The 142,107-nt window shown below is 42.5% G+C and overlaps 1 protein-coding gene, 1 long non-coding RNA gene and 1 other non-coding gene across 3 annotated transcripts; 2 read left to right on the forward strand and 1 right to left on the reverse strand.

The window, feature by feature from the left end:
- The first annotated feature begins 4,439 nt into the window (after window positions 1–4,439).
- On the forward strand, window positions 4,440–97,777 carry LOC127600081 (uncharacterized). The gene is made up of 2 exons (XR_007962260.1): window positions 4,440–4,598; window positions 97,005–97,777. It is a non-coding gene; the product is annotated as an uncharacterized LOC127600081 (long non-coding RNA).
- An 8,495-nt stretch (window positions 97,778–106,272) lies between these two features.
- On the forward strand, window positions 106,273–114,184 carry irx6a (iroquois homeobox 6a). The gene is made up of 7 exons (XM_052064362.1): window positions 106,273–106,877; window positions 107,706–108,011; window positions 108,809–108,918; window positions 109,142–109,437; window positions 111,953–112,600; window positions 112,690–112,792; window positions 113,381–114,184. Exons 1-7 carry the CDS (start codon window positions 106,812–106,814, stop codon window positions 113,382–113,384), a joined length of 1,533 nt encoding a protein of 510 aa, XP_051920322.1. The 5' UTR covers window positions 106,273–106,811; the 3' UTR covers window positions 113,385–114,184.
- An 18,159-nt stretch (window positions 114,185–132,343) lies between these two features.
- On the reverse strand, window positions 132,344–132,451 carry LOC127600110 (U6 spliceosomal RNA). Its single transcript, XR_007962276.1, has one exon. It is a non-coding gene; the product is annotated as a U6 spliceosomal RNA (small nuclear RNA).
- Window positions 132,452–142,107: the final 9,656 nt, after the last annotated feature.

The following is a 142,107-nucleotide window of genomic DNA, read 5'->3' on the forward strand; positions in this document are numbered from 1 at the left end:
GTTCAAATTTTAACAGCAGTTTGAAGTGTGTCTGTATGTAGTGTGCCACGGCATCCACTTGGATGTAAACTCATATTGTGGGACATGACTCCAGCTCATTTGGTCTTTACAGTAAATAAAGGGAGGGGGAGGAAAAAAAACGTTCAACTCCTCTACTATCATCAGAGGTTTCGCGATAAAAGTTAGACGGTTGTGAATGTCAATTTTCTCGTTTTGCTTGATCCAACACAAACCGCACAAAGGAAAGCCTCCCAACTCTTCAGACCCCCCCGGCCCCCAACCCCCGCTCACACAGTGAACAAAGCAGCGGTGTGCCAAGGATTACACTGTAAAATATGCATCTCTCGATGAAATATGCATACTGCCGTGTGTCATCAATGACACGCCTTCTACAAAGGCTAGACCACATAGGCAGGGAACGCTTGTTTCTGTTTCGACTCCCGTGACATTAATGGCTGTAGACATATGAAACGGCTCATCGGTGGGAGTGATTAAGCTTGGCACGGCTGCATTTGTTTTCTACACTCAAGCATTTGTTTGCTTTATTACAGTTAACTCCAAGAATGGGTATAATAGAGCATGCAGCAAATTGGAGGCCTCAGTGCCCCAAGCGGCATTGTTTTTGTGTGAAATGCCCCAAATATCTGCGGCAAATAACAGTGTTTGCCTATGGATGTGAGCCTAATCGACTCAATCATGGTGGTTTGACGAGGGAATGTTTTCAAGTTTTAACCAGGTCGGTTCCAGCGTTCCACCAGTGATCGAAAGGCAGAGAGGCCACTGCTCAGTCACTGAAGTGAAAGAGGGGCATGTGGGTATATCGACAAAATGTGGAAGTTCTAAAGTCACGATGGACTTCTGCTAAACCCTCCAAAAAAACCAATATGACTCTGTATTTGAATGAGGTCATAGAGTTTATAAATGTCACAAACATATCTGTACTTGCATGGGGTTTCTATGGGTAACGGTCATCACAAACTTCAGCAAACTATCTATCTATCCATCGAGTGAGCTAGCTAGCGAGCTAGCTAGCTGCTTTGTAACTCTGTATGAAAATGGAAAGTTACGGCAATGTTGAAACATAAAGGAAACATCACCCTTTCGGGTACCCAAAGAAGAGCGCTGTATCAAATGTGGACATCGTGAACCAGGTTTACCCTTCAAGTCTTGTTTTGTGTCTGTTCATTACAAGAGCCTAAGGCAACAAACAGCGTCAGCAGATAATATCGCTGTGACTCCCACAATCGGCATTAGGACTTTGACAAAAGTGAAGTACAAGAGGGTTCAAGCAGATGGAAACTGTGCTCTTGTTCCTTCTTGCCGCCTGGCTTCAGGTCTCAGGTTTCTGCTTCTCTTAGAAGGTGAGTGTTACCTTCATGGACCAGCTAAAAGGGGCCCTTGTCCGGAGGCCCATCTGTCCTGTCAGAGACTCCACAGTCGAGAGAGGTGCCTGGACGATTTAGTGGAGTCTTGTTGGTTGGATACACAATAGAAATTGATGGTGGTCGAAATTATCTTGATCAACTGTACAGACACACACACACACACACACACACACACACACACACACACACACGCACACAAAAGTTGTAAAAATTGTAAAATGTTGGAATATGCAAATATATAAGACTTACATTTTGATCTTAAGTGGCATGTACAGGTTATGGAAAATATACGGTCAGTGGCTAGCTAACAATTAGCATGACAAGCTCATGTGAAGTCAGTGGGAATGGAAAGTAAAATATTAACATAATCATTCATTCATTCATTCATTCATTCATTCATTCATCTTCCGAGCCGCTTGATCCTCACTAGGGTCGCGGGGGGTGCTGGAGCCTATCTGTGCAAAATATTCTTTAATAGAAGCAGCACTTTTAATTCCAGGTGGCACATACTTGAAGTATATTTCCAGTATTAGCAGCCTAGCCAAGTATCTTTCTTGGTACTTCATGGTAGCTGTCGGTAAGTATTTTCTTACAATCACCTTTTCAGAATTACTACTGCAGAACTATATTTGACAAAAGGGGTTCAGATATTCCCAATTAAGATTGTTATTTTTCCCTGAACATACAGTAACCCCGGTTTATCAGCATGAAAATCTCACCTATGGAGATTTTGGAAACAAAAAGCAGTCTGTTGTTTTGTCTCAATGTTTGAAACGTCAATTTCCGGAATTATGATTGCAGTACTGTGTTCGTATAGGTAAGTGATCGAATATGCAACGTTGCGATTTATCATACAAATTTGAGTCAAATTGTCGACTTAACCCGGGGCCCCGCACATTGAACACATTGCGACAAGTCACTCCAATCATGAACCTATCCTTTAATTCAATGGGATTGTGTTTGGGAAAAGACAACAAACATCTGTTGCAGCAGTGTTAACTTTGAGTTGGGTCTTCACAGGCTATTTCCTACACAAGTGGTGTTATGCCCCATGGTGTAGTCCCAGAATCACCAGGGAGGCCTTTATACAACCACCCAACTCCATCTGTGTCCTCTGGAACTTGAATCATGACAGGAGGTTATAAATACAGATGTAATTTTCCCCCTTCAAAGCAGACCATTAAAAAAAATGAATAAAAGCAAAGTAAGAAAACAGAGTGACCGCAGCATTTACACAGAGCTGCCACAACAGAGGCCAACGGTGGCCACGCTTACACTTACAACTCTTTTGGCATTAAGGCTTTGAAAAGGCAGTTTAGACTCTCCAAATGCGCGGGCATAGTAGTCTTTTAAACATTTAAGCATATCCACATGTATTCATGAGAAGTGCAATAATAAATGGCAACCGGCGCAAGGGGCAGAAAACAAACCCACAGATAGACACAATCCATTACGTCCCATTCTTGTTTATTGACTATACCCGTAAAAAAAAAAAAAAAGACAGTTTGTATATCTTATACGCCATTTTGTGAATTAGTTTTTTAGCCGCAGACAATGATGACATGTCCCCTTTAAACAGCCCCCTTCTGCTGCATGTATGACTCAATGATAATTACAGTATTGAGCGTTTTAAAGAGGGCCATAATTACGATAATCTAAGCTTTCATTCTCGGGGAGTTTATGTCCTCCTCCACCTTTCTTTCCTTCTCTCCATCTTTCTTCCCCACTGACAGCTGCGTTTCCCGGGACGTAATTTTTCTCTCTCTCCCTCCCTTCAGACTATAATCTATTGCCGTCCTCTCGGTGCTTACATGTAGCTACACGGTGAGTCAGTGCTGTAATTCCATCATTAGCTGCATGATGTGAGTGCTGTCTTTAAAGTGCCAGCTTTGGCGTGACCCCCGCAGGGGCCAGATTGTGGCTTTGACTGATGCCAGTCTATACCCGCCACGCGTCATCTCGGCAATAATCTAATAATAAGCTTTGGGTCCGGCTCTGTTAGGACCTGCCCGGCCTTAAAGGGGGGTCCTGCGGCTATTGATGTGTATGGCAACACATTTTATTGCTTTGGGAAAAAGACAGAGGCGCAGTTTGAAGTTTTCCAAGCTTCAAATTAGCAAATGATGTTGGCACATTTTTAAAGCAAAGCGTTTAAGGCAGATTACATTTACGAACTCATCATGTGCTATGTTGAACCATATGATGCCAAGTCACAGTGGACTGGAACCTATCAACTTCAAAACCAGCCTTTCGTTTGTTCGCATTTGAAGTAAAAATGTTTTATGAAATCATATTAACGAGGTCTACAATCAAACCATCATGAAAACATTGACTTACTGCCTGAGTAATGTTTTTCACGCATTTTTTAACATTCTCAGCAGTCTTACAAGCACCACATCAAATAAAACAAAAACACAATAAATTACTCTTAGTGATATGACACATGTACAGTCCGCTTCATTTAAAAAAATAAAAATAAAAAAATAAAAACTAAATTACATTTTGAATGTCCCAAAGGGTTGAAAATAAATTCACCACTACATATAGTACGGCATAAAACTAAAATAAAGTAAACTATTCTCCCTTGGCAACAAAACCGAAGCATACCGGATGCGAAAAGACGGGGAGTGATAAAGTCAAGTCATCCTACTGCTGTTAAACTTTCTGAACTGCGATACATGTCTAAAAATAAGTAAGCTTCATAAGCCACATGTTATGTAAACACAAAGTACAAATGACCCGTAAGACCTTATTTGACATCTCAACAGGATGAACAGTTTATTTGTCATTTGTTTTTGTTTTATTTTACTGTGGCTAACCTCTGTTTACACTTGTATGCGTGACAGTTAGGAATGTTGAAATGTAATGTTCAGGAAAAAAAATCGCCTGGAGTGTTAATTATGTGATTATGTCGATGTCAGTGTAAGCCCGAAACAAATTAATTAATTAGATTTTTCACAATGGGAACGGGGGGCCGACAATTAAAAAAAAAACAAAACAACGTACTGAGTTCTGCTTTATCTATTGCCAGTTGAATCCGAGGTTGACTGAATGTTTTCGACATTCAGTAATGGATGGTTGGAATACGCACAGTGCAGCTGACCACACAGGTGCCTGCAATGGGGAATCCGCCCCAGGGACTCAGGTGGACTAGCTGGGAGAGGAGGGGGCCTGCGTTGTGTTTGTTGCATCGGCATCGCCTCAAGTGCTCAGGTGAGCTTCGGTGATCAATCACTTGATTCCTCAGCGTCAGGCGAGCTTCTCCCATCAGTCCGTCAGTCAGTGAGTCGGTTGAAGGGAGAGCCTCGGGTGAGGAGGCTCAGAGATCAAGGCGAGTTCCCGCAAGTACAACAACAACGCTGATCCTTTGCACAGGTGGAGATTTGTCATGTGTTGCTTGAAGCTCAGGTGGGATTGAAAGACATGGACACACCATTGCCTTGATTGTTCTCAGTGTGTAATGACCATGTCGAACAGGGATGCCCAAACTTTTTCCACTGAGTGCCACATACAGCAAAATGGAGGACGAGAAGAGCCCCTCCATCTTGGCTTTTTGAAGCAGGCTAAAACTGATACACTGGGGGTCTGATACGCTGGAGGCCAGTGGAGGCTCAGCAGTTAAATCTATTGGAATAGGAAAGAAACAGTTTACATCTGAGCTTGGTGTTTTAATTTTCACTTGGTTTGAAGTCACATGTGCAAAAAGTCTTCCCCCCGCACCAAAAGTCATCATTGAAACCTTCACTATGAGAGGTGCACAGTCCGTCGGTATTGACAAAAGGTCCGTCAGTCGTTACTGATGGACGCCTCTTTTGCTGACGATTGACAAATGACAGACCAAACGCTGACGGGGGTGGGCTTTCATCAATGTAATCGTCACTTACCGAGTTTGCTGACTAAGATGCGAGTGGATGTGTGTAAAAGCTCTTTTGGCAGGCACCATATTATGTAGAAATTAAAGCCATGCAAAGACAGTCTATTCTTCTTTGAACACAATTTAATGACTGACTATAACGCCTGTTTGGGCCAAAGTGTATCATATAGTGGACCACGTAGCTGATTCAAATGCTGAAAGTCCATTGTTTTGAAAATGTTATCGCAACATACAGATCAGGATAATGTGTTTGCGGTCAGACTGGTGAAGCAGCGTGTGGTCCATCTCACTGTTTTGTCTAATGGTAAAAAGCTGTGATCATTTTCCCCATGATCACAGCTGCAAGCTATCGGGGCCTTATTTTCATGCAGAGTGCAAGTCTAGCGCAAAGTGCAGTCCAATTGTGGGCATGGGTGGCCTTTTCTTTTGTTTGGACGGGCGCCGGTAGAAGGGGGCATTTGCGCCGTTGTGACAGGTGACTTGTTTGCCATCCAATGGAAGCGGTCCCCTCATTACCTTCAGCGAGAGGTGAGCTGTCCACGCAGCATGAGGATGTAGGAGATCGGTACTTGCAACTTACATTTAAAGGTACTACAAGAAGAGCTCAATTTGCCCATGATAAAGTTGGCCGCCGTGGGATGAGCACTCGGAGGCCGCTTTCAACCAGCAGCAACTCTCTGCCTTGATCAAATCCACCAAAATCCACCATCTGCGCCACAACTTAGACATGCTTTTAGCTGGGATATATTGTTAACTGCTTTCTGTCACCAAATTATCAGGTGTTCTGATGGACTGTAATAATAAAAAAAACCCTCTGTCTGCCAGAACGCCCAAGGAGGTGCAACACGGTGCCAAACACGTTAAACTAGACTTGCCCCGGCACAAAAGTAAACATGCGGCAGTTTGTAGGCCGAGCGCATCTGCACCTGGCTACACAGAATAGTTTAGTATTTGATTTTCAGTTTGATGTCTTAAACAAACACTTATCTTGTTTTGTTTGTGTATACTTTCGGAAAACATTATACAATTACATTGATTCGCCACATTTTAATCATGTGCAACCAATGTTCCAATTAAGTCAAACCGAAAGGATCTTTCTTTTCTTCAATGTACCAGAATAGGACCCTTGGTGTTTATCAAAATCATTTTTGAAGAAACTTTATGCAATTTATTTTTTTTGTTTCTGTTGTCAAGAAGTGCTACTATTATGGTAAGGATTGGATAGGATAAACTTTATTGTCAAATGTACTGTATGTGTAAGGAATCATGTTGGCAAAATACAATAACAACGATAAACTCCATTTCCCCATTCCACCAAGTTCTGTTGCCATTGCACATCACTCCGCATTTTCTTTGCTTTAGAAGTACAATTTCTCCAGGAAAAAAAAAAAAAAAAGATGTCAAAAGTGACTCAACAGGTCTTGGAAAAAATAAACTGTAGGGGTTTTATTGTAACTTGCTTGAAAAGTGAGGTTGCACATCATTAAATATGAATCACAACAAGGATAGATCAAGCCAAGAAAAGAACAATTAGAGCAAAATCAATCCTTTTCTCCCCTCTCTTTCTTGTCCCGTTGTTGCTTTTTTTTAGCAGCATAATGACGACTGGTGCAAGAACACACGTAAAGCTGCAGATTCTTGGAAGAAGAAGACAGACAAACCCCCATCTGGCTCGTAGCTATGTCTGGATTGCCTTCTGCGCCCCAGATAGGAGTCAACATGTTTAGCGACATCAAAAGAAAAAAACTGATACCTTAAGTATAAGAAGATTAACACTTACGGTGATCTGGAGCTTAGGCTTCCACCAGTACTTTTCAACACGACTGCGCCAGAAGGGACAATTACTGACGAATTGGCACCAGCGTCGTTTCATAGTTATTTAACAAAATATGGCACACTGTATAAGCTCTCGTCTTTAAGACTTTCCTTTTAAGTCTGTACCCCCCCCCCCCCCCCATCGCTAACTGGCTAACAGTTTGGGGTGGTGGTGGGGGTCTGGAAGAGGGGGATGGGGGGTGACGTGAGTCGACAGCAAGGAAATCTATGGGAACACTGGGAGAAAGCAGGTGAAAGAAAAAGAGAAACAAAAGGCGGGCGAGAGATAAAGAAGGAGAATGCTATCGCTCTTTGGTGATGTTTCACAACTTGGGGCCTGTGTGTCATATCTCAGGGTGGATACTTGTGGTGTGTCTAAGCTCGCTGGTATGCCCTGTGGCTGTTTCCCCCCACCTCGATGTGGACGCCGCGTGACAATGCGAAGAATGTGACATTGTGAAAAAAAAGTCTTGCTGACAAGCTGACAACTACCAAAATATGCACAATTTATCACAGAGCCAAAAGCAAACAACAATTGAGGTATGACACTAAGCATGTCATTTAAAAGACATGTAAGCAACCAAACACTTTTCTCCATCTCTCTGATTCTGTGGATATCATCACTCATTTTCTCTTTTCTAGTTGTCTTCAGTGGTATGTTGACAAATAAATTATGTCTGCCTCACAGAGGTGGAAGGTTTGATTCCGGGCCCTGGCCTTCCTGCACAGTTTTTATTTTTATTTTTTATGCCTACTGAGTTTTCCTTCGGGTACTCTGGTTTCCTCCCACATTCCAAAAACATGAATGGTAGGTTAAGTAATGAATCAAAAGTGTCCTGAGGTGTTATTGTGAATGTAAAAAAAACAAAACAATAACGCCGTAATAAACAGTGAAGCAGTGTTTAGTCATTTCAACAAGTAACAAATAACACCATCAAAGTACATGCAAAACTCACTTTGTTAGTTTATCCATCAGATCGAGGTCGTTAGTTTTGTACGTAGGTAGGTATCTAAGTAACTAGGTAGTAAGAGAGGTGGATGATTAAGGTCAGGAACTAGTTCAGTAAATTGAGTGCAGGTTTTCTTTGATGGCAAAAGTTGACACAACAATACCGTAATGCTATTTAGAGTTAGCGACATGTCAGGTAGATTTTTCCGCAGCTCAACGCACACCTGAAACAGATGTCGCCACGAGTTCTCGGTTAATTCTCAGCTCCGGCGCTGCACGCTCGCCACGGGGCTTCTCGGGGGTTTTAGAAGGCACTGGAGTCTTTACACATATATTATCGCTTGCTATTAATCCAAAGTACATGCCGCATGCTTGTACCTACAACAGTTTTGTACAGGCCAACCTAATCCGACTGTCACGAAGACAGGGAGAGGAAGCCGCCCCAGGGGAAGTCGGGGACAAAATGTCTCCTTCCCTGTGGGAAACCCTGAAACAGTCCGTGCTTTCTAGCTCCACAAATATGACATACTTTATCAACAAAAACTTGGTAGTTTACTTTCGTAATCATTAAGAGATGGACTGTCGCTGAATCGGTAGATGGTAAATGGATGACAGCCGGCAGTTGGCTGATGGAAGGATGGCAAATAAATGACTGCCGAAGTCACGAGATTCTTGAAAAGCCCATTAATAATGTTTCCTGTAATTTTTCATGCGTCTGATCATTCCTACAAACTCCTTGAGTCTTGCACCACCTTCCTTGGTACATCAGACACGCACATAGCGGCCAAACCAAGATCACACTTGTCCAAAACCTGAGATCATGAGTTGCATGATGAAAGTATGTTACAGAGATGGGACTTTTGTCCCTGTGCACCCTTGCTCATACTGCTGAAACTGGAAGGGAGGTGGTAAATGTGTGTTCTCCTGTTTGGAGATTAAACTGTGATGGAAATGAAGAAATTAATGTAAAAAAATGAAACATTTCTGTGTCACCAGTGAGAGGGTGCAAGTAGTGTGCAGCTTCACTTCGCCCAAATATAAATTTCAGTTTTGGCCCACGCCCAAGCCGAGATTCATACCCAAAATGTTCAACCACTGGGCCAATATGCTGTGCAGGGGCTTTGCTTCCTAAATATAAATTCATCAGTTCTAATCGACATGAACAAAAGTCAAAGCGCTCAAGTCAGTACGTTTTAAAAGAAAGCTGGGAGTGATCAGATGCAGAAGCGCGAGACACGGCAGAGATAACAGGTGACAAGACATGAGGCGCCACTCGCCTGTTGGATCAAGAGGCCGCCATGGGACAGCGTGACAAACGTCGGCTCCTGACACGTCTTCCGGGTGGGGGAAATGAAGAGGAGGAGGAGCCGGAAAAATAGAATGATTTGGCACTGTTTGGAAGGGGGAAAAAAAATCCCTCCAGTGTTTCGTAGAGAAGCTTTTGATGGATAGATGACGTCGATGTGACCCGAAAGGCGTTTGATCATCTCTGCATCGCTTCCATTCTGTCACAGAGAGTCATGCAAAAATCACTTAATATTACAGAAGATTTCAGTGTTATTAGAGGGAAAATAAGCTCACTGCTGTTGTTGCATTATACATCAATAGTGAGTGACAAAAACAATTTGGTAACTAAACTGACAAGCTCGAGAACAAAGGGAAAGTGTGACAAGTTTCACAAGGGGGTCGGACAAAGATGTGGCATATGCCCGTAGGTGTAAGGCAGAGAGACAATTCCTGGGTGGATCCGAGACAGGGTAAAAGAGGGATTCTATTATTAATCGCGTCCACTCTCCAAGCTAAATAAGGTCCTACAAAATGCTACATTTTCACAGCAGTGAAAAAATGCAGACTAGATTTTAGTCTTTCTTCATGTAAAGTCTTTGCTCACTTTGCTCTTCGTTATAATTCGGAGCCAAATTAACAACCAGTTCGCACTATGAAAGTTGGTAGTTACGTCTATCGTGAGCAGACCTAAGAAAAAGTCTGAAGAAGTAATATCCGGAGAAAAAAAAATCACAGCAATTCTGCCATTTTGGTTTGGAAGCAGCCATTGTAGGGTTATTTTAGCCATTTCCAGGTGTGCTTCGTAGGCAATTGTGGCCATGAGATTTTCCCTCGCCACCAAAGCCAATTTCAATAAATTGCATATGCATGTCTATAATGAGTAGTCCCACAAAAGAGCCTCACGAAGCCATGCCTGAAAAGACAGAGGAAGTAAAGCAGTTATTTCGTTCTTTTCAAGACTCATCCAAAGCAAATGTTACCAAATTTGACCAATCTATACTCAGTGGACGTGTGTGGGCAAAGCACGACGGTAAATTTTGGTGAACACAAAAACCGACTAACTCCAATGTTCCCGAAGAGCATGATGAAATATGGCAGGCATGTCGAATATGAATAGACTCATCTCAAATGTCAAGAGGACATGCCCGAAAAAATATGGCAAGCCTGTTATTTGAACCAGGCATTTTTCAGATCATTTTGGTCATTTCCACGAGTACTTTAAAGTTGACCTTGTCGGACAAATTTTGTTGGATTTAACCAAATTTAAAGCACAAAGACACGCTAGTGAAAAGGGCCATGCTAACTTGTAATGGATTTGAGTGCAAAGCATGACAGTGAAGTCTGCTGACTCCCATCAAAAAACACAAAACTTGAATAACTCTCTTGAGTAAACCCACAAAAAGTCTCAAGAAGCCATATCTGAAAAGAGCCAGGAAGCCAGCCATTTTGGTTTGAAGTTATCATTATCGGGTCTTTTTGGCCTCTGTCCTTCAGAACGAAACACTCCTCCTATAAACTTTACAACAAAATATGCACCACACATACTAATGAGATGAATGGGTGACGCTAAATTGCAAAACATGCGTTTTCATGATTGCATGCGGGCAGAGCATGGATGGCAAGAAGTTTGATGACTCCTCATCAAGAAAAATACGGTAATAACTCCCCCAAGACAAAAGCCACTTTCACTTGAACAATATGAAATGTGGTTGGCGCGCCGATCATAAGTATTGACGTCCAAAAACCTCTCCAAACTCATGCCAGAAAAGACACAGGAACCTGCCATTTTGGTTTAAAGGTAACATTTCTAGGTCATTTTGCCCTTTTCAAAAAGTCCTTCAAAGATAAACTCCTTTTGTAATAAGTGCTGCGAAAAAAAAGCCACAGGCCACCCCAAAAAATCAAAATAACCTCACTCATACACGACTAACTGTACATGTAAGGGAACAACCTGCTGTAAGCACTGACAACTCTCCTCCACCGCCTGTACACTCTTCTCCTGCCGACTTAGTTGGGATTTACGCAGCCCAGTCACAGCGTCTCCATTTATTGTCGAAAGTGACACCGTGCACGGTTATTACACAATTACAACTTGACAGCTCTCATTTTTCACCGTTAAGACTGTACCGAAAGTGTCAGCACACAGGAAGTGACTATGGACTGGTGATACTATGTAGGCGGCCACAGCGGTGTGTTTGCATTGCATGTTCCGTTCAGTCATTGTAAGCCAATAAAACTCAAATACTATAATAATTCCAATTCAAAAATTGTTATTGTTGAAAAATGATGCTTGGTTAAAAATATTTCAATTGGTTTTAAGTAAAGATGGAGACAATTTGAAAAGTCCGCCATGCATGGATGCACACATTTCGTAACGACCCCATGTCAGCGTACGGGAACTTTAATAATCGTTCATCGTCTCCACCAGTGATCATCTTTGATGCTGTGCAAGGAGCTTGTTAAATTATCTGAGAGACTGTTTACATACTTGAGCAGGTGCTGCTGTTATGGGTTGCGAATGGAGTCCAAATATGCAATTGTTTTGATCTGCAGATAACAGCATCTTTGAGCTTTTGTTTTTCTCCTCAATGGCTAAGATCCACCATTTATTTGAAGAGAGACATTTATTGAAGTCATTCTCTGTGTCCGTTGGATTAAGGACCATTATTTGAGGAAATGGAATAATATGTACCTTGGGGAGCTACAACCTGAGTCATCATAATCACACGCATTCTTGATAGTGATTTCCTTAGCAACTGTACACCTTCTGACATTTGAGTACATCATTATGGCCTTGCCGTTAAGTACAAGAGACAAAATATCCGGCAAGCGCTTCTGTTAATTGGCTGCTTGAAGCCAAAACGTCAAGGCCGTATGGATTTCCTGCCTGGTGAGTCGTCTGCGGCTGTTCCTCCAGTGATGCGAGAGGGTTGAGCAAGCTAGTGTTGTGGTGGGCGGAGGGAATCGCAGGAGAAGGATGTGAATAATGCATTACAAGGTATGAGGCTGGTAAGGAGCCTGGGCTCTGGGAATTTAAAAGCATTTGTGTATGTCACACAAATCAGGGAAGTCTCGCCACTTTCGCGGGCAAATCTGAACCGACGGCTCGGAGTTGATGGCAGTCTTTGCCGGTAGACCTGCGCGGCTCTGGCCTGAGAAGGTGGCGGTTCCTAGAAAAATGACAGAAAGAGTGTCCCGCATGTATGTGTGTAGGGGTGTGTGTGTGTGTGTGTGTGTGTGTGTGGGGGGGGGGGGTTATGGTTATTTTTGAGCTTTACATATGCTGGCTCTCCACCAAAGTGAACAAAATGGGGCAATTAAGGTACTGATGCCCTCACGTGTGGGCAAGGAGAGCCACAGTCGCAGATGCATTTTCAGTGGTTTGCTGAACAGGACAAACACAAATCAGAAATGGGAACCCTCGCAAGGAGCTGCTGCTCGCCACAACTCATGCTCAGACGCTTACACGCAGACATACTGGCTAACCTGACATCCTGATTTCGCTACTTAGGCCACACCCAAAACATTATTATTATTATGTTTTTAATTAGTAATTACATGATATTTAACCAGCTTGGCTGTTTAGTTTATCTTTTATTGTGTCTGTATACATGCATCTGCTTTTTAATACTGAGAGGGAGGCCACATCTCTTAGAATTTGTGGAAGTGGAGTGACCTGAGCAGGTCACTCCTGTCACCAGTGGACCTTCAGTCACATTCCGACATGCTTTGACAAGAGCATGAGGTTGACCTTTAGCTTTTGAGCCACAAAGCCCCGTTTCGTGGGCACTGTTTATGATGACCTCAAATGTAGTCGGCTTCAAATGATATTCACGTCACAGAAACAAATTCACACGATTGGACTTTTAAAAGCAGTTACTTTTATGTGAGACTCTCGAGTGAACTGAAACACACCAGCGAGGTTCAGACACGGTAACGATAAGGCCGTTGACCCTTGCTGATGGGGAGGACTTATCGTGCCTGGCTGCCTTTGCTGCTCTGTAGCCTGTCAGAGCGCCGATGTGTCAGTGCACATAGACCTGCATATGATCATGCGTGCGTGTCTTTCTGGGTGGCAGCAGGCAAGCAGGGGGGGAAGTTGGTGGGGCGTGGGGGTGGTTCTTTAATGAACCAATAAAGCATGTCCGAGACAGTCTGTCTTTTCACCTGGCCTGCCTTTTGGAAAAGGATGGAATGACAGAATGAAGGGAATGGACAAGTGGGTGGGTGGATGTTGGGCAACCGGGCTGGTTATCTGCCAATGATCCGCGGGGTGTGGAGTGGTGGGTGTATGGTTGTATGGGAGGGGGTACAAAGGTGTAGAAAGACAGGAAGCAGATAGCACTCTCTGGGAGAGCGAGCCAAAACAGTCTGAGTCTTTTTTGGGCTTCTCTATGAGCTTACTATTGTATGAAGGACTCTTAGGACCACATTGAAGAAGAAAAAAAATTGAATTTTACTTATAATATTACATAGTGCTCATATTGCAAGGGAAATTTAACATGACAAGAGGTTTAATATTATGAGAGTAAGGTTGAAATTTTACCCCCCAAAATATTATTGTGAGTGACCAAAGTGGTAATATTACAAGAAAAAGATCAGTCTTTTTATTTTATTTTATTTTTTTAAGAAAATGAAGTCACAAGTGCGTGTTACTTGAGGTAATGGCACAAAGCCGTTGCTGCCAAGTGTAGGCTGGCAGACACATAGCAGACCTTCACTTAAAAGGCCGTGTCAGGGGTTAAGTGGTCATGGAAACGGCAGGCCGCAAAGTCACGGCTGAAGTTACGAGGCGGCAAAGTCTCCGTCGTCAGCAGGTGGGAGGTGAGATGTGGTGTGAGGAGCAGGTGCAGCTTGGGGGTTGATGAGGATGGCGGGGGTGGAGAGGGGGTCGGGCTGGGTGGGGGGGTCACTAAAATTACACCACCGCATTGATGTGACCCTGCAGGGCTTGGGCTGGCGTGCGTGAGAGAGAAAGCGAGAGCTGTGAGTGTGAGAAACTAAATCTGACACGTGAGGGCATGAGAATGTTGTTATTTTTCCCCCCAAAGGCAAACGGTTTTAAAAGCTGTTTAGTGTATATACAGTAACTTAACAAATTTATCAAAGTAGCAGCCTTCGCAAGGTTGATGCCTCATTTTGCCTAAACTACTGGCATCAGTAATTACCAAATTAGCATTATTATTTTTATGTTTCAGTTATTGTCAATACATCATTCTGGAGAGACTCTTGAACTCAAATAATAGTGAAATTAATAGCTAAAATTAATTAATTCATTCATTCAAAAAATGGAACAACGAGGAAAGCATGTTATTATTTCTTCCTTTTGTTTGCATTACATTTCAGTAGAGTGAATAGAGTGTTTGCCAATGTTGGCTATAGTTTTTCTCAGTTGTAATTTATTTTATTTTTATTGCTGACTCTGTATCCATATAAAAGATATGTTGTGCTCTATTTGTTCTATTCCTCAATAAGTTTGTCATCACTCATGTAAAAACAGTTTAGAAAGCTTCTTCGGTTTGCGATGCGAACAAAATCTGACATTTTCAGAGTTTTGGATGATGCACCCCAAACTAGTTTGTGCAGTGGCGTAAGAAGACATCCCAACATCCCATGACAAACGTTTTATTGCTTCATATTTATCGACTAAAAGCATTTTTTGATGACAATTACATATATATATATATATATATATATATATATATATATATATATATATATATTTATATATATACATATGTGTGTGTGTGTCTCTTACCAACTGCCTTAGGTTAAGTTAGGGATAGGCTAAGGTGCGTTCCGACTTTCGTTCAAATTTGGATTCAGTCATTATCGTAAACCAAGGACACCTATAAATGACGGTTCAATAAAGAAATCATGTCAAAATTCCAGAACGCTTTAACCTTCACTGTGGAATAATCTAAACTGAAGCCTTTTCACTCACGAGAACCTGGCTTCCATCGTCGTATTTCCAGAAAACACGTTTTTAAAAAAAAAAATTTCAGGAAATATCAAACAAAGGTTGCAAGTGTCAGAGGGACGTACTGTAGGAAAGGTAGCAGGGGCAGACACTTTTATTTGAGGATTACCTTTTTGTTATTGTTAGCCTCTAGAGATCCAGGCAGCAGAAAAGAGGCACTTCTTGACAAACAAATATCTGAAACACAAAAACAAGCAAACAAAAAAAAAAGTGGAAAAGCGAGGAGAGTGGAGGTTCGAGGGCCTTTGAGGATGAGACGAAGTGATGTATCGATCATCCATTGACAAACACAATAGAAATTTTAGATGTGAGATGTGAGAGGCCCACATCCATAATTTATCGGCGGGCCAAATGTGAGTGACGTGGAGTGTGGATAGAGGGGAGTATTGATTAGTGGAGAGGGGTAGGAAGGAAGGAGGGTTCCGGGGAGACATGAAGGGGGAGTCGGGGGGGGGGGTGCGTGCTAGGAGGTGGAGAGGCGAAGATTGAGCACGAGAAAGCCATTAAGGATGGCAGTGTTACCAGACACTGGCAGAGTGCAAAGAGAGAGGAGCGCAAAGATTGGAGAAGCAGCAGAAGGAATGATAAAGAGGTCAACAAGCACCCCCCCCCCCTTCCGTCCCTGCAAACCTCCCCATCTACCCCACAACATCCCCAATCAATATGTCCATGTCAAAACATAAAATGCATGCTTTTGCTCTTAAGTAAAAGATTTTTAAAAGCATTGATTCAGGTTCTGGTCGATGGAAATCAAGGCAGATTTGGCAGCGCAAAGAGGGGTAATAACACTCTGCTGATAATAGCACAACAGAGGGGACTCTGTGGTGTCAGCGCCGGAGTGGGCCAGCGCAGATTACTGCATCCCACACGGCAGAGCGAAAGCATAAGGTCAAGGGTCTGAGCAGTGTCTACACAAGCCGGCTCTGACATTTATCTATGAGGAAAGCAGTGGCCAGTAGGATAAATAGATTCAAGATCAAAACTTGTGGACAGAATGGCGTGTCTTGTTCTCGGTGTTGACCTCGTCGCAACTCCTCAGTCTCGGGCTTGATTTTGTTTTAAACTCTGCAACATTTTTGCTTTCAATCTGCCTATCATTGTCATGGATTTGGTCATGACCTGCCTTTTTCTGAGTCTTGACTTGCTTCAGTATTGGTCTTAACTAGGTCTCAATTCCGAAAAGATTTTTACTTGGTCACACATTGTTGAAACCTTAAAATGGGTCTTCATCTGCTTCAAACCTGACTTGACTTGGTCTGGATCTATTGTGGTTTGGACCTTGACCTGACCTCCCATTGCCTCTGGATTGGATTTGGTGTGGTACCACATTGGCAAAATGTAAGACTTGACTTGGTCTCGACGCCAAGTCTTGGCCTTGATTTAATCTCACATTGTGTCACTCTGTCTCAACTTGTTCTCAACTGCGCAAAGCCTGAGTCTTGACTTGACGTTATATTGCTTCAGGAATGGACTTGATTTGGGATTCATAAAATTGTTTGTTTGTTTTTTTATTTTTGGTCTTCCATTGTTTCCATCTTGGTCTTTCTTGTCCTGACATTACCTCATTCTTGCTCTTTATCCGGACTCAACACTCCAAAGTTTTGGTCTTGGTATTAGTTTATGGGGCCTTGAGTATACCACAGTTCTCTGTAGCCAAGCGACCTCTGCAGAGTGGAAAAGATTTACAGAGGATTTCCTGTAGATGATATGTTGTTTCAACCAAAGATATCCTCCGACCTTGATGTAACATTGTGGCACCCTTCTCAGAATTTCAAGCTGACTTTATTGATTTCTATTTGGCTGTGAGGGTTCTGTGTGTCCTGAATAAATGACACTCATCAAAAGGAGAACAGATCCAAGGTAGCAAAGCTCACGGTGAGCTCAGTATTATAAAGAAAAACAATCCACTAACATAAGTAGAGACTTTGTGTCAAAACATTGTATATGTGTGTGTGTGTGTCTGTGTGTCTGTGTGTGCACTCGTTCCCATGTCCCCACAAAACATGGAAACGAGTATACGCGTTTGTGTGTGTGTGTGCGTGTTTGCGTGTGTGTGTGGTCTGGCGAGGGGAGGGGTGGGCTGCTTAGACGAAGAATAATGGAAATAATGGGATAGTGAGCCAACTAAATATAGCAGCATAAACAAGTAATCACAAAATATTTGTTTTCATATTTCTGTTATATATTTTTTTCTCCAAATATTTACTGAAATAACGACTACTCAGTTAGCATGCTGGTTGTACGTGTAAGTTAGTGAGCAGCACGTTCCGATTTTCTTACAAAGTGGGGCAATGTCAGCAACATAACTCCGTTATTGGATGGACGACGTTATTGGATGGACACTTCTCGCAGGCGAAGGATTTGGAAGTTCATGATAAATGAAGATATATTGATTTTTTTGGGGGTGGATGCGAACTCCACAGGAATGCTGAGAATCAAGTGGTGAGTTGATGTAATCTGGAACACTATGAATTAGATTAGTGAACACAGCTAGCTGACAGCAGTCGGTCATTACGGCACAAACCCATCTACATGAGCATCTTGTATGATTACAGCGGCACAATGTAATTGCCCAGAAGTGATAAAGGGCCAGGACACCTCATAAATACAGCTGTTATGCTGATGTGCAACAGATGTCTCCCAGCTTACCTAGTTCCATTAAAAAGCCTGCTATGGCGCTACCAAAGAGCATTTGAGGAATCCGACATATAAAAGCGCGTCAGCGGCGTCAAGGAAATTCAATTTTGCGCATTAGATGGCAGTCTGTCAGCAGCGGCTGCAACGTAACAACATCAAGCAATCACATCCTGATTGAAATGCACTTAAAACGGATCATGCTGACAAATGTGATTGTATCAGGGCGCTAATGAGTACGCCCCTCCATTCCCCTCTTCACTTGAAATCCAATGAAATTCAAATATCCCGTGACAGCTCCTGATACCATCAGCTGGCCAGTCAGCAACCTGGTACTTACATTGAGGGCATGGAGTGATGAAAAAGGAAGGTGGAAGTGGGTAATCAATTTAAGTCAAAGCATCTCCTTGCTCTTACCATGTCCATACATTGTTTAAAGACAGGGTTGAATGTAGACCATTTTTAATGAAGCCATAGAATTTTGTATCTATGCTGTGATTAATTTGCACATTCATGTACCTCATTGCATATTTTCCCATCCCAAAAACGGAGTCAGCATACAGGTTGATTTTGACCTATGAGTTTCCACGATAATTGGAAACTCATCATGCAGAGAAGAAATATCTTACTAATCTGGTGCACAAACTGCTTTGTAAAATATTTTTCATTTTTGAATGTGCAGGACCAGAGATAACCAGAAAAAAAAAAAAAACACGGCAGGAATGAAGTACAAAAACTGACCTGTGAGAGGCAAAAAAGTACCACGGGGCATTCAGACTGCAGCAAAATTCAAATTCCACACAAGAGTAACAGTAGAAATACAATTAGAACAAGCTACGCTAACTGTTGTTAGCCTGCGTACATCGTGGTTGCACTATGCTCCTTGCCATTTATTGAATCGCTGCATTTAACGTCACACTAATGGCTTAACCAATCTCATTATTGACCATACACAAACGTGAGGATTTGTAAACACGGATAGTGAACAATTTCAACATTTAAGATTGTCCACTCCGACCATTTTCTGAGCAGATCAGGAGGAATAATCACCTCACATCACAAGAAATCCCGTTACATATGATCTACGCCTGCTGAAGATGTTTCATACGTACCAAATGAAATATTCAATGAGTGCATACTGCTCACTGACTGGCTATATATTAATTGCTTTTATCTTAATGGAACAAAAAGATGCAATCTTCCAAGCATGTAGACTGTAAACCTCATTCTCAGTTAAAAAAAAGGCTGTTCAGTGGAATTGTAGTGGGAACAGGAAGCACAAAAATCAGTGTTCACACTTAAAATTTGTGTACACATACAGTATGTCTCCCTCAACGCTTGTATTTTATTTAGTAGTGCATGATGAGAACATTGTAGTTACTAAATTGTGACACAATACTGGAGCTTACTGCAAACAAAGCTTTCTTCCACAAATATATATATAAGCAAACCAAAATAGCCTGCTGTTATGAAAACAACAAAAAAGTATTGCGTTTGCTTTTTTTTTTTTTCCATTAGTGTGTGTTTGCTGCTGAGCTGAGCAAATCTCTCTGAGGTAACTCTCTGGAGACGCCACTAGGGGAGCTTCTAGCCCCCTTTTTTGTATTTCCATTCCTGATAAAACTTGCACACGCAGTCTGGGCATAGGCTTGCGGGTGACACAAAAACAGAAACAAAGGAACAGGAAAACGAGAGCTCACAACTTCATCTTTTCGGTATCAAGTGGTAAGCTCGTTGACGAACAAGCCACATGAGTACCACGCGGTATCGTAATAGGAGGACCTCCTTTTATGCATGACACATTAAGATATTTAAGCTCTTTGTTCGGGTTAAGACTTGGAGAAGCGCCGTGTCATTCAGTGAGGGATGATAGGGAGCTTTAGTCGCGTCTGTATTAAGCGGGATGACTTCCAAAAGCCTGTGTTACAAGCCCTGTAGCTCCAGTCGCTCGCCGTGTTGACACCCAATTCTGTCTGGGCCTAAGCGCCAGATGAGAGCCCCAAATAGGCCTTGCATTAAAGACGGCCTTACCGCATGGAAGCACTATTTAATTCCTCTCTCTGTTGCGACCCACAGAATTACCTTTCTGTCTGGATAGAAACGGCTCGCTTAAGAAAATATCTGACAAACAAAAGGGACACACTGGCATAGTCTCTGTGCAGCAAGTGCAAAGTTCAAAAGATGTCCGGAATTACAGCAGAGCTCCCATCATAATCAAGGTAACGCTGTCGATGAGAAATGACTTGAAAAAGATAAACACAACAATCATCGGCACGGTCTTACTGCTGTACGGCAATTGCAATAATTGCAGTAGAGCTCATCTTCTAATCAACGTCATACTTGTTGGTCCTCAGTAGCATCTGGAAACACAGGATTTAGTGTATATCTTATCTTATCTTATTTTGATGAACATGTGTAAGTTCACCTGTCTTTAGTTTATCTTCCGCAGCTTTCCGGCAGTTTTTCCTGGTCATTACGGTAATTAGGGTAAAAAAAGGAAAATAAAAACGGTCAATTATTAAAAGTAACAAACTACACAAAGGCATGTTATTAAAACTGTGCAGCAAGTGAAAGCTTGAATGGATATATCACAGACAGTACGGCTTAAGTCTTAGAACACAAATGCACTAAACCATTCACACAAACAGCATCACTAATAATGGGGAATATTTGATTTGAGGAGAAAACACTTTTATTTAGTGTTATTTACTTTAATTTTATACTTTACTTTAATTTTAGTATCCAAATATTTGTCAGCAAAATAACAAAACAAACATGACTTAAATATACGACATCTTATAAAAAAACGGAAGAAAAAGAAAGTTCTAAACACCACCGCCTTGCCCGCCGTCCCTCCGCTAAAAATACTGCATGTATTTTATTATTTATTTTTTACACTTGAAGAATCATTTAATGGTTACTTACATAAATGGTTTATTTTACCCAGATTTTTTTTTAATTATTTACAGCAAGTCAAATGTGTTATGTAATGAAAGACAGTTTAAAAAGAGAAATACAAATCTAACAAGTGCCTTTTAATTGAAATATTCAGAGGAAAAACGTCAAATTTAATTAGAAAAAAGAAAAAAAAGAAAAATTCACAAAAATGTAGTTAATACTTGATTAGGGGATAAAACAGACTGGATGTTTTCCATAATTTGCCCACTATGATCCAGTTCAGCATGAGACCAACAAAGTGGCTGATCGCAAAGAGACGCCTTACTTTGGTCACAATGTGGTAAATGTGCGAAAGCTTGATGTTTTCAAACATAACATGGGGAGGTGGGACAAGTGCGAATGTCAAATGACACAAATTTCGGCGCAAGTGTCGTCTTCTCCAGCGGCAGAATATTACCCCCCCTCCTCGCGCTCTCTTTCTCTCTCTCGGTGCATGAGAACACGATTCTCATTCCGTGATAAATACCGCCCATCTGTCTGGTGTTGCACGGCGAGAGTGCCAACAGCCGAGTCCTTCAGGAGACACTCCACGTCTGTGTGGATATTTTCAGAGTGTGATTGAAGTAAAACACGGCCTTTCAATGTATCCTTTCCAGTCAACGCTGTGCCCAAATGAAAACACCTACAAACCTCCACTTAAGTGAAGGCTACAGCTTTTCACATGCAAGGATTTTTTTTCTTCTCCAGGGGAGAAAAGGGAGCACTTTTTTGAAATCAATATTCTCAAGTTGTTTTCCAACAAATTAAAGCTGCCATTCTAAAGGCTGCTCTCACCGGGGACCAGCAGTGAGAGACAGACTGCAGCGCTAAGTTTTAAATTTCAAGCAAGCGGGGATAGGGGGGCGGGAGGGTTGAAACCTAATCCGGCATTATCTCAAAACGACGGGAGAGATGGTGAAAATATATACACCAGAAGGGAGCGGTGCATGCTATTCCTGTTTTCTGTCAGAATGGCTAAGAATATTCACAAATATGGAGCGTAAAAATATCGTGACATGATCATCATTTAAAAGTTTTTCAGCATTCATCATACGTTTATCTTCATAATATAACATGAGAAAAGTGTGTCACCGTAACTTCCAGTTGACATACTTTCACTCTTTGGTAGATAGGCACATGGAATGCCTCGTTTATATCTCCAAATTCAATTCATCTGAAGCAGAGGTAGCCAACCTGGGAAAACATTTCAACAACACACAGAAGTGCCATAGATGAGATTCAAATACTGGACCACTATTCCAAAGGGGTGCCTTCATCACAACACCACATGCATTTGCAAAAAAAGTATGTAACCCCTATTAAATCGAAAACTGGCGGCCCGGTAATCCAGTGGTTAGCACGTCGGCTTCACAGTGCAGAGGTACCGGGTTCGATTCCAGCTCCGGCCTCCCTGTGTGGAGTTTGCATGTTCTCCCTGGGCCTGCGTGGGTTTTCTCCGGGTGCTCCGGTTTCCTCCCAAATTCCAAAAAACATGCATGGCAGGCTGATTGGACGCTCTAAATTGCCCCTAGGTGTGAGTGTGAGCGTGGATGGTTGTTCGTCTCTGTGTGCCCTGCGATTGGCTGGCAACTGATTCAGGGTGTCCCCCGCCTACTGCCCGAAGACGGCTGGGGTAGGCTCCAGCACCCCCCGCAACCCTAGTGAGGATCAAGCGGTTTGGAAAATGGATGGATGGATAAATCGAAAACTATCCTTAGATGGCATACAGGGCTCTATTTTCATAATTGGCATAAATTCTACGCAGCATGAGGCGAAACTGTAAGAGGGGGTGGGTATGACCAATGTTAGTAGTTTTGCAGACACGTGCATCCCGGTTGATCTGATTGGCGGGTGGGCTGCGCAAACTGTGGGAATGGTCACAGTCGACCTCGGTGACGTTCGGTCAAAATGGCTCCTCTCATGCTATTTAAATGAGCCTGCTAGATGTGCACTAGATTCTCAACATGGAGCAGGCCAGCTGTCCACCTTGCGCTGACACTCAGACACTCAGATTATAAGTGACGATATATAATACATTCCGGGTGGAATGGCAATTTCTCCCACCAAATTGCCATTCCACCCGGCGCACCTCTAACTGTGCTGCACGGGCGCACCCAGCTTGGCGGATATCGGACCGTTGCAGAGGTGCTGTCTAGATGCTGCAGGTGTGCCAGATCGTAAAAGCTGGCCCATCTTGATTTTAGTGCCAGTGCAAGCTTTAATTTGCCTTGGAATTCTGAGGATGTTGTCTTTGACATGCGCTCGGTGCACCTGGGGAAGAATATCATACTGGGCATCGACTTCATGAATGGCAGTTTTTTTTAATGGATACAAAGTCAAGCTAACATATACAAACATGAGAAGCCACAGCCACAACTCAAGCACAGACGCTCACAGTTACTGGTCAATGTGACGTTAATCACGAGGCCACACCCCTTAAAGGCACAACCCAACACATGGGTACCTTAACATGTACAGTAATTCCACATTGTAAAACCAGTTTATTTCTTTACCTTCTCTTTATTATCATTCTACATTTCAGTACTACTTTTCACCAAAAAAAATGTGTTTTTTTGTGGGGCCTGGAACAGATTAATGGCATTCTAATTGATTTTAGTCAGCAAAAATGACTTGAACCCCCCCAAGTAAATTCAGTTACGAGGCACTACTGCACTTGATTTTGTATTTCCAATATTTCCAATAGAGGACAAATATTTCACAATAACATCTCTCCTCACTGTCTTGAGCTATCAGACACAAGATACCCATCTACAAGAAGCAATGTGCTACCTAAAAACCTCAATTAGGTCCATCAATATTTGATAGAACGGCTGCAATGTTCCCTCCTTCGCTTTCCTCCACCTACTCTTCCTCTCCCCTCCAGAGCCTCTGTGCTGATGCCTGATGTCTTTAATTGTTGGCCCAAGGCGCTGGAGACACACATGACTTTGTTTTGCTCAGTAATGGAAGGTTGTGTCCCGGACACAATATTGAGTTTGACTATTTTGTATGAGCACGGTAGGTGCACTCTGAGCCTGCAGGGACATTGGAGAAAAGAGGTGTGTGTGTGTGTGGGGGGGGGGGGGGGGGGTGTTGACAGTCGAGGGGCTGGAATTGGAGTGTTAAAAAATTTAAGAATATAATGAGAATGACACATTTGTCATTAATGTCCAAGACTAAGAGACTGATATCTTTAGCTGTCAATATTATAGTCAACTTCATGTTACAGAATGGTAAAAAGTAAGTGCATTGATAACAATTAACAATTTAAGGCTATGTGGTTAAGTTTTGCTGACGTAGTAAATCATAGGTGTCAAACTCAGGTCCTGGAGGGCCGCTGCCCTGCATGTTTTTCAAGTCTCCTGTGTGGCAGCACACCTGGTTCAAATGATCAGACCATCAGCAAGCTCTGTGCAAGCCTGACATTGCACCTGTTCATTTGAATCAGGTGTGTTGCAACAGGGAGACTTGGAAAACACGCAGGACAGCGGCCCTCCAGGACCTGAGTTTGTCTATTTGACATTCACGCTTTCATTAAAAAATAAAATAAAATAAATCAGGATTTACTCATCACTTAGCTACTATTTGATTACCGTATGTTTTTTGCATTTTCCGTTCTTCACTTTTATACAAGTAATTCTTTGGAGGACTTCTTTTGACTTTTACTTAAATCATATTCTAATCCAGTAACAGTATCCTTACCTTTACCACGCACATCTCCGATGCTCGCTTGCACTGGGCGAGTGTCAAACCTCACTCCTACTGATTGTGCAAAAGAGGGCGTTGGCTGCTGAGATAGCAGCCCAGACTTCCAACTCTGTGGTCAGTGTTTTCGACTTCCAACCGATGGCACAATGGTGGCGTGGGTTCGAAGCCAAGTAGTAGCTAGACAGAACAGGATCACCAGTGTTTCATGGACAAAGGCCTAAACGGATGTAATGGATGGAAAGATGGATGGATAATTTTCACGGTTGGGCTGGAAGCATCGACACAGAGGATTCAAGCTTCTTTTAGTTCCTATTGCTTCCACCTCCTTGGCATCAGGCAGTGATAGGGTCTCCTGCCAGGACCTCTGAGCTATCCTGGGAGGGGTCTTCGCTCTGGGATTTCTCTTCATTGACTTCGCGGCTAAATTGATTTAATAGCCAACACTCTGGACACCCATTTTTTTTTCTTTTTCTCACGGTCTCCTTTTTCAAACAGTGGCAAGCTCCGTCACGCCCTGCCATATTTTACCCCTGTCACTCGGGATGCCTGGGCTATTTTCCAGAGCCATTGGAGTAAGAACTGACGAATCCCTTCCAAGGTCCCAAGGAGATAATCTCCTGTCATTTCTGATTTGCATAATATTATTTAAAATTTAATATAATGGCATTAAGTTATAGAGGACCCTCCCTTTCCCTGTGAGCCCACATCTGTTTGTGATGTGGATGTGTGCGTGATGTGAGAATTTGCCTCAGATAGGGGAAAAGGAATCCCCCGTCTTTTCTGAGCGACCCCCACTTTCCAATCTGTGGCGGCTAATACAGACCCAGGCCGCGGTGTGCAGAGATAATCAACAGATAGCTCAAAGCAGATGAAAGAGGCATCAGATCTCTCCACACGCACACACAAAAGAGGCACACGGCAAAGAGCTCTAACAAAGCAGTGTGTATGTACTGTCGCGGGGGGTACGGGGCCAAGGCAGAGCCCAGAGGACAAGAGGGCCGGATAGCATTCCTTTTGGCAGATGTGTTCGTGTCCTACTTAGACGTCTGCGATGGGACTCAATTAGACGGCAGGCAAGATGAGCTGTTAAATGAATGTACAGTATTAATGAAGACAATAGAAAGGGGAGCCTGGAGGGACGGGCTTGCTCGTTTGTTTTAGGGTTGGCCGGGCCAAACGGCTCCATGCGCTGCAAAGCAATGCTTGGATGTTTGGCAAAGTGCTTATGCAACAGAGAATTTGATTAATCGACTGCAGAGAGGACCAGGCATCTTCCCGTGGTCCCATGGTCATGAAGTTGACACCCAGTTTGAGATTTGAATTGGTGATATAAGTGGCACCAACATGTGTCGCAGTCCATGAACTCCTGCTCACCTCAGCTACCCCGACTGTGGGGTCAAGCCTGAGTATGGCTTTTATTACTATAATGCCCGGAGCGAGGAGATTGTGACGAGGCAAATGGGGGTGGGGGAAGCGGAGTACCAATTAAGTGAAAATAATACAGTATCATGGATTGCATTTTCACTCGTGGAGGCAGTACTTCATTCCTTTCACTCGATGAGGAGCACGTGCTATTCCACACAGTTAATGCTGAAACAGATATTTAAAACCCGGAACATCAGAACTGTGAGGCATACACATTCACCACTTTGCAATGTGCTGACACTTATCCATAAAAGTCCTTTGACGTTACAGATTGCCTTCACACATCAAATATAATACACCAGCAATATATATATATATATATATAGACAGGGAATCTTTGTCCAGTGCGTTGCGTCTGTATATATATATATATATATATATATATATATATATATATATACAGTATATTTTTTTTGTTTGTTTAATTTTTTTTCCTCCGCCACTTTAAATTATACTACAAATACTTTTTGCTGTCTAGAAAAACACGTAAAAAAAAAAAATATATATATATATATATATATATATATATATATATATATATATATATATATATATATATCCAGAAAATATATATTTTTTTAAATGATATTTGGAGATGCATGTTTTTCCTGGGCAGTGACTGCTTCCATTTTAGATGTATTTGAAGGTTTGCACATTCAAAATTCCTTCAAAATTTGAAGGTGGATGCACATTCGAACGTTGTATGCACAAAAGCAAGAATACAAACGCACCGAAAAAACTCTGGCACAGGCACACTTGTGCATACACACACACACACTTGCACACAAAGAGCATCTCTATTCTCCACGGTGGAATATTTTACACACATTAGAAAATAAATTCATTCAGAGTTAATTTGGTGAATGTTTGCCAACGCGGGGCAGGAATACAATGCATGTGAGCTCTGGGAATTGCAGATTGCTTTCCCTCTCCCAAAGGCATTCCCTTTGTCTATCTATTTGGTGTGATTAAAAATACAATGATGAATGCATATTTCTTCCAGATGAATAACTTGAAGCAGTTGGCAGCAGATGAGTCAGGGAGCAGACTGTTGGAAGTCGGTGGGTGTGAGTGCGTGTGTGTGTTTTTTGTGTGTGTGTGTGTGTGTGAGTGGGCGCGTGGGGAGGGCGGGTGGTGGTGTGGGGTCAGAGTGTAGCCAGGTCATACAGATTCAACACCAGCAGACTTCCTAAATAAATTGGTCACCTGGACAACAGTCCTCCCCTACAGGGTCGGATTAGCTTCTATCCACAGTAAATCATCAGGGAGGAATGTATGCTTTCTAAATGTTCAATGGCAGGAAGGAAACATCCCAAGTGGTCGATTCTGCAACTCTCACCAATGTACAGACGCAACGCACTGGACAAAGATTCCCCCGAAGTCTGAAGAGAGTTTTGGTGCTGATGAAGGGGAGCGGTTTAGGCTTTGTATCCTCCCGTTGAGATCCATCCTGGCTGGGCTGTAGCGAGTCGAGAGGGGGGGCCGCCCCCTCCCCTTACATGTCAACTTCAGAGAGCATGCCTTTCGCAGCCTCTGAGCTTTGATACCAAAATAGTTCAGGAAGTCTGTCTTAAAAAAAAAATGCCCCAACAGACCATGAGTGCAGGGATGGAAAGAGGGGGGCGGGGGGATGATTGACATAACACAAACAGAATGGGAGAAATATCACATGTAGTACGTATGGGTTTGGCGTAACTTTACACTTGTTTACCGTGAAAGCTCTGAAGTTTCAGTGCCCACGCAAGACTAAAGGATGTCATGCAAGACCTCCGTTTCTATATGCATTGAATGATTAATTTTATGCGTCTGTTTGACTTTAGTTTTTGGCTTTCACTGTCAATGTTATATCAGCGATCCTCATGGGAGCTCAGTACACCGAGCATGAAAGAATGAACAATGTATGAGTGTTTGTGGCTTTTTGGGGGCTTTGTGGACATACATGGCGCTTTTTTTTTTAATTCTTTGGCTTTGTTGTAACCCCTGCGGTATTCTGGAAAGGGCTGTTAAGAAATGATAATAGACAGGATATCAAATTAACGTTTGTGAATTAGCCGTTGCGTCACACCACGTCATTTTAATATTTGTTATTGGTAATTTTTCTACCGCATGCGTTTCAGTTGACAAGTGGCAGCTTGGAGATGAAGTGCTGCCTCCTCGAGTGAAAATACAATTGATGCTTGTTTTTTCTTCTTCAAAAAATGTTTTCAAACACTTTGCTCTACCTGAAAATAAATGGCAAAAGAAAAACAGTTTATGACTAGATCTCATGTGGAGATCTAGCATTGAACTGTGGAGATTCAGGATGAACTGCATTTGGTTCTGTTGCAGCAATTAACTTCAAACATGAATTTACTTAACACGGTAATGATGTGTTCAACAGTTTGATGATAAAAGGGACCAAAGAAAAAAAAAGTTTTTTATTTTATTTTTTAATGCATATTTAAAACGTTTCATTAAAAAAAATGCACACATGCCGTCCTTGCATACACACTCAAAATGCAAGCAGGAACAAGAAGCAACACTTAGAATTGCAAAGTATCAAGAGGTTTCTGCATCATTGTGTTTTTTTTTTAAACAGACGATTTGAATCAAAGAGCCAGTGATCGCAGTAAGTCTAATGGTGTTGGCCATTGGTGGCAATTGATCACTCTGATTAGTGTTAGCTCGTGAATCAGTGCATGAGATTGAAGTGGATTATAAGTATGTAAGAAAAATAGCAAAGGAACTCCCAAAAACGGACAGTATCTAGCAAATACAGATCAGCAAAATGGTGCTTTTTAATTTTTTATGATCGTAATCACATTGTTCTGAAGATGTGTAAGATTTTATTTCATGAAACCCTGACTGTCGCTGGAATGATAACGAATTACTCACGCGCGCGGGCGCACATACACAAACACACACACACGCAGAAAACGATCACATTAAAGCACCTCGTGATGGTGAAAGGTCTTCCCTTATTTTTCCGAAGGTGGTCTTTTTAATTTTTAGGCCCTGTAACTAAACTGAAGCGCTGCACTAAGTGTCCGTGCCTTGATAACATCCATCCATCTATCCATGCATCCATCCATCCATTTTCTGATCCGCTCTCCCAGCAGTAGGCGGGGTACACCGTGAACTGGTTGACAGCCAATGGCAGGCTTTGATAACGTGAGGAGAACTTTTGAATGCTCTGTTTTCATTTAACAAGAGAATGTTAGTCAATGAAAACACATCATACAAAAGTTGGGCTTGATTTTTATTGATCTATTTTTTTTTTCTGTTTGCATCCGCTGTGCAGCTTTTTTTCTCTGTGATTGAATGTGGTTTGGGGCAGAGAGGGATTTGTATGGGGCTTTGAGGAAAAAGGAAAATGGTGTCAAAAAAGGGGTTTGTAAACAAACGCCGTGCTTTGTGGGCTTTTCGAGCAAGTGCTTTCTCCCTTTCTGTTCTCTTTGGCACATTTCCCACTCATCTTCCCTTCGTGTTGTCCAGGCATTGTGCTGAGGCGCGGCTCATCTGCTATGCACGTATCCGCATCCTAACGACCAGGCTCCGCTGCCGGCCTTTGATCACAACAGAGGGAAATTAAAATCATGACGCTGAATTATGAATCCAATGACAACATGGACTCTGACGGCTCTTTCCACGCACTACTCTCCCTTTCTTGTTCTTTCTTGTCTTTCTTTTATTCGACGCCACCTCCCTTCTTTTTTGGCTGCTATCCTATTCTTTAAGAGGAGGGAGACGAGGAAGCAGGGGGAAGTTTCAAACGCTAATAACACGCAGTTTGATAAAACTGACAAGGGACTCAATTAAGGCCTCCCCCTGTCAAAGCCGCAAGTGATATTTTATTAAGTGGCACCGTGCCACGCGACGGCTACATCAAGCGACAACATCTGTCGACGAGAAGGCTGCAGTCGTCGGGTAAGAGGGACACGTGTTGCCACTTTTGGGAAACAGCAGTCGCGGGGCAGTTGAGATAGGCCTCCGCGTTTGGATGCTCATCGAGATTTTCCACAAAGTGTGTTTGAGGCAAGGAAAGACGCTTGCCCTCGTTTCCTCTCTGTGTTTTGAACACGCTCAAACTAAAGACGACTGGTGCTGGCTTTTGTTCGAGCATCGATGGAACAAGTGTGATGAACACTCGGGCTAATCTCGAAATAAAATGTGATGCAATCACAGGCTGCCTAAGGGAGGGTCAACAAACACGTTTTGGTGGGTTGAGTTAAAGGGGAAGTTAAGTCCCGCATTTTCTTTGTGTGGCTCCACTAGTCTAAAGACGGCATTCAAATTAATGTTGCGTTTGTGAAATATGAATTGAAAAGCAAAATCCACCTGTTTTTCTCGATCTCATGGGGCAGCCATTTTGACACTTGCTGTCGACTGAAAAGGACATCAAAGTTACTCAAGGCACACCTCACTTATAGTTTTCTAAGTTTGGTCACGTGACGTTCACAAATGTAGCCATCTAGAAACGTCACTCAAGAAAGGAACCCTGAACATGATGTGAGAACCACTTGTTCAAAAAGCTTCCCCCTGAATATAGAATAACTCAAATTGCAATAAAATAAAAATACTCTGAGATACTCAGATTGAGTAAAAATGATGGAAAGGGATCAGGAAGGTTTGCAAAATGACACCGTCAAGTGGTGGCATTTTTATATTAATTGTTTCTCGTGCCTAGGGGGCCAGTCTCCTTATTCATATTCATAACACTCCACTCACGGCAACAAGTTGTTTTTTTTTTTTTTTCAAAACAAAGTTAGGTTTTTTTCCACATCACAGAATTTGTAGCAGCGTGTCTTTGTTTTGGTGCTGAACGTTATTTCCTATTCTGTTGCATATCGCACACAGATTAAAAGTCAGTCTACCGTTGTACTCGTTTAATGTTGCTTTGGTTGAGAGACTCTGTAAAATAACGCAAATGTAGCTCTCGGAAAAACATGACAAACAGGTCTGGCGTTTTACAAGGAGGCCTGCATTTGTATATGGTGAAAGCTCCTTCCTACTTTCGATTCTACTCTAAATAAAAGTGAATCCTTGTGAGAGAGGGTTGTGAGAAAGAGAGCGAGCAAACACTGGGTGTTGCAGTCGGATGAAACTTTAATGTCTTTCTTGTAATTGGGATTGATCTTGCAGGATGCTGTGCTCACATGGAAAAAAAAACTAACAGAAAAACGTGAGCGTGTGTTTTTGTGCTGAAGCGTGTCACCTGACCTGCAGGGATGTTTGTGCACGGCCGCCTTCATCTTCAAAATGCGTCCGCGCGAGCCCGTAGCGGAACTGACACTTGCTGCTACAGGATCTCGCTGCTGCTGACCATACATAGTCTGTTTCATGTAGAACAAAAGCACCAGCGGATGACACAAAAGGCTCGGGGGTTCAAAAGCACCGTAGGCGTAGGGTTGCCCTCGCCCTGCAAACATGAAACAATCAGTGTACGAGTGTCCGCAGCTAAGAGGCACCTGCAACAACGCTGCTCAAACCCTGCCTGCGTGTCAGTATAGGAGTGGTTCAAACACAAGGTTGGCGATGAGAGCAAATGATGTCATCATCATCATCATCATCATCATCATCCCCTTTGCTGTATTGCTGGCATGGATATCGGGTGAGCTGTGGTTTGGATGGCATCAGAGCACCACCCATATTTTCCCCTTACTTTAAGACACTAAGCTGCAACTAATCACAGTGTGCAAACTTCAGGTGAAAGAGAACAACCATTCGCACTCACACTCACACCTAGGGACAACTTACAGTGTTCAATCAGCCTGCCATGCATATTTTTGGAATGTGGGAGGAAACCGGAGGACCCGGAGAAAACCCACACAGGCCCGGGGAGAACATGCAAACTCCACACAGGGAGGCCGGAGCTGGAATCGAACCCGGTACCTCTGCACTGTGAAGCCGACGTGCTAACCACTGGACTACCGGGCCGCCCTGTTTGAACGTGCTCTATAAATACTGTTGACTTGACTTGAGTTGAAGTTAAAGATGGAGTTGAATTCATTCAGCAAGGGGAATGCAGTTTTAAGGTTGTCACAGGGGGGACATTGCAGATCAGGGGAGAAGGCGCTTTCCAAGTGTCCAATTCGCAGCGGTACTCTGTGGTGATCCAAGGAGATCTGCTTTCAGTTCCTTCTCAACCTACTTTGTGCTCTTTGATCTTTTCGTTCCGACTCCAGCGAGTCAAATTCAAGACAAGTGTCCCTCAACTGCGCTGTATGTAAAGGGAATGAGATCAGCCCCTTCACTTGGATGAGAATCAATTCGGCTGTGCTCACACCCACAATGGCACACGTGCCCCTTTCTAACTGCACTCATTTGCGAAAATACCGATCGAAAGAAAACTCCATTCATGCACAGAGTAAGACTATGCCTTGCTGGGCCCCAAAGTGAGGTCCTCTATTTGCAGGCGTAAAGAAAAAAAAATCTCTCATTCCCATCATATTAAGAGTCGGTGATATCAAAGCTCAATGTTAGAATTTGTGGGAATGGTGACACTTTTTCTGATAATATTGTCGATATCTCAACCTTCCCTATCAAATCACGTTCGCTAGTTGTGCGAATAATATATACGACAAACAATATTGAGTCAAAGCTACATTTCATATTGTTAAGTGCATTTTTTTTTTAAACCTAAGCCATGCAGTAAGAAGCTCGGTCATTCGGGAGGGGCTCAGAGTCGAGCTGCTTCTCCTCGGGCATCTGATTAGGATGCTTCCTCAACAGAGCATTTTACTTTATGGCTTAGGTTAAAAAAAATGCACTTTACAACATGAAATGTAGCTTTGACTCAATATTGTTTGAAAATTTCAGAAGGGTGAAAATTTCGAAAGGGTGATTTCTCCTTGAATGGTGATGATTTCCTTTTTGATAAATTACCAAACATTTAATCAGCAACGTCATCACTGCCGAGACACACTGTGTGAGAATGGTGATAAGTTGTTGTTCTGGCCACATCCTAGCTACAGATCTCCAAAATGCATTGCGGTGATCAATTCGGGCACTGACAAGCAGTGGTTCTATTTTAATAAAAAGCATAATACCATCATAAAGCATTAATCTACCCCCCTAAGCCCCTCCCTCCTTTCTAATTTCTTCCTCTTGTCTGTCCTCCAGCGCTCTCAAGTTATTTATGACTGATGGATGTGTCCCCTCTCGTGCCACACAAATGAAAGTTGTGGCGTGCGCCATCACAGTGTGGCTTTCATCAGCGTTTGAAGTGTACCAACAGCGGACATGATGAGATAATAAGTGGGAATTTGACATTTCCATTCATACATCCCGTGCAAGGTCCGTGTGTTTATTATTATTATTTTTTTTTTTTGGGCTGCGGGAACTTGATAGGGTATTACAAGTCATCTGAGTGCCCAAATATAAAATTAATTTTGGCATCGCTGCGGTTGAATTCTTCCAGTATGATTCATGGTGGCAACACTGAGGTATCGAGTAGCTACATGTGAGAGCTTCACCTCTAATTCATTTTGGAAAGCAGAATCAATGTGGCAAAGTGCCTCACCTTAGGGCTATTATTATAAGGGTGTTTGCCTGGAACCAGATAGAAGCAGAATCAGAAGCTATTATCCACAAGTAATAGGGCCCCTAATACAACCCCTTACCAAAGTATTTGAACAGTTGTTTTTGTTATTGTTGGTGGTGTTTTTATTTATTATTTTTTTTGGGTGTATGACATTGCAACATGAGTATGAAACGAGATAAACATTCCAGCTTTTATTTCCGGATCGCTAAATTTGGATTGGAAACAGAATTGTTTGTTTAACACAGACTATTGAGATGAACAAAAATAATAATAATTTCAATCAAGAGCAATCAAGAAAAATGTGTCCTCCACACAACCTTTCTGAACCAGACTAGGCGGAAGATCCATAGCCGATGTTCTACACTATCTGAAAAACAATAATGTAGAGGCATTGTGATGCAGAAACACGCACATTCCTTACAGGTGCAATGTCCCTGCTATTATATCAAAGTCAAAAGGTAAACAGAGCTGAGTTGAGTTTTAACGTTAATCAAGAGCATTAGCTCTCAATAAGCGCTCTGTTCTATGCTTGATTTTGGGGCAGGGAGCACCAGAAGCCTACATGTACAGTACATGCAGTGCCTCTTTAATCTTTCACGTACAACTTTGACTCAACTTAACATAAACATATATTGTTCTTTAATATTTCTTAATTTTTTTTTATTTATCTCGATAGCACTTTGAATGAAATGAAATTTCTTTCGAATGTCTTTGTTTAGTACGAATAGCACGTATTCTTTTAACAGTAGTAGTAGCATTTGTTATCAGTTATAAATATTTTGGTATCTTTGTGCCTTGTAAAAACAAATGTAAAAAAAAAAAAAAGAGTTTTCAGTGAGTGTCTGGGGTTAGGTTGAGTTTAAGGTGGTTATCGTGATTTCGTGATTGGCTAATCAACTAAGGTCTATAAACGCAAATAGACAGCGCGTCACTGTATGATGATTTCAAATGTGTTATTGCCAAATATATTTTCGTATGCGTAATGAATTGGAAGTGGAGCAAAATAATGTCACTGTGAATGTGGTGTGTGATAGTGTGTTTTCATTCCCTGGCACTACCTGCAGGCTGCTGTGTCCTAACAAGGTAGCAGGTGTGTTGTCAGCCCAGGGGCACCATGTCTGTTGTCGGCCAAGCTTTTGGTTCCCTCACTCAGTTTTTTTTTTTTTTTTTTTCGCAACCAGAAGACTTTCACAACTCCGCAGCTGCTGTGTTATGCATGTTGACTCGCGATGGCTTTTTGCTTTGTTCTTTTTCTCACACAATGTCACCCTGATGCTGGCCATATGTGAGCATTAATGGCAAACACTAAACAAATCGAAACATGCCCATGTGAGGGGTTAGCAAGTTTAAACAATAGCCCGGATTCAAAGCCAGGAAAAATAACTAATTACTTTTGCTCTGACATCAAGACGCATAAAGTCAAACAATGTACAATAAGAAAAAGAATACAAACAAAACAAATCATTATTAGCTGTGGCCTGACGACTCTAATTGGACACACACATACTTGCGGGGGGAACACTTAAGTGGTCTTTAAATGTTGCATTAATCAAACGCCGTCTAATGTGAACTGACAAGAAGCCGGGCAATCTGGCAGCCATCTGGAAGACAGGCCTGTCAGTCACGGCGAGGTAAGAAAGAGGGATGGCTGAACTTTGTTTTACCCCCCACCCCCACCCCAAAACCAGGGACAACCGAGGAGGCAAACGACAAAGACAAAGTATCGGAGAAAATGCAAAATTAGAAGACACATCTGTTTTGGGTCCGTAAGTGTGGACACAAAAGTACTCCAAGTTCGTTTCTTGTCACACGCAAACACAAGCATTCCAAAAACACAGCTGAACACACTTAACGGAAGACTTGTGGTATGACCGACTGCAACCAGTAACTTAGGAATCTTGTTTGCACGCAGCTTTCTGTTGTTCTTAATAACATTCTTGCCTGCAGATGGCTACGGAAATCTGCTCCAAACTCTTGTCACAAAGTTCCCCCCAAAGGCAAATAGGTATGGATTTACGCTACATAAATTCATGCATCGATCCATCCATTTTATGATCCGCTTATCCTCACCGGGTCGCGGTGGGTGCTGGAGCCTATCCCAGCTGTTTTCGGGCAGTGGGCGGGGAACACCCTGATCCGGTTGCCAGCCAATCGCAAGCCGCACACAGACGAACAAACATCCACGCTCACATTCAGACCTAGGGACAATTTAGAGTGTTCAATCAGGCCTGCCATGCATGTTTTTGGAATGTGGGAGGAAACCGGAATACCCGGAGAAAACCCACGCAAGCCCGAGTAGAACATGCAAACTCTACACAGGAAGGCCTGAGCTGCTGCGCTGTTTGCCAGACATGACTAGATGAGTAACAAGTTGTTTAGGGTTTGTATGACACACGGGTGTGTAATTAAAATGCGGACCACATAAATGTCATTGTCCCAAATTAGTTTTGTTGAAAAATGCTCACTGAACTGGCAAAAATTCATGCATAATATGAGCAATGCATCGGGTACGTCATCGACTGTGGGTGGACCAAATGTGTCAGTAGTTTGTGCAAATGTGGTAAAACATACCCCCCCAAGATATTGACCACAGTAGAAATGACAAAGAAAAAACCCTTCGTTTAAGTTTCCAACAGTCAGATCCCCTTTTGCGCATGTGTGTGTATTTGTGTGTGTGTGTGTGTGTGTGTGTGTGTGTTCAGACATGTCTAATATCAAATGTTTTGCTTTGGCGTCATCTTGTGCCCATGTCACCATGTTGAAGTGAGTGAGAAGGCTTTATTTAATCAAGTCAAAGCCTTCAGTAATATTTAAAAAATTATATCTATATTGCCAACATCCTGCGGCATCGAAAGGAACTGACAAAACTTGCGTATTTTCGCTATTCGCAGCAGGGCTCATGACTCGTAAATTTAGACTGAAGTCAGGCTAAGTCACTAGCGGTGGATCCCTGCGACGCTAACGAGGCGAACAAGAAGCAAAGTGACAAGACTGTGATACGAGCAACTTAGAATTCTTCTAGTCGTCTCCTTGCTGCACTTTGATTCGCTCCCTCCAGCGGTTAGAGCCATTTTGATTTTTACCCGCCCGTAGCGTACTTAAGACTTTTATACGAAATCCTTGAGTCTGATTTCACATTCTTCTCCACCTAAGTTATGTATGACAAACGCCCGGGGGCCAAATCACCATCAAAGGAGCTCATGGCAGGGACGCAGCACTTCCAAAGCTTCAAAAATGATGACAGATGTCACTTGCGAAGCACGAGCGAAGGGATGAAAGTGGCGGGGATGTGATGGGACAGCGTGAGGACGGCGAGTCCGTCGTGACCCGCCGTTGAGGTTTAATGGGAGAGACTACGGGGGCTGAAGCTCAAGCGGCCGTCTGTCTCGGCGAATGCCGAAGGGGGGGGCTGTGGCTTTTAAATGTCACAGCCACCAAGATTACAAGCTAGCTACCTGGCTGCCCACCAGCCAGACACCGGACCAGTCGGGTAGCCTTCATCGTGCTGTCATCGGATGGAGATGGAAGTGTCTCCCTCGGTTACTCTGCCGTTGAATTCGTCAGGGTATACAGAGAGAATAGTTAATATGAGGAAATGAAAAGGGGGCCACGGGCTTGTCTCGTCGTTGCGCTCACCTGGGTACTCTCCCCGGTGTGACGGCACGAGAGGACTTGACAAACAAGGAAGAGCAGTGAGCAACTTTGAAACAAACAGGCAAGTGAGTGCAGGCGAACCAAAACAAACTTAACTCAAGAAATTCACAGAATGCGCCCACCACCCCTTGCGCCCACCCCACCCTCTTCCACTGCTTTCTCCACCGTGTCTTTATTGTGGCTTGATATGTCACCACTGTATATATCTTCTACTTACTCAGGACTTCAAGTGGCTGTCTGTATTTTGCTGCGCCATAAATTATTCAGCGCCGTGTGTCTTCTTAGTATCCGCGCCTTCCGCTGGGTTGCCATCTTATATCCCCTCCTCTGAAACAGGGGGGCTTTGAAAGAGAGTTTGCAAAAGGTAACACAGGAACTTCAGCTTCGACAACCATTTCTTAGTCGTGGCTCTTGTCAAGCACATATATTTGTTCCAGCGCAAGGAAAATGTGTAAAACGAAAACAGGGGGGTGGGGGGGGGGCGGGAGTTGTACTTGAGGATGACAAGGAGACCAACAAGCTCCACTACTACACCTACAACAACTTGTACGATAGGAAAACTAAAAATAATAACAGTACAGTGGAGCCTCCAAAGTCAAATTTCTCGCAAAACAAATCATCCAAAGAGATTATCGCGACCACAAAAAAAGGAACTGTCGGATGCTCAAAGCACTCTGCGTAGGCTCCTTGCCATGGTGACGCATCCATGTATTGATTAATTGACAGAAATCCCTTGTGGACGTGCTGGTTGATCTTCCGGCCCCCGTTGAATGGGAAAAACTCATAGCTTGGACTCAAAATATACCTTTTGTGACACCGGTGCCGGAACTTTTCTGTCACCCTGCATATGTAAATAGCCATATGAGACAGCATTACATTACTGTCCAGATATGGAGAGGTGACTTGATCCCAATTAATCACACAATCCCGGGGAGAAGTGTCACATCCCATCTCCATCAGCTGCACCATTCTGTCCTGTCATCCCCCCATTTGCTCCTCGATGTACTTTCCTCTGCTTTTACTCTTTCTTCTCCACACATACACATGCACACACACGAACATACACACCGTGCACAACCAAACCTAGCCACATCCCTGGCTTACAGAGACCCCCCTTCCCTTCTTTTATTTAAAGCACACAAGGGTCTGAAGCTGACAGGTCAGCTGGCATGGGCCACTCGGTCCCCACCTGTCCCCTGGCCACTTCCCCCAGAAGGCAGAGTGCCAGAAGAGCTGCCAAAAACAGGATGAAGCCTTAGGCACTGTATCCCCCGAAGAGCTGTGGTGTTTTCTCTTCTCTACAATCAGCGAAAAAGACGGTATTTACTTCAACACGTACTGCAACAACAGCACATCAACTTGGAGATGGAAACTGAAAGATTTGATGTATGCTGTAGTTGTAACAAGCATGCGAGGTGATTCCTGCGTGTGTTAAAATAACTTTAAAATAAGCCACCTTCTATCTATCTATCTATCTATCTATCTATCTATCTATCTATCTATCTATCTATCTATCTATCTATCTATCTATCTATCTATCTATCTATCTATCTATCTATCTATCTATCTATCTATCTATCCATCCATCCATCCATCCATCCATCCATCCATCCATCCATCCATCCATCCATCCATCCATCCATCCATCCATCCATCCATCCATCCATCCATCCATCCATCCATCATTCTTCCTTCCATCCATCCATGCACCCATCCTCAAGTATGACATTCCATAAATGCAATGACATGCATTTAGCTAAAACTAAGCTAATGATTAGCATGAATTTAACCAGAGAAGCTTTCCAATAAGCTGCACATTTTTACTTTTTTTTTCTTTTTTAAATTCGTCTTAAAATATAAAGGTTTTACTGGAGGTCAAGGACTACAAGCAAACTGCTGCTATCCGTGATTGCAGTCATGGCCATGTCGCTAAAAGCATCACAGCTAACGACTAGCATGGAGTTTACGAGAGAAGCTTTCCAACCAAAGCTACATTTAATTCAAATGGTGAGCAGTTTTACTTTATTTTAGTCTTTAGAAACAGACAAACAAGTGTGTATGTGCGGAATTAATCTATAGAGTGAATATTTCGGGGGTTGGGGGTGGGGGGAGTTGTACGATTTTAGAGGCATATTTCTCCCCGTTTTATAGATATTAAATACACAGATACACATACACACATAAACGGTCCAGCAAACTCATTAATTTATTAGGTATATGTCACTCGACAATGTATGAGACTTAATTTACATACACATTAATATTCACCAACGAAATCAACGTCCTGTAACTCAAAGGTTTGTTTTAAAGAGTCTTGTCAGGTGGATCTATAGATAACTGTGATTAAACATAGACTGTGTGTATTTTATTCTATTTGTAAGTGCAGATCAAAAATGAGAGGCAGGAATGTGGCGCACTGGATACAGGAGTCGTGTCATAGCTTTGTCTTGATTTATCCTGATATATCCCTTTCTGGTATTCCCTTTGAAAATGGAAAACTTGCATCTCGTGAAATCACACACAAAGTCGGCAGAGTGTGTATTACATGCCGTTGTTCCGCCTAGCTGGGGTTTTTTTTCTGTATCAGCGTGCTCAAGGTTTTGTGCTATATGTTGTCAGAAGTGTAAGGAAAGGGAGAAATTGAGTTTTGTGTCCTCATTCAATCCATACATGAAAGTTGATGGTTTAAGAAAGTTGCCGTTGTATTTGTTATGCTTCCTCCAACTCCCAAACTTTAGGCTTAAGATTTATCGAAACAAAATTATTTTCATAAGACAAAATGTGAGTCAAGGGGTTAAAACCTTTATTAGTTGAGCGGGCAATGGTTTATGTAACATCTGGCGTTGGTAACTGTCACCCAAGTGGAAAGTGAACTGTATAACAAAACAAAAATAAAGTATCTCCTCCATCCATTTTCTACGTGATCAATATGTGCATCCTAAATTAGCTATTGGAGGTGCCAGTAGCTGAAACTTGAACAACGTGGGCTCTATTTCTGTGCAAATGGTGACTTTGTGGGCGTGAACACAGCCAACTTCATTCGAAACCAATCAAAGTGGAGAATTTAATTGCCAAAGAAAAGTAAAGCATACTTCAAAGCTGACTATGGTGAAGTCTCCTAAGATTTGGTGACTTTTCGCATGAGAAAGATTTGAACAGCGCAGTTTCTTGATGCTGGTTGAATTCCAAATCGTCCTACTTTTGGGTGCTTCCGCATTGGAGGTTCCACAGTGTTTGAACACGTGCAGCTGTTCGTCCTCTTTTACCATCAAAGTCCTCATTAGTGTTTGGTTTTTGGAAGAAGACTGTGATGGAAGGAGCTTAAGAATTGAACCGGAGCCCAGGGAAAGTGATCCAGGAAGAAGCAGTCCATGGGGGGCACTGAAAAACCTACATATGGACCTGTGTAGGAGGAAAAGCCCGCATCCTGGGAACCAACCTTGAGGGAGAGGAGGAGTAGTAAGAAAGGTTTGCGTTCCCCAAACAGTCAAAACTCCCACCTCCTTTACCTTCTTTCTAACACTTCTTTCTTCATGCTACAACACAGAGAAGGGAGAAATAGTACAAATGGAACAGTGGGATATGTATTTACTATGCTAATGAAGCCCCATGTGTTTTCCACAGGTGTAAATCTTGTTAATCATCTGCAGGTGAGTGAAAGCTGCTTGAAACGAAATCTACAAAGGAGCTCGGCAAGAGGAGCTGCGCCAAATAATCAAATATGCATCTTGGTTAAAACACCATCGAAGTAGAAGTAGCACTGGAGAGACATTAACCTTTACCAGCCAGGGAAAAACTGAAACTTAAGGTAATGATTCATAACTTTTCCCCAAAGAAAACTTCAATGTGTCAGCGTGTATTATTTTATTTTATTAAGGGTTCAGGTTTGGTTTGATCATGGTTTGGCCTAGTGTTAGGTAACAGTGAGTGAAGACAAAAGAACAGACCCAAATATTGATTGATGATTATAGGATAGGTGGCCCGGTGGAGAATGGTTAGCATGTCCACCTCACAGTGCAGGGGTCATGGGTTCGATTCCAACTCTGGCCTTCTTGTGTGGAGTTTCCGTGTTCTCCCCATGCCTGCGTCGGTTTTCTCTGGGTACTCCAGTTTCCTCCCACGTTCCAAAAACATGCATTGCAGGCTGATTGAACACTCAAAATTGTCCCTGGGTATTAGTATGAGCGTGGATTGTTGTTCGTCTGTGTGTGCCCTGCAATTGTCTGGCAACCGGTTCAGGGTGTCCCCCGCCTACTGCCCGAAGACAGCTGGGATAGGCCCCAGCATACCCTTGTGAGGATAAAGTGGTTCATAAAGTGGATTGATGGATGGATGGATTATAGGAAGGGACACACACACGCGTCCATCTTTGTTTCTACATATATGACAAGAGTAGAGACCAGAAAGAGATGTGTAGGTGCACATCTATTGGCGGCAATATATGCATTTAAAAACAACATTCCAGATGATCTGATTGCCTGATTTGTTTTTATACTTTATACCATTTACCACATTCATGTTCATCTCGATTAACTAACATACATTGTGCAGACCTTCCATGTGCCAGCTGTTTTGACATATCTACTGTAGACCTAGACTGGGTAATTATGAGTTACAAAGCTCACTGACCTTGTCAAGATCCCCCTGCCCTTTCCCGGCAACAGAAGTGCTTGGCAGGGGAGGGAGGTGGGGGAGGGGGTACATTCTGTGGCTTGTATGGTTGCCCATGACACACACACACGCGCACACACAAATAAATACACACTTGCAACAGAGCGCTTTACCAGGCAGGTTAAAGGGCTGAAGTCAGTGACAGAAGGGAGTTTTAACAAGGAAGCAGGGCGGGCAGAATATGCAGCTAGAGGGACAGTACAAAGAAAAAAAATCGGGTGGGGCAGATGAATGGGGTCACAAATTGATGCAGGGGTTAAATGCCACAAATGCCATGCCTCAAAGCCTCATAAAGACAAGCTCTGAAGTGCTCCCAAGGTCAGGCCGTGCACCTGTGTCGTGCTAGCAGCAAGGCTAGCATGCGCAAGTGCTCCCACTGAGCCTATGAGTGAACACTGTGTGGAACAAGTGGCCGCACAAAAATAAAGGGGTGGATTAAAGATAAATTGATTATCCTGTGCAAAAATGCAAGGGGTGGGGGGGCTGTTGAAGGAACGTCAAACAGCACTACGGTCAATAGGGATAGACAAACTCTCCTTGATCGACTTTCAGTAAATTTAATGGTGACGACGAGGATTTAGAATTTAGAATACTAAAACTTCACCTAAAAGATTTCTTGAACAATTAATAAAGAGTTAATGAAGGTCACAGTTTAAGCCTGAACAAAAGTAGTCCCTTGATACTACTCCCTTACAATTTTGTCAGTCAACCAGCATCGGAGAGCAGATTTTATTCCACAAGAGCAAAGTGGCAAAAAACAAGGACCCACAAATAATTGGCCGACTGGGGTCAGTAGACACAGCAGGACTCCTAGCATGACAAGCAAAGTTATAAAGCCCTCTTCGAGCGTGACAGTGATTAAAACATCCACAATTATCCTGATGGCTAAGTCTTCAATTAGAGGTTGGAATAGGAAAGAGCTCAGTGCGTGCTATCTTCAGGTTTGTCCAAATTAGAGAATCAACACGAGGACTTGATGTTGAAAAGACACTGAACACACCCTGGCATGACAGACCCTAAAAACAACACCAAAGCCAGACAACCAATGTGAGATGCGTCTGATCCGTCGCTTAGGTCCAATATGCGCTAACGTTGTCACCTAAACCATTATTGTCTCATGAACTTAACAGGCGGGAGGAGCCTATTACAGGGTGGCATTTGTGTTAAGCAGGAGTGTGTGTTATTTGAGACAGCCAATTAAAATCACTTATGGCTCGGGTAATATCCAGTGATTTAGGCTGGGGGTGGTGGGTGGGGAGGGATTATCCTCAGCGTAACCTGATCTCATTCTCTTTCACTCCAACACACACACACACATACACACATGCACGCGTGGGAGCTACAGACTTGCCATGCACACACATTTCAACGCACGCAGCAGACAAATGACGAGGCAACCTTGGCCGTCGTTGCTGTGCATGCTTTTGTCATTCCCAGACAGGCAATGATGCGGCTCACTCGAAATCGAGACTGCAGTCATTAACGACACGCGCACTCACATAGTTGATTAGATGTGCAGTTTTTTTTTTTTTTTGCAGTTGAATGCAAACCTAATTGGAAGAAGGATAGGATTTTAAACACTGTGGTTTTGTACTAGGAGACATCACGTGATATGTTTACCAACTGACAAGTTCATCACTACTGCATCATTAAAGAATGAACTAATGTTTCTCAAACAGTGTTCCGCATCATTCCACAACCTACAAAAGAATCTGTTCAATGTGACTCTTGTAATATGTCATAGAGTCATAACATGTTTGCACGTACTTCTGCAGCCCATATGTGTACAATTCAGAGTGCAGACCTCCGCCAAGGCAGAACAAGAATGTGAGACTTACTTCCAAGAATAGAAATAAGTTGATGAACAATAATGTTTCACTTCTAAAGGTGTGAGTAAAGGACGTTACAGAGTACTTCCTAAACAACCAGAATGGATATTTTTTCCCCCCAAATAAATATAAAACAAAACATGAATAGGATGAATGGTCGTAACATAAATAATCTCCTACTTTGTACTTTGCTGTTGGCATCGGCATAAGCTTACGAGTGCAGTGCTTGAAATGAGTTATTATACCGCTTATTCGGATGCTTCTAGCAAATAAGGTATCATCTCACTCGTAGTTATACAGTATATTATAAGGACCCGTCTAAACCCAGCATGCAGCCTGGTGCACTGAGGACGACACCATCAATCTGTGGGCTGTGTTTTCCTTTCACCTACTTGTGGCTTCACTATGCTGCCAGTGCTGCTATTAATTCTCCTTCTGGGTCCTTGAAGGCATCTCGAGAAAACCAATGAAATGCATCTTCAAACGTCAAACGGACATGTCTGTGCGGGCTAATCTGGCAAAGCAGAATGTATCCTTGTGCTGCGCAACGGATTAAGGGATACTAAATTCCGTTCGCTAAATGTGTCCACTGAGTCTAAGTACAGCGTTGCGGGGTTGTTGTGGTGAACTGTGCCATACGACAGGTCCCTGCTGTGCTCCAACTTCTTGCCACCACAAGTGTATCTAGGATATGTTCCATCGTGAAATATACTTCATTTGAAAAAAGAAACGTGAAATATCACGTCTACACACCTTCCGATTGTCCCCCAGAACTGGTCGAGGAAATGGATAAGGGGAGCCTTTAGTAATATAAACCTTTTTTTTCCACATGTAAATACAGCAAAGGCCATTAAAATAATACATCAGTCTAAAAAAAAAATCAGTGACATCGACACTCCGTGACAACATTAATCCAGCAATTTAAAACCTTTTTGTTTGCAAATGAGTATACAAAGCGCAACAGGGTTCAAAGCTAAACTGATCTTTCAAATGATTAAACTGAAACATTATCATCATGTTCCCATGTATGTATATTTTTTGGTATTTCCCGTGCCGGATGAGAACAACTGCTCTGCCAGTTTAATGTTGGCATGGACAAAAGGCCGTCTATGATTTCAACATGAAACTCGGCGGGCCAATCTGGCCGGTGCCCATCTGGAGCGGGCCAAATTTCAGCCTCGCTCGGGCTCAATGCACACTGGTGATTACCGTGAGGGTCAACAGCAGTCATGCTAGCGTGGTTATAAATATAAGCCCCGGTATGATCGCTGTTGTTCCAAAACAGAGGTTTCCCTGCTGCTCTGGGAACCGAGCACAAAGGCCTCGTTGGCCTCCGAGGGCGAGAGACAGCGCCTCAGGTTTGCGCGGCCAGCTGTTGGCTCTCTTGCCAGAGGAGGATCATTAGGCCGTGAAAACGGAGGACACCAGCATACGGAAGGGAACTGCTGGCATGAAGAAAGATTGATTGAGGAAGTGATATCAGGGTTGGACGACAGTGAGATAGAAACAAGACATAGGGTAACGAACGACTCAAGCTGACTTAGAATATGTGTTGTCTGCTTTTCACAGATGTTCACATGACTTTCCAAGACACGGCTGGTATACAAATTGTATGCAAGGCACTGCTGTAATCAAGAAACAACATTCTGACATAGATATTTTTATTCTCAAGGTTTTTCCGGTACAGTATGAAGAGTGTTACGACAGATGTATTAGACCAGTAAGCAAATGCTAAAGGGCCATTACTGATAGATATGTTTGGACTGATGTAGGACTCCAGCAGTTTCTCAAAACTCTTCAGAATTACGGATGTCAACGCTCTAGGTCTCAAGTCGTTCAAACATGTTAGAGGTGTTTTTGGGGGTACTGGCACAATAGCAGTTTGTTTGTGCCACACGAAGGGATAGTGAGGCAGAAAGTCGGCTGTAGCACAGTTTATGTACCCGAGGAGCAATAAAATGTGGCCCAGCAGCTTTTCCTAACTGTACCGATTTTAAAACTCTGTGCACGTTACCCTCTGTCACTTGAAATGTCACAAATTCCCCAGTGACGGCTAACCCCTGAGGTGGCTCCCCCATCATAACAGCCAGAGAATATGTTCAGCTCATCCGGGAATTTGGGCAGTGATATTTGTTAGTTAGTTTTTATACCGGATAAAGGATAAATATGGGCCACAAAAAAATAAAAACATCTATGGAGGCTATCCTGAATGTGCCATATGATTCATGCGCGACTTGTCCAGGGCGTAATCCCTGCTTCCCCACATCCCTGAACAGGATGAGCAACTAAAGAACACATAGCCTAATCTAATTAGAGGGCTAGCAGTAAAAAAAAAAAATGGTGGCAACATTCTCCCATCAACTCCACCATGTTGCTCACAAAGCCATCTGCGTTCAGCCCGGCACGGGTGGCCCTCATCCACTTTTACAACCCGTGTCAGTGGTCAGTCATATGGCTCATATTGTCCGTCCTGACCCTACATTAGCATTAGCATGGAGGCTTAAGCCAACTAATGCCGCCAGCTGTGCCGGCTTGCTCCCCACCACCAACCGCGGCCGTGGATAAAAGCAAAGGGAGCAACATCAGAGGAAGGGCAATTTGGGCGAGATGAGGTGGCATCCCTGGGGGGTAAGCGGGACTGTGGTGCCCTCTTGTGCCAAGTGCCAATATTTTTGTAGGACAGTGGCTCTGGGAAATAGCAGAAACTGCGTATTGTTCCTGTTGGATGATAACTGGTGTCACTGATTTAAAAATATCTGCATTTCTCCGGTTTCATGCTTACATTCTTTTCAGGTTCGATTATACACACCAATAATTAACAGATTTACTTGAAGTACAGTGACCGATTAGCTTCAACTTTTTGTTCATAAAATGTAATTGAGTTGGAATTTAATACGCTAATATCAAGTGTGGCCAGCTAGCCTTTGAGCAAAACACACAGTATTTTATATGTCTTAAAATTACATTTTAATTTTATTTACTCTAGCTTTAGACTGCCGCAATAAAAGTCATGCCAAGGCAAAGAGCGAGCGAGAGAGAGGGAGAAGGGCAGGGCTGAGCTGGCGACACTGCCTCCTCGGCTAAGTTGATAATTGCCCTCAGTGATGTATAAAAGATATCCCACAGAGCCTTGTGAAACACTATTAGCAGGCATCGGCTGAATTGTTCATGAGCTGCCTCCAGATGAGGAGAAAAAACTGTAGAAGATTAATAAGACTTCCCTTTGAGCGCCATAATCATAATGTGATGCATGTGTGTGGGCCCAAGTGTAAATTTGTATTTTCAACTCTTGCCTCTGAAGACCTTATTACTAAAATAAATGTTTCCTCAAAGATAATAAATTCTAAAGCTCTAAAATTATGCAATGCGGTGTAACAGTCATGGCAAGGGTCATTATCGGTGTGCCTCATTCTGGCTAAAACGACTGGATGCTTAAGATGGGCCCCAGGAGCTTCACACCAAACGGATGCTCACAAGGCAAATTGCGAGGTCAAACCTTGCAGGGTGATGCGATTTTATCGCCGAGTGACATCAAAGTGGCCTTATTAAGGTGGATCTTCAGCTTCGTAGGTTCCTGATGCCTACTGGAAGGCTGAAGTTGACGAGTAAAGAAGCCACAGAGGACAAATATTTCATCAGTGAAATTAAAGACACAACTTAAAAACAAAACAAAAAAAAAACTAAGTATTGTGTAATGCAACATTAAAGTGCCTATGTGTCACAATGGAGAAAGTTCTAATTTATAGCAGCAAAACTATGAAAGGGGGAAAGTAGAAGACAAAAAATACATAAATTTACAGCACCAGGTATTCCGAAATCAGTTGAAAAGGCAGTCCTATATCAATGAACCACTGCTTAGCCCCACCCCTGCTCACGGAATAAGCAACATTTAGTTTAATTAGCTACTTGCTGAGCACAGAGAAGGCAGCTCTTCGCCCAGCCAAGCTGACAAGTCATGGCCAAACTAAACCGAATTAGCCACACATCATAATTCAATGAAATTCATATAACGAGTTATTTTAAGCCAATTTTCTGTCATGCATCCTGTTTCAAGGTATGAGAGAATATTTCAGTATGTTCTATCTGTGTTTTGATATTGGTGTCGTATTTGCAAGGACAATTGGTGCCAGAGAGATCTTCCCATATTTGGTATCACGCTTTTTTAGATCAGAAAAATAGCTGAGAATAAAATGAACTGCACCGCTGCTGGATGTAGCACAAGTAGTACAATTCATTTTGCTTCTTTTGTTCCAAGACTGGATAAATCAACTGCTTCACGATGCGATTCGCTGACAATCCATTCCACGCAATTGACAGCCTTCTTAATCTGCTCAGTGTATACTGCTCCACATAATAGGTCAGACAATACCCATAGCTCGTGACGTGTTTCGCTTCCTCGGGCCACAAACGAGCTTGGACTGAATTCAATAGCATCTTTGCTGCACTCAATTTAGCCCCAATTGCTTCAAAATGTGATTAATCAGGTTCAACATTACAGTGGCCCAGTGAGCCAGTGGCCTGGAGCCAGTGTGCGGTGATTTTGGGCCACCACCTACCTACAGAGGCTAGCTCGACTGGGTCAGTACAAATTTCTAAGTCCCCCAAATTTTCGGCGGCCTAATGTGCATTTTTCGGTTTTGGATTGAAAAATGTGTACAGTCTAACCGAAGCAGGATGTTGTGATGACATAAGAAAAAACATAAGGAACTCTAGAATAGTGCTAAACAGTGACACAGAGCGAAGCTTAATCACCCTGAATATTTTTTTTTACTATTTTAACACATTGAAGTGCAGCATAAAGCCTCTGTGTGTAATTATTTAATATACACTGGTAGCTATGAGTTATATTGTCACTTGCAAAATTTACAATTCTACCTTAAAATAGAATAAAACAGTTTGCATCATTTGCTTTCTCCTTTCCTAGTCTTTGAAGGATTTGTATTGATATGCAAAGTTGCAAGCTCTTGATTGTAGTGAGAATAGTAAACAGTACTAGCCCTGAATACAATTTTATTAGTAATTTAGTTCTATATACACAAAAGTCATATTTCCCTAAAGACTTACATAAAACAGTTTAAGGCCACAAAATAAGAAACAATGACTTAAATTTAAAGGATTAGATCAGGAATACAACTTGGCTCATTCCGTTAGTTAAATGATAAATTCTCTTTGTGTTAGCAGGATTCTTCCAGTTAATCTGGCCCATATTTTCATCCACTTCAAGGCTGCTGAAATGCCAGCAACGAACAGTGAAATACGATCATATGGAAGTTTAGTGATCAATTCTAATGCGGATATAGGTAATTACAGCCCTCAATGGAATCAACTTCCTATGAAATGTGTTGTTCATGTCTGGAAAAAGAGTAAATCTAAACTGGTTTGAAGTGTATGCATTGATGTGCCGAGAAAATGCATGTTCTGCCACCACCCTGGCATGAAGCAGAATGAAGGCTGAGAGGTGCGGGTCAGGGGTGCCGACATGACCTTTCCGTTTCCGTAACAAAGTGTCATCTTTTGGGCAGGGCAAACAAACACCGCCTGGCCCCCAGGGCAAAGTAGGTCTCAATCGGGTGGCATTGCCAGGTCAGGTTGTGGCCCGGGACATGTGAACAAGTTGGCAGGCCTCGGGGAGACACTGCTCATTATTTTCGCCTCGAAAAATTGGGGCAGTAACAAACAGATACGCAATGGCAACTGGGCTACGAGTTCACAGGCGTGAAGGCTTTTTGTCATTGACAAAATACACTTGTGTTCATCTGAATGGGAGTTCACAGGTCCTGGAAGATGCATACACAACTTATTGAGCCAAGTATGTAACCTATCAAAATAAACTTGAGGGGATGGGGAAGTGCAGTCATACTTCAACTCTGACCCATATGTATGGACGTTTTGGAAACAAAGGGATTTAGCCACGTAGTTGTTGAGCCAAATTGCATCTGAATAACTGACATAATATAATGCCTTCATCAACGGTTATGTCCTCGCCACCTACCACTTCCAACTCCAGAGGAAGAAAGGAAACATTTGTGGTTTCGTTGCTTTTTCACCTGAAGTATTTTGTTTGCAGGAAAATATTAACCAGTGCATTAAAAGGTTCGTCTGTGTGACTCTTTTCCATGTTGATGTCCCCCTCCATTTATGCCATTAAGTTGGTAATATTTGCAAGCCTAATGATGAACAATATTGGTGTGTCCCTCCATGTGAGGTCAACATTCTTGATATGTCGCAATTTGTATTTTTCACATACAGTATATTGTATGACAGTAAAATGGGAACTCCCCGTCAGTGCATTTTTACAAGTCCTGCCTAGTTCGTAAAATTGTTTTGTAAAAGAAAAAAGCGAGAGAGAACGAGGGCCGTGTGTCACGTTGTCTCTCTGAACTACCTATATTTACCAGTGAAAGTGAATTCTTTATGAGCACAGAGAAATCAAAGACGGGTCCGAACAAAGGGGATTTAATAAGCGACCCACTGTTTGACGAAACCTGAACTTTAATGTTATGCGTAGCTTTAACCAGGTTCCTCATTTTTGAGCAGGGGCCCAAAAAACTTACACTAACTCACCTTAGTGTGTAAACCGCACCATGCATCTGATCCTTCCGTTATGTTCTTTTAGCAACTGAATCTTTTTTTTTTTTAATCTGAGACATGGTTCCACGTGTGACACTTTCTTTTGTCTTAATGTACACAGTTTACAATGTTAGCTAATATGCGAACACATCGATTTTAACATTGTCATCACTCAAGAGTGGCTTGGTTGTTTTTTTCAAATCATCTTAAACCAAGCGCGCTCTGACTCTGGAGGATACACCCTGACTCTAATCTCCCAGAGTCCCAAGAGTAGGAGGTTCCCTGCAGAGAGACCTCAGAAGCTCTGCGGCATTATGTATTGACTTCCTTACTCCCTGCGGAATTACAGTAGCTCAGTGCACACGTCTACATGTCATCTTGTGTCTCGGGGTTGTGACATACACGCGACTGACTGAACTGCACTGTGCTACCATGGTATTGTGAGAATACATTGTGCAAATAATGATAGGGAGGAGTTCAACATAGCCAGTGGAATGAACTCTGGCGACTTGTAGATGCTGGACCCCTTCAGATTCTGGATTTTGCTTGGGAATGTTTCTTTCTTATTCAAGACCGGGAAGTATAGACTCAAAGGACAGGTTGTTGAAATCGAGAAATGGTTAGTAAAGGTGCCTCGATGCAACTTCCTGACCAACCCTTGCGATACAGAAAAAGAATTATAGTACCCCAAATTCTTCACGGCAGCAATTATTAACGGGCTATGTTCACCGACTCCATTTGAAGATGCTTGAAGTCTCTGTAAAGCGTGTGACGGAAAAGTGGTTAGGACTGCACGACTGTCCGTGTTTTATGTTATGTGTTGTGTTTATTATTTTACTTTATGTTAACTGTTTTGTAAAGCGCTTTGTTACAGCTGCCGCTGTTGTGAAAGCGCTATATAAATCAGCATGTATTGTATTGTAAAGTGAAAATGACAAATTTGACACACCAGTGTTGTGAACAACCCTGCCAAATTTCAATGAATTAAAAAAATAATAATCACAGAATAAATATATTGGGGTTTCAAGCCATGGAAGCCACTATCAAATGCTGTCGGCCGAACAACAAATGTCAATTAAACACTACTACATCTATCATCTATACCGACACATTCGTGCATGGTCAAGCCATGAAAATCTATTTTATTACAACCTCCTGTGGCTGGAATATATCCTCCTTTCTTTCAATGCCTCCACGAGAGGCACAGCTAGATCGCAAGCTAGCTCACGAGCTAACCAAAGGTCAAGGGGTGGCGTCATCCGCGGCGTCTCCTATTTGCTTAATGTTGTGTCAGGGTGTGGGTTCACATAACAGAGACACTAACGAAAAGTCAACGATTTATTCAACTCAACTCAACTGTATTTATAGAACACTTTGTATACAGCGGTGGTTTTTTTAAAGTGCTGTACATGGAGCGAACATCATATATACAACAACAAACAATAAATGAATAACAAATACAATAGAAAGCACAAAAACAGTAAAACTAAAAATCAAGTCTGAGTCATGCAGAGTCAGAAGGTAAAAAATAGAAATGAGTTTTGAGACCAGTTTCAAAGATCAGCTTGTGGCCCCACACTACAAATGAAGCAGGGGAAACTGGAATGGGATATTCTAAATAACGATGACATTCATTTTTTATCCTAAATACAGAGCAGTGGGGTTAATTGACAATAACGGTGATAATATCCAAACAAATGTAATCAGTTAATACATTAAAACTTATTAAATTATGGAACTAAAAGACTCCAATGTGATGAAAAATGAGTGAAATCAACACGCCGTTGTGGATCTCGGGCAACGTGGAAATCGCTGAAATGGGGCCCGGTGGGTCGGGGTCGTCATCTATTAAGCTGTGTTTACTGAGACGCCGAAACAACATCATCCATCATTCTTAAAGACTTGTGCTCTGATGGGGAGAATTAGAATGCATTACACATGTCATGCATCATCAGGCTAAACATGGCGCTTCAATCTTGCTGTGCGCTTTTGTCTGCTCCTTGTCTGGCTCTTTGCATCTTACTCATGTGTTTCTTTGTGTATGTGTGTGTGTGTGTGTGTTTACGCTTAAGTGGTCTCATGGTCGTCCTCCCTGGGGCGAGGTATCCATCACCATCCAAGCAGTGTGTGACTGGCCAGGCCCTCGAGCATCCTCTGCCCCAATGAATATCTCCCTGGGGGGGGAGGGTTTCCGCGATGTCAAGGGATACCACCTGCCCCAACACTCACAGAAATCACTTTGACCCTCACACTCTCTTAATGCCCTCATTAGGTGATTAGTCCCAAAGGCGGGACTAAAACCAACATGGCCCATTCCCAAATATACCGCAGCCTACAGGGTTAATGGCGGAGTTGGGTGCAGGTGCAATACACAAGCACACAATAATGGAGTGACATTTGGATGTTCTGTGATGTTTATAAAAGGGGTTCAATGCATTCATAAAACTGATTAATAAGTTCCCTCCAAACCAACCTAAACATAAAACAGTCTAACACTCGACCACAACGGTGATAATAAGTAATTGCATTTGTTGAGGCTGGATGTTATTCTTCTCTACATGCCGTTAGAAGTGAGTGTTGCACTCCAAAAAATGCCAAAGAGGTGTAAAAGAGTGCAAGTTAATCATTTGATGCTTGCTGAAGCGAGGTCTACTGATGACACAAATGCGATTGGATGTTCATGCAAATTGATCCTTAAAATCTGTGCGTCTTTTAGGAAAAAGACAACGAAAAAGTATCCTCCATATCATGGATGACGGATTTTGATCCATATTTTTCCCCACATTTTTGTTCAACTGGCAATTTGCACATCATTTTGCTTTAGTTGCTGACATGTAATCCGCATACTATGTTACATTGACAGTGTGACTTGTGTGGGCGCGATGTATGAAAGTTCAACAATGCAATGGTAAAAACAGGTTAACTTATCAATTCGCTCCGTATAACAACAACAATCATCCGAGACGGGGCGCAAATCGCCTCTACGGAAATACAAATAAGATGGTGACGTTCCCATCATAATTACGAATGAAATATTGATGTATATAGTGTGGACACTGAGAGGGAGCTTATGGGAACAGTGTTTATTGAGGGAAATTATAAGTCTATAAGCTTTGAAAGCTGGAATGAGGATGAATAATTGACAACGACACAATTAGCCATTTCAAAAACAACTTGGGGACATTTCCCTACTGAGAATTGTTTGAAGATGGCTATTGAACTCCATAACATGCAACATGTGGTCATTTTTAACCTCTCATTTGACGAATACAGTGAAAAATAGTTGTCTGCACATCCTCAAAAAACAGCAGCGAAACAAATTATCGGGATTTCTGAATGATTTTATTGTTCATAAACGAACATGTTTTGTGTGCAGTGGCGGCTCATCGATAAAATGTGCAACTGTGAAGCTGAATTACACTGAAAGGCACAAAAGTTGAACCAGAATTTTTTTTTTTTCAAAATATACGTACAACAGTTTTTCGATGAAAAGGATAAAGAACCTGACGCCTCAACAAATAGTGTCAGTTTTTGTCCAGCTTGACTACTTAAGACAATTTCATGGAAACAAGATAACATTGGTATTTTAACAAACAAATACTCTCTGCCAAATTCAAAGAGGAGACAGAATAACATTGAATAAACAAACAAACCCTAAATGTCACCATCTCATGACAAGTGATAAACCCTTGAATCTTTAACTTTTGAACTAATCTGATGCTAACAGAAAGGCAGGTCTCATGCCGGTGTCTCAATATGATGAGACACCATGAGTGAATGACTCGGGAGCACTGCTTGTGCCATTGAAATAAAAAGAATCTGCTCAGACTTGTTAACAAAGCTGGCACTAAACAGGCCTGACTTGTGTGTGTGTGTGTGTGTGTGTGTGTGTGTGTGTGTGTGTGTGTGTGTGTGTGATACTCTATTTTCCATAGCAACACACACAAACACACACACAGACACACACACCTCCCTTGTCGACTAAATGTCAACTCTTCTTACATACAGCCTTGTTTGGAGCCAATGATTACCTCATAGCTAATTAATCCTCAGTCAGTCAATGAGAACTTTTCAGATATTGTGCTATATTGCGTGTGCGCGCGTCCGTGCGTGCGTATCTGTGTGAGACAGAGTAATCAGAGAGGAGGACCAGTGGGGTGAATGATGAATGCTGAATGGCACATGCTGAAAGGCCTCCAACGTTCTAATCAGCAAGACCTTTTGTCTGTGCTGGAGGACTTAATATAAGGCTGTTATTTCCTCACATGCCTTTGAACGCTTTCATTTTTTTTTTCACAACAGCCTGTTGAAGTGTAATGGCGGACTTTACTTTTCTTCCAGACTGCGTTTTGGTTTGTTTGCCATCACAATCTGTGTCTACCAGCTTCAATATATGACGATGTCTTGAAGTAATATCATGAATTAACATTCAATTGTAATTAAGGGCGCAAAAAACAAACAAACAAAAAGAAAAAAAACAAATACTGTATTGTACGGCACCTGTTGTCAACGTTTAGCGGCGGCTCCAGTGCTAGCAAGCGTTAGCAGTGCTAGATAGCGCTAGCAACAGTCAAGTGCTCCGTGTCGGCTGGCGAGAGCCGTCAGATTGTACTTTTCTAAGGCAGTCGATGAAAATGACTCAGCACACTTTATGGTGACAGCCAGTCAAAGGGAAACTTTTATTTTTTTTAAATACTGATAACAATTTTCTGTGAGATAGCCAAAGAGCAAAATATTTGATAGCTGCAGCCCTGGCAGTACACTTTTTTACTAGATGGGTTGTGTGAAAACACACATTTGATTTTGTCTATTTGGTATCAATTTAAAACCACTCTGTGACTATGTATGTGTTGGGGAGTGTTTAAAACATTTTTTTGGTTAATTAATAATCCTAAAGGGGCAAAATAAAAACACTCCGAGATGTCACAAGTATGTATTCTTGCACCCAAATAATAGCTGTGACAAGTGTACTATAATTCTTAATTTAAGTAAGCGTCGCATAGTCTTTTTCTTGTCTTGTTGAAATCAAACAGTTTTTGAGGGTGACCCTGTTTCATGCATGTGAGTGACTTGACAACCCGCCCAATACATTGCTGGTCTAGTGGCGAGTATAAATTTTGTTCCTATTACCACCTGGGGAAGAGCCCAGAGTGTGGAAAAAGGGAGTGCCCATAAAGACAATAAATACACGTCTTTGACTGTTTTTTTGTCATTGACAATAGCTTTTATGATGGCGTGAGTTTGACCCCAAAAAATTGATTTATGTATTTCTTATTATGTTAATCCAACAACAAGCGCATGTGTCATAGACTATTACTTTGGCATCCATTTTAAAGAAAAGCTTGTCGTCAGAGAACTGCTCTATTTATACTCTCCCCTCTGAACAGCACAAAACCACTAGAGGTCTGTGTATACATCTTATATCAAACAGCCAAACAGGCGGAGAATTAAAGATGCTTGTCGCCACGCGTCTTCTATTCATTAGCCGCACTCGAGGAACTGTCCTCCCTTGGTAGTCTCTCTCGAGCTGTTTACTGGACGTACTTAAGAGGAGTTCTATCAATGGCCTGTTTAAAAGAGCACTTGTACAACACAAACAAGCTGACTTCATTTAAAATGTCGAGGCATAGTTTGTGTTTGTTAGGGTTTGTTTGCATTTGAGTGAACATGCACGTCAAAAACATTATGAATATATGAGCGTTCTACTTTGTCAAGTTTATTATTATTTTTTTATAAACTCGAGTAATTAGTTAGCCAACATTAATAAATGAAGGGAATAGTCGTCGCCTTGTGCTTTTTTTTCCCATTGACACTAAAAGGCGATCCAGACAAACAAACACATCACAGGCACATCAAAATATCCCTATGATTTCTATTTTGCACTTTGAACAAAACAGTAGTTTGTCATTTTACACCAAGTATGGCAGTACTTGGCCTGGAGATCAGAAGATGGCTGGCTTCAGGGAGGCTATTGTTGTGGCAACGTATTACTCTCATAAACACTGGTGGTTGTACAGAATTGCAGATAACAAACAGACAGAAAATAGTGTGCAGTCCACTCAAAATGTTCTTTTGTAGAGTAGTTGGCAAAGTCCGTTTTGTTTCTTTATTTAATGGCTGAATAGACAGAAAGACACTGCTAAACATATTTCTGCTGTTGCCAAAGATAGACAGTACAGACTAGATCTGGATAACAGATGTGCCCATGTGGTGGCCATGTTGGCAGAGGTGTCATTCCATCAAAAGTAAAGCACGAACCTACGTGGCAGCCATGTTGGCAGGACTGGTGTTCTTAGCAAAGGCAATTGAAAGCATGGTTACAGTTCTAAGCTAATCTTACAGTTTTTGAAAGTGACCAGCTGCATGCATTTGGATAAACGTTAAAACCTTTTCAAGCTTCAAGCTTTTAAAATTGTATTTTATTTATCTATACTTGTGTATTGTAATGACATTTTTAGGCAATTTGAGAAGTACAAAACAATCATTTTGTACTTTACTGGGTATTTTGGGGCCATGAAAAGGGTGCTTAATGTTAACGGAAAACCTTCTTTAATTACCTTTAGCCAATTATGTCACATTTGAGCTGTATATCGCAATACAAACATCAATTCATGCACCGATTTTCTAATCCACTCATCCTCACGAGGCTCGCGAGCGTACTGGAGTCTATCCCAGCCGTCTTTTGGGCAGTAGGTGGGGTACACTCTGAAATGTCCATCCATCCATTTTCTAATCAGCTTATCCTCATGAGGATCGCGGGTGTGCAGGGAGCCTATTCCAGTTGTTTGCAGAATCGAGTTACACCTCCACTGTGTGAACGGAACTTTGTCGTAAACTGAGGATCCCCTGCACTGTGTTTGTACAAAACTGTCAGAAACTGTGTTTACTGAACTCGTGTGTGCCATCATTAAGGTGAGCCTACCATCAAAAGGCAGCGCTACAAAAGCTGTCGATGCACCTCAGTCTGCTGCAATCATTACATTGGCACCGTAATGTCTTCCAAGGCCATTCTGCTCCCTCCGGAATGCGACCCGGAGGTGGATGATTACACAGGAGTTTCTCAGGATCCATAATGACGCCCCGGCAAAGATGCAGTCGCACAAAAAGCTACGCCCACGCGGCGCCATTTGTGCATAAGTTAGTGAGAACGCGGTACAGGTGGCACCTCAAACGGGAGGACTGACTCCACATCAAAAGCGCACCTCTGACATCTCCGATTGCTCGCAAATGATGACGCACGGGGATCTTTGCCACCACAAAGGCACAACAGAAGAAAGCGACATGAAAGGGAAGTCAATAAACATAAGGCGCTTGATAAAACATTTAGTTTTAGCGTCGAGTACAGCGCAGAGGTTGGCACCGTTTCCCTGTCAGACAAAACAACAAAAAGATCGGGAGAAAATTGGCTGACAAGCATTCGACGTGGTCCACTAATTGGAGATGTAAGGACAAGAAAAGGAAAACAATTGTGTGGGTAAGAACGAGCAAGAAGGTGATCTCCTGCCACGATAAATTCACATATGTCGGTCATTTCAGAATATGCAATTTCTCATCTTCATCGGTAAAGGCAGTCAGCTTCTTCCTTGACAATTGTGCCAATGACAAAATTGATTGAGGTTCAATTAAAAAAAAAAAAGAGTTTCTTAAAATTTTTTTGCAATCGTCCACTTGGTGTGCTGCGAGTCTTAGAGTTGCATCATTTACCCACACTTCCTCAGGTGCAACAGAATTTTCCTATTTTTCTATCATGACTACACACACAGTGTGACTCACAGCACTCATAAGCAAATGTGACCAAGCTACATTCAAAGCAACACCAATCGAAGCGGCGGCAGCGGCAGCTGTCCCTGTGACCATGGTGAGGGCAGCTGTGGACTATGTACAGATGTTCACCGTCCCACAGCAGTCGTCCGATTTAGAATGCAAATGTCTGCCCGGTGGGATGGTGAACGCAGAAACAGAATGGAACATGAGGTCACACTCGAAGCTTCAAAGTCCAACGGCAACTCAATCTGCCAACAAACAGTCAGCGAGCAAAAACAAGAAAAAAAAAACATCCAGTGAACACAAGGCAGATGATGACGAATCTGAACGGCCGCACTTTCAAGTACTTTGATATGTATTTTTTTTTCTTTTATCACGAGACATGTCTGTCTCATAAAGTAGTGGTGGGATGTTATCCATGTGGAAGGCGTGAGAGTTGGATTTTTCTGTTCTTGAGAGACAATGAGCAAAAGCCCACGTGTGACGTGATATTTTTAAACATCAGGCCTGATGACTGAACTATTGGGGATGAAGTGGGCCACGAATTAAAAATATTCATTCATTCATTCATTCATTCATTCATTCATCTTCCGAGCCGCTTGATCCTCACTAGGGTCGCGGGGGGTGCTGGAGCCTATCCCAGCTGTCTTCGGGCAGTAGGCGGGGGACACCCTGAATCGGTTGCCAGCCAATCGCAGGGCACACAGAAACGAACAACCATTCGCACTCACACCTAGGGACAATTTAGAGTGTTCAATCAGCCTGCCACGCATGCTTTTGGAATGTGGGAGGAAACCGGAGCACCCGGAGAAAACCCACGCAGGCCCGGGGAGAACATGCAAACTCCACACAGAGAGGCCGGAGCTGGAATCGAACCCGGTACCTCTGCACTGTGAAGCCGACATGCTAACCACTGGACTACCGGGCCGCCCCGAATTAAAAATATACTAAAATAAAAATATTTTTTGGGAGAATTCATTCATTGTCTTCCTATCCATTCATGATCTGAAACCATCCATTATGCGGAGCCCATCCCAGCTGTCTTCAGATGATAGAAGGGGGGTGGGCTGAAATGTTTGCCACCCAATCGCAGGTCACACAGAGACAAAAAGACAAAAAAAACCCAAAAACATTCCCACCGAGGAACAATTTACAGTGTTCCATTAATCTACCGTGAATATTTTTGGAATTTGGGAGGAAACCGGAGTACCCGGCGATAAGCCACACAGGCACAGGGAGAACATGCGCAACTCCACGCAAGACGTGGTAACGATTGAACCACTGTGGTGCCAATATATGTTTACATTCATATGCAACCAGAATATGAAGAAAAAAGGGACGCAAATAACCACCAACCCCACCACCATCACAACAGTAACTGCTACAATTATGTTACTGTTGTTTACCCCTATTTATTATTCAATCTTGTCCCCTTCAATTGTGTGTCAGTGTTACAACACCAAAGCCCCTTCAGTCACCACTGCCGGGCTAACAGAGTTTTGACATGATACCAAACTGCCTGTGTGGTCAACCATGTTGGGAAGTCTGTGTTACCCAAATATTTTTTTTAATCACTCTGAGGAGTTCATCTTTATGAGACTGCATAAGCATTGTGTTTCCCCCGTGCATGCATATGTGTATAAGCCGACAGATCACACACACACAAGGTGGTGTACCATGAATATTTTGCGAGGGTCTCCCTTGGCACGATACGCTTTGTAGCGGAAAAGGCGGTGGATTGAGGGTGGGGTGGCGAGAGGGTTGTGGTTGCTTAGGGTCTAATAGGTTACCAGGGGACCTGACACGACTCTCTTGAGGCACTTGGGCTCCATACATTGCGAGTCTGCAGCCTTTGTCAAAATGCACACTTCCTCAAATATTCCTTTTCAATTCAATTTAGTCCAAATGCAGATCCACATGTAATTTGGCAAAGCGGGCCAACTTTGTATCAGTTCTATCATGGACAGATGGTTTGGGGAAAGAGTTCTGGTAGCGACTAATGACGCACATAACGTTTGATGAATTGAAGAACATGTTGATTGTGTGGCTTTTCACCTTTTTAAATTTACACTTTGATTGATTAGTTGTTTTTTTTTCCGGCACTTTGAAATTGTAATCTAAACCTTGAAGCAACTCCTTAACAATTACATCACTTCATGTGATCATTTATCATTTGTATGCCCCCGTGACATTAAATGAAGACATCCATGCTGCCGCTCTACACGCAAGCGCATACTCTCGGCATGCGTCATCGCAGTTACACACATTCTTGCGTGCCTTCTCGCGACTGAGTGTGTATACTTCACCTGGCCCTTTAATCAGAGTAGCACAATAGCAAGACTAAATCCGCCTTATCGCCACGCAATCAGATTAGAGAGGATTCCTGATCCGCTAAACACCACACACACACACACACACACACACACAAAAAGCTCAAACGGATCAAGATGATTTGATTAATAATTTGGGATGGTATTATCCTTTAAGAAGCATAAATTGTTTTATTCTTATTCATTTATTTTCTATTTGTGTGTGTGTGTGTGTGTGTTTTTCCCCCTTATCCTTGTTCTTGAGGCTCGCAGAGATTGAAAGATTATCTCTCCCACCTGGGCTAAAAGCGCTCTCTTCACTTGCCAGCAGTGCTAGTCAGTACCAATAGTGACCAGATGGAGGAGCAATGGCTGCTGCGGCGCAGAACGGGTAGGGAGGGGGTGGTGGGGGCTTGGGGTTCTAAATAAACATGGCAGCGGTTGTCAGATTTTGCGGGTAAGGTGGGAGGGTGTGCGCTGTGCAGGTCAGACTAATCATGCATATAATTGCATTTTGACATTTTGGGCTACTGGGACCAGACCTTTGGATATCAGCTTCTCTTCCGAGCACTTAAGTGATTAACAAATGAAAATGCGGTGCTGAAACTTAATTAGATATTATGTTTTATCCGTGCCTATGGGGCAGGGTTGTAAGGTTGGTGTCGTCAGCGGGTAAGATTGGGAAGGTTTGTAGTTTTATGTCTGAAAAAAAACATCACAAGGTGAGAGGTGGAAAGGCAGTTTGCAGCGGATTTACGCTTTAGCAATTTTTTTTCTTATTGGCCGGAAACAAAGCAGCTGCAAGTTTTCTGTTTTTGGATTTTGTGGATGGCAAAGGCCTAAATTTGCAAAAGTACTCACTTTTCTTCAAATGATCAGACCATCAGCAAGCTCTGTGCAAGCCTGACATTGCACCTGTTCATTTGAATCAGGTGTGTTGCAACAGGGAGACTTGGAAAACATGCAGGACCGCAGCCCTCCAGGACCTGAGTTTGACACCTATGACATAGAGCATATTTGACAATAAAGTTGACTTGACTAGACTTGACAAAGTATTTCCACTACTGCTCGCTGGGTGGACGTCATTCCTCTTTTTTTGTTTTAGCCTTGTTTATCAAGAACTGCAAATTGGAAACATGTTGCCTAGTATAGGTAGTGTGAAAAGGATTCCTAATACAACCCCTGACGCAGATATTCTAAGTTTTTTTTCGTTTTATTTATCTATTTTTTAAATACTTGCACTATCTTGGAATAAAGATAAAATAAAACCCCCCCACCCCCACTCCATTCCATGTATATACCTGTACAATGCAACAAAAATGACATGACCCGGCATTGTGAAAGCACTTTCCAGGATTCATCATATTTAAAAAAAAAAAAAAAGAAAAAGGACAGTGGTTATCTCTCTACACCAGGGGTGCCCAAACTTTTTGGATCGAAGATCTACTTTTTGATCAACGAACCTCACGGGATCTACCCTTACCGGCGCGTGCACGCACACACACACACACACAGACACATTTAAGATTTACCTGCTTTATTTTATTTTTTAAATATTTTTTTTTGAAAATGAGACTGATTAGTGAGCAGTGTATATTAACACAAAAATATATATTACTAACATGTACAAAGACACACAAATGGTTGTTTGTTTTTTTTCTTCTCGACACTCCTCAGATCTACTTGGGAACTGTCTTAGATCTACCAGTAGATCAGGATCTACCTAATGGGCACCCCTGCTCTACACAGTCATGCTGGATGGCAACTGTTTCACGACAGAGCAGGAGGCGTCAGTCAGAGTAGAGGTGGGAGGGCGGTTGCGGGCGTGGGAGGGGATGCTCAGGAGGAATGAGGTTACGGAAGTGGGAGGGTGGGCCACAGAGGACCGTGTCTCAACTGTCAACTCTGTGACATCACATATGCTTCAGTGTCCGAGTGGCACCGTGCTAAATGACAACCAGCCCTCCTGCCCCGCAGCATCGACTGTTGTGTACGTCTGTACAGTGCAGATGCTCGCATGGACCATAAGCACAGACACAGTAGACCCGCTCGTACTCTACAATCAGCAGATTGGTGTACATACATGCGCAAAAGGCACCTATTCGCCGTCAGTCTTGCTCATCTCCTGCATTTTGCATAGGTGACACTTTTCATTATTCAAAGCTTCCTTCTCAGTATGCACCATGCACATGGGGAGGCGACATGCACTCTCTCCAAAACAAGTCACTCCTTAATTATGCATGCCCAGACTCACCGATAATGCATTCGGATGTGAGTGTGTGCACGCGTGTGCATGTGTGACTATCTGTGCATTTTGTACCCAGGTGTTTAATTGAAAGTGTTTATCTCAAGCACAATCACACGTGTGTTGGAAGATGACTAGATAATTGTACGACATTGAATGGTTATGAGTGAATGTGCATACAAGATCCGTGATGGTATCTGCACTCTTGATAGTTGAGGTCAATTCAAATATCACCTGCAGCATTATGACTTAGTAGAAGGTGAAGAATTTAAACTTTAATGTCAAACACAATCCAATCCAGAACATTGAAGCCGGCAGACATGCCGTAGTTATACTGAGCCTCAGTATTGTATAGTTATAGTTCTTGCGATTAATGTTGTTTGTTTGTTTTTTGTTTAACAAATTTGTGCCTTCCAAGAATGGTATTTTTTTTAATGCAAGAGAGCTCCTGTCATTGGAAAAAAAAATACAGTGTGATTTTTTTTTTTTTTGTCTTTGTGGCCTCACAGTAGCAGTGATCAGAAATTGTTCAACTTTATACTATTAAATTATCACCAATGTAATAACGGTATTATAATAACCACAAGTGAGGACATGGACAAGACAGTTGGTGGCAAGCAAGCAAACCACTCGTGCTAGCATCCAACATTAGCAGTCAACTTCAAGACACACACACACACACACACGCACACACACTGACAAAAAGCCATTCCGTCAGATGTGCTTTGACATTGACATTGATCTCAACTATTGGTAATAGGTGCCCTATTACCTGAAGCACTTGGCCTGAGAATGTATGTGCATGTACCTGTCTGTTGTGCTGCTTGACAACAAATGAGATGCTATGCTATGTAAGCTTCAGTTACCCACCCATATGTGTGTTAATTAAAATTCAAATACTGTATAGTGTTACATATCCTTGTTGTTTCAATCATTTACATGAGTAGGTGATTTAAATGTTATACTCATGCATGATGTCTCATTTTAAAATATATGAGTAACCTTCATATATACTTGTCTGAGTCACTGAATTTTAGCCCATATCACCAAAATTCACTCAAAAAAACCCCCCAAAACTATTTGGGTTTCAAGTTTCCCTTAAGAGGCAAATTCAGAGCCGCAGCATCGGGGCCAAGTGTAAAAACACACAGGTGGGCTTTCATTTAGGCGATGACCCCGGATTAAAAGTGCCTTTCATGGCTTAATAGAGTGCACTTGGGCATTGGAAGAGGTCTTTTCCAGCGTGGACATAAGAACACCGAGCAACTGGCAGCTCAAAGGTGCAGCAAGACAGGGATTTTCAGCTTGATTGGGTTCTGGTCTCGGAGTAAGGGGATGAATTATTTATTTTCAGACTTGAATTTGTGTGCATGAGTGTCGATGTGTGTGTGTGTGTACAGTAGGTGTATGTCTATGTGTGTATGTGGGGCACAAAAGCCAGACTGAGGTAAATACTTTAAAACATTCTACCTTTCACTTGAAGCAGAAAAACAACAAGCTGCAGGGTCAGAGTGCAACATTCCCAAAAGTGAAATTCCAGCAATTATTCACAGGAGATCCACAGTGGGCGCTCACGGCAACATGCCCGCACCCTTGAGTGGGCAGAGGAGACTGACAGTCCCATTATGAGACGGCCCGTGTGACAGATAAATATTTCAGACGCAAATAAATAAAGGATGCACGGCGTTTTCCTTCTGAATGACTTTTCACAGCTCAATGCCCACGGCCGCTTGCCCGGGGATCTCCTGACGGCATCGTCCAACCCCTCCACACACACACACACACACACACACACACACACACACTTCTCCAAGCTCAATGCAAGACTCTCAACTAGCTCGCCAACCCCTCCCGATTTTGGACCCATGCAGGTAAAGATGCTGCTACTCCATTTCAGGGTACAAAGAAGCAATTAATGGATGTGGCTGAGAGATGTTGTCATCCTTTTGTGTTTGTGCATCTATCTCACCCATCTATTGTTGCCGCAGTAATTACAATCAAGTGCAGAATATGTGCAAAATTGCAATCCTTATTTATTTATCTTTTTGGGCGGGGTGGGGCAGGCGGGTACTATGGAGTGATTGCAAATGGATTATGTCATGAAATAGATTTCATTGACAAGTCTGTGGCTGTAATGGGCATGGCTAAGTGTCTCCTTTGCTAGTTTAAATAGTTTATTGATTGCTTGCTATTTGACATAGCGCATTGTGATAATTCAATTTTAAATAACTGGCTGAACTATAACTGCGGTTAAGAAAATACAAGTGAGAATGTTAACTGCCTGGCTCACTAAGGACTAGTTTGACTTTGCACAATGTGCCTTTTTTCAAGATTTCTTTAAATCTGCGTAGTTTTACAACCAATACAACACATTTAAGAATGTCATGTTTTTTTAAATTGGCCACAGGTTGTGTCCACCAAAGCATGTACTTCTTCAGAGAACCCCAACCCTGAATTTTACTTTGTTTTAAAATGTCTTCATGCTGCCAAGGCAAGAGCCAAGCAACGTTACTTTGTCTTAGCAAACCAAGGGAAATTAATGTTTTGAGGTGATTGACATTAAACTTATTTTTTTCTTGTTGAAGTAAAACTGGCTCAGGAAATACTTATTCATTTGTGCATTAAGGGTTAGGTTCAGCAACAGGTGGGATGTTTTTTTTATGAATTGTCAAAGCTATTTGACATGGTCAAATTTGTATTGTGCAAAGTTTTACAAAGGAAGGTCTGCATTAAAAAAAAAAGACATCTCCAAAGCAGAAGTGCTAGAAAAAAAAGACTGAGACTTGATTTATTTATTTATTTTTTTATATCAACGTTGAAATACCTTTAGTGATATCACAACCGATCTGAGACTAAAATTTCCTGTTGACCTTATTCATTGTTTGGAAGTGTGTTGTGACATGCTGTGTGTAGTTCATTGGCTGGCAACCATCTCAGGATGCACATCGCCATGCACCTTAAGTCACTGGCGAGAGGATCCTACTGACCCTTGCACCGAATGAAGCCAAACAGAATAGAAAATGAATGGATGCATGTCACACCGTAGAATTCTGCTGTTGTTTTTCATGAAAGTAACTCGAAAGTTAAACTAAACTAAACTGTTAAGCTAAGAAAAGTTAAGCTAAACTGGGGCTCAGAGGGGATCGAACCTTTTCTGTTGCTGGTGCCTCTCTCTGGAATGACCTCCCACTGAACATTCTGCAAGCCTCCTCGCTGCCCATCTTCAAAGCCCTCCTCAATACTCACTTGTATTCTTTGGCATTCGACTCAGCATGACTTAGATTTGTTCTTGATTTTACTGTTTGGTGCTTTCTACCGCCTTTATTACCAATTTGTCTTACTGTTTATTGTGCATGTTAAATTGCTCCATGTACAGCACTTTGTATGCAGCGATGGCTGTTTGAAAGTGCTCTATAAATACTGTTGACTTGACTTGAAATTCATCAACCGCAGACGCAGAAGAATGCTTTACAATCCAAAAGTGGTGAGTCGTAAGATCATCGATTGCTTTAACATTGACTTCAGTAATTGGGAATAATAGTAGTAATAAGTAGAACAACATAAGTTATTGTATGAACAAATATAGGATTCTTCATACTCCCCCCCAAAAAACGAACAGGGATAACACTGTAGTTCTATATCCAAAGTGGCAGGCTTGTCTGTGTATCGCATCAACTTTTTTTCTTTGACAGTCCGATCGTAACTCTTCCACCAGTGAGACGGGTTAAAATCCTGAGAACACGTCGCCCTTGCGACGGCCTCTCATTCTTCTTTGCTTTCTCCCACTGCCCTGATCTCCTTCCCAATTCTTCCTCTTTCAATGTCTGCCTGGCAAAAAGAAAAAAAAATGTTTGGAGTGCTGTTGAGCATTGAGATAAAAAGAAACGCTAAAATATTAATGCTGGCATGCTTTGTTCTGGCGAGCGAGGAGACGTTAAAAACCAGGTCTGATTCATTAGCGGAGGTGTCTGCGAGGAAGTCCGCAGAGGCCTGCCACATCCTCCGAGATTGCCTCGTAGCCCCACCCCCCCGCCTCCCTCTCCCACCCCGACTCAAGCACCCTCTTTCAATCAAGCATCTCTATAAATTCCTCTCGTCTCTCTCCATCTTTCATTCTCTCTGTGGTTATCCACCGCTTTCATTATTCTCTGCTTTCAACCGCAAGTTCTTTTAAACCTTCAGACTCACCTGATTTTCTTCAACCAAGGGGTTCTGTTTGTCTTCCTACTCCCCTAGTACACATGTTCTATCTGAGAGGATGATAAGAATGTCTTGACTCAACATGAGAACAGCAGGTAAACAAAGCCCGAAAAGACTGAGATGGCCTACTCGACTTTACCCTCGGTGACTGCGTTTGAGAGGTCCGTGTTGGTACGCCTCGGATTTGCACCGGAAGATTGTACCGCAGGGAGTGGCCATGTTGCTTTCTCAAATCTTTTTTATCGAAGCTCGCCATTTCCTTGTGAGACACAAGTGATCACACCGTACGGAGTGGACGTAGTCTCTCCGTAGGGGGAGCCTTGAAAAGTGGAAGAAAGAGGAATGAAATTCGGAGCTTGCCTGTGATACTTGCTAAAAGTAGTCCCTTGTGAGGGAGGTCCATTAGGATAGTCCCAAAAGTACATTTCAACATTAGAGAAAGAAAAATAAAAAAAGTGATGAACTTATCCATCCATCCATTTTCTGATCCGCGTATCCTCACAACGGTCGCGGGGTGTGCCGGAGACGATCCCAGCTTTATTCAGGCAGTAGGCGGGGGACACCCTGAACTGGTTGCCGGTCAATCACAGGTCACACATAGATGAACAACCACCCACGCTCATACTCACACCTTGGGACAATTTGGAGTGTTCCATTAATCTGCCTAGCATGTTTTTCGGAATGTGGGAGGAAACCGGAGTACCCGGAGATAAGCCATGCAGGCCCGTGGTGAACATGCAAGCGCCACACAGGAAGGGCGGATCCGGAATTGAACCCTGCCCCTCTGCACTGGTTCCCGAAACGCTAACCAGTCGACCACTGGGCCACCCAGTGTTCAATTTACTCCATTTTATTTCCCGATGGGTTTTTTTCAGTGGGAAGAGTAAAACACAGAAAACTCAACTCATTTTTTTCATTGTATGTTCATCTTCAGACAGCAAACCAGGTTGCATCTTAATCAACTTAGCCTCATGTGGTTTAAATGTACAAATAATCAATAATCAGTTCCACATCAACCATCAGAAGTCTTCTCAATTTTAGTCAATTGCACAACCCCTGCCAACTCGATGCCAAAATTTTTTTTTAAAAAAGTGCAGCAAGGGGATAAGTAGAAGCAATGAGATTTGATAAATTTATAGGTTTTTTTTCTTTTTTTGGTCTTTGTGAGAAACATGTGCAAGCCTTGCGGATTATTAGGTTGGAATTCAGAACAGATGTACACAAGCTGCGATGTCTGTTGTGGTTTATGCTCATCCACTGAGCTTTGTTGGCATTCGGTGCTATTCTTGTTCAAATGGCTTGTAGTGGTCCAGCGGGAAGCCAGGGAAATGCGGGGGACACATGTTCAACTTGTTTTCTGTGTAAACAAGACTTGACAACCTTACCTGCTGCAAGAGCGCGACGACGACGACGACGACGGCAAAAAGCCAACAGAGAGGCTTTATCATAAGACATAAATAGTTATGAGATGAGACTTGCTGTCTTTGCTTTAAGAGTCGTGTTCCATCATGCTACCTGTATTCATCAGGAAAGCTGTTAGCTCCCTACTTGGTAGAAGTGGGATTTCGAGTTACTCAGTAATTTGCCGAACCCAACTTCAATGCAGAAATGATTTCTGATCGAACCCAATTGTACTGTAACCGTGTGTAAATGCACCATTAGAATATTATGAGCAGAGTCGCCGTTGATTCAATCTGAACCAGTTGCTTGTCTCAAGACCAAAACCATGTCAGCTTTGGGAAGCACCTGCAGCAATATGATGCAAGTATGGGAAAAGGAGTTTTGAACATTCAGAATGAATGAACCGATTGTTCATAAATGTTGATCAAGCAATCTGAAATTTAACAGTAAAAGAAAATGATGTTATTTTATCCTTGCATGTAGCTTATTTTATATTTCATATAATGACTTTCTATGTTTTGTATTTCGCTAGACTCGATCCGTCTTGCGGGTCACAAATACACCCATTTTGGGAATTTTGTTGGCGTACTTTTTTATCATAAGTCAAGTCAAGTCAACAGTATTTATAGAGCACTTTCAAACAGCCATCGCTGCATACAAAGTGCTGTACATGGAGCGATTTAACATATACAATAAACAGTAAGATGAATCAGCAATAAGTAATAAGTAATAAGGCGGTAGAAAGCACCAAGCAGTAAAACCAATAGCAAATCTAAGTCATGCTGAGTCAAACGCCAAAGAATACAAGTCAAATCATTCAAACGGTACAGCCAAATTAACATGAAAAATTTACGACTTACCATTACGTACACGAATTACCATTCCTACACATATATATTCGCCCCTATGTCGGTTAACCTTGTTTCTCCGTAAGAGTTAATAGAAGAGTTTCCATTTGCCAATAATACGTCATCACTATCCTGTGACAAACACGTATGTCCATTTTAATGATTTAAAATGTCATTAAAACAATTTTTAAAAAATGACCTAAATGGACATACATGTTTTTCACAGGGGAGTTGCGACTTATTTTCTTTTGTTTCGGGCAGCCCACACACTCATGCCTCTTGCTGTTGGACATGAGTACTGCGTGTGCATTTTACTGGCCTCACAAACTTTTGACTGTAGTTTTGACTGACAATTGCACATTTTAAACTTTGTAGCGGTTGACTGAATAAACCAATCAAAGAAATCAAAATTGGCAGAGAAATTATTTTTGACCCCCACCTTTTAACGGTCAATCAATGTATGCCAGTAGTATGTCCTTAATGTATTGTCACATATGAGAAAATGACGCTTTGTTTTATCAGTATTTTGTCACACTGCAAAATCCTGTTTTACGCCGTGTTAGATTGTATTCTGTTGTGTTTTTGTCGTTGTCCGTCTCGTGTTGACACTCATACAATACACCCCTACAACCAAACTGGTCTCATACACAAGCAAACAGATGAGCCAATCCGAGCTCCAAATCCTTTTATTAGCTCTCTTTGTGGAAAGGCTGCAGAAGTGGCCCGCCAAGTGCTTTTGCTCGCTGCCTAAAACCCCTTCAAGCCTTGTCCCGCACCCAATGAAAGGCAAGTGCAATCTGTACGTAACCCTGTTCCCATATGGGCCAGCCTGTCACGGGCCTTGTCTGCCTTTGTCCTGTGGATCTCTGAGGTCCGAGACCCCGCACCGCCCTGCCTAGCTCCAGGCATTTATTAAATATGCACCTTCCAGTTGCTCTGAAGAAAGATCCCAGACCGGCTAATCTCATCACAGGCTGGGGACTCTCCACATATGTAAATCTACATCTGTTCCCCTTCAAAGAAAGAGACTGGCTAGGATTATCCTGCGCGCAGGCCTCGGCTACATACACACAAGGTCATAAAAGCTAGCACAAACATTTCTCTCATAAGGCAACTAGCAATCAAGGTTGACCATCTCAAGACCCCAAACATAGATCCCATGTTTGAAGTAGCTTGTGTTGAGCCAAAGAACAATTCTTTGTGGCGCTGAGTGTGACAAGACAGACCCTTGCCTTCAACCTGAAACTGGCATTATGAAACTAGGGTTGGGCCCGGGTCCATAAAGAGAAATACCAGAGGCTAAACAAGCTGGCGCCATACAGAGAGCGACGTCCTATGGCGCCCTGGGATATCATTATACATCCATGCAACAATGGGATTAACTTGCTCCTCGGCCCGGACCTGCCACGTGGAAGTCACAAGCAAAGACGGCTTCATTGGGTATCACAGTGACTGACTGACACTGAATAGCAATCGATGAAATATGAACCTCACATAAAAGTGTACACTTTATGATGCAAATCATTGCATCATAAAGTATACTTTTTTTTTCAATTTTGTGCCATAAACATAAAACAATTAAAAAAACTGAGTGTGGCAGGAAGTGAGCATGGCGACCTTGTGCCACTTGACGGTGCCACTGGCATCACAAACTAAGGACCTCCTGTATTTGTTTAGTTACTTCAACCCTGTTTCAGAGAGTGTTTTATTGGCTATCCTACATACTGTCGGTGAGAATATATTAAAAGCTTAAAAAATATATATATATATATATATATATATATATATATATATATATACGTTGAACAGCATACGTACATATGTATACGTACATACATACGTACAACATACGTATATTTTCAATCACCAATACAGCAGTGGTCCAAATAAGTGGGATTTATTTATTTCTTTCTGTGTATTCAAAACAAAAACGGCCATAACTGTGTGCTTCTTCATGGAAATCAATAACATTGTAGCACTTAATTTAATTTCTGTTCGGATGGCCCGTGTATTTTTCCACACACGTTGGTATTAATTAAATTCAAAACGAAAGCCCCGACACAAAGAAGGACCATCTGACACGCCACAACGGCACGGCTCAGATGTGTTCGATACTAGATCAGATTTGCATGTTTAATTAAGATATCAGCGGCGTACCGCAGAGACATGTGGAACGCTAAAGCCGCAGAGTCAACAGTCCCTGGAATAACACCTCCCTCCGGTCAGAAGGGTTGAGTGGAAGAGGAGGGAGGAGAGGCGCACTCAGTGGCTAATTTAGTGAAAAGAAATACGCAAAGCTTTTCATTAGCGCCCTGTGAAAGGTACACTCACACTTCAGCCCACTAATTAAGTCAGGCCTCGCCCACTCCTGAAAAGAGAAGAGGTTAGGTGGAGAAAAATTATGAGGTATGGAAAAATGAAAGTTAAAAAAAAAAAGACGAAAAAAGAGCGACACGCTTCGCGTGGGGAGGTAGAGTGATAACGGTGTTGCCTTTCATCAGGTCGATTTTGAAAGTTGCCAGTCCACCGCAGGCCTCATTAGCTCGCCTCTGGCTGGCATCATTGTTCATGCTGCGTTTGAAATCCACCAAAGAGATGGAGATTTGCTTTAATCCGGGGCCCATCAAAGGTAGCACTGATGCTGACGCTCTCTGGATTAGGCCGAGTTTGAGAAGGAGAGTGGGCGGTATTAGCGAGAAAGAGCCCCCCCCCCCCAAAAAAAAGAAAAAAAGGTGACAGGTCTCAAAAAAAAGGCACACGATGACACTTTCAAGCGGAATTTTAATAATCTGGATGGTCTAGGTTACATAATGATGCCATGACAATTTGGGCACATGTGGCAGCCATCGTATGCGGTGCAGGGGATAAGCGCCATACTGTCCCTGCCTTTTACTCTGCTGCTCGCTGCCGATTTGAGAATATTTGCAATTCAAAATGGCTTTTTAAAAAAAAAGAATATTTCTCATCTCATGAATACAGGATTGCCTGCGAGGACGGCGAGACTTAAATCGCACCGAGACCATTTGGCAGTTAGACGACTCAAAAGACGAACACGTGTGACTGGCAGCCCATCTGGGAAGTGACAACGGGGCGGTAATTTACGCTATGTCCTATGATTGATTTGCAGACAAGGTGGTGTTCTGACACTATCCAAAATGACAGCCGATCAATAACGGAGCAGTGGAATCATAAATGACACAGTGTTAGCATAAATAAAATGAAAGCAATATCTACAAATACCAAAGAGTACCTCAGATCCAATTTTTCTGCTTCATTCCCACGCTGGAAAAAGTTTTAAGTGCCCTGGTCTTAGAAGGACAGCTCGCTTACATAGTGCACAGTGATAAAACAAGGCATGCTAAAATACTGACTACTTTTATCACTTTCCCACTATATCCGGAAAATATGATTCCCCTCCTCTCGAAAGGAGAACATTGCTCTCACAGTAAAGATTAAGTTGATAAAAATACAGACTGACATCTCATCTTTATTTATGAGCAAAGCCACTAAAGTCCTAAGAGGTGCTGAAATGGAGTCAACAATCCGTTTTTATACGGACATCAACTCCAGTCAGCCCGCTGAACCAAAGTTTGGCAGTTGAAGAAAGGAATTTAACCTGAAATTTAGCGCATGTTGCCAATTTTTTTTCAGGTTTTGGCTGGAGGCTATTTTGATGTGTGCTAGAGAATTTGAACAGGTCGGAAGGTGGTGCAGAATCAGAATCAGAATCATCTTTATTGGCCAAGTATGTAGAACACACAAGGAATTTGTCTCCGGTATAACACGCTGCACTAGTACCATCGTAAACAACAAAATCATTGAACCATTTTAGAGTAAAATGGTCACTAAGCGACTGCAAGCTAACATGAAAGTCAAATCATAGTTGTAGTAAATATAAAACGTTGAAATAAGAAACAAAAACTATGAGGTTGGGTGTGTCTTATCATCTTCTATCTTCATATGTTGGGGCCAGTGACCCCCTCACACTGTTTACGTTTTATATGGGTAATGATAATATTAAGACAAAGAGGAAAAGCTCGTTTTCAATAACAGTCTGTTATGGACATGAGAATAAACAATCTGATCCAGATTTAGATTTCTTTCGACTTTGATGGGGGCCACTGTGCTTTGATGTTGTATAGGAGTGTACATCGTGCTGACACAGAAACCCGCTTATGGCATGTTAAACATGCCATCCAGGTGTCACCGAGCACACGCCACAATACTTTGCTACAGTAAAAGCCCCGGCGATGCTCGGGATTCACGGGCGACTCAAAGGGCCAGTCAAGGAGCTGGAGATAAGTGGGAGCGGTGAGGAGGCCAACGACAGCGTGGGTACTGGGGCGTGAGGATCACAAGGGGAGCTAGGTTAAGCCAGTTAAGGGCATTAGACCTCCAAGCTGATGAAAGGGGACCCTCGCAGATAAAATTGAAGTAAATCTAGCCTAAAGCCTGGCAACAAAGGGAGTTTAGAGTTTGCCATTGTGGAGGCCAGAGTAAACAGGGAGGTCCTTGGGTAAGCTTTCCTTCACGGGGCTAACAAAGGCAGGGTTGACAAACCGATCTTAGCCCAGTAGGCCAATGTTAGCACACAGATCACAGGGTTAGACACACTCAAACCGATCAGCTGCGTCACAATGCGCTCGCAAGCTTAAAAGAAGCCCCAGTGGTCGTGACACTTGCTTTCGAGCGCATTTTGCACTTTCGAGCAGAAGTAAAAGCAAAGCGACATATCTTGCAGGGTGCTTGCCTCTTTCGCTGAACGGTATCACGCATCCTGACATGTTGCTTTCAAAGGCTAAATGGATTGAGATTGCATTGGGGCACGGGGAGAGGTGACCAATGGAGCCCCCGTTTTCTTCAAAGTATGAGAACATTTTCACACATGGCCATTGGGTGCTTGAACAACAGGACCCGATCCGGCAGGAATGAAAAAAAAAACTCTTCCTTGTTGACTTTGAGCGCAATCATCTTGTTAATGGTTCTAATTGAGGCCTCATCATAGCCGTCACACTCCAGCTGAACCTAGCATAATAAATGTGTGTTCAATTAAAAGCCGTCAAGTGCTCACAGCCAAAGCAAAAACAACCCCCCCCCCCCCCACCCAGCCTTACCAGGCCCATGGGCCTTGTTTAATTCACCTGGCAATCATATTAAGATGCTCTCATTTCTGACCTGCTTCAAATTATCTCAGGGAGAAACAAAAGCCTACACCTCAGCATGTGTGCCAAGATGATTGTTCTTCCTCTGCAGCGCCAAAAACTTTGTCTTTGGTGCTTGAGAGCTACTAAAACAAGTGTCAGGAACAATTACAGTCAAGTTCCTCAAAGGTTAGAGGCCCAGGAGGCATTTTGTGTCAGGTCCTAAAACAACATTGCTTTGGCAATTATCAGCCAAGGAACCCATAATAGTGTTCACACAACAGAAGAATACGAAAACAGAGCAAGCTGTTCACAGGCTGGAACACCACAGCTGCTCTCATAGTGACCACCACCGTCATGCGGGCTGACACGAGCAGCTGAACAAAATGAAAGATAACCACCGCAGGTGCTGCTTCCTTGCGCGTACGAAGCAATAAAAGACCACTGTTGGCTTTGGCTACTAATTTAAAATAAAAAAATAAAAACATGCATTTTGTCCACCTAATTATGTTGTGTAATTTGGTGATCTGGGGATAAGGCGCTGACTCCACATGTAAAAATACTTTGCCGCTAATTTCAGCAAGGAATTTTTTTTTTTGTACAATGTACTGTAATTTTTCATATTTGGCAAGGCAAAGCAGCTTTATTTACATAATACATTTCATACAGAGGGCAACTCGGTATGCTTAGACACACCAGGACTGTATGAAATTGTGGGGGGAAAAAATACAGAATAGAGCAAGGGTCAGCAAACCTTTTGAAACTTAACTAATGATTAATGCGAAGGGCTACCAGTTTGACATTCTTCTGAAATGACAGATTTGCTCACATAATCTTTAGATATTATCATTAATCATAGTCATTTATGTGAATCTTACCTTGAAACGCAAGTGATTTTGTTACACAATGCAAAAGTTTTCATCCTAACTAATGTTTATTTTCAAAGCTTATCTAGCTGAGAGAAAATCACTTTTATCCGCCCTTTTTCATTCAGTCGCAAACTACTGGAGACAGAATGTGCAGATATTTGTTGATTTGCACATCACTGGAATAGCTCAGTAAACATGCTTGGAGTGAGGGGAAACTGTAAGCTTTTGGGCTTTCGGGACTTATGACAAATCCGCGTGTCAGCGTACACAGTGCACACAGACTTGAGCTCCAAATGAGCGAGAGCACCGTAGAATGGCTATAGGAGATGATAAATAATCCAGCTGTAGTCGGCCATAGGCAGAGTTTGCCTATCAGTCCTGCTGGCCCAGAACAGCCTGGGGTTATCGTGATATACTTGCACATTTGGTCAGAGTGTTTGACTGCTTCACCTCCTAATCGTGCCTCCTCTGGGCAGCGCTCTCTGGGGAGAACCACCATCCTTTCCTCTTCCTGTGCCGCGCTCTTGCAGCACACTGCTATGTTGTACTGAGTAAACACGCATGTGTGGATAGAGGGCATTTGTTTAGTGAAAGGTTTGTCTCAAAACAAAATGCGGTAGAGCAAAAAATCCTGATGTAGGTGCCAGGGATGTTTATTTTCAGCTGCAGAGAGCACTGGGTTTAAGGGTGAGACTTAGGGAGGCCATGTGGATGGATGGATGGATGGATGGATAACTTTTTCATCCATGTGGGGATTTGCATTTGCTTGACCAAACACATTAATGTAAAATTATGTTTTTGTAGCATTTCAAGTTGCCAACCTCGGCCTAAGGTGGCACGATCTTGTCTGGGTGGGCGTTTCCTCACGAGCCGCACCTAACACAAATCTGGCCTTGTTACCTACTGCCTTTAAAAAGTGATGCCATGCCGACTACTGCCGTCGGAAATGTTGCCTTGCTCGTGACTCTGTATCCCAAGTGCTCGAATTCTCTATACGCTTCATGTTCATGCCTCGCAGTTTCTCGCCACGTATTTTCTTTGTTCAGAGTAAGTAGTATTTTGGTCGAAAATTATAGTCTCGGGTTGTATCATAGGCGCTTTGGGTTTTCTTGCCTTTTATATTTGTCCTTGCCTTTTGCAAGTTCTTTATTTTTAAATTTCCTAGTTTATTGTGACCAGCGTCCTTTGTTGTACTTTGTTGATTTTGCCGCATTTTTGTCGGAACAAAACATTTTTTGTCAATCCATATCCGAGTCTCCATTTGAAGAATTCAAGGGCTCAGCTTGTGAATGTCACATGACCAGAAAACAGATAAACTGGGACAGTGAGGAAGTATCATTTGGGAAACCAAATAACACTTTGCTGAAAATTTTGCTTGTAAACCACTTTGCTTGTGAATGAGAATCCACAAGATTCTCCGCTTGTTTCTTTTTTCCATTTTACTGGAAGCTGTGGAGAGCATGAAGCTCACTGTTAACTCAATTCATTGCTAGCAAGTTAAGGCAAAATTGATAAATAAATAAATGTTCATCTGGCCAATGGCTCACATGAAACTCAGCTTAATCCTAGGCATTTGTAAATCAATTTACCTTTGTACGGTATAATCTGCCGTGCTTCTGACACGGTATTTCATGGAGGTCAGGCTTGCCTTGAAGTGGCCCATACAGGCCACATCTTCCTCTGTGGCTTGTCGTTTCTAAACCCGCCCATTTATTTTGGTTTGTGTCTTAAAATATATTTGTCTTATTTCTCTGACAAGTGGGATGCGGTGTAAAGAACAAAGACTGAACAAGTCTTTGTAAAACAGCCAAAGCAAGCACAGAAATCCTACTGTTTGTGTGTATGTAATGTGTGAAAAGGCATGGAAGTTGTAACTGCAAGAAGTTTGCCTGACAAGCTCTGAAGAACTATGCAGACATTACAGGAAGCAAAAACCACACAAAAAAATGGGGAAAACAGAAATGTAACTAATTTTAAGTTGTTTGGTTTTCTCTCCAAGACAATACATAAAAGTTTAGCTCACACAAAAATGAAAATGTGCATTTCGTTTTGGCAAGATATTGTTTTCAGTGGAGTGAGTGACCATATGCGCATGCACCATCATTTGCATTCATGTTATTTTCATTGATAATGAGTGTTCCAATCACAGCGGCCCGGTGGTCCAGTGGTTAGTGCGTCGACCTCACAGTGCAGCGTTCAATTGCAGCTCTGGCCTCCCTGTGTGGAGTTTGCATGTTCTCCCCGGGCCCACGTGGGATTTTCTCCAGGTACTCTGGAGACATTCCTCCCACATTCCAAAAACATTCATGGCAGGCTGATTGAACACTCTAAATTGTCCCCAGGTGTGAGTGTGGATGCTTGTTTGTCTGTCAGGGTGTGTCCCCCCCCTACTACTCTAAGACAGCTAGGATAGGCTCCAGCACCCCCCGTGACCCTTGTGAGGATAAAGCGGATCGGAAAATGGATGGATGGATGTTCCATTCACTTTTCATGCACTTTTTATGGAATGTGGGTTGAAACCAGAGCAACTCATGAGACCTTAGTTCCAAACATGGTTAAGTGATGCACATATGCATTATTATTTGGCTTTTTTTGCAACATATACGGAATATGGTCATTCAAAAATCTGCTCTGTAGATAGTGAAGGTTTTATGATGGCTACAAATTATTACCTAGAGGGAAAAAAAAATCAAAGGTTGGCCAGCATCCCGGAATGGATTGCGCTTGACTTTAAAATAGTTTTTTTCAAGTTCGGAACAATGTTTCCTTTGAGTACATACTGTTGCAACAAAAATGAAGATGTGTTGAGTTTCAAAGGACTGTGCTGCTCACCTCTATTGTATTGCCTGTCTATGTAAGGACCTGTCTGCTTTTATGAAGTTGATCTGAGGCGAGGGCCGCCTAGATTTTTGCCGCTGGTAAAAGAAGCATGCAGGCTCAAAGAAAAGACACTGTTGTCCACCTACACAAACTTTCCTCTGAGAGCCCAACAAAAATTGACAGCTCTACTCGAGAAAGCATCGCGGAGCCAATACGAGTGAGCCACAACGAGAACTCGGAGACTTAAATCATGCAGGAGGGTGGGCAGCTACTCAGGAGGATGAATCAGAATTTCTCAGTGCATGGGTATACACTCTAAATATGAATTATTAAGGGGCTATCATACCCTCATAGTATGAAAATAAATCTAAGGATGGATGGAATGAGAAGGGTTCAAGTTGTGGACTGGAATACTGATGTGGGGAGAGCTCCCTGAGGAGGTAAATGTACTAAAAGACCAGTAGAATACATGCTTAGATCTCTTGCACTATTTACTTGATTGTGTCTTTTAACATGTGCATCTCAGGATCCTCACAACAGTGATGTGACAATGCACTTTCAAACTGGAATCATTAAGCAGAAACAAAATGTGTCATTTGATAGCCCACCTGAGGCTCATGGCAAAATTGCTCAATCCAAAAGTCTGCAAACAACCTTTTCCCAACTGTCTGTCACAGTGGAAATAGTGATAGTCACTTGGAAAAAACGAAAAATTGATTTAACTGCACATTCATAGATTAGATAGTTGGACGTGTTCTGAAGGTGAACAACAACCATTTTGAAGACAGATAATGAAGGCAGACTCACTTAATGTTAAAATAAATCTGCATTTTTCTCCCCGTGCCTGTGTGGGTTTTCTCCGGGTACAGTACTCCGACTTCCTCCAACAGTCCCAAAATCATGCAGACCAAACATACAAACAACAACCATTCACACTCACAGGGACAATTTACAGCGTTCAGTCAATACACTATGCATGTTTTAGAAATGAGGGAGGGAACTAAACTTGTTCACGAGTGGGGGCAGGAAGGAGCGGGAGATCGACAGGCGGATCGGTGCAGCGTCTGCTGTGATGCGGACGTTGTATCGGTCTGTCGTGGTGAAGAAGGAGCTGAGCCAAAGGGTGAAGCTCTCAATTTACCGGTCGATCTACGTCCCAACCCTCATCTATGGTCACGAGCGATGGGTCGTGACCGAAAGAACGAGATCCCGGATACAATGAGTTTTCTCCGCAGGGTGTCCGGGCTCTCCCTTAGAGATAAGGTGAGAAGCTCTGTCATCCGGGAGGGGCTCAGAGTCGAGCCGCTTCTCCTCCACATCGAGAGGAGCCAGATGAGGTGGCTTGGGCATTTGATTCGGATGCCTGCTGAGCGCCTCCCTGGTGAGGTGTTCCGGGCATGTCCCACCGGGAGGAGACCCCGAGGAAGACTCAGGACACGCTGGAGAGACTATGTCACCCAGCTGGCCTGGGAACGTCTCGGGATCCCCCGGGGAGAGCTGGAAGAAGTAGCTAGGGAGAGGGAAGTCTGGGCTTCCCTGCATAAGCTGTTGCCCCCGCGACCCGGCCCCGGATAAGCGGTAGACGATGGATGGATGCATGGATGGAGGGAACTAAAATACCCAGAGAAAACCCACACCCATGCAGGCATAGGGAAAACATGCAAACACCTCACAGGACGGCCAGAACCTGGAATTGAACCCTGGACCTCTGCACTGATGTGTGTGTGTGTATGTGTGCCATACAAACATCATCTCTATATTTCACTCGTATATGTGATATACCGGATGGGATTTTACGGTTGCTGCTTTTATTTCCACATAAAAGAATCTCATATAAGCCTGTTAAGATAATAACCAGGAGCATCTTACAAGCTCAGTCCCAAAGCATTCTCACAACACAAAACAAAAGCCTGTACTGCTGCCTATGCCTGCCTGCCTATCTACTTTCACGTTCCTTGTCAGGCTCCACTTTCCTCTTTCACTTCAACCAACAAATGAGGACGCAATGCAAGAGGGCTTTTCTTTTTCACCCATCCTTTATGAACTGTATATCAACAAAGCAGAATGAGGTATGAGGCTTCGAGGAGACAACCCGTATGAAGTTCAAAAATACATTGATTTAGGGGAAAAATAAAGAAAAAGGGATAAGTTGACTGAAGTTGACTTTTGTTGCGATGTATTTTACCAGAATATCCTCATGCATACTCTGTGAAGGTATCACAAGAATCTTCGAAATCCAAATACAGACATGGTTGCATAACTTATTTCAGCAACCAGAGTAAAGCATTCTCCAGTGGGTGGAGAGATCATCAGACCCTTACGAAAGCCAGGAGTCTTATTCTGCTACTGTTCTGTATAAACTGGCATACAAAATGGTGGGATGAATGTGTGTAAAACAGGCTACAGATTGGCTGCCTGGTTATGTGGAGAGAGAGTGTGATTTGCCGTGGTGGACATTCTGATCAGCTCCATTTTCCCGAAGTTTGATTAAAATGAATGCAATGTGATTGCTTTCGGTGTGGTTTGTTTGGTCAATTTTGAACAATATTTCTCGAATCTGGGTGCCAATCAAACAAGAGGTGCAAATATTTGAGTCCTTTTAACCTAATACATCACAATTACTGTGATTTTGAATCTACTTTTTCATCCTTTTTGGTCAGATGGGGAAAAAAAATAGCCGTGAACCGGACCAAATGAGCTCGCTGTGCATCTTTCTATTTTACATTGGTTTGGATCAGAGTAGTGCCCTGTATGAGAATGCCGCCTGAGAGAACAAGCCATCACAATTATCCTGGTCAGGTTTGATTTTTACCTCATTCCAGATGATCCAAGGCAAACAAGTCATGTTGAGGATGAATCCCTGAAAAACGTGGTCTTCAGAAAGGATGTAAATTGAGATCAACCTCTCGGATGGGAGCCCTTAATCGGCCGCCTGACTTAGGCTGTCTCGGAAGAGCGCTGAACACTCTTCATTGGAGGAGAATTTAACATCATTGCGTTTGATTGACTGGACTCTGAAACATTGGGTGTTAAGGGGGCTCCTGGGGTTAGCCTGGTCAGACAGAACAAGTGTGAGCGAGAGAACGGCAGAGAGGAAGATGAACAGTAAATAGGTGGTCCGGAGAGAATAGGATGGTGGTCTAATGGGGCTTCATCACAGACTGTCTGTCATTCTGGTGAAATGAGGTTGAACAGGGTTGTAATGAAGAAAGTTTCGCACCAGGGAAGAGATAAAAATGAATGAAAATTCACGAACAATGACATAAATTTGTTTGAAAACTAAGAATTGGCTTGTCTTCTTGAAAAGCACTTGTATGACCTTTAACCCTTTCATGCACCCTGTAACCTGATAAACTGTCCACTGTAGTGACAAGCTGTCCCTGAAAGGGTTGCACAGGAAAGCGGTAGAAATGAGCGCCAAGAATGGATAGGTATAACAATATAAAAAGAAGTGGTTCAAAAAAAGTGGTCGTAATTATTTGGGGTAGGGCGCCCACATAAAGCAAGCACAGAGTCACATGAACCTTAAATGTGAAATTTGTGGTCCCGCAAGATCATCTTTTATACTGTGCAGGGAAACGTTGCTGTTTTAAGTCTTCACATTTTAAATTGTCCGCGTACCGCATGTGCTTCTGTTTTCGATAGCAGTATTAACTGCTGAGAATGAAGAACGGGAAAAGGTAGCCATTTACTTCAGGGAGACACTAGTCCCAAGGCTGACTCAGCCATAAGTGGAGTCCAATTTACTGTACATAATCACTAACTATTTAATGTCACGTTTGCGTGGTGGTGGTGGACCCCAAAAAGCAGGCAGGAGAGAGGAGCAGAGTAAACTTGAAGAAGTGTATTGATAAAACATAGAAAACTAAATCCAAAACAAACAAAGTGATAAAAAATAAAACTAATCCAAAGTATCAAAACAGAGCCATGACTACAGCAAAAAAAACAACAGGAACAGAACCATGACAGCAACAAACATGACAGCAGCAAAGGAACAGCAAACATACGAACATGACAGTAGCAAGAGCAAACAATGACCCGACAATGAGTGGAGTCCTTTTAAAGCACTAATTACCTAATGACCAACAGGCGTGCAGCTGCAGGGGGAGCACTACAGTGCTCAATTCGTCATGGCAACAACAAGGCCAGTCAAGTTATTCCTGCCCTTGCTTTATGGATGCTGAATTTGATTCAAAGGGCATCACAAAATTCGGGAAATGCTTTTTGGTTGATCCGGGAACAGGAAATGAAAATTCAGCAGCCAGCCATCCTCTCTGCCCAGTAGCGTTGCCTCGGGACACAGCCTCTGGGTGGGACCTCACCACAACTTGGCCTGCCATCTCTACGGTAAGTGCTTTGTCACAAGAACTGCCAGGGGGCTTCGCATATGCCACCAAGTCCCGGGTGTCTGCGCATGTGCACTGTTAATGGAGGCAAGATTTCAGAATAAACTTTACAGTATATTTGTCTTTGAGTTTTAGTTCACCTAAACCAGGGATGTCAAACCCAGTTCCTGTGGAGCCGCTGTCCTGCATATTTTCACAAGTCTCCCTGTTGCAACACACCTGATTCAAATGATCAAATCATCAGCAAGCTCTGTGGAAGCTTGACATTCAACCTGTTCATTTGAATCAAGTGTGTTGCAACAGGGAGCCTTGGAAAAAAACAGGAGAGCGGTACTCCAGAAATTGAGTTTGACACCCCTTACCTAAACTCTTCATCTCCACCAAAGGGCTTCATAGCCAAAGGAGGCCAAACTGTTTCATTCATGACAGAAGATATGCAAAAATATATTGGGTTTCACTCTGTCCAGAGCAATGTTTGCGTTGGTTGGTTTTACATGTCAAAAGAGCACCCCTTGCGTATTCTAAGCAACAATCGTCCCATTTTGAATGTATGGATGGATGATCATGGCAGTGTCCAATATCTACTTCTCGGCACATGGCCACAATAACGAGCTAATCATGAGCTGTGATGTTGTCATGTGATCTTGTCAAAGGGGTGGAATGAGCACACAATCACAAACCTCCACTAACAGAGTAATTAAGTAATACTGTATTTTTTATATATTTTATTTTTTGCATGAAAAAAACTCTTCTAGCTCATAGATATACAATAATCAAATCCCGAATAATAATTACGGCAGTAACTGAGCCTGCCTTCTTGGCCACATATTCGTATACTGCTGCGCAAACTACACGATCGAGTTTTTGTAAACATGAAATGTCGTATATTTTCACAGAAATAAACAGAGGACCCCCTGTCGTACAATTCTTGGTTGTGTGGACTTCAATTTTACAGTGATGCTGAATTTGTGAGGCTTGGAATCCTGACTGACAAGGCACTTGTAACGGTACAAATTTAGTGTCTGTTTTTGACATTGTGGTATTATCAAAAGGTTATAGTGGCATTTCGAAAAGATTACTGTTTTTTTCCCCACTCAATAAAAATGGGCATTTCGAAATAAGAATTGGGGCAAGATTAATTTAGCATGAATACATTCATTTATCAGTGACCAACCAATGACTAAAATAATCACAACCACGTGTTATCTGTTCTTTACTTGGTTAGCCATACCGATAAAACGGCATCAGGAAATATTCATTTTGTTGGCTATCATACAGATCAGTCATATACGTAAAGTTTGCACGCAACCATGACCTCGTCTGGTTCGTGGTTGCAACAAAAGTGTGTTCCCCAAATGCTACGAATCAATACACGTACATGTGTTTTCTCTATTCTAACACCAGTCTTGGGTTGGTCATAAGCACACAAAGAAGAGGAAATCCTAGGCTGGAAGCCCCTGCAGCTTCCCAGAGAGCATTCATAATTGATAAGTTCAGAAATCGATTAGATAGTGTATAACTAGCCATGAAATATTGAAATCAGCTCCAGGGTTGTGTGTTAACACGTTGATTTGTCTGACCAATGGCGGCACGTAGGAACCATTTTAAATCAGACAATGTATCGACAGCATTACTGTACTAACATTCTCAGTAGCCTTGCTCAAGAATGCAGTTAACCTGAAAAGATATAAAAGAAAATGCCATATAGACTTGACACAAGGCCAGTGTAATAAAGATGAATCAGAAGAAATAGTAAAGGCCATAAAATATGGGAGTGTGTGCGTGAGGGGTAGAGGGTGGTAGTGCCCATGTTGGTGTTATCAAGAGATCTGAAAGAAGTTATCTTGGGTTCGTGAAACATAGTGGTTTGATTTCTTCGGCTTTTGCTTTTATTCCTTTGAAAAAGCACTTGAAAGCCGTCCTGAGGTGAGGGGAATGGAGAAGCGGGGGTTAGGAATAGCCAAGGGAGTGTAAAATGGCTACCTCTTGGAAGACTGAGAGGTCCAAACGCGCAGTGGTCCACAGCGACTGTACAACTAAACATCTCTCAGGATCCTTCGGTTAGGAAGAGAAGAAACCGATGATGGCATCAAAACATAGTAGAAGTGAACTGAATCTCCTGGCTTGGAAAAAGGAAGACGTTCTTGCATACGGTATTTGAAAATACCTTCAGCTTCCCCTTAATAGCTATCCTGACACTTTCTAACTTTGCAATAAGTTAACTTTGCTTATACAAAGAAACACAATTTGTCCCTGAACTTTGGCTTGTTCACCCTTAGAAATGGCTGTTGGCGGTCTTCTTGTGGAAATCGCACAGTCAAATGTAAACATCCATCACAAATCCAAACATGGTTAATTTATGATCCTATTAACGGAAGTTAAAATACATTAATAGTTAAGATGCAGCCCTTTTTTTTATTTGCACAATAATCTTATTTTTTCCCATTAAAAGATCAAAAACAGCAAGGCCGCCTTTGAACCACTGGACATGCAAGAGCAAGTTAAAACTATCAATTATAGAAATCGGCTTGAAAGCATGGAGTCGATTCTCTGTCAATGGAGTTCTCTATGGCCAAAAGATGAGAGAGATGAGCTAAAGCCACTACGTGGTAGACGACTCATGAGCTTTACTTGATCAAAGTGAAGTTATTTCAGCCCCACAGAAACACCAACACCACTATTTTTTTGAAGCCTTGATAACTACTAATGTATCCAGTGAGTATACCGTATTTTCCGGACTATAAGTTTTTTTTTTTCATTTTGTCCAGGGGTGCAACTTATACTCTGGAGCGATTTACGTGTGAAATTATTCCCACATGATTATTTCATTTCACCTTTTTTTATTATTAAACCACAAAATGGTGCTCTTGGCCTGTATTGATAAATCGACGATGAGTCTGATGTAAGCGACATAGAAGAGCAAGCGGCGCATCATCTACCTCCGAGTTGGGGGAGTTGTTTAAAAGTAACACAGAGGCTGAAGATTTAATTGGATTTAGTGATTTGGAGTGAAACTGATCGTTTGGTAAACTTGCTAGCATGTTCTTTATGCTAGAGTTATCTGACTAACTCTTAATATGTTACGTCGTTACTGACATTACCAGGCATGTCAGTCATGTAACATTAGTATACCATATTCAGGCTGTTGTTCTCTATTTTATTTTTATTTTAAATTGCCTTTCAAGATGACGTACTGTATTTTATTGGTGTTGGATTTTATCAAATAAATTTCACCCAAAAATGCGAAATAGACTGCAGCGCGGCTATATATGTTTTTTCCTTCTTAATTATGCATTTTTTTGGCTGGTGCGATTTATAATCCGGAGCGACATATAATCCGAAAAATACGGTAGATGATTTTAAATCTGCATTGCAACATCCTTTTATTGTAGAGGTGCATCAGCAAAGCCACGCCACATGAGTGACGCCTTCAATCTTGACCGGGCTCGCTCCCCGAAAGCCGCTGTTACGAGACAATCATTACAAATTGATTGCAAAATAGCTAACAATCATGATTAAATCATTAAATTCTCGTCTATGGTTGGGAGAATGGGGCGAAAATTAACTTGCCGCAACCTCATTTTTTTTCTCTAAACACGAAATAATGATTTTCTGCCAGTCTAATTACAAAGCCAACATCTTATCACGGCTGCATCCAGAGGGGATTATCACATGCGCCGGTATTAGACCTCATTACCAGGCTGAGTGCAGAATTATTACATCTTGTAATTGGATGGTGAGATTTATATACAGATCAGGCCACTTTCTGTAAGATTGTAATTACAGGCTCCGTTGGTTAGCTACTTATCACTCAGCAGCGGAGTGCCGGAAATCGCGTTTGATTAACCTCTCACCCTGACGACTAGAAGGAGGGGAAAACCGCTGTAGCTTCCATGTCTGTTTTAGGGACAACAACATCAAACAATTTATCGCCATCTCGCTCTCTTCGCTGCCTGATTACATCCAACAGCTGGCGTTTGTGCCGTGAATGTGAAGGGTGCGGAAATGATCGGCTAATTCGCCACTTACTCGGGTTAACCTTAAAAAGGCTGTGGAGGTGAAGCAGTGTGCTCCAATTAGCTGGTAACTTTTCAATGGCTACAAAGGTAATTACACCAGGCTAGATCTTGTATTCATTCATGTGACTTAACCGAGTCTGCATCCATTGTTTCTCATCATACTGTTAAACTTGTTGAAGTTTTTTATCATGAGAAAAGCATTATAAATTTCAACAAATATGATCGACTGGTGTATTTATGTTTGAGGCTCCACTGTAATAGCTGCGCCAACATATGGTCATAAAGAGTGAAAACAGGACAAATGCGAACACGCGAAATGAAAAACGACAAAAGGGGAAAGAGAACAAGATGCGCGCGCATTGCAGCACATTTAAGGGTTCGGCATCCTGCAACTCAGCAGGAAAAGCTTCAATCCGACATGTCGGGATGACACCGCGGCGAGGAAAAAGGAATGCATCAGCACCTCCTACTCACTTCTCCCCCCCCCTTGCACTCGGTTACAATCAATACAGGCCTCCATTTTATGAGACAAGGAGTTAACTTGTTCAATTATGCTGCAGACAGCTCTATTCTTTTGTAACAAGTAATCTGGATAGTGAAATCAATAGTGACAGGCTTATGGCACGCTAGCTAATTACATATTAGCTCCAACCAATGGCGGTGCGGCTCATAATGGAGATGTAGTTCCACTTCATTATGGGAAAGACTGTGGAGGGAGCGAAGGCGGGGGGGTGGGGGGGGGGGATCAATACCAGCATAGACTCACACATGTTACAACACACATGTAAAGGGTCTGCTTTTCTCCAACTCTGCTACTTCACAGGATCCCTCATGGGACCACGTGATGTTGTCTGATGGCAGGCAGATGGGGCGGGGGCATTTGAGGGTCCTGGGGTCGCAACCTCCTCCACCCTCTCTGAAATAAATTACTCTACCAGTCTCACACACAAATGTGCCACGTTCTTTGCCAAACTGTCAAGCAATCAGGAAGGTAAATATCCCCTTTTTTCTGCTTGCCTTCTAAACACACACACACACACACACACACGCGCAATTAATGCTGCACACTTCACAACAAGGTCACATTTTGAATCAAAGGTTGACGACTAAGGGGAAAAGGCAGGATTTATAACAAACAAACAAACTGCATAACCTTTCGAAACCGGATTGTATCTGTGACCTCTGCAGCTAATTGCAAATTAAACTGCATAGTTTCTTTTGTTTTGGGGTGGGGGGTGGGTCTCTCCATTCATTTTCCTCCATTATTGATATCAGCTTGTAGGATTAGCTGGAGACTAAAGGCGATGATGCCGTCTAAGCCGATGTCAACTGTACAAGTACGCATCCGTCCCTTCTGTGAGAAATTTGTAGATTAAGATAAAGCATCTTGAGGGAGAATGGTGAAGCAAAGCCTTTGACAACCAAGCCAGATACAGTCGTGTTTATAAAGTGGCAAGGTCAAATGGCAGAAAACCCTGAAAATTTGGAATTCAACCTCAAATTTTCAAAAATAATCCACCTTAAATATTACACAGTTTGTGGTCACAATGCGGCTCCAGTACACATGCGTCCCTTGTCAGGATAAGTGGTCGTAGGATGGATGGATGGTGGTCATAATGTGCAATGACATCATATCACACGATATTGAAGTCGCCTGTGGCGATCACTTGCTCATTTGATGAGGGTTCTTGCATACGTTGTCTGTTAGCAAACCAGCCAAGCGCCGTGTCATTTTCCGCAAAGAGATTTCTCCTTGTGGGATGCAAGTGTGCCACATCAAAAAGGAATGAGAGGAGACGCTTTGACTGGCAGCAAATGAAATCGGGTGTGTTCACACCCGCAACAGCGCAAACTACCCTGCTTAAAATGCTTCCGCTTTTTTTTTTACGTCTGTAAAAATACCAACTTTCAGCCGATCACACCTCACAGATTTACATCGCAATGATGTTCCGTTGGTTATGAAAATAGAATACAGGATGGTTGATTTTTTTTTTGTTTAGTTTTGAGTGCATTAGTAATCGATGGTTCACTTGCAATTGTATGGATTTTAAAAATGACTAAAACACGACCTACCTTAAATCACAATCACTCTCACAGAAAGGAGGGGATGACTTTGAGGTAGGCTACTACCATACTAAAAGTACACAAAATCAGAGTAATCCCTTCTCATAATGTCTTATGATGCAATTTAGATTTATTGAAGTCATTAATATACTTTAGCAGGTTCGTCGACAATCGCCGTGACAAAAGCATCGTTTAGTGCTCGCGGCGGAACAATGAGGCGACACGAGAACACAGCTCAACTGCATTAGGCCAGAGCTCAATTAGATGCATTTTAATCTAAATATGCTTCAATATGTTTTATTGTTCCCCTCTAATTTCCTGGCTCTTATTCCATATGGAGCTGCCGGTTATCAAAGAAGCAGGCTTTATGACTTGTGAAACACTGCTGCTCATCAGTCTTCAGCCCTTAATGCGCTAGACATGAATAGCTCGGCAATGAGGGCACGGGCTCGGAACAAATGCCTGGGATTTCTGGTGAGAATTTGTTGAAGGCTGTGAACTATTAGCTGGAGGGATCCAAGCGTCATTAGCACCAAGTGGTAAACAGGATTAAAAATGTGCAGAAAAGTGCACATAAGCTGCCCTTCATCAGCAATGACGCATGAGGCATTTGTTCAGATAGTGGAAATGCCGCTTGTACGTTATGAATGAAATACTTTTCTCACGATAATAAATGAATCAATGGTAAATCAATTCTCCAAAGATATCAAAGGTCTTCTGGAGGAGCACTGATGTGACAAAATACTTTTGTGTCACATTGTTTGAAGACATCAGACTGAATGTAAAAGTAATTAATGGCTTTCGATGATGAATATATAAGGCGGACCTCTTCGGTTTGTGTTCCTTTCAGACTACATCACCCTGGCTAGCAGATGGAGGAACAAAGTCGTGGCATGAATTTTTCACCTTGGAGACGTTATTTGAGCCGTAACAGTGACGGGACAACAAACAGAAGCCGGATATGGGAATGTGACGTTTCACACTTCTTTAATAAACGCTACACCCTTCCACTTGTGTTGTTCTTGCAGGTATAATACCCATCTTGCCGGATACCGTGCCGCTGTGTGAAACCAGAGTTGCGTCAATTCCCCGTCTTTGCTGGCTTTGGTGCAAAAGGCAAAGGTGGCTGGATCTTTGTTGCATCCGTTATTTTCCTCCGTTATTAAATTCATTGACCTGGATGAGGAGGGTGGAAATGGTCAGCTCAGGTGGGGTCTGGTGAGAGGGCCAAACCATTTGAGGCAGATGTGGGGAGGGAACTATAAATCAGGAACAGCGGGAGCGAAGAGCAAGTCCGGATTTATAAAGACGTTGCGCTCGGCCGGCCCACTTGTGGACGTCATGATGAATTGGCGAGTGTGGTGCCAAGGTAAACTACTTCATTATGGCATGGCCGAGTGGTCATTAATCTCCCCGGGAGGCCGGCATCCTAAAGGGATCGCCAGACCAGAGAATTTATTCAGGCCTGGAGGTAGCCATTTCATTAGGCATTCAATCTGTTCACACTCCCTCTCACTCACTCTTCTGGCTTCATCTCTCTCTCAGCACGTGTTAGCCATCACAACCGTTTAAATAATGTCTTTGGTGACTTGTCTTTATTTTCGTCTTAATTTCATTCGGTTTTCTTTTTGGGCTTTCTTGAGTTTTGATACACTTAAAATAGCCATTTCATCAACCTGTAGGTTGTCACATAATGACTCCCATTGCATTGTCATACGATGATACTAGTGCAGCGTGTTATACCGGAGACAAATTCCTTGTGCGTTCTACATACTTGGCCAATAAAGATGATTCTGATTCTGATTCTGATCAGACGATATATATAATGGCTACTTACAGTAACTCTCGTTCAGGAAATAGTTGCTTGTGTACATGAAGCAAAAGCATTTGAATGACATGGAAAACTTGGTTCAGCGAGTCACGATGTTGACATGATGACGATTATTATTTTTTTTCCCATTTTAGGTAAATGCAGATGGCGATTTGCCATCCCCGCGAACACGGTGGTCACGTAGCTTACTATTTGTAGCACTTTGCATGTTCAAGGGTGGACTTGAAACTGCATCTTTATTCACAATACAATTTGTTGGTATGGAACATTTGGTTTAGTACTGTGCAGCGGAACACCAAATTCCAAAAGTGAACATATTGTGTAAAGAGAGAGAAAATGTATTTTGCCTTGTGCACACTCCATCAATACAGTGCAGCTCAGCCTTTGGCTCACTAATATCGTAGCAATATGCTTTTGGTAGCTTGTCAAACTGCATCATGCAAATGTAAATAAAAGAGCAGAACATAAAAAAATACACAAGCAAAAGCAAATTCCATTCCATTGATGTATTTGAAAGACCAAAAATAAAACATAAAAGATGTGATCCTAAGTAAACATTGTATTTGACATGTTTCTCAACTGTCCTTGGGACTACAGTCGATCATACAGTATGGTTCTTGAAGTAAAAATTTCAATGTCAGAAAAGCATACTTTAGTAGCTACTCTGTCATTAAAAATGAATTATGAAAAAGAAACTGTCAAATTAATTGGTCACTCTCCACAGCCAATCAAGAAAATGTAATCCATATTGCATCCTCGAAAACAACCCATACATACAAGTTTGTAATCCAAGCGTTGATTTGTCAACTCTTTCAATCAATTCTGTTCCATTTCAACCATGTAACAAGAGAGGCTTAAGGTTCTCATTCAGATGGGGTGAGGAAAAGGTGAGACAGAAGAGGGACTTCCCAGTGGTAAACAAGTGCTGGCTACTTCCAAATGTGTAATGGTGTTGTTACATGGGGCAAAAGCCGGAACCAACATCTTATGGGAGGGCCGACACACACTATTCAATTATTAATGGCCACTATTCAACATGTACATGGCATCATAACAAAAGATCCACAACAGCTCTGACCAAACATGCACAAATACATCCATCCGTCCATTTTCTCCAGCCTTCTGGACCCCAGCTGACTTTGTGAAGGGGCGGGGTACGCACCCTGGAGTGGTCCCCACTCCATTGCAGAGCATACAAAACAAACAACAATTCACACGTTACAACAGTCACACCGTTGGTCATTTGGATTCTTCAAGCAACCGAAAATGCTTCTTTGTCAATAGTGGAAGAAATCCTGAGTCGGCGGATAAAAGCCAAAGAGTGAGAACAACTTGAATCTCCTGCTGTGAGGCAGACGCCACTGTGTCACATGTTAAACCACTCTACCACCAGATACAGAATCACAGAACGCTGAATTAATGTTGCATAGAAAACGTCGGTAACTGTCTTAAGCACGACTGAGGTGGTTTTGTGTGAAACCGCTAACATGCTAATGTGATTCGACACCACCAATCCTCACGCTTTATTCCTGCCTGACAGACGCATGTTGTGGTGTCTATAGTTCCACCATATCAGACTCGGTGTCATGTGACCTTGAAGCTACAAACGCAAGAAAAGAAAGTCTTCATCTCCGTGTGTTTCCTCGCTCATCTCCCGAATGGATTTAACCCTATGTATATATGTGTGTGTGGAATAATTTCATCAATGACGCCACGTCCCGGTGGGTCCTTTCCACTTTAAACACTTAACGGGTTAAATAAATAATGACAGGCTTGGGCGCCGCATGCGCTAACGTTAACCAGCCACTAGCTTGGGGTCCCACAGCAGCAGGAGTCCTTAAAGTGAATCATTCGCTTCCGCTAAGGCCGTCGCGCCGCAGCTATTCCGCCAGCAGATTATGGGCCTTTAAGTAGCAGCCGTGCCTGAAATGTGACTCGGGGGGCTCACGGGCTGTCAGAGAGGAGGCGAAACCCTCTTGAGAGTGATGCAAGGATATGGCAAAAAGCAAGGACAGACGATAAATGTATCAATAAGAGGACATGAGGAAATGGTTCTCAAGGATAATCAAAACATAATGTTGTGCAGATTGGACACATCAAGAATATCCCAAACTGAAAAAGAGCCATTTCAACCCGGTCTCCACGGAAAAGACAACACTGGGAGCCGCAAACCCTTTTTGACATCCGAAGGAACGGTGTTGTGTCCATCTTGCGAGAGTGACTTAAACTTCCTTGTGTGACTTTAACATACAGCACTTGGCCACTAGTCATTCCCCAAAAGACATTTTGACGCGATAGGTTACACGAAACTATTCTGTGTGCATCGTCATGTAGTAAAGCATGCGTCGCTTCCTTATCCTTGCTTTAAAGCTGATAATCGTATTACAATATCACCATCCCATCAAAGAAAAATAAACAGTCAATAACATAAGTCTGAAACACACTCAAGTTTTCTCTTTAATGCGAGTGCACCGCTTGACATCTGGTGCCATCTTATTGCATAAAAGGGGAGAGAAACATCAAATCCCCCCCCCCCCCCCCTCTTCTCTGAAACGACACCTGAACATCAATATGTGGTCACCACCCATCCATCGTGAGAGTAAAAGCTCTATTGATTTCCTCGCAGATTAAGGATCCTGCTGGGAGCAATTCAAATCCTAGAGATGAACAAGGTAGCATGTATAATCTCAAATCTAGGTTGGTTCACAGGATGCGCACAGCCTTTAAAATACCCTTACATTTGACTCGACGGTAGAGAGACAATAAATTGGTGGTAATATTTGTACAAGTGTACAAATGTGTCGATATCCACATTGTTAAAAGTAGAAACTCAGCTGTGCCCTCCACTGAGGCCATATTATTTTCAGTGATATAAATGACTAGGCTAACATAATGTGTTATTAATCTTAAGCATGTGCAAAATACTTATAAAAACCATGTATCTAATTTTAATTACGTAACTTTAAATTTAATTATCTTGGGTGCTCGGTTAGAAAAACAAAAGACAAAAACCCTGATAGATTAGCATTCACATTCACATTTCATTAGCCACTAGCATTTAGCATAAGCATGCATCCAGTGGAACAAGATCTTGCTCTCCTTCTTTCTACAGTATTTCCACCCATCCATCCATCCATCCATCCATCCATCCTTCCATCTATCTTCTAATCTTCTTATCCTCACGAGGGTCACCGGTGTGCTGTCTTCAGACGGGTACACCTTAAACTGGTTGCCTGCCAAACTCCACACAGTAAGGCCAGAGCCAGAATCGAACCCTGCACCTCTGCCCTGTGAGATGGACGTGGCAACCAGTCGAGCATCGTGCTGCCCTTTCTATCTATTATTCTAAAATTTATTTCACCCTGGAAGCTTTTCCTGACCTGCTTCCTTCCTTCAGAGTTCATTTCTATTTTTGCTCTGATTTTCTTCCTTCTGAAATCTAAATTTGTGCCTATGTTCCTTCATTTCCTCATTTTTTTCGACCTCTTTTCTGCATTCTTTCCCCCGAGACCTGCTTTTTCCTCTCCAACCTCTTTCCTGCCTTTCTTCCCTCCTTACTTCTTTTCTTCATTCCCTCACACTTTGTTTTCACCCATCCATTCTTCCTTCCCTCGCTTCACTTAAACATGCTTTCCTGCACTTTTCTCAGTTCCTCTGCAACACTACTTTAGAATTCACTTTCTTTGCTGTTGACTCAACTAATTTGCCAATTTCCATGGTGTGTGTCAAAATAATCATATTAATAAAGTGTCCACAGTCATTACTTTTGGCCGCCCCAGTCATAAAAGTCATCATGCTGCAGTTTCATTGTAAAAAAGCAATCACAAACGAGTTCATTTTGACCTAAAAGGTTGGTGTATTCCATATTAGAAGATTGCAGACATAAATGTGCAGTTCCCAGAGTCAGACACATTTGCAGTCCTTTCGTCCTCCCTGCTTTGCTGTGCTCCTGAGCTCAGGTATCCTGATGGCATTGATGATGCGTCACGCAGTCAACTCCGATGACCTCTGTATCCTCTGCCTGCTTGATGACTGCCCTGATGGATAGACGGGTCTGCAAGTGAAACCTGAGGCCAGACCGAATGGCAAAAACAGACTTCTGCCTGTTATTTGTTTCATCATCTGTTTAGTTCCGGCTTTAGGACATCATACTGCTGCTCCAAGCTCGTCGCCTTGACCAATGAATTTCTGCTTAGCATATTTCGGTGGGTTGTGGATGAGATTCTTACATTGGAAATACATTCTGATATCCGATAGAAGTGATTTGAAGCTATGTGTTTCATTTTTAAATGGTGTCCTATTGCTTGGAATGCACATGAATTAGCCGACAGTGTTTCCCTTATTTACAAATGATGTTTAGTTGCATTGCATCGCTGGAGCTCTCAAAACAGAGATGATTGTTGAACATTACTTGCGGTAGAATCGAATTGCTGTTTTCACATGTAGTTATCCACTCCTCATATTGTATTTGCAGGTAGACATTGTGGTTACACAAAGCAGTAAATAAAGGGACAGGAATCAATATCAGTCAGTGATAACGGCCTAAAGCAGCTAAATATGAAATACAACCTAACAAAATGGTATGGATTTCCAATGGGGGCCACGTGACGCGGGCTGCTTTGAAATGCAAATATTAACTTATGCGCAATGTCCTTCTCAAGCCTCGCCACCTATTGATCGGCTAAAACAAATTCCATTGATCAGTGAATATTTAATAGGGATAATTAAATCTCTCCTGAAAGTACTTAGAGCCCATTTCCACTTTTCAGGATCTTAAAGCCCCCACACCCCGACGCCTGCCGCCAACTCACTTAAAGATTCAGTGCCGCTCAATTAGAAATAATGGATAATTGGGTTAAAAATAGAAAATGAACTTGGTTAAAGTCGTTTTCTTTTCAAAGTGGTGTACATATTATAGTATCGAAATAGTTATCTATCATATGCCGTTTGCTTTTTTGTAATAACAATTTGTTTGCCGACAATGCTATGCATTGGAGTTCAATATTAGTAAGTTTAATATGCCCTTTGTGTGGTAAAATAACTGTTGTGTGATGCCATTTATGAATCACATGCTCCACTAGGCAGCCAGATGTGTTTGTCGTCATATATTCTATTTTTGTTTTTTTATGGTGATCACACATTTTCCTCTTTATCATCTGCATAACATCTCAAAATAGCCAAAGAAGTCAAAACAAGTCATAAAATACATACTCACTGCGAAGATCTGTATTGTCTTGTAGTACAATCGTGAAATCTGTCATCCACTTTTGTCAACCACATTGCGCTTTTAACATGTTCAGTATTGATTCCAATTGTTTAATGGCGAATGCAATCCTTTTATCTGTAAGAATATTAAACGCCAGACTGTAATTTTTCTCAAGAGCCTCGTCTGAATGTGAAGGGTGGAAAAAAAAAACATCACCTTCATCGAGCGACATGATTTATGACAATAGCAGACGGGCAAACAGGAAAAGGTTGCTGTCAGGATACCATGAGAGGGCAGCTCTTACTTGCATAGACCGCTGTTATACAAAGTAGCAATCAATAGCCCTTTTATTAGTGACTGCAATCAATGTACCTGTGACTGAGTGGGCCAATTAATGTTATCGACCCACGGGACAAGAAGAAAGCAGGAGATGAGAGCAGGGCGAAGGGGAAACACGGAATGGGAAGGGGATGAGCAGCATCCTACTCAGGTCGTGTTTTCTGTGGATTGCGGGGGAGAGATTCCCACATAGTCTGCCGCCGAGGGTGCCCTGACAGAAAGCAGAGATCGCATATCTCCCGAGAGGAAGTGAAAGTGTGTGTATTGGCGCGAGGGGTGGGGTGGGAGGGGGCACCAGTCTACAAACAACCCCCCCACCCCTTTCCCTTGCAATGCCATCTCCGGATGTTGCGATGAGCTGCACTGGGAATGCACCACTCCGAGTCTTCTCACCGCTGCTTCTGAATAATAATGAAGTCATCAGGTCAACAGTGTGACACGGTTCCTCTAGCTCACGTATTATATCACTTACCAACATTATGCATTTCATACAAAACTGCAGATCTCATTAAGATTTGCCGTCTTAATATCACATAATCCATCAGTCCATGTTCCATAGTCTTTTTTCCTGATTAGGTCCTTGGTGGAGCTAGCACCTGTCCCACATGACTTTGGAAGAGAGGTGACTCGTAGGGCACAAGGACATATAATGCATATTATGGGCATATGGGATAATGCCTGTGTGCCAGAGAAAATATGTAGGGCTCTATCGTGCTGGTGTGAGTTTTGTTTGGCATGTTTGGAAATTTGGCAGACTGTGTTGAGCCAGGCTAGGCGTTCCGGCAGACCGAAAGCATTATCGCCCAACTGACAATTTGGTGTCTGAAGGTAGGCTGCTCTCAATGTTAGACTGTCTGAAAGCCGGTCTAAGTTGTGGCGCAGGGGGTGTAACACGATTTTGGTGAATTTGTTGAAGTGTAGGCAGATTCTGAGCAGATGTGTGTGTGTGTGTGTGATGGATGTCATAATATTCCATTCAGAAATATGGCATCCGCATTATATTTTTTAAATCATCCCCACAAATTGACTCACTGGATTCCATGCATGACTAAGGTGATCACAGATCACCGTTGTCAAGTGGGCACTTGGAGACAGCCTTCAAGCCTGATCATGCATCCCTGTTAGGCAAGTTTTATTTTTAAGAAACATGAAGTCAAAAGAGCATCAAGTTTGAAGTACAAGGCCATGGCGGAGAGCTCTTCAGACATGAACCCCTCTCACTATTTGCACATGGGTGTCCTGTTCCAGAAGAATCAGAGGTCAGGGGTTGCCTGCCTCATGTCAGATGGCAGCGTAACACCATCATCTCAACCTCCCTCTATCAGCGTTTCACTCTAAAACACCGACCTCCCCTTCCTGCAGGAAACTCTCTGGGCCAGCGTGACGACGGCTTGAGGAGGTGTCATGGAGCGAGAACCGGAGTGAGGTGGAAGGAAGAGGTCATGGCGGAGGAGGACGAGGAAAGAGGCTGTAGGAAATGACAATGTGTGTGAAGTGATAAGCCCGCGGCAAAGACCCCGGCACCCTGAGGGAGGACTGGGGGCTACAAGGCTTTAGCCTCAGTGCTCAGTCCGACCACATTCCCCAATGACACCGGCCAGTCTTCTTATTGCCAAGTAGGTCTGGACCAGACAGAGCTTCTGTCTGAGATGTTGTGTTTATAGGAAGATCCATCCATCCATTATCCAAACGGCTTATCCTCACGAGGATTGCAAGCTTTTTCTCCGTGTCGAAAAAGATCAGTCTTCCCGTGAAGTATGAAGACATCCTAAAATATTACCCTCCACATATTGTACACACAGTGTTATAAGAGTTACAGAATTCTTGCACAAAGGTACTCTGTGTAGTCTTGATTCAATTCAGTCCCCAAGTTACTTCTTTTGAAAATATGACTTATCTGTAAGGTATGTTATGACGTCATCAGAACAAAAGGTGAGTGCACTTTATCTGAACTCGCACATCCAATGTTTTTGTTTTTTAACAAGGACATTGCACAACAAACGTGTTGTACAAACCAGAAATAGCTGCGAGCCAATTTTCATCTGAAGTCCCTTGCGCAGAAGCATTGACAGCAAGTTTATGAAATTAACTGATGAAGTCCATATACAAAAACATTGATAAAATATTCCTGAAACGCCAGCAAAAAGATCCTTTCAACAATAGTCCAAATACATCACAGATGCACACTTAATGAATTACATATTGACAAATATTTACCGATTCACCATCATTAACTACATTTACACGCAGTTTAAATTCAGGTTAAGGTCAAAATGATGATTTTTGAAACAATTGGCATAACATGAATGAGCTGACACAGTCAGTCCCGAATTTGAATTACTCGCTTAAAAAAATAAATAAATAAACGCAAATAGAAATCATTTCCGCTTGTTATTTTGTGCCATCAACAAAACACATTATATATTTATATGTTTCCTCCCACATTCCAAAAACATGCATGGCAGCCTGATTGAATGCTCTAAATTGTCCCTAGGTGTGAATGTGAGCGTGGATGGTTGTTCGTCTCTGTGTGCCCTGCGATTGGCTGGCAACCGATTCAGGGTGTCCCTCCCCTACTGCCCGAAGACAGCTGGGATAGGCTCCAGCACCCCCCGCGACCCTAGTGAGGATCAAGCGGTTCGGAAAATGGATGGATGGATGGATGGATATATAATACACACATATATCAGCCCGACATGCTGACAGTGACACCGGGCACTATGATGTCAAAAAATGTCAGCACTATTTTTACGTTTTTTTTTTTTCTGGTCAACCATGACATTTTTGGCTTTCGAGAATTGGTGTTCCTTTATAGTTGAAATGTTTTGCTCTTTTGTTCACAGCATCATAGTATGCGCTGGAAACAAAATAACACGCACTGTGGCACTTGGTGCACATTTTACTTATTTGTCCTGTCAAGCCTGATTAACTGAACCGCACAAACGTGCTTTTTGTATGTTACGCTGAACAACTGTATGGCACAAACAACAAACCTCTGAACTCTTCGTGGCACGTTGAACATGTGTTAAATATTACCTCATCAAATTAAAACTGATGCCACAATGCAAGAAATATTTGCATGAATGAGGCAGGAAGAGGATAATCCCAAACAATCCCTTTTGTTTTGCAAAACAAGAACACATCAAACCCTCAATTTGGTGAGAATTATTCCCACCAAACCTGGCTCCCGTCTTTATCTTGTAATCTACCCCAAATGCTATTTATGATGTCTTTCGAAACAGTTTGTTCAAGCAAACATGAAGCAAGGTCGTTTTTTTTGGCACCACTTTTCATTCGGCTAAACACGAGTGAACCGAGACCGGAAGGGGCCTTGGGTTTTTTTTTTTCCTGCTGTACCTCTGGAAACTTCAGAAACGCTCACGTGTCCATTGAATCACCTCATTGAATGAAGGCTTTCAATACTTAGGCTAGCTCTCATCACATTTGCTCCTTCTCAGTGAACAGTTGAATTGCAGTTCCGCACGTATCACATGTCAGTGGCGCCTCAAAAGTAACACAGAATTCACAGTACATAAAGGAAGAAATGGGAAGAGTATGACTGCAAAGTCGTAGCAAATCTTATCATTCAATATTGCCATCACATAAGAGGTTGGAATAGACTCCAGCAATTCAGCTAGCATCAAACCATTGACCGAATTTGTACAGAAACAAGCTAACATTCCAAACCATAAAACTTCAGTATAGTGTTATTAGTTATTTTTACGATGAGCCTATTTATTAATACACACATCCATTCATCGATTATCTAAGCCGCTTCTCCTCACGGGAATCACGGGCACGCTGGAGCCTCTTCCAGACTATACATATACTAGAAAAAAATGTGTCTGGATCCATTCATTCATTCATCTTCCTAACCGCTTGATCCTCACTAGGGTCGCGGGGGGTGCTGGAGCCTATCCCAGCTGTCTCCGGGCAGTAGGCTGGGGACACCCTAAATCGGTTGCCAGCCAATCGCAGGGCACACAGAGATGAACAACCATCCACGCTCACACTCACACCTAGGGACAATTTAGAGTGTTCAATAAGCCTGCCATGCATATTTTTGGAATGTGAGAGGAAACCGGAGCACCTGGAGAAAACCCACGCAGACCCGGGGAGAACATGCAAACTCCACACAGGGAGGCCGGAGCTGGAATCGAACCCGGTACCTCTGCACTGTGAAGCCAACATGCTAACCACTGGACTACCGGGTCTGGATCCAGTTGATTTTATTTTGCGCAACAAAAAAACTAACTTTTATAGCATATAGCAGGTAGTGCCTTAAAGTGCACTACATACATTTGCAATACCACCACACAAGTCACCAGACAAAGGACCCAGAGGCCCCAAGATAAAAGCCAGCACATGATCAACTCACACAACCAGTGGAGATCTCTCTCGAACACACACACACACACACACACACACACTCACACACACACACACACACACTGGGGAGAAAATCAACACAACTTCACTATTTTCATACTCCATCTCCTTTATACACACACACACACATTCTCCTGAGAAGCCATTTCCCACAGTGACTGATTTTGTGCGCAAGTATGCGTGCGTATACGTGTGTGTGCATGCGTGCAGACATGGTTGCATGTGTGTCTGTGTGTGTGACAGACTACAAATCCCTGACACGACCACTGATGGGAGCTTTACAGTGAAGGGGAGTCTGCCAGCCAGCTAGCACACCATACATAAACAAAGCGTAGTCTTTTTCACGCACACACACACAAACACACACACGTCCTTCTGTCACTCTCACCTTTTCCCAGGAGCCCCCGGGGGGCCTCTGGGATGCATCACAAAATGCCTTGGGTTTGTTTGAGTTAAAACACGACAATATGTGCCGTGAAAATGACAGCACTACACATGAAACATGGAAGGATTATGCCTCTTCATTCATCGACGGATTGTTCAAGGAAACGAAGAGAAATAGATTTCATGTGCAATGATGTGCTTTCAATATGCACCTCCTTGTCTTTTTGGTGTCCAATCAAAGCGATTAACAGTGGAACCTCTAAAGTTGAACATCCAAAAAGTGGTACAATGAGTTGAATCCTTTTTTTTCAGGAAAACTATCCTTCAACAGAGCACGTCGGCTTCACAGTGCAGAGGTACCGGGTTCGATTCTAGCTCCGGCCTCCCTGTGTGGAGTTTGCATGTTCTCCCCGGGCCTGCGTGGGTTTTCTCCGGGTGCTCCGGTTTCCTCCCACATTCCAAAAAAAACATGCATGGCAGGCTGATTGAACACTCTAAATTGTCCCTAGGTGTGAGTGTGAGCGTGGATGGTTGTTCGTCTCTGTGTGCCCTGCGATTGGCAGGCAACCGATTCAGGGTGTCCCCCGCCTACTGCCCGAAGACAGCTGGGATAGGCTCCAGCACCCCCCGCGACCCTAGTGAGGATCAAGTGGCTCGGAAGATGAATGAATTAATATCCTTCAACAGGTAAAACTTGGAGTTGAAATAGTCATTACAATTCAGCAAATAAAACATATATACACAACTGCGACTGGCTGACTGTATTGCTTTGAAAGCACATCTTCAAGCCATTTCCTGTCTGTCATGCGTGAGTTGTTTTACTTTATTTTACTTTTATATGTATTGTACAATAGCAGGCTTCTTGTTATACTTTGAAACATTTAAATAAGACTTCAAATGAATTAAGTTCTTTTGATGGTGACTGGTCGAAACAAATTGGTTCGCTTTTCATCATATGTGATGGAGAGATTTATTTTGGAATTTGAACAACAGTGGAGTCAATCAGTGTCACAGAACAGATCGGGGATTGTGTCCGACTGTCACTTGTGCTGGGAATGCATACAGTGATTCTTTTTTATCATTTGACATCAGATTGATTGAGACATTTGTAGTGGTGGCCCATTTTTGTCGGCTGGTGACGTATTTTCCACATGCGCAATAATTATCGTCAGCCCCGTGCCGGTTTGTTTATTTTAGCATTACAGGCCACTAATGTACAATCATCGTGTTATTATTTTTCATTAGAATATTTATTACTTTTTCTTTCCACATTGGCTAATTTCGATCTAATCTTCACGAATCACCTCTGTGCATTTAATAATTCCACGAGGGCCTCCTGGTTTATTGGCACATAGCAATTTAGGATGTAATGAGATCACACACCTCCAGGTAGGTGCTGCTCCTTCTCCTGCTTGGTTTCATGCGTTCTGTGCGCTTATTACCATTTCATACCGCCACCCATTCTATTTGATTAAAAATCCTCCAAAAAGTATTTGTAGTTCCCTAAGTCCGCAAAGGAAATGTATTCAATACTGTAGGAGAAAAAAGGACCGAGTGCTATTGAATGTTGACTTAACCTTCCCAGTATTTGCAGTGCGACGCAGCAATGCTTTGGTTGGAAGACAGCAGCACCACTCAACCTCATTAGTCCTCGCCGGATCGAAATAGAGCAGTAGTTCGTAATCAGTGAATCTGATGAATGAACTTGCAGCAAAATTGGTCGACCATAAGCCTGCGACTGAGGTGGACCATTGCGGAAAAATGAGTCGGCAATGCTTCCACACCAAGTAGCTGGGCGCCGCGCATCTACCACACACGCTTCAGTGGAAAAACTGTGATACTGTATCGGCTCTTGAAGTTCCACATACAATATGTTGTTATTTTATCATATATTTCCTCGTCTATCGGTCTCACTGAAAGTAGTTGAATCACAATGAACTCAGGTTGCATAACAACTTTGCATTGATAACATCAATATCTATCCATCCATCCATCCATCCATTTTCCGAACCGCTTGATCCTCACTAGGGTCGCGGGGGGTGCTGGAGCCTATCCCAGCCGTCTTCGGGCAGTAGGCGGGGGACACCCTGAATCGGTTGCCAGCCAATCACAGGGCACACAGAGACGAACAACCATCCACGCTCACACTCACAGCTAGGGACAATTTTAGAGTGTTCAATCGGCCTGCCACGCATGTTTTTGGAATGTGGGAGGAAACCGGAGCACCCGGAGAAAACCCACGCAGCCCGGGGAGAACATGCAAACTCCACACAGGGAGGCCGGAGCCGGGATCGAACCCGCGACCTCTGCACTGTGAAGCCGACGTCCTAACCACTGGACTACCGGGCCGCCCAACATCAATATCTATGGGTGGGAATTATGATGCATTGGCATTTAGGTCAAATATATTCTTACTTTAATCCAGATTAAAATGTATTCTTGTGCGGTTATGAAGTCATCAAGTCCAGTGGCACAGGCAAGCGAAAAGTTCTTTTTTTTTGTATTGTAATGTATTTATTTATTTATTTATTTATTTTCCCCAGGATGGCGCCCGAGTAGGAAGCCTTTGGCAAGTGCTCTTCAAGAGCCTTGCTTTTTTGTTCTTTTTTGCTGTTTTTGTCTTTTGTTTTGTCACGTTTGTTGTTTCATTGTGTGGACCTGATATGGACTGTTTTCAGTGCTTTTTGGTCACGACATTCGTCAAAGGAGCAGTATCTGTGCTTGGTGGTTGCGCCTTCTCGGCAGCACGCCTGTACCAGCACAGATTCTGATTGGGAGGAATGTCGGTGCCATTGACTGTCGGTGCTGGACAGACCTGGGGCGCTTGTGTTTTTTGCGACAGTAATGGGCAGCATTTTTCACAACCCCGATTTGTTCAGTGGCTATGTCAGCGCTGTTGGACAGTCGGCGTTGGTGCGGCTGGATGGATGACCGCTGAAGTTGAGGATGAGGAGAGAGGAGCGTTGGCGAAGAGCGCCGATGTGTAATTGGAACCGTGAGTCGCCGCTTGGAATTGAAATGAATTTCCATGGGACAGGAGAAGTGAACCAATCTCTTTTTTCGTCAATGGATGCTACAGCTTCTTGTTGACTTAGCTTGTAGCCGACGTGTGCACATTTTGAGCATGATGGCTGTGATCCACTGGTTAAAGGACACTTTGAATCTCTCCTCTTTCATCTCAAACTGCTTCAAACAACAAAGCGTGTGACGGAAAAGTGGTTAGGACTGCACGACTGTCCGTGTTTTATGTTATGTGTTGTGTTTATTATTTTACTTTATGTTAACTGTTTTGTAAAGCGCTTTGTTACAGCTGCCGCTGTTGTGAAAGCGCTATATAAATCAGCATGTATTGTATTGTATTTTTTTAAGTGTCATTGTGAGGGTGTGACACATTGTAGTTGAGGGAAGGGCAGTGTGGTCAGTCTGCCATTACAATTAGTGTTCATTTCAGCCAGATTCAGGGAGATGTATGCTGACTGCTGGGCATGCATTATGCATGAGTGTCCATGAGTCCATATGCACTTGGGCACACTCGTATGCCCTTGTGGAAGTGTATCGACCACCGTCGCGAGACATTACATTTGGGTTGCTGCAGTCTTCTCTCGCCGCATAATTGCTGATGTTACTCTGTGTAAAAATGCCCCATTTTCATCAAGAAGAGATGATTTCTTAAGAAAGCAAATTTATGACTTTGCGGTAATATTTGGTGATTTTTGTGCAAGTCCAAGCCTCCTTTAGCGTGTTTGTAACGTTCTGGCAGAGATAACTAGTTTGTGGCTGATAGTAGACTACCGCTAGATTTTATACCTGTTGAGAGTCGGTCTAAATTGTGGCGCAGGTTGTGGAGCATGATTTTGGTGAATTTGAATTTGGGGTATAGACAGATTCTGCTCTCCTGGTACGTGTGCGGTGAATATCATTGTATTTCGGTGCCATTGTAGAAATGAATTCAGCGAATGCATTTTTATTATTATTAATGTTATCATTTTTAAAATCACCCCTCTGGCTGCGGGACAGCTATTGGGTTGGCGGGGGTGGACTGGGTCACACATGGGCACGAACGAACTAAGTGGAAGGCGGAACGCACCCCCTTATCAGCGTTGATCTGTCTTTAGTTTTCACTTTTTAGTATGCTTTGGAAAGTGTTGAAAATCTGCAGCTGCAGTCGTAACACAAGTCCCATTTTGCAATTCCACATCACATCATAGCTATTGCTCAAGATGGATAAAAACACATTTACAGGTATATGACATTATATTCCATTGATATCTCTTCACAATCTCGTATCAATTCACCAAATTCAGATATCACTCCCGCCGTCATCGAATGGCTTTCACATTTTATCATAATATGTGTTTTGCATTCTGAAAGACCAACCCTACCCCAACTAAAAGTGGACAAGTTAGATTGGATATTTTTTTTTTAATAAAATACAATCAATAAATAGGTAATATAAAAAAAAATTAAGTAGTCACATTTAATGTTGCATTTTGATTTGACACTGTCAGAGTAGTATTTGTCAATTCAAAATATTCTCAACAGTTTTGTAGAAATGCGGTGTAATTCTACACCGCCAACTCCAACCACAATAACAAACTTGCTGTTACATCTTGGATGGCGTCAAAAAAAGTACTATAAGTATTAGCTAAACTTCAGAACTGAAAAAAAAAAGGAAGACAGAGAACCTACACAGACAAGAAGCATTCTCTGGAAAGTCTCATTGGTGGTTCCAGTGTACCTAATGTTGTGTCCCGTTGTGTGCGCTTATCAAAGGAGATCTCGATTCCTTCTTCGAGGTGACTCTTTAGTGCCGCCCGAAGAGAAGCTTTATAACTGCAGGACTAAAATCATGCAAGGAGGAGGGAGAAACATACGTCAGTCACGGTCATGCCCACGGGACACTTTTTTTTTGACACATCCACGCTGTCTTTCACAATTGTGGCTCACGTGACTCCAACTCTGTATCACAGAGTGTGCGGAGGAGGGGATTTGTTTACTGGCGATGCTTAATAAAGCTTAAAATGGTTTTCAACGGTGCGAGCATCATTCAATTAAAACGCATTTTCATCCACCCCCTCCTCTTATTTAATTAGACGGTATTTTTTTCCTCAGTCTTCACCTCCAAGGCATATTTTCACTTTTACTCGTTGGTTAAACAAGGGGCGTGGTGTCATTCTTTTTAATTGAGACAATTACGCACGTGGTGCGTAATGGTCACGCAGGTCTCCAGGCACGCATCAATCACGACTCTATTGACCTGTCAAAATAAATACATATTTACATAAAGAAATAAATACCAATAATCCTACTAAGGGGGGATTCACCTCTCGCTAATAGAGAGCCATGAGAGGTGAAATGCATACAAAAGTGTAGTTGTGCATCACAGTAAAGTGCAACAGAAATCATGCACATTGCACATTTTGTTTCTAAATTACTTCAAAATAAGCATTATGTGTATTGAAGCCAGTGGTGGATCTATTGTTGGATGACCAATGTTTATGACCACTTCGGTCATAAAGAACTCATTTAAAAGTATATTCAGTGTTAACATGTATACTGATACTCATGTTTAAAAAAAATGCTAAAGACATTTTTTTTTGTTATTCACTCGAATCTTACGAACGCCACGTTGAATGATACCGTGCATTTGCACAGCATTGCAAACTATAACTGCAATCAAAATATTTTAGTTTCATGACTTTCTCCCTCAGCCAAGTTTAAAATAAAAATCTTTATAATTTATATTGCATCTTTTTAGTGGAAGCTATCCTAACAGAGACTCATCTCAAAAGAAGAAAAACTGCATTTTTTCATCATTTTCGTCACAAATAAAGGTTAAAATAATTCATGTTGTTTTTTCCTTCTAATTTGTCAAAACATAACGAGTGAGGAATATGTTGCCATGGGGATTAATTGTCCCTTTGTATGTGTGCACTTTAAGGAGGGAGAGAAAAGCACATCTTTGTATTGGACGTGACTGGCAAAGACCCCCATCCCTGGTACACCACCGTGGCGTTCCGGGATTACAGTGACGTCACGCCGCTACCCTTGCATGGATGAATGCTAAAGAACTATACAGGCACAAATAATAGCACAAGCACAGTCCATATCTTGCAAGACTTACGTTATCCTTTAAGCCTCCTTCGCCGAACATAACATTTTTCCCCCCCAACTAATGACGCTTAATTTCATTTCTCATCAGATCCACGGAGGGGATTATTCATTCGTATAAAACAATCTGCGGCAAAGTCTCCCCTCCTATATGGGCGAAAGTCATGTATTATTGAGAGGGGCGAAGAGAAAGGCCGTGCGCGCGTGGAAATGCGCGGAAGAGCGCCGATTTGAAGTGGAATTGGGAGCAATCGATCCGGGCTGCATGAGGAGGAATTATTGCTAATGGTTACAAAAGAAGGCGCGATGTCTTTCTCCCAGTTTGGATACCCTTATAACGCAACTTCACAGGTAAGAGTTTTTTCCTCCCCTTATTTTTAAACCCTTAAAAAATGACTACATATTTCCTCCACGTAAATATTTCTCTTATTTAAAATGTGTGATTTTGTTGCCTGTCCCCACCCTCTGCTTTTTGCTTTGTAGTTGTTGTGCCAAATATTGACATACACGCGCTCGTGTCCAATAACACTGAATTATGAATGAACTCACGTGCTGTCTTTTTTTTTCTGGTGACAAAATCGAGATTGATGTCACCCTGCGTGGCGCGCCATGCGTAATTACGCATCTTTCTGATGAAATGAATGATTCAGGAGTATGTAACTGTGACCAAAACTCTCCACTAACTCCTCGTTGTATGTTTTCATTTTGAGTTTTGATGGGGAAAAGTTAGTCACCGGAAAGTTGTGAGCTCTTTATTTTCCACCAGGAATGAGTTAGATTTTAACATATAAATGCTGGTTAGTTTAAAAAATAACTAATAATAATAATAACAATAATTTCAAGGTATCTGAATTTACAGCCGCCAAAAATATCACTCTGAATTACGTTTGATTTAACTTGCGAATAATATGTCACGAATTAACTAAAAAAAAGTCACTTACACGGTGCAAACTAAACTTTGTCATAAATCCCGTATTGTCATTAAAAAAGTGACTTACCTCGAATCAAGAGAATGGCTGTTTATTTGTTTTTTGTTTTGTTTTGGTAACAATCTAATTGACCTTCATTTTGCAGAAGTTATTTTTTTTTATTTTGGTTTTTAATTCTTACGCTTATTCTTTCTTTCCTTCCCTTTAAGACTTTGATCCAATTGTTTTGTCCATCACTCTCTCTGTGCAGTTTTTCGTGTCGGCAAACCCCAGTACGACTTGCTGCGATTCGATTTCCAGGTCGGTGCCGCCGGACGGCTCCGCCGGAGGAGCCCAGACCCCCGCAGCCGTAGCGGCAGCCGCCGCCGCCGCCGCCTCCTTCTGCTGTCCCGCGCCCTACGAGAACCGGCTGCTGGCTGGGAGCCGCAGCGAGCTCAACGCGGCTGCTCTGGGCGTGTACGGCTCCCCCTACGCCGCGGCGGCCGCAGCCAGCCAAAACTACGCCAACTACTTCCCCTACGGAACAGACCCCTCCGCCGCCATCTATTCCTCTCTGGTGGGCTCACCTCTGTCTGCTTTGCACGCGTCGGAGAAGGGGGGTGGGGGTTGGGGGGAAAGAGGGGTGGTGGGTGAGCTTGGATGAATCGATGCATCAAGAAAAAATGTGGTGAAAGTTCTCAGAAATGTCGGGGGGGGGGGGGGGGGGGAATGACCCAATAAAACAACCCAGATAAACAATATCGCAGTAAAACTGTTTAGATAAACATTTTAATTGGGAAAGTGTGTCAAAAATATCATACATAAAAAAAAATCTTCAATGCCGCCACAATAACAGTCAACAGACAATTATCATTTGAACATATGATAAAATTAGAAAAAAAAATTAATGATGTAATTCATTTTAGCAATTGATGTTTTTAAGATCATAAAATTAAACCTCTGAAGTTACTTGTCTTAATTGTCTCATTAAAAAACAGAGCAAAAAACTATGCAAAAAAAAAGAAAGTTTGCCCTCAAGTCTTCTCGTACTTCAAGAATATATAAAAATATATATTGTTTTTTTTTTGCTAGAAAGCGGTCACATAACTGAACAATCACGCGATTTTGAAATTGTTTCACATTATAATTGGGGTGTGGAAAGGTAATATAACTGATAGAACAACAAATGTGTACATTCAAAAGTTCAAAAAACATTTTTTGTTGTATAATATTTCTGCAAATAATACAGTCATCTTTTCAAATACATTTCATGTTTGCGATTTCAAACAGTCATGATGCAGCTTTTTTTTTCTATTGTAAAATGTGTTTTAAAAAGTGTCATAACATTGAAATATCTTTATTTTTCTGTGGCAGAATCCGCAGTACGACATGAAGGAGAGTGCAGGCACTTTACACTCGGGAATCAGTCAAACGGCTGCGTACTATCCGTACGACCCGTCGCTGGGCCAGTATCAGTATGACAGGTGAGGTTTTTGCCCCACTTTTTGTCCACTTTGTGCCATTTGAGCTCAGGTGAGCTCGCTTGCCAAAATCTGCTACGTTCCCACTTTTTATAAGCGAGCCGCATCGAGGTCAACGGTCAGGGGTGTTACTCGGTTACCTGGCTTCATTTAAAGCTTTATATCGACTTCAAACATGAGAGGGTGTGTTGTGTGCGGTCCTTAAACCGAATGCCTTTGTGTACAGATACGGGACGGTGGACTTTAACAGCACAGCCAGACGAAAGAATGCCACCCGAGAGACCACCAGCACCTTGAAAACGTGGCTCTATGAGCACCGCAAGAACCCGTACCCCACCAAGGGCGAGAAAATCATGCTGGCCATCATCACCAAGATGACCCTCACCCAGGTCTCCACTTGGTTTGCCAACGCTCGTCGGAGGCTCAAGAAGGAGAACAAGATGACGTGGTCGCCTAAAAACAAGGCCGGCGATGACAGGAAGGACGAGATCAGCAAGAGTGACCACGACTGTCTCACCAAAGGTTTGTCCCACTTATTTATTCAAATGTTTATACATTTTTTTTACCGTTTATGCACATCGTAATTTTGAGAAGTTATTTTTGGTTAGTGTTGGACTACATCACACATTTTGGGGGCATAGGTGGTGCAATTTTGGGGAACCTCCATGAACCGCGGAGTACAAAGTTAAACTACCCAACAAAAAGAAAAGTACAGACATCACTTTGGACATTTATTTGTGGAATTCGTTGTGTCTCAGGACCGTATAGTTAGAAGAAAACCACATCCAGAATGATCAAGACTGAGACTGTCTACATAATACTGTGTTATGTTTCATCATCCTCAGTAGAACAAGATTTAGCCTAACAAAAAAAACCCACACAAAAATTCAGTTTTGAGCTGCATTTTTTTTTTGCTTTCATCTAAGTAATCTATTTTCTCTCTTCACCGTTTGTTCTATAATGTACCACTGACCCAGAATGGTAGCGGTAGATTCCGATCTGCCGGATACTTGCGCTATTCTGCATAAACCAGGAAGTAGGCTACCGGCTAACGGACAAAAATATGCAGATGCGAGAGGAATTCATTTTCTTAATTTTCATTTTTCAAGCCTTTTGAGTTGGACAGAAAGTGTCCAGCCTCACCGTGCCCGGGATGAACAGCTTATGTCGTCGTCGAGACCAGGATGATGCCTGCTCGATGTGTTGCTCCGGAATTTCTTTTCTCTTTACATTGTTTAGCGTTAGAATTCAACAGTGCCTCAGATTCAATCTTCCCTCTAAGGTAACATGAATGAGCAACTGTGCACGGCTCTGACCTTCTCGGCGCACACGGTGATGCTAGCTAGCATTGCGTTTCTGTACTCATTCCTTCATTTCCACAAACAGAACAACACATTATTCCAACTTCCCTTTGAGTTTCAGAGGTCATGTGACCAAAATTTCTTGTGTTTTATTAAATTACATGTTTTCCATTATTTCGGAGTGGGATAGGTGGTTTGAATTTTGTTGTTACTTATCGACATCGTGTAACTTTGTTTGATCTCAGGTTTTGGACAGATGTGTAAATGCAGTGGCCGCCGTGTTCATGTCTGATATTGCTCATTGTGGTCCAAAGGATGCTCTCAGGGAGTTTGTGTGAATGCTCACATGCGTGGAAAATCAGAGGGAACATTGCTAGTAATGCTGTTGTTCGCGTCCTTTCAACTGAATACTAGATTTCATGTCATCTCCTACGAACCACAAAATATCTTTCTTGACTTTGGTGGAGGTCTGTGCTTGACTGAGGGCACACACTTGTGCTTGTCTTCTTCGCATAATCTGTGAAAATATGTCCTTATTTTAGCCAGTTGAAGCACGTGACAGCTGAGTTTTTTCTACCTATTTTGATAGCATTTTTTTTGTGTTCGTCACCCCTTATAAAGCAGTGTAGGGTGACTCGTTAATCTCAATTTGTTAATCAAATTGGATTTAGTGGCATGAGTAAACCAGCTCCTACTTTGCACTCTAAGTATGAAGCACCGGCCTTCCAGACAATCTGGCTGCAATCTGCTTGGTAGCCCGCGAGCTTGCAAGCCCGTGAGGCAGGTAGACCACTATGTTTTGTTAAAGCATACATGACCGCAAATCATGGAGCAAAAACAGTTATTAAACAACAATATAACAACCAGCCATCGCTGCATACAAAGTGCTGTACATGGAGCAATTTAACATGCACAATAAACAGTAAGACAAATAGGTAATAAAGGCGGTAGAAAGCACCAAACAGTAAAATCAAGAACAAATATAAGTCATGCTGAGTCGAACGCCAAAGAATACAAGTGAGTTTTGAGGAGGGCTTTGAAGATGGGCAGCGAGGAGGCTTGCCGAATGTTCAGTGGGAGGTCATTCCAGAGAGAGGGACCAGCAACAGAAAAGGCTCGATCCCCTCTGAGCCTCAGTTTAGTTCTAGGCACTTCTAACAAAGACTGGTCCACAGACCTGAGTCGCCGGGCAGGTGTGTAGGGGCGGATGAGCTCAGAGAGATAAGGTGGCGCGAGATTATTCAGAGATTTGAAAACAAATGAGAGGATCTTGAAAATAACTCTAAAATGAATGGGGAGCCAGTTGAGGGTTACAGTGTGTGTTGCTGCTATGCACTCAAAAACCTGAAAATTTGGTTTCATGCAGACGGTGTAACGGCTGGAAAACATTTTAGATCAAAGAGTTGCCAAAAACATTTCACTTTCTACACATATAGGCACATGGACATACGGTACAGGCATGACAATGAATCCCTGCATGTACACGAGTGAGCACTCACATATTCACAGATTTTTCTCTTTGGGACTCTATTCTCTGGTATTTTCTGTAAATACTCGCATTTTTTTTGTGCTCACATAAAAGCAATGAAAGTATTATTTTGGCCTCATGATGCCAAGGAACCATGTTGAAGTACTTTGAGGAACTTCGGTTAGACAAATTCGTGCTTTGCTGCCACCTACTTGATTATGCTCAATTATGTTGACTCTCATTTGATCCGAGTTTTCATTTTTTGTAGATTCCAGTGAGTGCAAGGAAGAAAAAGATTTGCATCTGAGCGATTTGGAGGACATGGACGAGGATGAGTGTGACAAGCTGGATGGCGATTGTGAAAAAGGGGTCCCAGACGAGACTGTGGCACTCCCCGTCTCCCCCCACAAGAGAGACTGCACCTCTGAGCTTCACTTGAATGTGTCCAGCGGCTTCCAACACGCCTTCCCCTGTGCCATCAAAACCTCCCTCCCCGCTCTTCCTGCCGACTTCCTGGATCCCGTAGCGTCCAAGACTCCGTCCTCCACGGGAACCTTGACCCTGTCTCACTTTGAAGCGTCGGACAAACCTCGGATTTGGTCTCTGGCCCGTACGGCGGCGTCGGGCATCATCCTGAGCCCGCAGCACCCCTCCGAGCTCAGGACGAGCAACTCGAGCGGGGACTGCCAGCTCCAGAGGTTGGCGGGAGCCCCCGGTATTCCCACTGAACAATGCGGGCCTATGAGAGGTCACCAGGAAGCCAATAACGTTTCCGGTACTGTGAACCTTTTTCCTGAGGGCCCCGCTTTGCACTCCAAGGTCTATGGCCCAGGCAGCTTCAATCACAAAGGCCTCCAGCTGCACTGCCCGGCCTACGCTGCCCTCCCAGACACATGCCAGTATTCCACGACTGAAGGTTAACGGCATTACTTTACAACGGTAATGGACGTTTCACAAAAAGAAAAGCACATTTCTTAGAAGCTTTTTTGTTTCTCGGTTGTGCAGGATTTTCTAGCGCCAAAGCAACGGAGACATCCTCAGACATCAGTCAAGTGTGTGTGACCTTGCAGGACGACAAGGTCACTGCGTTCAGGCCTGTGATGAAGAGGTGACTGCACATGCTTGAAGGATAATAGCATTGCATGTAAAGTGCATCACAGTAGATTTGCATCTTGTGGAAAACATTTATTTCCATTGTTCCATTCAAAAAGTGAAGCACAGATACAAAATGAAAACACTTGCAATGAGCATTGAGAAGACACAAACACAGAACTAGCCAGGTGGTTCATGGCCAATCTGAGCTGGAATCAGAGATCACTCATTAGTTCACGCCTCTTAAAGGCATGCATCAGCAAACAAATACTATGTCATCAAAACGATTCATTTTTATGTAAGAATGTAATATTCATATTTTACAGGACAGTGATTTCTTTGTTGTTGTTGTTGAAAATTGCTTACAAAAACGGCATTTTCAGAGGGCTGTAATGGATTCATGGTGTATTAAATAATGTCAATGGGGAAAATACTTGAATATGAATGAACTGAGTGATAAACTTGCTCACGGAACAGATTTTCATGTCAAGGTATCACTGTACTATATACAGCCATTTATTTTTTATTATGACTTATTGGCTTACTTACTTTTAAGTAACATTTTAGTGATTTTAATGACCTATTTCTTTTTCCCCCCATTTAGATGAATGGAGGCCGTTCAACAAATAGGAGGGTAATTATGCACTAATGGGAACAGGGGTCTCATTGGGACAGTTATTAGCGCTGCACGTTGCAGCCCAAGCTATCAAACTGTGGAACATTTTGCACAAGTTTTTTTTTCTTTTTTTTAATTTATGGTGTTGAAAAAATTATGCAAAAATCAATGGAATTTTGTCTGTGGCAATCGTGCATCATTTGCGAACCAATGTATTTATTTGTTTGTTTTTCATTGCGTTTTCTGTGTCCCTTTTAAAAACATTCTGTTAAAAAATGTGTATTGTCGTGGCGGTAAATATGGTTGAAGATTAAGTTAAACGTTGTGTGTTGTCATTGTGTGAAAATGTGAACTGTGTTATTCCCTTTTTATAAAGAAACAAAACAAAAAAAATATTTTTTTCCCCAAGACTTTTCTATGTGTTGTGGTTATTTAAAGGGCTTTGGGGTGGGGTCGGGGTGCCTGTATTCAAACAATGCAGGATGCAGATTTGATCAAAGGTGATCGCCTCCGCTCTACGCACGTGGACCGAATGTATAAGTTGCAGAAGAAAGGCGTCGGCAGCGTGGTTTTAATCACCGGTGACGTTGAGCGCTTTGTAGCCAAAGTGCGGCAACGCATGCCGAATGACGGCGAGTCCCCCGTGCGCTGCGCTAACTTAGCACTGTGTTCATTAAAAGGTCATTTGTAGCATCAATCCGTTCACACGGCCCATCAGAGTGGCTTTGATTCTGCTTGTTTTCAATCCGTCTCGTTGTGACTAACTAGTAGATGATGAAGATGAGTAAAAGACATGACATGATTAAAAAAAAAATAATAATAATAATAATTCTATTGATACATTGGTAGCACAGTGACAAGGGCTTTGCCCGTCTGCCTCGCTGTGTTCAGGTCAGATGTTTGAATCCAGGCTCTGGTCTTCCTGTGCGGAGTTTGAATGTTCTCCCGTTGCTTGCGTGGGTTTTCTCAGAATGTTCGGACTTCCTCTCACGTTCTAAAAGCATGCATGTAAAGTTCCTTGAAGGCTCTGAACAAGGGGTCACAAACCTATTCGAAGCTGAGAGCTACTTTGAGGGAAGTAAGAAATGCGAGGAGCAGTTTGACACCCCCTTCTGAAATTAGAAATGTGTTCAAATTACCTTGAAGAATGGTATAATCAGGGCCTGACCGATTTGATCGGCCAATATTAGCTATTTTAAAATCGTAAAAAAAAAAAAAGTTGAAAATGGCCAATTATTCATTCATTCATTCATCTTCCGAGCCGCTTGATCCTCACTAGGGTCGCGGGGGGTGCTGGAGCCTATCCCAGCTGTCTCCGGGCAGTAGGCGGGGGACACCCTGAATCGGTTGCCAGCCAATTGCAGGGCACACAGAGACGAATAACCATCCACGCTCACACTCACACCTAGGGACAATTTAGAGTGTTCAATCAGCCTGCCATGCATATTTTCGGAATGTGGGAGGAAACCGGAGCACCCGGAGAAAACCCACGCAGGCCCGGGGAGAACATGCAAACTCCACATAGGGAGGCCGGAGCTGGAATCGAACCCGGTACCTCTGCACTGTGAAGCCGACGTGCTAACCACTGGACTACCGGGCCACCCAATACATATTTTACTTATGTAAATATTTTCCAGCATTCACATTTTCAAATGACAACATTCCTCCAAAATCACAACTGTCCCTTCAGTAGTGAGTAGGTTTTAAAACAGACCTGCAGGTTAGTAATGTGGGCATTTGACGCTGCCTGGTGCCACGTTGGTGACCCCTGCTCAAAATTGTGTGTTTGAGGTGCATTTGAGTGTGAACATTTTGCCTCTAAAACCCTGCAATTGACGAGCAACCAGTCCAGAATGCACCTTCATTTCACTTATTTGCTAAGAATCACTGCAAACAGTAGGGAGAGAAACCCTGTCGACAGCCTGGCTAAAATATTACAAGGCATATTTGAGGGATTATTTTAGCACTAAAGGTGTCATACATTTCAGGAGAGTCATTTCGAGGTGCTGTGGTGATCATCCCGAGTGTCCTTGGCCACGATAAATCCTGGCAAAATAGATGAAAATGAGAGGTGGACCAGTGGGCTTTATAATATAGTCGGCTTACTTAGTCGGATGATTTCACCTTATTTTCCCACCGATGTTAATAAATAACCTGTTGAGGTCAAAATAAATACACACGATTATATAATGGTGGAATATTCAAATTTAGCTGATTAGCAAACATAGTGGATGGAACAGCAGTCATTTATAGCAGGCATGGAGAAAACCTGCGGCCATATTTGAAATGTGAATAGGGACCGGTATATATTTTTTTGAATACATAATAAAAATTATGTAAATTAATTATGTTTTTTAGTTATTATCTTAGCTCAAGTAACGTCAACTGAAAACAAAGTGTTGTTTTACAAAGAAAAATGGAAAGGAATCCTTATTTTGGGGCCCGACCCTTTTTGCTCCAAAATAACTTCAAGTAATACTTACATAGAAGAGTTTGAGGCAGAAGAATTTTCAAGCCCTGATCTCAAACTCCATCTCACAAAGCAGTCCAACAGCACTAAAGGTGTATACAGCACTTAAACATTGGCTGAGATGCCAAAGCTACAATCAAATGAGATGTGTCCTTGCTTGTCCTTAAAATGCTAATGTTGGCCATACAGTCTCAGTATTGCCTCAGTTATCTCGATTACAAGTCGTTGTGGCACTCCAATGCGTCTGAACATTGCAATTTCAAAACAAATAACTGACATATTGTATTGGGATATTTTTTTGACCCCTGCACACAAGGCAAGGTGGTTAAACCATACTAGGATGAGTTGGGTGTGGAAAAATCTGTTAGCCCTGACCTCAAACCCCTTCTAAAACTCAACATAATATTGTGAGCAGCTTTAAAGGACAAAAGATTGAGATATTTTAAGCACATTCTTAAATAGGGGTATGGGGGGGTCGGGTGGCGGGGGGACGTAGTATTTGTCCGACATGTCTAATCTGAGGTCAGACATGAAATCTGTGATAAAGTTCCATGTTTCCACATAATAAATTCCTTAGGTAGCTTCACTGCGGATGGGCAAATCTCCCCATGACACGTTCATCTTGGTAAATTACATTTTTCATATGGGAGGGGGAGAAGAATGCTAGGCCAGAGGGAGTGTGAGTTGGGTGGGGTCTCCACCCTGCATAATCCAAATCAGATTTGCCATAATCTGAGAATGAGGCACACATTTGCAAAAAAAAAAGAAAAAAGAAAAACAAGTAAGGGTAAACACGAATGCTTAATAGATAGGTTTGACAAAATTATTCGTCTGGGACATTGCTTGTGAAATGTGACGGCGGACATCAGCCCATCACCATGCAGCCCACCCTGATGACATCAGTGATTTTATTGTAGGTGTCATAAACCATGCTCTTTTCCAGCGTCACAAAGCATACTGTTAGAATAAGCAGATTACAACGATTGCCCACTTGTTTATTTTATGGCACATGCATAGGTGTCAAACTCCGGTCCTGGAGGGCCGCTGTCCTGCATATGTTTCAAGTCTACCTGTGGCAACACACCTGATTCAAATTAACAGGATCAATGTCAGGCTTGCGCAGAGCTTGCTGATGATCTCATCATTTGAATCAGGTGTGTTGCAACAGGGAGACTTGGAAAACATGCAGGACAGCGGCCCTCCAAGACCTGAGTTTGACACCTATGTACATGAAGACCTCGCAATGCTTTGCAAAAGTCGCTAATGAGATCCAATGTAGAAAAGCTGGTAGGTCAGGGGTGGGCAAAATATGGCCGGCTGACCGCCCAAGCCTTGCTCAGTTCTTTAATTTACGTGATCAAAAGTCCTCTTATGTGTGTTGCATTCATTTATTCATTGTCATCTTTTCGGGTCAGGTAATCATGTGAGGAAATAATAGGAAAAAAAATATTGGGAAAATAAATGATTTTGTTTCAAAGGTACAGTTCACATATGATTGGGTAAACAAATTGGAATTAAATTGATTCTAAACAGGTGTAGCCCGACCTCTCGCCCACTGTGATGGTTTCTTAAATTAACAGTTATTGGCCAAATTGTGAAAAACGGGCTTGGAGCTGGGCGTAATGTGGGAAGAAGCGTAAATTATTTGTATTGGTCCCGCGAGCCGGGTCACGGAGGGGTCGCGGGCGCTAACACAATGCCTGTTTGCATCGTGTGGAGATATAATTCATGTCCACGATGGGTTAACTTCTGACAAAGTATTGTCAGTGGCATCCATCATGACCCATTGAGGCCTCCCGCTTAATGAGCTGGTGGCCACCGCGTACAAAGAATCGGAATTATTGTGACAGGACAGCGCCAGCCTCTTGGTCGAAATAGTAAGCCTGAGTAACAACAACAACAACAACCTCGCAAACAATCGTTTTGGCCTGAGGACTGACAAAGTGCCGGCAAAGAGGTGCCATTTGATGTGTCCCACGCCGAGCAGCTCGGGCTCTTTAAGTTCAATGTGCACCCTTCATTACATTTGCTCAATGCAATGAGGATGCCATATTGTTTTGGTTCATGTCTCTCTCCGTGGAATTTCACATTGCCGATGTCGCTACAAGGACCCTGCTAATGAGTTTTGTCAAAGACAATTACAAGCTCGCCGGAATGAAAAGCTGGCTTTGTGCGCTTTCCGGGGTCGGATGTTCTCTAGCCTGTCTTTGACCCGCTCCTCGTGTCCCAAAACATCCCGGCCTCCATTCCCGAATCAGCGCCGGTCTCTGATCTACTCCAACACCTTTGTCTTCGTCACATTTGTCCGTCGACATGACGCTAATTGAGCGTGGCACAAATTAATGCTGGTGTGCCGCCATTTCCCAGGAACCTTGTTCTGCCTTTAAACCCCCGGCCCTCTTCCGATCTGTGGGGCATCGCTCTCCTCTGGTCCGCTATCTGACCTCCAGCAGCAAATCAGATCATTTGGTTTTAATCAGGTGTACCAAAGTGGCGACAGTCAAGATTTTGAAGGATATTCCATTTATTTGCATTCAAAAAGTCTGAACTTCAGCCATTTGGGTTGTCTAATTGCTAATACAACACAAAAAAAGTGGCTGAACTCAAGACTTTTTGAAGGTAAATGAATGAAATCTGGGTTGCTTTTTGACTTTAGAATGTTTGGAATTCATCCACTTTCATTGTGTAACTGCTACTGTCGCACAACGAAAGTCGATTAACTTTTTGAAGGCAAATAAACTAGGTATGCTTCAATAGCCAACCAAGTCACCAGATAGGACATCACGAAAGTATGATTTTCACTTACGGAAGATCGAAGTCAATGTGACTAGATTGAGGTGACTGACTTGTCCGTTGGAGAATATTCAGTTGCTTTGCCTTCAAAAAGCCTTGAGCTGCTTATTACAGTGTAAATACGCAACGTGTTTTGCTTTTTGAGTGCATTTTTTTTTTCCTGTGAGAAGCATGTTTCGACCTTTCCAAGGATGGAGTTTATTTTTCATGAAGACAACCAAGATGTCCTCCCCGGGCCTGCGTGGGTTTTCTCCGGGTGCTCCGGTTTCCTCCCACATTCCAAAAACATGCGTGGCAGGCTGATTGGACGCTCTAAATTGTCCCTAGGTGCGAGCGTGAGTGCAAGTGGTTGTTCGTTTCTGTGTGCCCTGCGATTGACTGGCAACCGATTCAGGGTGTCCCCCGCCTACTGCCCGAAGACAGCTGGGATAGGCTCCAGCACCCCCCGCGACCCTAGTGAGGATCAAGCGGCTCGGAAGATGAATGACTGAATGAATGAATGAATTAAGGTACTTTCTTAAAAACATGTTAGAAACAATTGTGTGTGATGAAATAACGACATTGCAATTCCAAGGATGGAGTTTATTTTTCATGAAGACAACCAAGAGGGTAGAAAATATCACAACCAAGCAACAACTGAAAGCGTAGGCATGGAAGGTTTGGCAATCTGACTGGAATTGTGAAGTGTTAACAAGCTGGAGAACACAATTTGAATTTGACATGAATTTGCAACTCAAGACTTCCTGAAGGCAAAATAAATAGAGGACTTCTCAATCACATAGGCTTGATCTTAATCCAACAGTGCATGACCTTCACTTACTGAAGTCAAAAAGTAATGCAGCCAGACCTACAAACCCTGGTAAAGCTTCTCCAAGGAGAACATTTTGTGTTGTTTATTTTTACATTCATTTATGAACTACCAATCTGCCTAGCAACAACCAAGTAACCAAAGGCATATGCAGTGACGGTTTGAAGAACTCGTCATTTGTATCTCTGAGACGGTTGACAAGTTGAAGCCGCAAGTGAAATTTTCCATCCGTTTTCAATTTGAGACTTTTTGAAGGCAAATATATCAAATAATTCTTATTGGCCAAGTCAGTGTCCAGATCTCAACATAGTAGAACATGATTTTTTATTTACCAAAGACAAAACAGAGGACAAGAAGACTCACAAACAAGTAGCAACTGAAGCTTGCATCTGAAATTATTTTCTGACAGCCTCTCACCTTTTTTTTTAAATCGTTTCCGTCAATATTAGGCCATCTATTTGCTTCTATAGAGGTTTCTTTTAAGGGACTCAACCTGTCATACGCTCTCCCTCTTGTCAGTGGAAGCAGTGAAATGCAGCGAGAGGTCATTTACGCTGCTCGCACTGTGTAACTACTGGAAGGAGTGCAAATGGTTCTCTGGGGACGCTGAGAGTTTGGATTGCCATGTTTTCTTTGAAAACACGCACAGCAGCTCACTTGCAAACACTCGGCGAGTTCAGACCTCGGCTCGAACCAATAGAACTAAGATCACTCCCTTAAGAAAATATAGTTTCTTCTCCTGCAGGAGTCCTGGTCTAACTCTCAGTCGGTTTTTTTTTTGAATAAGTCTATGTAACATTTCCTGTGGAACAGTGAAGAAGTCAAAAGATGATTTAGAAATGCACAGTAATAATATGTTTTTTTCCATGACTGTATGCCTTGTAAAAACAAACAAAAACATGCTATATGGTTTTTCTATGTACTTCAGGTCCTTGGTGGGGGTAAACAAACCTCTCACACAGTACAAAGCAAACAATCTTGAATTTCAGCACCAAAGAGGCTTTGACTTCTCTGTTTAGTGTTAAACTCCTGTTATCTTGTTTGTTCGGTTATGTTTGTCCGTTTTGCTGCCACTGACCTTACCGAGGATGGCGTCACGGGCATCAGCATAATCTTCTGTGTCATTTTAATGCCTTTTCATAATCCCTACTCCATACACGCGCACGCACACGCACACACACACACGCACACACACACACACACACGCGCGCACGCCTCCTTTTTAATCTCCATCGTTCCTTCTGTTTTTCTTCCCCGAGATGTTAGGCATCTGCTTCACTTTTACGGCCACCAGTGAAACAAAACATAACTGCAATTGTCCAACTAAAAATCATGGTCACATCATTGATGGTACGTATGTTTTAAGAAGAAGGTCCAACCTATGGTCGTAAGACAATTTTAATAATAGTGATTTAAGAGTTAATAAGGCCTATATTAAGGTACTTTCTTAAAAACATGTTAGAAACAATTGTGTGTGATGAAATAACGACATTGCAATTCATTTCAATGCAGAATATTGATTTGATAAACAAATAATTGAGTTCGCAGATTGGTCATTGAATGTATTAAAGTTACCGCGGTCGAAAATAAACAGCTTCAGGACAACTGAGGGAAAAAAAGCTGTCACAATGGCCTTACTCATTGTCATCATTATGAAAAGTGAGGTTCTGCTGAGCACTGCATTTGGCCTGCAGACGGCAAAAACCTTGCAATTGTCTCCAATTTATGTCTCCAATTTCCCGAGCCCGCGCCAACACCACCGGCGCACTTTTGATGGCTGCAGAGCTCCGTGCAAACTGTTTTTTCCTCCACTCCTCCAAAATGAGTCGGTAGTGGCACCTATAATGAAGTGCCTGCGCTTCCTGCACACCCGCTACTCCTACCGGATTAGCTTCATTGGTAGCACCGCAGGCAGAAGAAAAGCTCACAGTGGGCTAAGGGTGTAATGGTGTGGTGTCGACAGCACTTTTCCGCACTGTTTTGTGCTTCTTGCTCACGCTGCTTGCTCCAGTGCAAGATACTCGAATGGAATCTCCACACCTGCTTGATGGCTGCATCAATTCTGCTTACTGTTGGAGCAGCAAACATACCAAAGAAAATGCGAAATCAGCGCAGCCACTTCGCCAAAGAGTCATCCTTTACATCAGGGGTCCCCAAACTTGTTCCTGTGAGGGCCACATAACTTTTCCCTTCTCTGATGGGGGGCCGGTGTCAGTTTGTAACATCAACGATCATAGGGGAGCTTAAAAATTTTATTGTTTCCCAGAAAGCCACACATAACCAAATAACCCTTTCCAGGTTCTTTACTGAAAAAAAAAAAGTCGGCAAAAAAAATAACACTATTAATGAAATAAATAATAACTAAATAACCCTCTCTGAGTTCTTCACAGAAAAAAACAGGAAATAAATAATAACTAAACAACTCTCTCTATAGCCCCTTGAAATCCACAAATAAAGAGTTCTGCCATCTACGAGAACGCCACCTATCTTGTCTTGTTTATGTCTGCTACCGTCTTGTTCATGTGTTCTACTAATTGATCTGAGACACAACTAAAACACTGAAACATTCTATATTGTGTAAATAACTTTGTGACCTTGATTTCAACCCTATTTGCGTCATGGGTTATTTTGCCCCGAAGACCACCTTTGTACTTTTTTTTTTTAACAGCTTCCATGGAAATGTGAATAAAAACAACATTTCAATTTTTCGGCAGTTGGGGACAATCTAGGAAAAGTCATAAAATTTCAAGTTAAAAAAATATCATTTAGGGGTTTTTTGGGGCGTTTTTAACACAGTGATGGGTCATTTTGACCCGAGGACAACAGGAGGGTTAGAGGGCCGGGTCAAATGTGCCCGTAGTTTGGGGACCCCTGCTTTACTACATAGGTGTCAAACTCAGGTCCTGGAGGGCCGCTGTCCTGCATGTTTTCCAAGTCTCCCTGTTGCAACACACCTGATTCAAATGAACAGGTGCAATGTCAGGCTTGCGCAGAGCTTGCTGATGATCTGATCATTTGAATCAGGTGTGTTGCAACAGGGAGACTTGGAAAACATGCAGGACAGCGGCCCTCCAGGACCGGAGTTTGACAACGATCCTTTACATGGTGCTGGAAGAAGATGTAATTGAGTGAACGTTCACAACTTCAACAAAACATAGGATGTGACATAAAATGTCAACGAAAATTCCTGAACTGGCCGGGGAAATGTGTAAGCAACCCGACCACAATTAGAGAATAAAATCAGTATGCTAACGTGATGTTTGGGGAAAATAATAGTTCCTGCGTAAAGTTCCTGTCTATGTTTGTACACCATTTGGGAAAAAATAAAATCATGCTTAGAACATGACCGTTTTCAAAGTCAAGTGAAATATAAACGATAGATGACACAAACTTGATCTCCATTGCACCCTGAAATTCTTTTATCGCTATGTTTCGCAAGTTAGAGAGAATAAAATTGAAATGCACGAGGAGCAGCTGCGGCTTTCGTACGGTGCCAAATGTTATTAAGGTCAAGAGTGAGGGCTCTATTTTAATGCCCAGTACAAGTCTGGCATGAGGTGCAGTGTAAATCTGCGCAGGAGGGGGTTAGACCAAGTTTTGGTATTTGCAAAGACCCGTGCAAGCTGGTTTTGCGCCATTGTGGGCATCGCCACCAATCGAAGGTGCTCCACTCAACCATCTATTCATCATCTGAGCCACTTATCCTCACGCGGATATGTTGAATCCTATTACAGCTGATTTCAGGCAATTGGCGTGGTGCGCCCTAAACTGGTTGCCACAGGGCACACATAGACAAAGAACCATTCGTGCACACAATCAAACAGAGGGACAATTTAGAGTCTTCCATTAACCTACAGTGCATGTTTTTGGAATATGGGAGAAAACCGAAGTACCCGCAGAAAATCCACACAGGGCACAGGAAGAACATACAAACTCCACACAGAAAGGCCGCAGCCTGGATTCAAACTTTTGTTTCATTCTTAACATTTTTACACTTTAAATATTTCCTCCGCGGTTAAAAGTTAATTATGGCAACAGTTGGACGCTGGGAATTTCAGAGTTTCAGAATCAGCATTTAAACAGCATCCAGGAACAGGTTGTGTTCAACTTTGACACTATCACAGTCAAAGCTACGAAAGCGTGCATGCAAACGCACTGAGTGATGACCCCACGACGACTCAAATCACAAGCGGCCCATGTCGGAGCACAAACAAAAGTAATTTACGAGACGCGGCCGAGCCTCCCCGCCTGTAAATCAAATGGGCCCTTCTTTTAAATTTGATGCATGGCGGCTGTCGTGTGTCTGCGGAAACAAAACGTCTTTGTTTTATGGCAAACGAACAAAATAAACGGGCTAGCATAAGCACGATAGAGACGTCGGCCACAACTCGTTGGCGAGCTAAAAACGCTTGTTTGTGGCACATAAGCGCCAGCTGTTGGCGTGATTTTGACATGGAGGCGGCGACGACGACGGGGCAGTCCCGACATGCTCCACATTCTGCAGCAGCAAGGTAAACAATGACGAAGGGGGGGGGGGGGGGCATACAAAGACCACCCATTCTCCACTTTCAATACTCCACCCATTTATATAGGCTCATAAAAACACAAGCCTCCAGTATGTCTCTTGCAGCCCGGAGCTATGTGAAATGATGGCACATCATGATTATTTTTATTGGCCCATCTTATTCCCGCTATGACTGATGCCTGCAAGCGTTCCCATTCACACTTTCATGTGTGCTGACTGATATTTAAGCCCCCCCCCCCCCCCTAGCCTGCGTCTGACCGGTTCCTCAGGAATCTGGACCCTTTATCTCCCTGATGCTAATAAATGAGACTTCCCCCACCATCCGCGCATTATCTAAATATAATAAGTGGCACATTGGTTGGGCTATCAGTCATAATCATCAAGATACACAAGCAAGTAGCAACAGTCCCTCTGCTGGTCTGAGGCCAAACTACATTCAAGTCTATCAGCGGTTGGAACAAATCAAATCGCTTTGCAATTTGTGCCCCGTATGCAATTGTTGTTCAAATAAATTGGTATCAAACAACAGTCACTATTTTGCTCTTCAGTATTTACAAATTTTAATACCATATGTTATTTAACAGTGAACATTATAAAAGGCCGCTGTAATGTATGGAGGAGTTTGTTATATTACAGCTGCCAAGAAAAAAAATCTGAGAGTAAAATAACGTGAAAATTTAAAATAGAATATTTTAGTAAATATACAAATAAAGGGATATGCAAAGAATGTTTACATTTCCAATTTTATACAGTATATTAAAAAAAAGAAAAGAAAGCTAGGTGGTATGTATCCACCCTTTGTATGTACTGCTTACCTTCTCTTGGGTCGTGGGTTAATGTCATACATTACTTAAAGGAATTAATGGCAGAATCAATGAGCTCTGACAATGCTACACTCCATATTACATGTACAAGGTATGCTGTTAGATTACCGGTACCTTACATTTTATTTAACTCTAGTGTAACTGCTTGTTTCTTGCCAAAGCACATAATAGCCCACAATGTTACCCTCCCTGGTTCAGATTTTCATCAAGTTTTAAATATCGCATGGTGAACTGATTCAAATCGATAGAGGGCCCTATATGGACCACTTGAGATAGGTTTGCAACCCGCAGTTTCAACTCATGCTTATAGTTTATAGTTTGTGGCTTGCTGTCGAGGCCTTGCAACAATAATAGAATGCTGCCAAAAGACATTTTAGCGCTCGTGTTAGCACTTCAGCTTCCTTAGCCTCATCGCACTCATCATTTTCTGCATCTGCTCCGGATTTTTATTGGGGTTTCTATATCGGGCCCTTTGCACCGGATGCCAGTGGAGCTCATATTAAATTTGGTACTAATTTTGAACTTGGCATGGCGGCCCACTGAGCTCCCGCTGCTGCTGCTGCTGCCACGACCACAACACAAACAAAGCATGTGGAAGAGCAGCTTTCAGTGTAATACACTGTACATGTTTAGACTTTTTCAAAATAACTCTGGGTAATAGAATTAGTGGTAGAGCGGTGCCCCGCTGCATCTTTTTGAGGGCAGGGAAACATATAATTCGGCCTTATACATCATTAACGGTACATTTTAATGCATACATGGAGGAAGGCGGGAGGTGGGGGGGGGGGGGTCATCACTACAGCAAAAATAACTTTGATTCTTACAAATCAGTGGAAACAACAATGTGAGGGCTGACAGCATTGTGCCACTGATCAGGAAAAGGACAGTCCAAGGATAATTTCAGTGTTTGCACATTTTTTGGGGGAGGTAACCATATCTGGCATTATTCATTGGATAACTCATTAATTTGTACTTTGCCATCATCTCTTTAAGTGTGGTGTCAATCATTCGCAGATTTTCACCATTCTGGGCAGAGCTCATTCTCTATCCTGCATAAATAATATACCCTGTACTTTGACAATGAGAAGGAAAGAAAGCTACACAAAAACAACTAGTGTTGATCGAGAGGTGGGCACAGAAACTTTGATGTGTCATGTGGCCACTTGTTGCCAGGTATTACAAATACGCACACACACACACACACACGCGCACACGCAATCGCTTGTGATATATTTGTTGTTATATTTGTTGATTTGTTGTTTAATACATAATGGTTTAAATCCTTCAAGTCTTTTAGAACTCAAAAATCAAATACTGCATTCAGTATACTTTTGTCCCCAAGGTTACTCTCATGTGACTTTACTCAGTTGTCCAATGCTTTAAAAAAATAAATAAATAAAATACATAAAATAAATAATAAAAAACAGATTCAACACATCCCGTAGCCAATAATAAAACAACATCCTGTTTTCATGGACACCTTTCATTTCCCACCTTGTGCATCCGCAGAGATTTTGCAGTGTGTTTGTGACTAGTGTGAAATCACTGCTGTTAGCGTCCAACACAGACGCATGTGGATTTTAATCTGCAACCTCTGTCGACGCGCGCGCACGCACACCCACACGCAGACACACACACGCACGCACGCACAAACACACAAACACGCACACACGCACGCACAACCATACACACACACACACGCGCACCCACACACTCACACACACACGCAATCACACACGCACACACACACATACCCGCGCACACACACTCTCACACACACACGCACACGCAGAAACACACGCACACACATTCTCACAACACACTTTATGAGGTGGATCGAAATGAATGTTGTTGAAAGTGTCACCGATGGAACTGCAGTGACCTCTAGAGACAGCTCCCTCCACATACAATGAGCAGGTCTGCTGAGGCGTTGTTGCACCCATCAGGAGAGGTGCGTGTAGGTGAGTGCATGTGACCTAAGGCAAACTGGGACTGTGGGCAGGCTGCAGGCTTCATTCTTGTCTGTTGAAATGCCATTTTTTGTACGAAAAATAAACAGTGTCGCAGGTCATATTTTGATATCGGTAATCATCATGGGAATATCCTTGGCCCATGTCAAAACTGACCAGGATCGCTTCTGCATGGAAAATTAAACGTAGGTTAAAGTCTTAGACGCGTCCAAATTCAACTTTGTCTGACAATTGCAGTGTTATGACCAGCAAACTCTTTGTTGCTGTAAAAACGTCAACAGAATTGATCCCGACATGTTTGCCCCGCCCATTTGTTGCTCGGCCCAATTTGTTTCCCATCGCTAATGACAGAAATTGCCAGCTACGCCCATTCATTCCCAAATGATAGGGAAAGGGGACACCGAAAGTTATATTAAATTGATAGTGATAAATGACACCACAAATAGCACAGTAAATGTTTATCTATACTCTTGATTTTACTCCTGTAGTGAGAAGAAAATTACACAATGGAAGCTAATAGAAAATAATTCTATAATGTTCCAATTTATTGCTTGTGTTGTCGTCTGGCAGACACAATGACGTATTTCAGCAGAATTATCACGAGTTTGTATTCCCGCTTGTTGCTAAGTACAACTTGATTGTAACACCGCAGTTCTGCCTAGCAACAAGGCACCGTTTACATAAAAATTGATGTTCACCTTTAATGTTGTCACTATTCTCTCTCATTGCCAAGAGAAAATACAGGGAGAGTAGGAATGTTAATGTTAATAATGTTAATAGAACATGTTCATTGGCAATATAATCACTATATTCATAAAATTCAAACGCCCTGGTGGTGCAATAACTCATTTGGCCATCAATACAAAATCTCCACTGCCTCCATAAAATATCATCAAATTTTAGTCAGTACCCAACATTGCAGGAGGTTTAGACTTACAAAGAAGAGGTACAAATGCACATTTTTTTCATCATTTCCAAAACAAAAGCACCTGTCTAAACTTGGTTCAACAATTTTCCGTCAATGCAGCCGGACTAAATTATGTTTTATGGTTCATCAGGGTGAACGGATATAGCTTTTGATCATGTTGCGGATGGCATATTCTCTCATAGCCGACTGGCATGGGTGTCCACATTACCTCAAGTTGCACTACGAAAGCAGCTTGGTCGCTTCAAAAATGATTATACGGCCTCTTCAAAAGCGCTGAATGATTTGCTATGGAGCATCTGTGCAGCCCCCAAAATCTCACCCCAGAAAAATCCCAAGGGAGAAAATTATCCTGAAGAAAATGTTCCAAAACATAGATATGAATCAACATTTGATGCAGATTGGATTTCAAATGCTTGCATTATAACGTTCAGTAGAATGAAACTCTCGATTACGCAGCAGTGCCTATGAAGAAATGTGAAAATATGTGTGTCTGTGTGGTATGTGAAAGAATTACATAATTAAATATTCGAGCTGTGCATTATCTTAGAGTGACTTAAACATTATTATAAATATCCAGTGGGCCTACAGTACAATTGTCAAGTGTTGTTCAGTTGCGTTTAATTTTTACAAATCTTTGTTTTTAAACATTCATTTAATTGTGCAACAATTGACTTGAAAGATATTTTTTTCCGACATTTAGTCTCAGCATTACAGTTTAACCTGTTCATAAAGATAGGTTTATAACTACATAAAAAAAAATGAAACCATCGAAGCTTTCTGACACCAAAAGGTGTGTTGACCAGCGTACCGTATTTTACGTATTATAAGGTGCAGCTAAAAGCATTAAATTTTCTCAAAAGAGGACAACGCGCCTTATAATCTGATGTGCCTTATATATGGATCAATTTGCTGATTTCTTGAATGTAGTATTTGAAATGTTCTGTGAAGGGCTTTGTTTCAACTGCAGCAGTTGTGAAAGCTTTTCATAAATAAAGCTGTATTGTATTCCTTTAGCATAGCTTCATCTAGTGGATGTATAGTGCAACCGCAGCCACTATTGTAGCTTCTATTCTATGCGCCTTATAATGCAGTGCGCCCGATATATGAAAACATTTTTAAAATAGGCCATTCATTGAAGGTGCACCTTATACTCCAAAGCGCGTTACAATGCGGAAAATACGGCAATCAAAAGTAACATTTCAAATTTTAAATAGATTTGCCATGCCACGTTTCTTCTTTGCTTGTGTTTTTTTGTGTTGTTTTTTTTTGCTTGTGTGCATATTTTTGCCGTCAAAAATATGGGACAGCGTGCTGTATATTTGCACGATCCCACCCACCCTTTTTCCAGTAAGCTATTGCATACAGTCGCGAGGTCGATGCACAGATGCCCTGAGTGGTGCCATACGGCTGATGGTTCATTAGAGCTGCGAAGGAAGACATGAATCAAAATGGTCGAGGAGAGGAAACAATCAATCTGCCTAATGGGAATTCCCTGTGAGGAGCGCGGGCCAGCCGTCCCCCCGACATCATGTGGCTGCAGACGCTTTTATATGTGACCCCCTCACTCCCCCAGCTTGGCATTCCCAAAAAGACACCAATGAAGCCCCAAAAGATGCCATTAGCACAGTGGGTGGGTTGCTCCCGTCGGCTGATGTGGTTTCCCAATGCGACGCCCCTCGCACATGTGTCCTCATCCTTCACGATTGTAGGCCGCGGTGAAGGAAGTGATGGGATTTACGGCGTGGATGGCAAGCATATGTGCGTGTTTACAGATGGCAAGGTCAAGGACAGGACATCGTTGTAATGCTCTTCAGAGGAACTTAATTGAGGACTGCTCATCTATTCAGCGCCTTTAAATTGGAGTTACGCTAAGCAGAGGCTGAGCTTTGAACCGAGCTTGGGGGGTAATGTCCCAGGGAAAGCAGAGCAAAGTCTTGTTAGCGACCATGAATCAGACCACACGCTGACATTATTTGAAAATTGCTTAGTTGCATAGAACTCCCTTTAGTGCTGAACGGACTTTCATAAAATTGATTTTCCGAGCACACCTTTTAGCAGCTATAAGCTTGAAATATGAACCCTTCATAGCTGAGAGCATTTCATTTTTTTGTGGCCCGCTGACTAATGATCCTGACGAAAGGGGGAGTGTGTTTGAAATTCTCCTCGGCGAGCCATTTCCATAATTAAACACTGCTAATTATAGAGCTTTGGATGACTTTAAACAAACACTCGCTGCTTTTCACGCCTTCAATTAGGAGATTTATGCAAATGGCCTAACATTGGTGCAGATGTCAACCGTCACCATTTCTTCAGGAGTCGGAAATCGGTACGATTCCCGACATTACATTACAGTTTCCTAATAAAACATCTGCGTGCGTCTCATTGTGCTCTCTCATGATCATTGATTCTCCACTCGAGTGTGAACCGAATTAAGAGTGCACTCATGCCTCATACTTGGACTTATTCGTACATATTGAAGATAACCAGACCAGACAGGCTACTAACTTGCTGTCACTGGCATAACAGCAGCACATGACTAGTCGCTAACTAGCTAGCAGTCATTGGAGGTCACCTGTAAAGGCGTACCGACACCCCGTTAGCGCTGGGAGTTCTATTGCAGGAAATGGCGTACATTCTTATGGCGTTGCAACAATGTCAGAATATAAATCACCTTCCTTGTATGCGATTCCTCACATTTTGGCCTCATAAATATATCAGAGTTTCAATGAATTTATGAACGTGCACATGCAGAACATATGCAGAAACGCAATTGTTCATGAAAGAAGTTAAAAAGCACAACCTGTATCGATCGTACTTGTAATTGTAGTTTTGGCAGGGAAAGATGTACATATTTATGATGGTTCTGACAATCTCGCATTGCACATATATGAGATAGTTATTTAATTCAAATTTGAATATGCCAACAGTGTCTCCAGTGCGCCTCATAAAAAAAAATGGTGTTGGCAGTTTGTCTGCAAATATATCAGATGTTTAATGGCGTATTTATTTGGAAATGTGCATCTGATTGTCAGCATGCTGTGCAGCACAGCATATGAAAAAACTAAAAACGTACTTCCATTGTTGTTGGTTGTTTGGAGTGGAAATACCCTGCATTTTTATATTTCTCACAAAGAGGAGTCGCAAGAATATCAGATGATGGAACGTATATTAATTTTTGAATATGAATCCATTCTCCACCACGACTGTGTGGAAAAATAGCCGAATTTATCTAGCCTTTGACAGCAAGTCACTAGAAGCCATTATATCAGACAAATTATATATGAAGATTAACATCAAGTCATTTGTTAGAATGGGAGCAAGACCAGTAATTCACACATCAACAGTGTTTAAATTATTAAAAAGATGGAAAATCATAATTGGCCGTATATTTCTCAGCCCCATTCTTTTCTGCCCTGGGTACTTGACATTCACTGTGGGTTTGTAATGTAAATGACATGGGGGAGGGGGGGTGGTGGAATAAGGTGCTATCTTAACACTGGAGAGTGATTGACTCATGAATGGATGCGAGGCATCTACAGGTGGCGGTCAATTATCATTTCAATAATCGAGTATCGGCGCGCTCCACTGCAGAGTGTGACACATTTTTATCTCCATGCATTTCAATGAAGTCTGAAGACCGGTACATAAAAGGTTATCACCTAGGAAACATATTTGCCCGGGCGCAAGTTAAACAGGCGGATGAGATCGGCATAGATATTCAATTTAACCAGTCAACCCTGACCTATAAATATTTTAACAAAAACCCCGGTGAGGATACACCCCACCCCCGCCTCTTCTTTCAACGCAATTTTATTTCAACGGCGGGAGATGCAAGGAAGGACGTACGATAGAAAGTCAAACACATTGTAGCTTATCTATTAGAAGGATTGTTTAATGCATCTGCCTCTTGCCAGGGGGATGTGCCTAATCTTTAAAAAAAAGAACTGATTTACACTAAAGCGGCCTCCGAAGTTGAGCTGGACTAATCTATAAATGGTGAGCTGACAAATCTGGCCTGACACGACGGCGCGTTCGTAGGGAAGGCTCGCCGGATGGGCATTAATCACAGCGAGAGCTCGGGCACACTGGGGACGCCTCAAAGTGAGCTGGAGGTTACGCGGGCGAAGGGATTAATCAATACGGGCCCATCACGGGGGCGCACCGGCAGCACTTAAAGCCCCCCGCGGTACCCCGGGCGTGACGCACTCAGCTGACGCTCTAGTAGTCACAGAGAAGCAGCTCACAAGCAGTTCATGATGTACTGCAGTTCACAGATGGATACTGAACGGCATTCACTTTCACTTACTCAACATGTAGTCCAGTTTCTTTGCATGATTTTTTTTTAGGTAGGGAGTTAGAGGATTATGGTGTGGAGAGTTAAAGTTAGGATTCGGAGTTATGGTTTCAAATTGGGGTTAGGGTGGAGGAAAAAAAGGGCTTGGCAATGAGTGCCACATTCATTGAGTGGACGTGCATTTTGGCAACAGGCACTCTTGAAGCTTCACTTTTTAAGAATTGTAACAAAAAAACGAGACAACGGTCGGCCACTTATGAAAAGTACCGGTACAGTACCTGTAAAAGTACGAACTGGAGCTCGTAGGAGGGAGCACATAAGTCCAATTCTGCTCTCCCCAAAAATTGGAAACGCTTCACGATTGTGCGTGTCATCCTTGCGCAGGGAAACCATGCTAATCTTCTCTGTATCGTTCCAATTTTAGTATGTGTGTAACCGAAGTTGCACATAATACATTGAGGTCTGAGGCTTATATGTAGCGTACCATCTGCATCTCTTTTATAGTCATGGTGCACATTTTACCACCTACACGGGTACTAAGCTACCAAATGCTATCAATTCAGTACGTTGTCACTAATCATTAAGAGACTTAAAATCTGAAAATGGACTTGGAAGGTGCGCTTACTTTAGGATGGTCGAGTATAAGGACAACGACTACTATTTGCCAAAGGTGAAGGGGTAGATGGGAAATATATGCAAATTATCTTGCAGACAACGGGTCCTGATTCGCTGTCCTCGACATGACTGCAGTGTTTGATCACAGCCCATACCAGTTAAAGGAAGAAGTGCTGTATGTAGAGTAAAGATAAGTTATACAGTGAAAACAATACATTAAAAACACACAACCAGTACAAAAACCAATAAATGCATTTCAAGACAATTTTTGAAAATGAACAGCAAGGGGCCTTGCCGAATGTTGAACAGAAGTTCATTCCAAAGTTAGGGACAAGCAACGGAAAAGGCTCGATCCCCTCTGAGCCTCTGCTTACCCCTCGGTACCTCCAGTACCCTCCGGTTCGCTGATTTGAGGCCCTGAGTTGGTATGTAGGAATGGAGGAGTTCTGAGACTTAAAGTGGGATGGGACCATTTAAGGATTTAAAAACTAACAAAAGAATCTTACAATGAAATCCCGAAAAGTGTTCAGGCAGCCAGTGAGGGTATGGGCTGTGATATGTACGGTACTTCACTCTCCTACTTGTTGATCTGACTGCCTCCAAATAGATTGTGCTGGGATTTCTATTGACTCCTTCACACACTGACTAGCTTCAAATCCGAGTTCACTGCTGCGTAGCGATGACATAGTTGTGTCTCGACAAAGGCCGCTGCCACCCGGTCCTCCTTTGAGATTTGAGTCTTCCACCCACTCACCGAGCTACCCACTCTCACAACCCGACAGTAGATGTGTCAAACCCCACGTCCACGCGGAAGCCCCCCCCCCCCCCCCAACCCCCTCTTCAGCCCCTCATTTCATTCAGTCGACGAGGGCCGCTGTAGCAGAAAGCAGACAGGAGGGGAAACCTCCAGCTATTTGTCAACTTGGCGCCCGTGTCAAGATGTCATGCCCAGGGACATCACCCCCCCCCCCAACCCCCCTGAAACCCCTCCCACCCATGTAACATGCAGCTGGCTGGCATGTTAGCAGAGGAGACAGGCCTTATGTTTGGAGCACCGGCAAGCTGTCAAGAGTGCTCCAGTCTGGCAGTCACTGAGCACGTCCTCTCCCTTGCTCTTTATCCATTGAGCGATCGCCACTTCTTATCCACTCCACTCATCCGTCATGACCAATTTTTCTCTCCCAGAATACTTCAAGGGCTGCTTGTTTTGATGCTTCTTCCACGAAATCAATCTTCTCTTCTTTATCTACATGCCCTGCAAGAATGAAAACGAGAAATATTTGTCTAGGTCGCTTTTCCTTGAAGTGGCCGTCATTTTTGTTGTATTTTTTTGCCTCCTTGTTTTTAATACCGTAGCATCTTAGCTTTTTTTGGTCCTTTTAAATCAGTTGGAGTGGAAAGTGGAGTCAGAAACTTGAATGGGGTTTGATTTATTTCTAGAACAATGATGGCACACCCTTAGTTAGTCGTCAGCCACTTGCAGGGCGCATATAATGAAGCAACCATTCACCCTTACAATCTATTGACAATACGTATATACAAGTACACTCGATTATTTTTCCTTATTTCATTTTATTTTTTAAGGGTGGTCACATGTGTGGGAGAATTTCTCTTTGAATTTTCTGAACTCCTGTTTCCACAACACTGAGAAAAATGATGCAGCCCAAAGAAATTTTGCCTGATGTTATGTTTTTGTTTTCTAAACAGTGTCGACTGAATCAACAGCGCTTAGTGTTATTGTTAGGCCTTGCCGGCGGTCTGCTGCTGTTCAGTGGGATGAAACAAGCCTTCCTCTTGTTGTCTTCTCTGGGAAAAAGCATAAACATCCCAGGAGTGGCTTTGAGCAACAACGGAGGGTTTGAGGGTGGTCATTCCATTTTAGTTGTCACACCACCCTGGAGACCTCCAATCCGGCCAGATTATGAAACTGAAATAACAACAACAAGAAATCAAATCAAGTAGCATATGAGACATACAAAACAACATTTACTCGACATGTATGAGCAGCAAATTGATCGCTCCGGTTTGTCTTTAAGCTCCTTTTGGACATTTTACAGTAAGAGTGCAGAGGATTTATCTGCTTTGAAATGCAAACAGCATATTTATGGGTCAGACATGGGAGATTATATCACTTTTTTTTTCGTCACTTCCATAGTGGGTTTGATAACATTTTACAATGTTTCAGAGTAAAAATCTTATTTTCTCATTCAGGTTCGGCTGCTCTTCCTTGACAACTTTGACAGCTCTGTCATTGTTTATGTGCTTTGTATTTTCAAGGAGTTGTACAGTCCATCTACCAGCACCCCTCCCGCCACCACGTTTTGTCTATTTTTATTTTCCATTTTTACCTCGACACCCCAGCCCGACTCCATCTGCTACTTGTGCTCCTCCTTCAAAAAAAGAAAAACAGTGGAATTCCCAGGCCTAATTAACGAGCGCACCCTCACAGACGGCCAAGGGGTTGCACCACCTTGCCTCAAGAGGCCCTTTTATTGAAAAGGTGAATAAATGAGAGTGTGACTGGACTTGGCGTGCCAGACAACAGTGGGAAACACCGCACTGTTCGTGTTTGTACTTTTGGGCGGAAGGCTGCGATATTCAACAGACTGGACACAATATTAGGCACACAAGATTTTGTCTATCTATCTATCTATCTATCTATCTATCTATCTATCTATCTATCTATCTATCTATCTATCTATCTATCTATCTACTGTATCTATCTATCTATCTATCTATCTATCTATCTATCTATCTATCTATCTATCTATCTATCTATCTATCTATCTATCTATCTATCTATCTATCTATCTATCTATCTATCTATCTATCTATCTATCTATCTATCTATCTATCTATCTATCTATCTATCTATCCATCCATCCATCCATCCATCCATCCATCCATCCATCTACAGTATATAAATTGTATTAGTTTTGAATTAACTAAATTGGTTGTATGTTCTTAATTTTACAGCATTTAAATAATAATCTATATTATATACTATGTGTGTGTGTTTGAGTATACTGTATACATATATATTGTATGAATGCATTTAATCAAAATTTTATTTTGTAATTTCACGAGTTCATGTATTCATTTTTTAAACTTTGTTTTCAATGTATGTATTTACATATTTTGTATTTATGGAATGTTTTCACATTAAACTATATCACATTTGCTTTATTTTAATCATTAAATATTAAATGACAGTTTTATTTCTGTACATAAAAATGCTAGTTTTGATTACTTGTATTACTTTAATTCAACATTTAATTTCATTGTTTACAGTTTGATCTGGGTCTTTGTGTGCAGCATTATGTAAAAAAAATGCACTCCTCTAACAATATAATATCTTTTATAATTGTGGATTTTTATGACGGATATTTTATTGGATCAAATACAAAGTGTAGGTGTGCCTAATGAAATGGCAACCACAAACACTGGAGCGGGAGGGTGGACGGGTGTTCTTTGGTGCCACCATGCTGTGCCTCAGCCAGACATCCTGGACAGATCTGCGGCCGGGCCTCACGCCGATCTGCTCCACGAGCTCACATCAAAGTTGTGGTACTGGCACGTCTGACTCCGCGCTCTCTCAAAGGCATCTGCTGAGCACGTGGATGATCGTCGGCTGGGAGGCAGCTGAAAGATTCATGGGGCTGGATGTGACATGAGCTAACTGCTTGATTGATGACCCTCATGAGTCACCATTGGAGACCAGTTGAAATGTTGAAGTGTGGTTTGGTGGCGCCACAGATAGACTTCGATACAACATGGTATTTGAGCATGGAACTCCACCCAAGGTAAAAAATAGAATAAAATAAAACAAAAAATACTCCTGCCATTGGCTTGCAGCCAGTTCGGGGTGTATCTTGCCTACTGCCTGAAGACAGCTGGGATAGGCAACAGCATGCTCGTGACCCTCGTTAGGTTAAATGCCTCAGATAATGGATTTTTTAAAAATGGTTATACGGTCTAACCTCTTTTCAACGTACCCAGTTTATATTTTCACCCATATCATGTTTACATTTCCAGCTGTCTTCAGGCAGTAGGCGGGGGACACCCTGAATCGGTTGCCAGCCAATCGCAGGGCACACAGGAACGAACAACCATTCGCACTCACAGTCACACCTAGGGACAATTTAGAGTGTTCAATCAGTCTGCCACGCATGATTTTGGAATGTGGGAGGAAACCGGAGCACCCGGAGAAAACCCATGCAGGCCCGGGGAGAACATGCAAACTCCACACAGGGAGGCCGGAGCTGGAATCGAACCCGGTACCCCTGCACTGTGAAGCCGATGTGCTAACCACTGGACTACCGGGCCACACATCAAAGTCCCAATTTCACATAATTCATTTTCCATTTGCCAATTTTGCCCGACACTTAAAAAACAACACAGGCGACGAAAGTGCTGTCTACATATCCAAGAGAAAAAGCCACAAATGATGAACAACAATGACAAAGGTAAACAGGATGAACACCCGGAACAGTAAAGATGCAATGAAAAAAGCAATGGACCAAGTATCAATCCCTGGGGCACTTCACAAGAAAGAACAGGATACCGCATCACCAACCTGCACTGAAAAAAACAGCCACCAAATATGGTTTTCTACCACTATACTATAAATATCATTACTTAGTCACTGTAGCGCAATATTTTAGAAATAATGTACTTGTGACACCAAATGAGCAACCTCTCTTTCCTGATTGTCATTCGGTTGGCGTTCCTGCCGAGCCAGATTTGAGGAACAGCCTGCACCATTCACACTCCTCCTGACATTATTTGCCAGTTAATGGGGGCTCCTGTGGGCCAACGCAAGGGGTCCCGTCAAGCCCGTGTCTGGTGAGGACGCAGACAGCACAGGCGGTGACCAGGGTGGGTGGTTGGTGCTGGGCATCTGTGACTGGCAGCGGCATGAGAGCGCTTTTAATTCATTTCCCCAAACGCACTCACACACACGTGCGCGCACACACGCAGTGCAATGGGCACATACATACAAGAGAGGCACCACAACACATGTCATGAAATACTTTTTGTGTGATCTGAGCTGAATTGATGCTCTCGAGACACTTGGAAGCTGCTGAGAATTCAAAAAAGAATTTTAGAACTTTTCTCGATAGTGCTAAACAATTTTCAGCCACCACAAAATTTACATCAGAAAACCCGCATCACCATTCTACAAACAATACGTACAGTATAAATGTGCAGTGCATTAATTCAAATTGTGTGACCTCGTTTTCCTAATTAAAATGTTAGTTGTGCATTTATATCATTTACATTTAATTAATGTGTTGGTGAATTTAAATTGTAGTTGTTTTTCATTCTTTACAATTACAGTTCTGTTATATGATCACCTGTTTGTATTATTGAATTAACATTTTGGTTTTGAAATCTTCTAAATGTCATTTACTTCATTCATTCAATGTAAATTTGTTTTAATTATTTGGCTATACGTTTATTTCATGAACATTTTATTCATGTATACATTCATTTAAATTGTTGATAATGGCTAAAGTGTTTTCTTTTTTAATTTCACAACTTTATTATCATTGTAATCCTATCCATGTATCCATCATTCCATTCATTTCCTGGGTCGCGGGGTGTGCAGAGCCTATCCTAGCTGCCTTCAGGCAGTAGGTGGGGTACCCCCTGAACCGGTTGCCAGCCAATCGCAGGGAAACACTTTGACGAACAACCACTCGCACTCACAATCACACCGAGGGACAATTTAGAGCGTTCCATTAACCTCGCATGTATGTTTTTTGGAATGTGGGAGGAAACAAGAGTACTCGGACAAAACCCACGCAGGCACGGGGAGAACAAACGCCACACAGGCCGAAGCCGGAATCAAACCTTGCACCTTTGCACTTTGAGGCAGACGTGCTCACCAGTCGACCATCATGCCAGCCCTCGCATTTATTTTTATTGAATTGATTCTTCTCTATGGGAACACGTGAGACAATCTGAAGGATTGTCTGCTTGGATACATTACATTCGTCTCCAACCATGCATTCTGATTTAAATGTATAGCATACTATTAGCTGTGCCGACTGATAAAAAATACAAGACAGTGCAGTCCAACTCGCTAACACGGCGTGCATACGTGTTAACATGCATTAGACTTCGATACAACATGGTACCCGTAAAACATTCGTCTCTCTTTCTCCCCTTAATGGCCGCCCATTAAAACATTCATTAAACATTTACTAATGGTGAGACAACCTGCAACAAGTTTAATTGGCAAAAACACCAATAAATGAATGCTTCTAACAATAGAATTAACACTAAAGCGTACATGGAAAAGAACACATACCAGCTCGGTCAAACGTCTTTGAGTCCATGCTGTTATTTAAAGGATGTTTTCATGCATACATGACATATGTTACAGGATGTGACCCAAGACACATTTTTGTAAATACTGAAGACACTATTCCTGTAAACAGTCAACACTGAACACCATCTGGAGTCTTCAAAACATGTGACGTGTTTTTTGTATATCATGAAGACAATCTTGGGATGCAACATAAATGTATTTTTTTTCTTGTGCTGATCATGCATAGCTTTTCTGTTAGCTGAGGTATTTAGACCACAGACGTGTCATGGGTCGAATATATTGATAGCCTAAAAATATGCGATTAGTAGTGATACAATTCATAAGTTGCCCAAAATTATTACATCCATGAGGCCTAATGCGTGTAGACAGGCTGTGAAACACACACACACGTATGTGAATACACACTTAGCTCTTCGTGACTCTCCAAACACTCCTTCGCATTGAGTGGCGAAACCTTAACCTCCATTCAGAACAAAGTGATGGCGACGCAGGCCCAGTTAAGAGGGGAGGGAATCAAAGGGGTGGGGGGTGCGATTTAGCAATTCAAGGGGATCAAATGCTCGCCTCATGAGAACGCTGCGTCGGGTGGAATGAAAGCGAGCTCTGTGGCGGCACTTAAGTCAGGCGAGACACCCGCTGAGAGGGAGCAATCAGGCCTGTAGGAGCCTTCACACTGTCAGGGGTCAAACCCGTAGAGCCTCAAGACTACCCGCCTTCTGTTTTCCCCTACTTTGCAATTTCTCAGTAGGTACAGTAACCCAACACCGATGGGAGGGATCATTCGTCACAGACATGGTGGCGCAGGATGCAGGGGCACTTTTTTCATTATCGTGTTGGCATGGTTACCAATTTTCATCAGATCCATCCATCCATCCACTTTCTAAGTTGCTGATCCTCACAACAGTCGCGGGCATGCCTATGCCAGTGGGCATCGGGCAGTAGGCGGGGAACACCCTGAACTGGTTGCCAGCCAATCACAGGGTACACATAGACAAATGACCATTCGCGCTTACATTCACACTTAAGGAAAATTTCGAGTGTTCCATTAACCTGCCACGCATGTTTTTCGAACGAGGGAGTACCCCGAAGAAAACCCACGCAGACACAGTGAGAATATGCAAATGTGTGTGTGTGTGTGTGTGTGTGTGTGTGTGTGTGTGTGTGTGTGTGTGCGTGTGTGGATTACATGTCAAAGTATGAACTCAACTTCAGCCAAACTCTGAAATTAACCTTTTATTGGATTTAATGCAACTTTATTTTATCAAGATGGCATTAGGTAGTGCAACTATAGTCATGACTTTCAGCCAGCTTTTAGTGAGTGTTTCAGTGTCATGATATTTGGAGAACAGGTTTTATTTATGTAGCTGTCTGGTTCCAGTTTTGATTTCATTCCACTGGCTTACTAGGAATCATACTGACCAACTTTTTGCTGATTTGCATTGGATTTTGGGTGACTTGGATTAGAAACCTGCATTAGTTCTCCCACTAGCTGCTGACTGGCTAGCTGCCATATGTGTGACCAAAGTAGAGTGCTATCCATTTTGTGTTATGTTTTACATCGCATTTGGGTTGGATTCTTAAGTTTTCACCTTTTTTGTGCTTTTTTAATAGTTTATTGAGAAAACAATGCCTTCACCAAGATGGGAAAGAGACACCAAGATGGAACGAATATTTTGCCTTTTTGCAAGGTTATGCAGAACCAATCCAATTTATTGACATGTAAATCAGGCCAAATGGGATATTGTTTGTAATTACTAGCTAAAAGCTCCCCCGCTGAGTACAGTAACAATGGCCTTCATTTCTCCGCTAACCTCAAAGTAAAAACATGGAAGATAAAAATTGGCATTGCAGCTCACGGCGACTTTGTGTGCCAATACTTTTCTAAACGTGCCAAGCCAAATCATATTAATGTGTAACCAAAGAATACATTTGGCCTCAAACAGACCGAGTGGTGCCGGTAAACTTCATTAAAGAGAAAATGCTTTTAAGGGACCTCTCCTTAATGAGTGGTAATTATAAATAAGCTCCTTTGTGAAAGCCCCAGACCCCCTAATCATGGGTGGGCTTGCCAGCCTGAGAGAAGGGCCGGCTCCGATGACAACTTTGTCGCTATAGCTTACAAAGTGGACAAAGGACCATTTGTCAACATGGTTAAGCAATAAAAGGTTTGAACGTTTGTGCTGATGGATGGAGGGGGAAAAAACGTAATTGGATCAAATTTAAAAAGCATCAAAAAGGGAAACCTTGAATTCGTGTGAACGCGTAAGACGAGATGATGACAACTACAATACCCGTTAATGACACTAAATACCAAAACGGTTTTCAAGCAGTATGATGGTTGACCTCTGACATTTTAACTTTCATAATTTAGTGTAGCAGTGGGGTCACTCCTTGCAATAGGAACAACTTAACTGTCTCAACGTAATGGTCATTGGGGGATTCATGTGATTTGATTGAACCGCACCGCATACGAACTGTGTCAGAAATATTCCAGGACTAGTGTCACGAACGATTCTGTTCAAATTCATATTACCCACTTCCTCTGCCACTCCTGTAAGGATTCTTCTCAGCCCTCCATGTCTTCCAAACGAGAGTCGGCGATGACCCCTTGAGCTTCAGAAAGAGGAACCAGGTCAGGTGGGTCAGGATATCGCTCCAGCACGGGAATGTTTTTTTTGGGCATGAACTGGCAGATGCTTCGGGCATTTTGTCATGGTGAGGCAGCCATGAGCTGTGCTATCAAAACTCTCACCTGCTCTAACACACTTAATGACGAAAAGGCTGCAGGATCTCTTTGTAGACTGAGTGATCGTCTGGCCCACACTGAAGGGGAAAAATGTGCAATTTGTTTAGAACAGGGGTGCCCAAACTTTTCGGATCGAAGATCTACTTTTCGATCAACTAGCCTCACGGGATCTACCCTTACCGACGTGCGCGCACACACACACACACACACACACACACACACACACACACACACACACACACACACACACACGCCATGATGAGAAACAGCCTGAAACTGAGGCATGCGACGCAATTTTGCAGCCTGTTAACTATCGTAGCTCACAAGTACCATTTTAAAGTGCTTCCCTGGACCCTCCTAGATTCCTATTCTTTGTCCGTGCCCTCGGTGAATTGTACACGAAGC

This window comes from Hippocampus zosterae, chromosome 4 (assembly GCF_025434085.1).
Source record: "Hippocampus zosterae strain Florida chromosome 4, ASM2543408v3, whole genome shotgun sequence".
Classification (NCBI taxonomy): domain Eukaryota; kingdom Metazoa; phylum Chordata; class Actinopteri; order Syngnathiformes; family Syngnathidae; genus Hippocampus; species Hippocampus zosterae.

Excerpts from the sequence above, each read along its gene's own strand:
- irx6a (XM_052064362.1), top strand. The coding sequence starts at position 106,812 with ATGGTTACAAAAGAAGGCGCGATGTCTTTCTCCCAGTTTGGATACCCT. Across the intron at positions 106,878-107,705 it reads CTTATAACGCAACTTCACAG|TTTTTCGTGTCGGCAAACCC; the intron begins GTAAGAGTTTTT and ends CTCTCTGTGCAG. Across the intron at positions 108,919-109,141 it reads GGCCAGTATCAGTATGACAG|ATACGGGACGGTGGACTTTA; the intron begins GTGAGGTTTTTG and ends CTTTGTGTACAG.